The 128,464-nt window shown below is 40.6% G+C and overlaps 1 protein-coding gene across 2 annotated transcripts; it reads right to left on the bottom strand.

Annotated features, from left to right (window-relative positions):
* Window positions 1–12,845: 12,845 nt before the first annotated feature.
* On the bottom strand, window positions 12,846–98,991 carry CPM (carboxypeptidase M). 2 transcript variants are annotated; one of them, XM_065887590.1, is made up of 8 exons: window positions 98,832–98,991; window positions 56,068–56,165; window positions 45,836–46,008; window positions 44,274–44,458; window positions 43,404–43,574; window positions 40,348–40,500; window positions 16,504–16,652; window positions 12,846–14,253 (listed from the first exon to the last, which is right to left on the bottom strand). In XM_065887590.1, the coding sequence occupies exons 1-8, from the start codon at window positions 98,989–98,991 to the stop codon at window positions 14,011–14,013; spliced, it is 1,332 nt and encodes a 443-aa protein (XP_065743662.1). In that variant the 3' UTR covers window positions 12,846–14,010. The 2 variants fall into 2 exon arrangements, with proteins under 2 accessions (XP_065743662.1, XP_065743663.1); XM_065887591.1 differs by lacking the exon at window positions 40,348–40,500.
* Window positions 98,992–128,464: the final 29,473 nt, after the last annotated feature.

Below are 128,464 nucleotides of genomic sequence, written 5' to 3'. Positions count from 1 at the left end.
CCCTCTGCTAACTTTGGGTTTTATTTGTTCTTCCTTTTCTGGTTCCTTTAGGTGTAAGATTAGGTTGTTTATTTGAGGTAGGCTTGTGTCACTGTAAACTTTTCTTTTAGAACTGCTTTTGCTGCATCCCATAGATTTTGGATTGTTGTGTTTTTGTTTTCATTTGTTTCCAGGTACTTTTAAATTTCTTTTTTGATATCTTCAGTGATCCATTGGTTGTTTAGTAGCATATTGGTTAGCCTCACATTCACATTTAATGTGATTATTGATAGGTATGTACTTATTGCCATTTTGTTCATTGTTTTGGGGCTGTGTTTTTTGCAGTTTTTTTTATTATAGTTGATTGTGGTCAGAAAAGATGCTTGATATGATTTCAGTTTTGTTACATTTATGGAGACTTGTTTTGTGGCCTAGTATGTGATCTGTCCTGGAGCATATTCCTTGTGCATTTGAAAAGAATGTATTCTGTGGCTTTTGGATGAAATGTTCTGTATATATCTATTAAGTTCATGTGGTCTAATATGTCATTTAAGGCCTACCTAGTATTACTGTATTACTGTCAGTTTCTCTCTTTATGTCTGTTAATATTGCTTTATGTGTTTTTATAAAAATAAATTTATTTACTTATTTATTTATTTTTGGCTGCATTGGGTCTTTTGTTGCTGCAGACGGGCTTTCTCTAATTGTGGCTAGTGGAGGCTATTCTTTGTTGCGGTGCGCAGGCTTCTCACTGCGGTGTTCTCTGTTGCAGAGCACAGGCTTTAGGCGAGCGGGCTTCAGTAGTTTGTTTTTCTTTTTTTTTTTTTGCGGTACGCAGGCCTCTCACTGTTGTGGCCTCTCCCGTTACGGAGCACAGGCTCTGGACACGCAGGCCCAGCAGCCATGGCTCATGGGCCCAACCGCTCTGCAGCATGTGGGATCTTCCTGGACTGGGGCACGAACCCGTGTCCCCTGCATCAGCAGGCGGACCCTCAACCACTGCGCCACCAGGGAAGCCCGCTTCTATAGTTTTTTTTTTTTTTTTGAGGTACGCGGGCCTCTCACTGCTGTGGCCTCTCCCGTTGCAGAGCACAGGCCCTGGACACGCGGGCCCAACGGCAATAGCTCACGGGCCCAGCCGCTCCTCGGCATGTGGGATCCTCCTGGACCGGGGCATGAACCCGTGTCCCCTGCATCAGCAGGCGGACTCTCAACCACTGCACCACCAGGGAAGCTCTGCTTCAGTAGTTTTGACAGGCAGGCTCAGTAGTTGTGGCTCGTGGGCTCTAGAGTGCAGTCTCAGTAGTTGTGGTGCATGGGCTTAGTTGCTCCACGGCATGTGGGATCTTCCCGGAGAAGAGCGTGAACCCTTGTCACCTGCATTGGCAGGCAGATTCTTAACCACTGTGCCACCAGGGAAGTCCCTGCTTTATGTGTTTAGGTGTGCCTATGTTAGGTGCATTTATAACTGTTATGTATCTTTTTCTTAGGTCTATCCCTTTATCATTATGTATTGTCCTTAGTCTCGTGTGACTGTCTATTTTCACTTCTATTCTGTCTGATGTAAGTACTGCTACCTCGTTTTTATTTTTGTTTTTTTAATTTCCATTTGGATGGAATACTTTTTTCCATCCCCTTACTTTCAGTTTGTATGTTCAGATCTGAAGTGAGTCTTTTGTAGGCAGCATATATATTGGTATTGTTTTTGTAGCTGTTCAGCCATTTTATGTGTTTTGATTGGAGCATTTAGTTCATCTACATTTAATGTGATTTTTGACAGGTATGTACTTACTGCCATTTTGTTAACTGCTTTGGGGTTGTTTTTAATAGTTGTTTTTAATAGTTGTTTTTGGTCCTTCTTTTGATCTCTTCCCTTGTGATTTGAAGACTTTCTTTAATGTTATGTCTGAATTCCTTTTTTCTGTGTGTTTATATTATAGGTTTTTGGTTTCTAGTTACCTTGAGGTATCTATCTGTGTGTCTGTCTATCTACCTACCTATCTATGATTATTTTAAGTTGCTGATCTCTTAAGTTCAAATGCATTTCAACAGTCCTGCATTTTTACTAATCATCCCCCCCATGTTAACTGTTTTTGACATCACATTTTACATCTTTTTTTGTGTGTGTATCCCCTCACTACTTATTGTGGTTATAGAGTTTTACTACTTTTGTCTTTTAACCTTCTTACTAGCTTTGTACGTAGTTGACTGACTACCTTTACTGTATATTTGTCTTTACCAATGAGATTTTTCCTTTTGTAGTTTCCATTTTTCTAGTTGTGGCATTTCTTTTTTCTTTTTTCCACTTAGGAAGTCCCTTTAACATTTCTTGTAAAGCTGGTTTGCTGGTGCTGAACTCTTTTAGCTTTTGCTTGTCTGTAAAATTTTTGATCTCACCCTCAAGTGAAAGCCTTGCCTGGTAGAGTATTTTTTGTTGTAGGTTTTTCCCTTTCATCACTTTAAGTATATTGTGCCACTCCCTTCTGACCTGCAGAGTTTCTACTGAAAAGTCAGCTTATAGCCTTATGGGCGTTCCCTTGTACATAAGTAGTTGCTTTTCCTTTGCTGCCTTTAATATTCTCTCTTTATCTTTAATTTTTAAAAATATTTATCATTTATTCATTTATTTTGGCTGCACTGACTCTTAGTTGTGGCATGTGGGATCTTATTTTTTTTTCTTTTTTTTGGTTGTTCCATGTGGACTTCGTAGTTGCAGCATGTGGACTTTCAATTGTGGCATGCAGATTCTTAGTTGTGGCATGCATGTGGGATCTAGTTCCCCAAACAGGGATTGAACCCGGGCCTCCTGCACTGGGAGTGTGCAGTCTTACCTACTGGACCACCAGGGAAGTCCTGCCATTCAGTTTTTGTCTTGGTGTGGTCCTCTGGGTTGATCCTATATGGGACTCTCTGGGCTTCCTGGACCTGGATGTCTGTTTTCTTTCCCAGGTTAGGGAAGATTTTAGCTATTATGTCCTCATATATATTCTCTGCCCCTTTCTCTCTTCTCCTTCTGAGACTCCTATAATGTGAATGTTGGTGCACTAGATGTCCCTCAGGTCTCTTAAACTCCTCATTTTCTTTTTTTTTTTAATTGAAGTATAGTTGATGTACAATATATATTTCAGGTATAAAACAGTGATTCACAATTTTCAAAGATTATACCCCGTTTATAGTTACAAAATATTAGCTATATTTTGTAGCTTATTTATTTTATACATAGTAGTTTGTACCTTCTACCCCTGTCTTGCCCCTCCCCTCTTCCTTCTCCCCTCTCCCCATTGGTAAACACTAGCTTGTTTCTATTTGTAAGTCTGTTTCTTTTTGTTACATTCACAAGTTTTTTTAATTTTTCAGATTATACACATAAGTGATATCATACATTATTTGGCTTTCTCTGACTTATTTCACTAAACATAACACCCTTCAAGTCCATCCATGTTTCAAATGGCAAAATTCCATTCTCTTTTATGGCTGAGTAGTATTCCATTGCATATATACCACATCTTATTTATCCATTTGTCTGTTGATGGACACTTAGATTGCTTCCATATCTTGGCTATTGTAAATAATGCTGCTATGAACATTGGGATTGTCCTAATTTCTTTTTGTTTGCTTGTCTGTTTGCTTTTTCTGTTCAGCTCCAGTGTTTCCCACTACTCTGTCTTCTAGCTTGTGGATCCATTCCTCTGTACCATCTAATCTACTGTTGATTCTTTCTAGTGTATTTTTCATTTCAGTTATTGTATTCTTCATCTGTTTGGCTCTTCTTTATGTTTTCTAACTCTTCGTTAAAACTGTATAACTTTTTGCTCTGTTCACCCATAGAACTTTATCTAAAGTTCTGAACGTCATTATGATCATTACCTGGTGACTAGGGCTGTATGCTCTAAGGGTGCCCCCTATTTGGGCTGCTTGAACCCTTCTGTTGTGGTGGGCTGATTACTATGGGCCATCTGGTGGGTGTGGCTGGCCCTGTTCTGGTTGGTTTCCAAGCCCTGCCTTGTGCAGAGGCTGCCATCTGCTGGTGGGTAGGGCTGGATTACAAGGTTGCTGGCTATGGGGCCCTGGAGGATCCTGGGCTCCAGCTAATCCACTAGGGAGTGGAGCCAGGTACTAGAGTGGGTGGTTATGGATGGAAGTGGGGGAGTGTGTCCTGGATCTAATGTTGGCTTGCTGGTGGGTGGGGCCAGTTTCTGACACAGCTGGCTGCTGGGTCTGAGGTGTCCCAAAGCCGGTGTTGGCCCACTGGTGAATGGGGCTGGAGCCTGGGGCAGCTGGCTAATGGGTCCAAAGGGTCTTGGAGCTGGTGTCTGCCTGCTGGTGGGTGGGATTGGGGCCTGGGGGTTTCTGGGGCTGGTGTTGGCCTGCGGGTAGACAGTGCTGGAGCTAGTGCTAGCTTGCTGGTGGGCAGAACTGCATTCCCAGGTCTCTGGCTGCAGGGCCCTAAGGGTCCTAGAGCTGGTGTCCTGCTGGTAGGTGGGGCTGGATCCTGGACCAGCTGGCTGAGGGTCCCAAGGTTTCCCAGAGCTTATTTTGGCCTGCTGTTGGGCAGGACCAGGGCCCAAAGGGTCTTGTGACTGGTGCAGGCCTACTGGTGGATGGGCTGGGTCCTGCTACTGTAGGCTGCAGGGCTGAAGTGGTCCTGGGGCTGGTGTCCACCTCATGGTGGGCAGGGCCAAGGCCCAGGGTGTCCTGGGGCTAGTGCTGGCTCACTGGTTGGCAGATCCAGGTCCTGGGGTCTTTAGCTGCAGTGTCCTGGGGGTCCTGGAGTTGGTGTTTTGGCCTGGTGGTGGGTAGGGCTGGTGCCCATGGGATCCCGGGACTGGTGTCTACCCACTGGTGGGTGAGCCTGGTCCTGTGGCTAGTGCCAGCCCATTGGTAGGCAGGGTCAGGGTCTGAGGCCTCTGGTAGACAGAGCCAGGTCCTGGGTTGACTGTGGGCTCAGGGGATCTTAAGGCGGCAGGCCTCATGGTGGGTGGGGCTGTCTCTCCACCTGGTTGGTTGCTTGGGCTGAGGCATCCCAGTACTGATAACCATGGGCTGGTGGGAGGGGCTGGATCCCAAGGCTAATAAGCTAGAGCAAGGACTCCAAAATGCCACTTGCCAGCAGTGTTCATGTGGTAGAGCAAACTCCCAAAGATGGTTGCTGCCAGTGTCTATGTCCCCAGGGTGAGCTGCAGTTGCCTCCTACCTCTCCAGGAGACTCCAAGATCAGATGGTGAGACTGATGCTCCTTTCAAATGACTGCTTATACTCTGGGTCCTGGAGGATGTGAGAGTTTGTGTGCACCTTTATCAGTGGTGTCTCTATTTCCCACAGTCCTCTGGCTCTCCCAAAAGTAAGCCCTGCTGGCCTTTAAAGTCAAGACATTCTAGGGGCTCATCCTCTTGGTGCAGGACTCCCCAGGCTGGGGAGCCCAGTGTGGGGCTGACCACTTGCTCCTTGGTGGGTGACACACCCGCGGTATGGATTTTGACTATACTACGTCACCACCCCTCTTACCCTGCTCATTGTGGTTCCTTCTTTATATCTTTGGTTGAAGATCTTTTCTGCTAGTCTTCCAGTTTTTCTCATCAATAGTTTCCCTGTTGTAATTTTGGTGTGCCCATGGGAGGAGGTGTGCTCAGGGTTTTCCCTTTTCTGCCATCTTGGCCAGATTTCTCCCCCATTATAATTAGTTTTGTTAAAATAAAAATTATATTTGAATATCACCTATTTGGATAATCAAAGGCAGTAGTCTGATTATGCTTCTTTTTTTTTGGAAGGGCCATGCCTGCCCACTTTGGAAGTACACATATATGGGCAGTTGGGAGCCTCTAAGGCATCGAATAAGACCAACATGAGAGAATGATGTTACAATTTAGTAGGGCCACGAAATGCTGTTGTCTCCCTATCCTGTTCACTTGTGTTACCATATGGCAGCCTGGCTTAAGTGGTTTCTCAACACGTGATAGTTCTGAACGGTCTGGAAGGGATGTAGCTAGTGCATGGATGGGACTAGGGTTAGCTACCCTGTCACTTGTCAGCATGAAAAACCCTATCGTAATTGCCTGTTACTTCTCTGTGTCATCTATGAAACTAAATTCCATGAAGCCAAGAACATCTTGATTGTGATACACATACAGCTGCTCAATAAGAGTTTATTGAATGAATCAAAGCACTGGGACTTGAGTCTTGAAGCTGGCTTTAAAAGCAGGAGATTGTGGGTCCCAAAGCTAAACCAGGGTTAGTTGTTGGCATAATTTAGATTTTTAATTTTAATAAATGTTTTAAAGGTACTGATTAGGGTTTAGGTCTGTAGGCTGATGACAATAACTGCAAGTAGTCATTCATTGTATTGTGAAAAGTTGGTAGTTGCATTTTCTGGTTATGTGGATTCTGAATTGGGTTTTGATTTAGTATTTATAAAAAATTATTTCTTAATAATTCTTTCTTTTAAAAGTACCAGTTGTTTAAAAGTTTGTAGCCATATTGTCTATCATGCAGCCAGCTTTCAATTAGGTATGATAGGGAATTTTTGACATTTACAAATACTGCTTTAAAAAGATAATTATCTGAAAGCACCAGCACATTTAGAAGGTGCTCAGAAGTGTTTAATTATAATAACAAATTGTAAAATTAACTGTTAACAGGAACTAGCAAAAAGCAACAGAAAATAGAACAAGGGCATTGTGAAGTGACAAGCAGTTGGGAGACTCCACGTGTGTTTAGTAATTTACTAGCAGGTAATGTATTTGAAGTTATATATTAAAATATTGTTAGAATATTATTTTGGATAAGAGAGCCATAATTGATTGTTTTTAGGAGGGTGGTGATCCTAAAACATACTTGAATTCTTATCACTCTTCTAAAACATTCCTATTTTAAAAAATTGATAGACATTGCATCTCTCTCTCTCTCTCTCTCTTTTTTTTTTGCCGCGGCTTGCGGGATCTTAGTTCCCTGACCAGGGATGAAACCCGGGCCCATGGCAGTGAAAGCATTGAGTCCTAACCACTGGACTACCAGGGAATTCCCAACATTGCCCTCTCATCCTTTCAGTCCTATAGATCTGCCTTCAGAATACAACTATTTATATGTTCACCCAACAACTTGAAGTCAGCTTATCAAAATATCTTTCATATTCAAAATTTCAACTTTTTCAAAACATTTTTTATTACTGTCATGTTAGGTGAATTTCATTTATTTCTCAGTTAAGTTTTAGTATTTTTATGTGCTTATTTTTGGGCCACACCTTTCCAGGCACTACCCTGTATTAGGCCTTCTTCCAAGATCACAGTAACATCTGCCTAAATTGACTTCACCTTTTTCTTTTTTTGGTTCATTTATAGATAATTTACAGATATCTTCATGTTGCTTCCCTGATTTAAATATTTTTTAAAAAACCTTCAATAATTTCACTGCTTGTTGGACATTATCTCAGGTGTTGGCCTGATCATTTTACTTTTACAGCTGTCTGTGGAACAGGTGCTTTCTTTTCACCACTCTGTTCTCTCATCTTTCTTGCTGCAACAAAGGTCATAGGCCTCCTGAGTCTCTCAAGACTTTTAATTTTCATCCTAGTGGACTGGGACAGGCTAAATTCAAAATAGCAGATCTGGTACTTACCTGCTTAGTGGCCTTAGAATTAGAGACAATAAATGCATAGAGCCTGGGATGGAGTCTGGCGGGTGGGAAGGACCAGAAGTCGTTTAATATCCTTCTTGCATCCATTCATGACCATAAACCCACTGAGCTAGACTTGAATTCACCTCGCCCTTTTTTTTCCCACGTTGCCTGGTACTCTTCACACTTAAATTCACTGCCTTGCTGCTTTGTATCTTTCAATAGCAGATTGTAACATCCTTTTGTGTTGTCTTGTTCCCCCAGGTGCCTCATATAATGCATTGTGTGCACAGTAGGCATTCAGTAAAGGATGTTACTTGGCAAGGAAATCAGCTGTGCAGTTTTCTCTAATTTACAAGAGGACAAGACTGTTGTAAGAATCATCCTGAAAAAATATTGTCCATGCAATAAATTACTTAAATGGCAAAAGAGAAACATTTTAAGGAAAGAGTGGTCTTTAAAAGTTGATATGGTATCAGACTTGTAATAGAATTGGGAAAGCTTTTCTTAAAAACAGAACAGCCCTCTGTATTTTAAAAAAATACTTTTTTTCACCTTTTCTCACAATCGTTCATTTTTCTTTTTTAAGAGGCATGTGAGACCAGGTCTCTGTAGTTAAGCACTTTAACCACCAGGTGGAAGCACCGCATTGGGAGTTCTCGGAAGGCAACCGGCAGCTCCTAACTACTGGTAGGTAGATTCCTAACAGTAAGTACAGAATACTCCTGGAAGACAGATTGCTGGGCTAGAAAGCAAAGAAATAATGGGAGTTGTTACACATTTTGGTCCTGAAATTCTTCACTATTCACCCTTCAGGGCTTCATGAGACAAACACTGTGTAAAAATACTATATGTTAGTGTTGAAGAACATGTTCTTGATCAATTAGGGAAAAGTTTAATTAACTGAGCTAAGTTTATAAACTATTATTTCAAGATCTGGAAATTTCAATGAATATGTAAGAAGGTGTAGCAATTGTGTACGCTGGTGCTTCTGAGATTTGAGGTTTCTTTCTTTTTTTTTTTTTTCTTTTTGCGGTACGTGGGCCTCTCACTGTTGCGGCCTCTGCGGTTTCGGAGCTCAGCGGTCCCCAGCATCGGCAGGCAGACTCTCAACCACTGCGCCACCAGGGAAGCCCTGAGGTTTCATTTTTTAAATCAGTTGCTTTTCTTTCATTCTAAAAGTAGTTAGTAGAAAATTTCAAAAATGAAGTAGGAAAAAACGAAAACATACTACCAACCAAAAAGCTGACTAATCCTTTTTACAGTTTATCTTCTTTTACTTTTTTCCCCTCTATGTCTAATAGTTTAAAATTTAGTTCATTTGTACTTTGCTTTGGACGGTGGCGTAGGGAGTAATAAACGCTATAAGGAGCTGCAAATTTAAGGATCAACGTCTAGGGACTTCCCTGGCGGTCCAGTGGTTAAGACTCCGTGCTTCCACTGCAGGGGGTGTGAATTCGATCCCTGGCTGGGGAACTAAGATCCCATATGCCGCGTGGTACGGCCAAAAAATTAAAAAAAAAAAAGTATCAAAGTCTAGCTAAGATATACCAGGAAACTCCTGCTAAAGGTGGTCCTATATAATGAATTTTCTTTTGAAAATAGAAAAAACTGGCCCCAATTCATCTTCAAAATTGAGACATTTGTCACTTTTTAGAAATTGGTACCTGTAAATTAGTTCCTACTCAGTCTTCTCTTATTTAAACTATTATTTGTTTAGCATGTTTCAGGGGGCAGACATACACTTAAGCCCAACCTCTCTGTCCTATGACTAGAAATTCGATGTTAAGAGGTTGCATCGATGAAAGGATGAGGGTTAGGGCTGTTAGTTATCCAACTCCTAGAAGAGGCAAATTTTTTATTATTCTGTGTTTCAAAAGCACTTTGAAATCAATAAAATATTATTCAAGACAAAAGACCCCTCCCTATATACCAGCATTTCCCAAAATTTCTAGATATATAAGTTCAAAGAGATGGTACTAGGCTAAATTATTTAAGAAAATGGTTCCATGGCTGAGTCTGTTTGGGGAATCCATTTCTTTCCTGCTTGATTTCTCAGACACTTTACAGTAGTGTGCGCTGGGAATTTTCCAAAGATTTTGTGTGTGTGTGTGTGTGTGTTTGTGGTATGTGTTTTTTGTGTGTTTGTTTTTTGTGCCAGTAGGCACACTTTTCATCCATTATCTCCCCCATGGCACAAAGTAATTTGGATAGGTATATATCATATAAACTGTTCTGGAAGGACTCTCTGGGCTTTGAAGAATTATTGCAATATTATTGCCTCATAAAAGGTCATTAGATTTGGTCTTTATTTGATGGCAATCAGTTCTCTCTGGTATGTGGACTTTGTACACTGGTGTAAGTATTTGTTTTCAAAGTAATGTAATGGAAGGAAACAGCATTTGTTGTTTACAGAAATATTCTTTATTGAGAATCAGAAATATTCTGATTTTACTGAATTCAGAGGTAGTCTTGGCCCCTGCCCCATAACACTTTTTAGTCTTAGACAATTTGTGCATTTTAAGTTTTTAATTATAGTACAAAAGAAAGTCACTGAGAAAACTTATAAAATCAGCTTATGCAATATTTATAAAAGGCTATGGAGTAGTTCATATGCTGAAGTATGAGAAAATGGTTTGTGAGCAATACAGTACAATATCTGCTTATCAGTGATACAATGTAAAGTCTGTAATGAGGTTAGACTGTTTCCCCAAATTTCTACGTTAGGTGCTGTGAACTTTTTTTCACTTTAACCATCATAATTTTCTCCCCTTCCCGCCAATCTAAATCTGTGATGACATAGGCATCAACTGTATTGTCACCGTGTAGAATAAGAACCAAATTTCTCAATAAGCAACTTCCTCTGTCACAGTGAGACAATATGCTATGCTCATTTTTCTAGATTCCCTAGGAAAAGATATTTTTAATCCAGTGACAGATATTTTTACTTTCTAAAGGTAGAGCTAACCTCTCATACCATTTTAAGAAATATTACAAATGCAAATTTGCTTCTAGAACAAAAATGTTGATTTCTTAGACTTTCAGAAATATTTGAGAAGAGGCTTTTTAACATTTCTGATACATCCAACAGCTCAAGTCTGTGATAAATTAAGCACCAAAGTCAACACTGATAGTACCTGCAGAGACTTAACATTTCTCTAAAATACTCTCCACCATTTAAATTCATTCATGTTAACATTTATTATAATTTGAGGAGGTACGTGGGTAAAAGCTGTGTTATTTCATGAACATTTCCTTAAATATTATTAAATGGTCATTCTAGCTAGCCACTGTTTCAGCTTTCAGACCAATTCTCTTTATTGGTCTCTAATAAGTTATACTGCCTTCAAAATATTTATGCCTCTTGAGTGTTAATTATCCTTCCTCCACCTGGGCAGGTACCCAAAACTGGCACCAGAGTGTGGCATCTTACACCGCTGCTGCTGATAATCATAGCATCACAGTCAAGCAGAGACCTTCATTTTACAGGTAAGGAAACTGAACTGTGGTGGGTTGAATCACAGGGCTCCTGCCTCCTAATTATCATTCTGTTATACATGCTATCTTCTTTTCGCCTATCTTGAAAATCTTTTACTATGTTGGTTTCTCTATAAAAGGAATTACACCTGAACTTAGAACCCGGGGAGCATAATCAACAGCCTAAGAGGGTGGAGAATAGTAGGAAAGGTGTTGGGGATCTGGTCTCACTGTAGTCAGAATTCCATGGTCGTTTTTTCTCTTGAACACGTCACTTGATGAGTGGAGGGTATAGCTGGGATTCTACCATACTAAATCCTTGCAGCAAACTTCACTTTCAAGCACAGAGCTGTTGCTGCAAAATATACCCCAAACCTGCTCTGAACTAAATTCAGGTTTGGTTTATATTTGGTTTGGAAATTTTCTAAATTGTTTTGCTTGTCTCTAAATGGTTTTGAGTTTGATTCTGATAAAATTTCTGATTTTAAAAGCATTATTTCCTTCAGAAATTTACATTAAGGCCCATGAACCAAATCAGATTTTGGTTCATGTCCCTTCAGAATTGCTATCTTAGAAAAGGAAAAGTTAGAACTCAGAATGCCTGACTGAAAATTGTTTAGGACTTTATAGTAAATCAAGTTGAGTTTTGTATACTTTTATCTGTAATATTACCAAAATCATTTTCTGCAATATTATATTAATATATACTTTCAAGTATATAATAAATTACCACTTATTTAAATAAAAATGATCAAGATATTTAGGTTATTACCAGATTTAAAAGAGGTCTACAAATATTGCTGATATTAACATGTATGATTTTGTGCATGTAGAATAAACTGGCATAGGAATAGCTCCTAAATGCCCATGTAGCTCCCTTTCATTTGTGGGTCTCAAGCAGGTACCAAGCCCAGTACAGTTTCTGTTTCCAGACCCTATAGGACTTTCAATTTAAAATAAGAGCCAAGGCAACTCACTTTCATGAGCGATACACAGCACTCAGAAAACTGCTCCCCGGAGTTGCTGGTCTGCTGTTTGTTTGATACCCCCACCTCCCCTAATTCTTGCATATAATGTTTTAAGAGCAGCAGTTTGCTGGAGCACTTGGTTCATTCATTCAGGTCTCACCATGTGATAGGGTTTAGAATAAGTTTTTCAAACAAATCAAATTGACCCTGGTCTCAGAGACCTCACACTCTGCCAGAGAAAATCACTCATGGAAATAGAAGAGCATAATGCAGTGTTATAAATCCCACAACAGAGGTAACCTGTTTAATTTGTGGAGCAAAGAGGCTGGGAGGGGGTGAAACTGAGTGGAATGGGACAATGGTCAGCAAAGGTTTCCCAGAGGAGTTGATACCTGAACTGTTGTTGTTTTTTTTAAGGGAATCATCATTGATCTTTATATTTTACTTGTTTACTCTTTAACAGACTAGTCTTTGTTTCTGTTGGAGTTTCACCTAAGTAAGATATGTAATTTACACAGCATGTATGCCTTGGAGCCTTCACTTTCTAGAGTACATTATTATGAAGCACCTAATGAAGCATTATTTTAATATTTAATAGTCACTATCCTCTTTTTTTATTGTGGTATAATATACATAACAAAATTTACAATTTTAACCAGTTTTGAGTATACAATTCAGTGGCATTAAATGTTGTACAACCATCATCACTATCTATTTCCAGAACTTTCTCATCATGACAAACAGAAACTCTGTACCCATTAAACAACCTGAACTGGGTTTTAAAGGAGGAGTGGGAAAGAAAATGTAGTGGGTCAGAATGTCATTGCAGACACAGGGGACACACAGCGTGTTATGTGTGTAGGAACTACAAGCAGTTGATTGCTGATTTTTGTTTTAAATAGACCCCTTTCCCCAGTGCTGTGTGGAGGTTGGATTTGAAAAGGAGAAAGCTGGAAGCAAGAGACCAGTAGAGCTGTTGCCGTGGTACAGGTGAGCTATGATGGCCTAAACCTTGTGGTGTTAGTAGCCATCAAGAGAGGGTAGAATCAATCAACACATACAAATAACATCAATCTTTAGTGACTGACTGGATAGATGGGATGGAGGAGGAGGAGGAGGTATCAAGGGTGACTCCCAGGTTTCTAGTTTGGTGCTATCAGTAACTGAGACAGAATGCAGGAGGAAGAGCAGCTCTGGGGAGAGAAGTATGTTCAATTTTTCAACATGATGAGTTTGAGGTATCTATGGGTCACATCCAGGTAGATGTGTCCAGTGGGCAGTCAGACCTGAGTCTGAAGCTCAGGCATTTGGGGGTCATCAGCATAAGAGAAGACTGTGACATCTGCTTGCAGAAAGGCAGGGACCCTTACCGTAATTGACCTCTTATTTTGGGGCTCAGTAGACAAATTTGTCATCCCATCAGGCCCATATTTTCTTGGGCCACTGAGACGTGGTTGCCTGTTTTCTCTCATATTTCCTTAGAACGTTGGCAAAACTTAATATTCCCAGTCCTATCATCATTTTTCCCTGCACTGAGAATTATATATGGCACTATCTCTTCACATATAGTACACATGGCAAGGTCTTGTATATAGTAGGTGATCAACAAATATTCATCTTCATTGCTTATATTCAAATGGCTCTCTGTATACAAAATTACCTCCTTTTTTTCTTGCAGGAACTTCTTTCATGCTTCTCAAGTTTAACTTCTTACAAATTTCTAAGACTACTTCAAGATTAAGTGTAAGTGAGCAGTACTTGATGGGTAGGTGTCTTCCATCATTAAGACTAAATCATTCCTTTCATTATCACCATACTTTGCTTGTTGCAGGATTTGGAAACAAACATTTCTCTTCTTAGGGAAGGACCGTGAAGTTTATCCAGTCAAGGTCCCACAGAGGGAGTTAGAGTTGCAGTAACCTGGCATGAGTAAGCCCTGATTCCAGGTGGTGATGGGGGTTGAGTTTCACATTCTGCTTTATTTGAACAATATGTGAAAAAGAGTCACTAAAAATAAGAACAGACTGGGCTTTGTTGCAGCTGAGTGGCCTTGCAAATCTCTGTAAAGAGGAATTATAGGACATAAAGGATCTGACTCTGGGATATGATCCAATTGCCCTGTGAATGGAAGTAAAATATCCTTTTTAAGAGCACTGAAGTTCTGGGATTTTGGGGGAATAGTCACCTCTGTGAGATGTGGATTGTGTCCAGGGACTGTAACCTGAGAGGAAACAAGAAAGTTATCTGAGTGATTTCAGATGTTTTGTGGTGCCAACAGTGAAAAACACTGATATCCACCACTAAAATGCAGCCTTTATGAAACACATGTAACAACCTGCCAGGTCTCCCCAGGCTAGAAACAGCTTCAGTCCTGCTTGGTGAATGAGTTACCAAGTGCCTACTGATATGGACCGCAGTTGTTAACGCTGTTGCTGAGAATTACAAAGTGAAATAAAGACAGTTCCTTTATCTGAAGATGTAAGTCAGAAGCAATAGACTGATTTCTGTCCCCATCGTTTTCATGGAGCGCAAAGGTAAAGAGCTGACTATTCCTCTTTGTCTCAAGTCTGTACTTAATATCCTGATTCTGTGTCAAGATTATTTATAAGTGGAATTTTTTTCTCAATTTATTCCATTTTCCTTGCAGCTGATCTAAGTGTATATATAAGTTATTGCTTCTTTAAAAAGCTTTGATTTTACCTGGTTTTGTCCATGAGTCTGAATCTTCAGCTAGATTTATCTTTTTGGTGGAGGAAATGATCAGGAAAATAATGACAAATACTGAACTAACTATAGACTATTGCTACTGAGAAATGCTTTTATTAAACATTTACATAACCACTAATTGGCATGTATTTTAGCCATTCATTTCAGCTTCCAGAGTCTTTCTTACCTTCTGTTTTTGTCCTAGAGCTAGTAACTAAAGCCAACTTGTGCTGAGTTAGTCTAATTGGAAATGAACAATTCATAACTTTATTCTATAAATATGTGGCTTATTTTTTAAATTTTTTATTGGAGTATAGTTAATTTACAAATTGTTAGTTTCAGGTGTATAGCAAAGTGAATCTGTTATACATATATCCAAGATGTGGCTTATTTATGGGATTGCATAAAAACAGTTTGTTGATAGATTCACTATAAGGAAAACCCTTTTTTTTTCACAGAATGAAAATGTCACAGTAAATAACAGGAAAATAAAGGGTCTTTTTAGGCAAAGATTCATAGTGAGTTGAGGTCTTTCCAGCTCTATTCATGTCCTCGGTAGGAGGAAAGATACTCAAGAAAAGCATGAGCCCCTCACTCAAAGTGCTGAGTACTTTGGTGATAACCTATGGAGCAGGGGTTTTTAATCCTAGAGTTTTATGAACTGAAAACCATGCCCTTTATTATGTCCTAAAGATGAAACAACTACAAAGCCAGTTTTTACTACAGAATAGATGACTACCTTCTCTCAGGAGTAGCTCTATACGGAATGACTACTATGGCTGGCGTTAGACCCACTAAGCAAACTAGATGAATCTTGACATTCTTAAAGTCACATCAAAGAGGAAGAGTCATAATCTGGCCAAATAAATCAGATACTTATTCATTTAGTTCATTCACATAAACTCACTCAGCCTCAAACTAGTCCATGTGTCCTTAGAGGAAGAAAAGCCTTAGAAACATGCATCTAAATAAAATTAAAATCTGGAATTTTACTTGCATTGATTGGAAAACTCACCATCGTTTGCTCATGAGCAGGCTGCAAAATATGTATCACTTAATATAGTGGTAAACTTTGTGGATCAAATTTTATTTGTAGTGAATTCTAAGGAACTTGTGTCGCAATCAATTTTTAATAGTAGAAGTTATGGTTCATGGAACAGATGTTAAACTGGTATTCCATGAAGCTTGGAAGAACTGTGGCCACATTGTATTTTTGTGTTTTTAAATTTTTATTGGAATATAGTTGCTTTACAATGTTGTGTTAGTTTCTGCTGTACAGCAAAATGAATCAGCTCTATGTATGTATATATCCCCTCCTTTTTGGATTTCCTTCCCATTTAGGACACCACAGAGCATTGAGTAGAGTTCCCTGTGCTATACAGTAGGTTCTTATTAGTTATCTATGTTATACATAGTAGTGTATATATGTTAATCCCAATCTCCCAGTTCATCCCACCACCCCACATTGTTTATTTATTCTTATTGATAAGGTTTGTTCCATTTTTTATCATAAAAGGTACCACCCGAAATGGGATTTGGTTTCTATTTGAAAAATTGCCAGTTGGGGAAAAAACATGATTTTCTGAGTTTCTTCCTATTATTGCCACCTCACCCACTCCCTGCTAAATGCAAGTTGGCCTTTTATTCTGTCCTGATGTATCTACCTTTGGACTTTCCAGACTTATTTTAGATCCTTTCTAGGTAAGTAAGTATTGTGAGTTCTATAATATTTTAATAACAATAGTTATTAGCATTGTATACTTACCTCTATTACATAGAACCCAGGCAAGAGAAGGAGGTAATACTCTCCAAATTTGTTGGTTCTATAGGGGCAGACATGTTTTCTGTCTTGGACTTCTACAGTTACATTGGGTAATGGAGTCCCATTCTGATCAAAAATTTGACCCTTTACACCTGCAAGACAAAAAGAGAATTAAATGTTAATACCACATTTTATGGCATATGAAAAAAAATTCTTGTAATTATTTAAGAAAAATATGCCCAATATTTATTAGCTGTTTTGAGTTGAGTGTTTCAGAAGGGATGGTAAACTTAAAAAAAAATTGAGATATAATAAAAATATAACATATTAGTTTCAGGTGTACAACATAATGATTTAATATATGTATTGTGTAACAGTCACCACAATATGCCCAGTTAACATACACATTATTTTTCTTGTGATGAAAACTTTTAAGATTTACTCTTAGCTAATTTCAAATATACAATACAGTATTTAACTATGTTTACCATGCTGTACATTACATCCCCAGGACTTATTTATTTTATAACTGGAAGTTTGTACTTTTTGACTGCCTTTCACCTATTTTCCCCCACCCCCTGCCTCTGGCAACTACCAATCTATTCTCTATATCATGAGTTGGTTTTTTTTTTTTTAAAGATTCCACATATAAGTGACATCATAAGCTATTTGTGTTTCTCTGATTTATTGATATAAATTAGTATAATGCCCTCAGTGTCTGTTCATATTGTCACAAATGGCAAGATTTCTTCTTATGGCAGAATAGTATTCCATTGTATAAATATACCACATTTTCTTTATTCATCCATCCAATTAAGTTGCTTCTGTGTCTCAGCTATTATAAATAATGCTGCAGTGAACATGGTGGGTGCAGATATCTTCTCAAGTTAGTTTTCTCATTTCTTTTGGATAAATACCCAGAAGTAGAATTACTGGATCATATGGTAGTTCTATTTTTGATTTTTCTTAGAATCTCTATACTGTTTTCCATAGTGCTACACCAATTTACATTCCCATCAACAGTGCACAAGGGTTCCCTTTTCTCCACATCCTTGCCAACACTTGTTGCTTCTTGTCTTTTTTGACAATAGCCTTTCTAACAGGGGTAAGGTGATATCTTTAACTCTTGATACTTTAATTACAATGTGTCTTGATGTGGGTCTCTTTCGGTTCATCTTATTTGGAACTCTCCAGGCTTCCTGGATCTGGATGTCTGCTTCCTTCCCCAGGTTAGGGAACTTTTCAGCCATTTTTCCTTCAAATAAGTTTTATATTCCTTTTTCTCTCTCTCCTTCTGGGACCCCTATAATGCAAATGTTTGTCTGTTTGATGTTGTCCCATAAGTTCTTTAAGCCATCTTCACTCTTTTTCATTCTTTTTCTTTTTGCTGCTCTGATTGGATGAATTCCATTGTCCTGTCTTCAGGTTCACTTATCCTTTCTTCTGCCTCATCTAGTCTGCTGTTGAACTCCTCTACTGTATTTTTCAGTTCTATGACTTTTATTTGGTACTTCCTTATATTTTCTTTCTCTTTGTTGAAATTCTCATTTTGTTCATGCATAGTTCTACTGAGCTCAGTGAGTATCTTTATGACCATTATTTTGAACTCTTTATCAGGTAAATCACCTACCTCTATTTCATTAAGCTCTTTTCTGGGGTTTTATCTTGTTCTTTCATTTGGAACATATTCCTCTGTGTTGACTCTCTGTGTTGGTTTCTATGCATTATATAAAACAACCATCTCTTCCAGTCTTGAAGGAGTGGCTTTGTGTAAGAGGTGAACTTACTGTTCAACCCTGCCCCAGCTCTGGGTTTTCTCTCAAACTTTCATGATTATCCAAGCAGCTTACTTTAGTCTTAATGGCTCCAGTAGTTGAGGGTGTGCCAAGACCTGTCAGTATCCCAAAGGGGAGTATCTCAGTCAGCAGGCAGATTGGGAGCCAAACCCACAGATTCGAAAGTATACAAATATACCTCTTCTGGGGGAAGACTGGGAGATGGGTGTTTCTGTCTACTCCCTCTGTACTGAGCCCTGGGGTGACTGACAGCCAGTTAAGAACCATTTCTTTGTTTGCTTTGTTCATCTCTTGCACTCATGAACACAAGCCATGTTGGCCAAGAGCCAGGCTATCAAGGGATGTGTTCTCTGGGCAGGAGCCAAAAAAGCCAAGGGGTACAGATGGGTACACAGGCTCCTTTCTTGGAGACGCTGGTGATCTGGGGTACGGCATAGGTTGAGAGTGAAGATGGTGCCCAGTGGCCTCTGATGAATGATTGTAGTCAGTCGCTAGAAGTGTATTTAATTAGAATCCTGCTCCTCAGGCCACAACTATGAAGATAAACTAATAGTCCTCTTTCACAGAAGATAAACTAATAGTCCTCTTTCACAGAAAGACTGGGTTTTCAGTCTGCTGCCTCTCCACTGTGCCCTGAGTGTAGCTGGTTAAGAACTCCTTCTCTGTTTGTTACAGTTCTGTGGGATTTATGAACAAAAGACGTGCTGGCCAACAGACCCAGGAAATCAAGGGGTAGCCTCTGGGTGGCAACTGCAAAAAACAGTGCACCAGACGAGTGCACAGACTCTTTTCCAGGAGATTCCAGGATCCTGGAGGGAGGTGGAGGGACAGGGCAAAGATGGCAGCCACAAGCATCCATCTTTGGAGAGTATTTCAGTTGGCTCCTAGATGTATGTTAAATTAGATGGCTGCCCCTCAGACTGAAACTTTCAGACAAGCAGATACGCCTCTTTCACAGACTGGGCACTTTTCAGTCAGCTACCTTAGCGCTGGGTCCTGGGGGGTAGCCAGGTAAGTCTTTAAGAACTGTTTCTCAGTTTGCTATAGCCTTGTGGGTCTCATGGATGTGAGCCCCATCATTTTCAAAGCTAGATGTTTTGAGAGCCTCCAGAAGGAACCAGCCCTGCCAACACCTGGACTTTAGCCCAGTGAGACTGGTTTTGAACTTCCAACCTCCAAAACTGTACATTTAAATTCACTGTTACTTGAGAGGAGACAAGATGGCGGAGTAGAAGGTGAGCTCACCACTTCTTATGGAAACACCAAAATCACAACTAACTGCTGTAAAACCATTGACCAAAAAATGCTGAAACCTACCAAAAAAGATAACCTGCATCCAAAGACAAAGAAGAAGCCACAACAAGACAGTAGGAGGGGGTACAATCTCAATAAAATCAAATCCCATACATGCCAGGTGGGTGACCCAAAAACTGGAAACAGAAGTTCTCCCACAGGAGTGAAAGTTCTGAGCCCTGTGTCAGGCTCCCCAGCCTGGGAGTCTGGCAATGGGAGGAGGAGCCCCCAGAGAATCTGGCTTTGAAGGCCAGTGGGTTTTGGTCACAGGGATTCCCCAGGACTGGGGGAAACAGAAACTCTATCTTGGAGGGTGCACACAGGGTCTTGTATGCACCAGGACCCAGGGGAAAAAAGCAGTGACCTCATAATAGACTGGGCTAGACTTACCTGCTAGTATTGGAGGGTCTCCTGCAGAAGCAGGGGTTGGGGGCAGCTGTGGCTCACTGCAGGGACAAGGACACTGGTGGTGGTAGTGTGGTAGTTCTGGGGAGTACTCATTGGCATGAGCCTTCTTGGAGGCTGCCATTTTCTCACCAAGTCCTGGCCCCACCCAACAGCCTGTAGGCTCCAGTGCTAGGATGCCTCAGGCCAGATAACCAACAGGGTAGGAACACAGCCCCACCCATCAGCAGACAGGCTGCTTAATGTCTTCCTGAGCACACAGCTGCCTGATAAACACACCCCCTGACATGGCCTTGCCCACCAGAGGGACAAGACTCAGCTCCACCCACCCATGGGCAGGAACCAGTCCCTCCCACCAGGAAGCCTACACAAGCCTCTTAAACAGTCTCATCCACCAGGGGGAGGCGACAGCAGAAGTAAGAAGAAATACAATCCTGCAGCCCGCAGAATGGAAACTGCAATCACAGAAAGTTAGACAAATTGAGATGGCAGAGAAATATGTCCCAGATGAAGGAACAAGATAAAACCCCAGAACAACAACTCAGTGAAGGGGAGATAGATAGGCGATCTACCTGAAAAATAATTCAGAGTAATGATAGTAAAGATGATCTGAGATCTCAGAAAAAGAATGGAGGCACACAGATCGAGAAGATACAAGAAATGTTTAACAAAGACCTAGAAAAACTGAAAAACAAACAGATGAACAAGACACATAGTAATCATAGTAATACACATAGTAATAAAATTGACAAAAAATGTTAAAAGCAACAAGGGAAAAGCAACAAATAACATACAACGGAATTCCCATAAGGTTAGCAGCTGATTTCTCAGCAGAAACTCTGCAGGCCAGAAGGGAGTGGCACGATATAGTTAATGTGATGAAAGGGAATAACCTACAACCAAGAATACCCAGCAAGGCTTTCATTCAGATTCAGTGGAGAAATCAAAAGCTTTACAGACAAGCAAAAGCTAAGAGAATTCAGCACCAACAGACCAGCTTTGCAACAAACACTAAAGGAACTTCTCTATGGGCAAAAGAAAAGGCCACAACTAGAAACAAGAAAATTACGAATGGAAAAACTCACTGGTAAAGGCAAACATACAGTAAAGGTAGGGAATCATAGGGACACAAATATGATATCAAACCCAGCAACTGTGAGAAGAGAGCAAAAATGCAGGATACAGGAAATGCATTTGAAATTAAAAGACTGGCAACTTAAAACAATCTTGTTTGGGCTTCCCTGGTGGCGCAGTGGTTGAGAGTCTGCCTGCCGATGCAGGGGAAACAGGTTTGTGCCCCGGTCCGGGAAGATCCCACATGCCACGGAGGGCCTGGGCCCATGAGCCATGGCCGCTGAGCCTGCACGTCCGGAGCCTGTGCTCCACAACGGGAGAGGCCACAACAGTGAGAGGCCCGCGTACTGCAAACAAAACAATATTGTTTATATATGGACTGCTATAGCAAAACCTCATGGTAACCACAAACCGAAAATGTACAACAGAGACACACACAAAAAAGGAAAAGGCATTCAAACACAATGCTAAAGTTAGTCATCAAATCACAAGAGAACAAAAGAGGAAGGGAAGAAAAAAGACCTACAAATCCAAAACAATTAACAAAATGGCAATAAGAACATACATATCAATAATTACCTTAAACATAAACAGATTAAATGCTCCAACCAAAAGACATAGACTAGCTGAATGGATACAAAAACCTGTATATATGCTGTCTAAAAGAGCACTTCAGATCTAGGGACACATTTAGACTGAAAGTGAGTGGATGTAAAAAGGCATTCCATGCAAATGGAAATCAAAAGAAAGCTGGAGTAGCAATACTCATAGCAGACAAAATAGACTTTAAAATAAAGACTATTACAAGAGACAAAGAAGGACACTACATAATGATCAAGGGAACAGTCCAAGAAGAAGATATGACAATTGTAAATATATATGCACCCAATATAGGAGCACCTCAATATTTAAGGCAAATACTAAAAGCCACAGAAGGAGAAACTGACAGTAACACAGTAATAGTAGGGGACTTTAACACCCCACTTTCATCAATGGACAGATCATCCAGACAGAAAATCAATAAGGAAACACAGGCCTTAAATGACACATTAGACCAGATGGACTTAATTGATGTTTATAGAGCATTCCATCCAAAAGCAGCAAAATACACATTCCTCTCAAGTGCACAAGGAACATTCTCCAGGATTGATCACATGCTGGGCCACAAAGCATAAATTGGTAAATTTGAAAAAACTGAAATCATATCAAGCATCTTTTCCAACCACAACGTATGAGATTAGAAATCAACTACAAGAAAATAAAACTAAAAAACGTGGGGGATATATGGCCTGAACCAAGATGGAGTAGAAGGACTTGCTCTCACTCTCTTGTGAGAACAGAATCACAACTAGCTGCTGGACTATCATCGAAAGGAAGACACTGGAACTCACCAAAAAAGATACCCCACATCCAAAGACGAAGGAGAAGCCACAATGAGATGGTATGAGGGGTGCAATCACAGTAAAATCAAATTCCATAACTGCTGGATGGGTGACTCACAAACTGGAGAACACTTATACCATAGAAGTCCACCCACTGGAGTGAAGGTTCTGCACCCCACGTCAGGCTTCCCAACCTGTGGGTCCGGCAACGGGAGGAGGATTTCCTAGAGAATCAGACTTTGAAGGCTAGCGGGATTTGATTGCAGGACTTCGACAGGACTGGGGGAAACAGAGACTCCACTCTTGGAGGGCACACACAAAGTAGTGTGCGCATCAGAACCCAGGGGAAGGAGCAGTGACCCCAGGGGAGACTGAACCAGACCTACCTGCTAGTGTTGGAGGGTCTCCTGAAGAGGCGGGGGTGGCTGTGGCTCACCGTGGGGACAAGGACACTGGCAGCAGAAGTTCTGGGAAGTACTACTTGGCGTGAGCCCTCCCAGAGTCTGCCATTAGCCCCACCAAAGAGCCGGGTAGGCTCCAGTGCTGGGTTGCCTCAGGCCAAACAACCAACAGGGAGGGAACCCAGCCCCACCCATAAGCAATCAAGAGGATTAAAGTTTTACTGAGCTCTGCCCAACAGAGCAACAGTCAGCTTTACCCATCACCAGACCCTTCCATCAGGAAACTTGCACAAGCCTCTTAGATAGCCTCATCCACCAGAAGGCAGACAGCAGAAGCAAGAAGAACTACAATCCTGCAGCCTGTGGAACAAAAACCACATTCACAGAAAGACAAGATGAAAAGGCAAAGGGCTATGTACCAGATAAAGGAAAAAGATAAAACCCCAGAAAAACAACTAAATGAAGTGGAGATAGGCAACCTTCCAGAAAAATAATTCAGAATAATGATAGTGAAGATGATCCAAGACCTTGGAAAAAGACTGGAGGCAAAGATCAAGAAGATGCAAGAAATGTTTAACAAAGACCTAGAAGAATTAAAGAACAAACAGAGATGAACAATACAATAACTGAAATGAAAACTACACTAGAAGGAATCAATAGTAGAATAACTGAGGCAGAAGAACGGATAAGTGACCTGGAAGACAGAATAGTGGAATTCACTGCTGCAGAACAGAATAAAGAAAAAAGGATGAAAAGAAATGAAGACAGCCTAAGGGACGTCTGGGACAACATTAAATGCAACAACATTCGCATTATAGGGGTCCCAGAAGGAGAAGAAAGAAAGGACCAGAGAAAATATTTCAAGAGATTATAGTCAAAAACTTCCCTAACATGGGAAAGGAAGTAGCCACCCAAGTCCAGGAAGTACAGAGAGTCCCAAACAGGATAAACCCAAGGAGAAACACGCCGAGACACATAGTAATCAAATTGACAAAAATTAAAGACAAAAATTATTGAAAGCAGCAAGGGAAGAATGACAAATAACATAGAAGGGAACTCCCATAAGGTTAACAGCTGATTTCTCAGCAGAAACTCTACAAGTCAGAAGGGAGTGGCATGATAGACTTAAAGTGATGAAAGGGAAGAACGTACAACCAAGATTACTCTACCTGGCAAGGATCTCATTCAGATTCAATGGAGAAATCAAAAGCTTTAGAGACAAGCAAAAGCTAAGAGAATTCAGCCCCACCAAACAAGCTCTAAAACAAATGCTAAAGGAACTTTTCTAAATGGGAAACACGAGAAGAAAAGAACGTACAAAACAAACCCAAAACAATTAAGTAAATGGTCATAGGAACATATGTATCGATAATTACTTTAAACATAAATGGATTAGGTACTCCAACCAAAAGACACAGGCTTACTGAATGGATACAAAACCAAGACCCATCTATATGCTGTCTACAAGATACCCACTTCAGACCTAGGGACACATACAGACAAAGTGAGGGGATAGAAAAAGATATTCCATGCAAATGGAAATCAAAAGAAAGCTGGAGTAGCAATACTCATATCAGATAAAATAGACTTTAAAATAAAGAATGTTACAAGAGACAAAGGAGGACACTACATAATGATCAAGGGATCAATCCAGGAAAAATATATAACAATTATAAATATATTGCACCCAATATAGGAGCACCTCAATACATAAGGCAACTGCTAACAGCTATAAAAGAGGAAATCGACAGTAACACAGTAATAGTGGGGGACTTTAACACCTCACTTACACCAATGGACAGATCATCCAAAATGAAAATACATAAGGAAACATAAGGTTTAAATGACACAATAGACCATATAGATTTAATTGATATTTATAGGACATTCCATCCAAAACCAGATTACACTTTCTTCTCAAGTGCGCATGGAACATTCTCCTGGATAGATCACATCTTGGGTCACAAATCAAGCCTCGGTAAATTTAAGAAAACTGAAATCATATCTAGCATCTTTTCTGACCACAACACTATGAGATTAGAAATGAATTACAGGGAAGAAAACGTAAAAAACACCAACACATGGAGGCTAAACAATACGTTACTAAATAACCAAGAGGTCACTGAAAAATCAAAGAGGAAATCAAAAAATACCTAGAGACAAATGACAATGAAAACACGACAATCCAAAACCTATGGGATGCAGCAAAAGCAGTTTTAAGAGGGAAGTTTATAGCTATACAAGCCTACCTCAAGCTACAAGAAAAATCTCAAATATACAACCCAACCTTACACCTAAAGGAACTAGAGAAAGAAGAACAAACAAAACCCAAAGTTAGCAGAAGGAAAGAAATCATAAAGATCAGAGCTGAAATAGAAACAAAGAAAACAATAGCAAAGATCAATAAAACTAAAAGCTGGTTCTTTGAGAAGATAAACAAAATTGATAAACCATTATCCACACTCATCAAGAAAAAGAGGGAGAGGACTCAAATCAATAAAATTAGAAATGAAAAAGGAGAAGTTACAACAGACACTGCAGAAATACAAAGCATCCTAAGAGATTACTACAAGCAACTCTATGCCAATAAAATGTACAACCTGGAACAAATGGACAAATTTTTAGAAAGGTATAACCTTCTAAGACTGAACTGGGAAGAAACAGAAAATATGAACAGACCAATCTCAAGTAATGAAATTGAAACTGTGATTAAAAATCTTCCAAAAAACCAAAGTCCAGGACCAGATGGCTTCACAGGTGAATTCTATCCAATTAGACAAGAGCTAACACCAATCCTTCTCAAAGTCTTCCAAAAAAATTGCAGAGGAAGGAACACTTCCCAACCCATTCTATGTGGCCACCATCACCCTGATACCAAAACCAGATAAAGATACCACAAAACAAGAAACTTACAAACCAATATGACTGATGAATATAAATGCAAAAATCCTCAACACATTACTAGCAAGCAGAATCAAACAGCACATTAAAAGGATCATACACCAGGATCAAGTGGGATTTATCTCAGGGATGCAAGGATTCTTCAGTATATGCAATTCAATCAATGACATATTAATGAATTGAATAATAAAAATCATATGATCATCTCGATAGATGCAGGAAAAGCTTTTGACAAAATTCAACACCCATTTATGATAAAAACTCTCCAGAAAGTGGGCATAGAGTGAAACTACCTCAACATGACAAAGGCCATATATGACAAACCTACAGCAAACATCCCTATCAATTGTGAAAAACTGAAAGCATTTCCTCTAAGATCAGGTACAAGACAAGGATGTCCACTCTCGCCACTACTATTCAACATAGTTTTGGAATTCCTAGCCATGGCAATCAAGGAAGAAAAAGAAATAAAAGGAATGCAAATTGGAAAAGAAGAAGTAAAACTGTCACTGTTTGCAGATGACATGATACTATACATAGAGAATCCTAAAGATGCCACCAGAAAACCACTAGAGCTAATCAATGAATTTGGTAAAGTTGCAGGATACAAAATTAATGCACAGAAATCTCTTGCATTCCTATACGCTAACAATGAAAGATCAGAAAGAGAAATTAAGGAAACAATCCCATTCACCATTGCAACAAAAAGAATAAAATACCTAGGAATAAACCTACCTAGGGAGAAAAAAGACCTGTATGCAGAAAACTATAAGACAATGATGAAAGAAATTAAAGATGATACCAACAAATGGAGAGATATACCATGTTCTTGGATTGGAAGAATCAACATTGTGAAAATGACTATACTACCCAAAGCAATCTACAGATTTAATGCGATCCCTATCAAATTACCAATAGCATTTTTTACAGAACTACAACAAAAAATCTTAAAATTTGTATGGAGACACAAAGGACCCCAAATAGCCAAAGCAGTCTTGAGGGGAAAAAACGAAGCTGGAGGAATCAGACTCCCTGAGTTCAGAATATACTACAAAGCTACAGTAATCAAGACAATATGGTACTGGCACAAAAATAGAAACACAGATCAATGGAACAAGATAGAAAGCCCAGAGATAAAGCCACACAACTTATGGTCAACTAATGTATGACAAAGGAGGCAAGGATATACAATGGAGAAAAGAGAGTCACTTAAATAAGTGGTGCTGGGAAAACTGGACAGCTACATGTAAAAGAATGAAATTAGAACACTCCCTAACACCACACACAAAAATAAACTCAAAATGGATTAGAGACCTAAATGTAAGACCAGACACTATAAAACTCTTAGAGGAAAACATAGGAAGAATACTCTTTGACATAAATCACAGCAAGATCTTTTTTGATCCATCTCCTAGAGTAATGGAAATAAAAACAAAAATAAACAAATGGGACCTAATGAAACATCAAAGCTTTTGCATAGCAAAGGAAACCAGAAACAAGACGAAAAAAACAACCCTCAGAATGGGAGAAAATATTTGCAAATGAAGCAACTGACAAAGGATTAATCTCCAAAATTTACAAGCATCTCATGCAGCTCAATATTAAAAAAACAAACAACCCAATCCAAAAATGGGCAGAACACCTAAATAGACATTTCTCCAAAGAAGACATAGAGATGGCCAAAAAGCACATGAAAAGCTGCTCAACATCACTAATTATTAGAGAAATGCAAATCAAAACTACAATGAGGTATCACCTCACACCAGTTAGAATGGGCATCATCAGAAAACCTACAAACAACAATTGCTGCAGAGGGTGTGGAGAAAAGGGAACCCTCTTTCACTGTTGGTGGGAATGTAAATTGATACAGCCACTATGGAGAACAGTATGGAGGTTCCTTAAAAAACTAAAAATAGAATTACCATATGATCCAGCAATCCCACTACTGGGCATATACCCAGAGAAAAGCATAATTCAAAAAGACACATGCACTCCAATGTCCACTGCAGCACTATTTACAATAGCCAGGTCATGGAAGCAACCTAAATGCCCATCGACAGATTAATGGATAAAGAAGATGTGGTACATATATACAGTGGAATATTACTCAGCTGTAAAAAGGAACAAAATTGGTCATTTGTTGAGATGTGGATGGATCTAGAGACTATCATACAGAGTGAAGTAAGCCAGAAGGAGAAAAACAAATACTGTATATTAACAGATATATGTGGAACCTAGAAAAATGGTACAGATGAACCAGTTTGCAGGGCAGAAATTGAGACAGAGATGTAGAGAAGAAACGTATGGACACCAAGGTGGGTAAGAGGTGGGGTGGTGGTGGTGTGATGAAATGGGCGATTGGGATTGACATGTATACACTGGTGTGTATAAAATTGATGAATAATAAGAAAAAAATGCAAAACGTATATATTTTTTTACAATTTAAATAAAAACTCTGGTTTGTAAAGGAAGATTATACAGCTTTTGAGGACATGGGTTGGAATACTTTTTAAATGTAATTAATCTCAAATAAGCCAGGCAGAGGAAGACAAATACTGCATAGAATCACTTATATGTGAAATCTTAAAAAAAAAAAAAAAAAAGCCAAAGGCTAGAAGCAAAGCAGAAAAGTGGTTGCCAGGGTGGGATGTGGGGGATATAAAGAGAGGTTGGTCACAGGGTACAAAGTTTCAGTTATAAGATGAATAAGGTCTGAGGATCTAACGAAAAACATGGTGACTGTAGTGATAACAGTGTATAATTGAAATTTGCTGAAAGAGTAGAACTTAAATGCTCTTACCTCCCCCCAAAAAGGATAAATACGTGAGGTGATGGATGTGTTAATTAATGAGATGGGTGGAATCCTTTCACAATGTACACATACATCAAATCACCACAAGGTACATTTTAAACGTCTTGTAATTTTATGTCAATTGTACCTCAATAAAGCTGAAATAATAGGTTTAAACATGTTTTATTCATATTGTTTATACTTTTGGATTTACTTAAATTACTTGAAGCTCTCAAACAGTCTAAGAGTTGGATCTGAAAGAACAGGTCTCCATCAGAGACCAGAAAAAATAGAACTCCTCTCAGTCATTTAGCATTTATCACCACCAGTACATATACAGTCTTTGGTTCATTTGTTGTCTAAAGCTATGTTGCCATGGAACTACTCCTGAATATTTCTTTTGGCCTGTCAAACACATGCTATAGTTTCAGTGAAACCACGGATTCCTGCCCACCTTCCCCCTCCATTTTTAAGGAACCAAGTAGTTATTTTGGTATGAAGGTCTAAAAATCGTGTATTATGGTAGTTAAGGGTGACAAATTGCAACAATAATAGAAAAGATTAAACAACCAGAGAGTTAAAGTGAATTCAAACAAAAATTTTTTGTCTGTTCTATTTGGAGTGGGTAAATTCAAAAACCACAGAACAGTTTTTGACATTATTATGACTGAAAGCTTGAATAGCTTTCCAGTTTTTTTACTTGTAGCCGGAATATGGTTAAGACAGAAACATACTTATTAAAATGACAGAGCAAATGGTATGGTTGTTTTAATATGTGGCTAGATAATCAACATTATGAAAGAGTTCTATTTGGCATATATTCCAAATTTCTTTTAAAAATCAACATTCAGGAGAGCTTGGAGAAAATTCTCACCTATTGTTATAGAATGGTGAGCTGCAGTACTCCTTCCTATGCTGTAAAGAAATTTAGAGCATATGAGATGGAAGAGACCATACCAGGAGCTATTGTTCATTCTGTTAGTTGTTTTGAGGCTTTTAAATTAAATATTGAGTAGCTATAAAAGAAAGCTTATGAAGCTTACAGAAGATATAAAGAACATTACTGTTACCTCTGTTATTTCTTATGTGCCTCTCCCTGATCCTATTAACTTCTTTTCCCTTTGAGAGAGCACCATCCTGGATTTTGTAGTTTTATCATATGTGTTTAATCATTTTGCATGTTTTTAGACTTAATCCTATGGAATTTTATTACATCTTCTTTCATGGCTTCTTTTTTTCAATATTATATTCCAGTGATTCACCCGTGTTACTGCTTGTAGCTGTATTTCATTGATTTTCATTGCTGAATATATTCCATTATGTTAATATGCTATAATTTCTAGTATCTATTTTACTGTTGATAGGCATTTGGGTTGTTTCCATTATTTATTATTAGCGGTGCTGCTGTGAACACTTTCTGTTTGCTGCTCGTTTATAGAAATTTACTTTTGATTTGATTTGCTAACGTCTTAAGGAATGTTCACATCGTGTATTAGACCTGTAATTTTCCTATTTTGCAATGACATGTTTAGATTTTGCTATCAAGGTTATTCTTGCTTCAGAAAAGGAGTTACAGAGTGTTCCTACCTCTTCTTTTCCCTTTTATGTAATCTGGAATAGTTTGTTTAAGACTGGAATTACTAGTGTATTTTTCCACTTGGTAGAGCTTACCTGTAAGACCTTCTTTTTTGAGGGAGGATTTTAAACTACTGACAGATTTTTAAATTGTTATAGGATTATTCAATTTTTCTGTTTCTTAAGTCTGTTTTAGTAGGTTACAGTTTTCTAGAAATGTATCAATTTTGTTTATGATTTTAAAAAATTAGTGGCATAAAGTTATGTATAATATCCTCTTGTTTTTAAAGAATATACTCACAGTGCCCCCGTTATTCTCTGTAGCATCTGTACTTGTTCCTTATTTCTCATGTTGTTTATTTGTACCTCCTCTCTTCTTTTCTTCATTCTCACTAGAAGTTTGTCAATTTTGTCAGCTTTTTCAAAAAACCAAATTTGGACTTTGCAGATTATTGTGTATCTGTTTTCTATTTTGTTAATTTCTGACATTGTCATTTAAAATTGCCTTTTTTCTGTTTCCTTGGGCTTATTTTGCTAGAGTTTTTTTCTCACCTCTACAATGAATAGGTGCTCAGCTCATTGTGATTGTTTTAAAATGCTTTGACACCCTTTCCTTAAAAAAAAAAATGGGACCTGATTTTCCTCCTCTTGTGAACAAGACTTAGTGACTCACTTCTCACAAATAGAATGTGGCAAAAATGATGGTATGTGGCTTCCAAGAATAGGTCACAAAAAGAATAGCTTCTGCCTGGCTTTTCCTCTTTCGGATCACCCACTTGGGAGAACCTAGCCACCATCTAATGAGAACATATAAGCAGCCCTCTGTGAAGGGCCAGGTGGAGAGAAACTGAGGCCTCCCTGCCAACAGCCAGCACCAGCTTGCCAGCTAACAACCTTGGAAGTGGATGCTTCTCTTTCATTCAAGCCTTCAGATGATGTGACTGCAACCTCACGAGACACCTCAAGCCAGAACCATGTAGCCATGCTTTTGAAATCCTGACCCACAAAAACTATGAGAGAAGATAGATATTTATTGTTGTTCTACACCATTAGCTTTTGGTGTAATTCATCTTGCAACAGTAGAGACTATTATAATATATTCATTAATCACCAGCCCTTCTACCCTGACATAAGCATTTAAATGCTATAAATTTCCCTCTACACATTGTTTTAACTAAATCCCACAAATTTGGATAGGCAGTATTTTTCATTATCATTGAGATTTAAATATTTTCTAATTTCCATTATTTCTTCTTCTTTGACTTATGAGTTACTTAGAATTATGTTTCATAATTTCCAAATATATATTGCATATTTGTTATTGATTTCTAGTTTAACTGCATTTTGAGCAGAAAATATAGTCTATATGATATAATCCTTTAAAAAAAAAACACGTGGGGGCTAAACAAATGCTACTAAACAACCAATGGGGCATTGAAGAAATCCAAGGAAGTAAAAAAATAACTAGAGACAAATGAAAATGAAAATATGACAATCCAAAACCTACACGACACAGCAAAAGCAGTTTTAAGAGGGAAGTTTATACAACCTTAGGAATACAATACAACCTTAGGAAACAAGAAAAATCTCAAATAACCTAACCTTACACCTGAAGCAAACAGAGAAAGAAGAACAAACAAAATCCAAACTTAGAAGAAATCATAAAGATCAGAGCAGAAATAAATGAAATAGAGACAAAGAAAACAATAGAAAAGATCAATGAAACTAAAAACTGGTTCAAAATTGACAAACCTTTAGCCAGACTCATCAAGCAAAACAGAGAGAGGGCTCAAATCAATAAAATTAGAAATGAAAAAAGTTACAATGGACACCACAGAAATACAAAGCATCATAAGAGACTACTACAAGCAACCATATGCCAATAAAATGGATAACATAGAAGAAATGGACAAATTCTTAGAAAGGTATAACCTTCCAAGACTGAACCAGGAAGAATTAGAAAATACGAACAGACCAATCACAAGTACTGAAATTAAAACTGTGATTTAAAAACTCCCAACAGGGGCTTCCCTGGTGGCACAGCGGTTGGGAGTCTGGCTGCCAATGCAGGGGACGCGGGTTCGTGTCCTGGTCCGGGAGGATCCCGCGTGCCGCAGAGGGGCTGGGCCCATGAGCCATGGCCGCTGAACCTGCGCGTCTGGAGCCTGTGCTCTGCAACGGGAGGGGCCACGACAGTGAGAGGCCCACATACCGCAAAAAAAAAAAAAAAAAAAAAAAAAACTCCCAACAAACAAAAGTCCAGGACCAGATGGCTCCACGGGTGAATTCTATCCAACAATTAGACAAGAGCTAACACCAGTCCTTCTCAAAGTCTTCCAAAAAATTGCAGAGGAAGGAACACTTCCCAACTCATTCTATGAGGCCACAATCACCCTGATACCAAAACCAGATAAAGATACCACAAAAAAGAAAATTACAGGCCAATATCACGGATGAACACGGATGCAGAAATCCTCAACAAAATACTAGAAAACTGAATCTGTCAGTACATGAAAAGGATCATAAACCATGATCAAGTGGGATTCATCCCAGGGATACAAGGATTTTTCAATATCTACAAATCAATCAGTGATACGCCATGTCAACAAATCGAAGAATAAAAACCATATGATCATCTCAATAGATGTAGAAAAAGCTTTTGACAAAATTCAATATCCATTTATGATAAAAACTCTTTCAAAAGTGTGCACAGAGGGAATCTACCTCAACATAATAAGGGCCATATATAACAAGCCTACAGCTAACATCATACTCAACGGTGAAAAGCTGAAAGCATTTCCTGTAAGATCAGGAACAAGACGAGGATGTCCACTCTTGCCACTTTTATTCAACATAGTGTTGGAAGTCCTAGCCATGACAGAGAAGAAAAAGAAGTAAAAGGAATCCAAACTGAGAAAGAAGAAGTAAAACTGTCACTGTTTGCAGACGACATGATACTATACATAGAAAATCCTAAAGATGCTACCAGAAAACTACTAGAGCTCATCAATGAATTCGGTAAAGTTGCAGGATACAAAATAAATACAGAAGTCTGTTGCATTTCTATACACTAGCAATGAAAGATCAGAAAGAGAAATTAAAGAAACAATCCGATTTACCATCACATCAAAAAGAGTAAAATACCTAGGAATAAACCTACCTAAGGAGGCAAAAGATCTGTATTCAGAAAACTATAAGATGCTGATGAAAGAAATTGAAGATGACACAAACAGATGGAAAGATATACCGTGTTCTTGGATTGGAAGAAATATTGTCAAAATTGTCAAAATGTCAAAATTGTCAAAATATTATCATATTGTCAAAATGACTATACTGCCCAAGGCAATCTACAAATGCAATCCCTATCAAATTACCAATGGCATTTTCCATAGAATTAGAACAAGAAATCTTAAAATTTGTATGCAGACACAAAAGACCTTGAATAGCCAAAGCAATCTTCAGAAAGAAAAATGGAGATGGAGGAATCAGGCTCCCTAACTTCAGACTATACTACAAAGCTACAGTCATCAGAACAGTATGGTACTGGAACAAAAACAGAAATATAGATCAATGGAATAGGATAGAAAGCCCAGAAATAAACGCACACACCTATGGTCACAATCTACAACAAAGGAGTCAAGACTATACAATGGAGAAAAGACAGTCTCTTCAGTAAATGGTGCTGGGAAAACTGGACAGCTACATGTAAAAAAATGAAATTAGAACATTCTTTAACTCCATACATAAAAATTAACTCAAAATGGATTATGGACCTAAATGTAAGATCGGATACTAGAACACTCTTAGAGGAAAACAGGCAGAACACTCTTTGGCATAAATTGCAGCAATATCTTTTTGCATACGTCTCCTAGAGTAATGGAAATAAAAACAAAAATAAACAAATGGGACCTAATGAAACTCAGAAGCCTTTGCACAGCAAAGGAAACCATAAACAAAACGAAGACGACCCACAGAATGGGAGAAAATATTTGCAAACAATGCGACTGACAAGGAGTTAATCTCCAAAATTTACAAACAGCTCATGGGCTCAATATCAAAAAAACAACCCAGTCAAAAAATGGGCAGAAGACCTAAATAGACATTTCTCCAAAAAGACATACAGATGGACAAGAGGCACATGAAAAGATGCGCAGTGTCGCTAAAAATTAGAGAAATGCAAATCAAAGCTACAATAAGGTATCACCTCACACCAGTCAGAATGGCCATCATCAAGAAGTCTACAAACAAGTGCTTGAGAGGGTATGGAGAGAAGGGAACCCTCCTACACTGTTGGTGGGAATGTAAATTGGTGCAGCCACTATGGAAAACAGTATGGAGGTTCCTTAAAAAACTAAAAATAGAACTACCATATGATCCAACAATCCCACTCCTGGGCATATACCCAGAGAAGGCCATAATTCAAAAAGACACATGCACCCCAATGTTCACTGCAGCACTGTTGACAATAGACAACATATGGAAGCAACCTAAATGTCCATCAGCAGAGGAATAGATAAAGAAGATGTGGTACATATATACAATGGAATATTACTCAGCCATTAAAAAAGAATGAAATAATGCCATTTGCAGCAACACATTAGAATCCCAGCTCCCAAGTCACTAAACATTCCCAAGCCTCAATTTCATCACCTATAATATGGGGATAATATGTATACCTTCCAGGATTGTTGTGAAGATCAAACACAAGTAACAGAACAGGAGGCTCAACGAATATTAATCCTTTCTTAATCCTTCTCTTTCTTCTTATTTGGATAAGAAAAATGATACAAGGAAAAGAAAGACTAACTATATAAGTTTGAAGTTGACACAGAAATACTGGATAAGTTGCTGGGGTCTCAGTTCATCTTTGTTCCGCAAGAGCAAGAATATGTGAAGGAGGAAGCTATGCTTATTTCTTCCTTTTTTAGGTCTCTGAACTAGCTTATAGTCTTCCTGCCACTTTGAAAGTCTGTGCATTTGAGCAAGATAGCTTGTAGTACTGGCAGTATGTGTGTTGGCATCTTTTCTATTTTTCATTGTCGTCTTCAAAACCAACAAAATGAAACAAAACCAACCCAAACTCATAAAAAATTAAGCTATCTTTGAAACTGACTTTACACCAAAGATTCAGGATGCTAAGGCAGAAGACACCAAGAAAAAAAATGTCATGGTACCTTAAAAAAACTTTAGCAAACAGTAATCAAAACAGCATGGTACTGGCACAAAAACAGACATATGGATCAACGGACGAGAATAGAGAGCCCAGAAATAAACCCACACACCTATGGTCAATTAATCTTTGACAAAGGAGACAAGAATATACAATGGACAAAAGACAGTCCCTTCAGCAAGTGGTATTGGGAAAGCTGGACTGCTGCACTTAAACCAATGAAGTTAGAATACACTGTTACACCATACACAAAAATAAACTCAAAATGGCTTAAAGACTTAAATATAAGACACGACGCCATAAAACTCCTAGAAGAGAACATAGGCAAAACATTCTCTGACATAAATTGAAACGATGTTTTCATAGGTCAGTCTCCCAAGGCAACAGAAATAAAAACAAAAATAAACAAACAGGACCTAATCAAACTTATAAGCTTTTGCTCAGCAAAGGAAACCATAAACAAAATGAAAAGACAACCTACGGACTGAGAGAAAATATTTACAAACTATGCAACTGACAAGGGATTAATCTCCAAAATATACAAACAGCTCATACAATTCAATTAAAAGAAAAAACCCAATTGAAAAATGGGCAGACAACCTAAATAGACAGTTCTCCAAAGAACACATACAGATGGCCAACAGGCACATGAAAAGATACTCAACATTGCTAATTATTGGAAATCAAAACTACAATGAGGTATTGCCTCACACTAGTCAGAATGGACATCATCAAAAAGTCCACAAATAACAAGTGCTGGAGAGGGTGTGGAGAAAATGGAACCCTCCTACACTGTTGGTGGGAATGTAAGTTGGTGCAGCCACTATCGAAAACACGATGGAGGTCCCTCAAAAAACTAAAAATAGAATTACCATATTATCGAGCAATCCCACTCTGGGGCATATATCCAGACAAAACTATAATTCAAAAAGATCCATGCACCCCTATGTTCATAGCAGCACTGTTCACAAAGGCCAAGACATGGAAACAACCTAAAATGTCCATCGACAGATGAATGGATAAAGAAGATGTGGTACATACATACAATGGAATACTACTCAGCCATAAAAATGAATGAAATAATGCCATTTGCAGCAACGTGGATGTACCCTGAGGTTATCATATTAAGTGAAGTCAGAAAGAGAGAGACAAATACCATGTGATCACTATATGTAGAATCTAAAATATGCCACAAATGAACATATCTACGAAACAGAAACAGACTCACAGACATAGAAAACAGACTGTGTTTGCCAAGGGGGAGGGGGTGGGAGAGGGATGGATTGGAGGTTTGGGATTAGCAGACGCAAACTATTATGTATAGAATGGATAAACAACAAGGTGCTACTGTATAGCATAGGGAACTATATTCAATATCCTGTGATAAACCATAATGGAAAAGAACATGAAAAAATATGCATATATATTCAGCTATATACATTTATAGCTGTACAGCAGAAATTAAGACAACTTATAAAACAACTATACTTCAAATTTTAAAAAATTTGCAAATTCCTTCTTGGCTGGAATTGGTTGTTACACTTTAACAGAACAGATTTGAATTTTTTTGACAGTCTATGAACAGTGTTTTTGGATGGCCTTAGGTACCCACACAACACCCCTATATCATGTGTCAAGCTAAACAAAGATTTCCAGGGACTGGTAGTCTGACTATCCTCAAACATGGGAAAAGGAAGAGTAATTTGGATTCAGGTCGATTGCCAAAAGTCTTCATATTCCAGTTTTGACTCTCATTCAATGTCCTCTAAAGATTAAAAGATTCATTTCTGTATGACCCTTAGCCAAACCTAGAGACAACTGTTCAAGCTGGGAATATCTGAATATCACTCTGTTACTGGACAAACACAGACCATTCTTAAATACAGAATTTCTATTAGAGGAAAACCCCATAGCACCTGCCAAATATAAGCTGCCTTTGATCTTATACGTCTTTTCAATATTCTGTCCAGGCACCACCAAACTTTTCACTTAGAAGGAAGTGATTGTTTTACCAGAAGAGATTATTTATTTCTATATGCTGAAATCAAAAATTGAAAAAAGACCAGAAGATCCAAAGAGATGCAGAGACAGCCAGCACTATGACATCAGGAGAACAAAAAGCAAAATTTTGAAAAAAGCTCAGATAATAAGCAAAGGAGAATAAAATCTGAGACTTAAATTTTGTGGCCACATCTGGAAATGAGGGGCAGAAATGTAAAGCTCTCCTTCCCTTGGGGATGTATCAAGCTCTGTGGATGAAAAGCCCGTGCTGGGCAAGGACTGGCCACAGCGCAGAGTCTGAGCCGGTGGTACTCGGGAGACTGTTCACTCCCATGTCCCCACCTAATGATTATAGCTGCCACTGACTTTGGATCTGATAACAGATGCGTATCTGTGTCTCACAGGCTTCTGGAACTCAAGACATACCAGATTCTCTCAGGTCCAGGTTGCTTAGGTTTCTGGATACTGTGGGCCATCCCCCAAACCTCTGGGTTCAGATCTGCTCTGAGGAGTTCAAGGGAGAGAACAGCAGCAGGTAATATCATGTCTTGCTCATCTTTGCTTCTCCCCAGAGAGGGAACAAGCAGGACATTCCAGATCCCTAGAATTCACACTCAACTTAATGTCTGCCTTACTCTCATCCCAACAGGAGCCTAGTCAACCCTCTAAGCATGACAACACAGCACCAAAGGACCTGAGTTTAGATTGAGGTTGGCAGTGAGATTTAATTGAAAGAATGACCCCATCGGAGGCGTAGAACAAGCTGGGGTGAGAAAAGGCATATGCTATTACTCCCAGCTATCAGTTGACTAAAACCAGTCGAGACAAGTGGCTTGCAAAGTTTCACACGGGGGCAGATGACAGAACAGCTTAGGCCTTACCCAGGCTCCCGCCGTCTAGGCCTAGTCCTTCCATTACAGCAGGAGGCCTTTCCTTCCCAGACAAGGTAGGCCAGAGACTTTGACCCATCTGGAAATCTCAGAGACCATCTTAGCAAGTGGTGACACTGAACCAGTGAATGTGATGCAGCTTGACAAACATCAGTGATTTTCTTAAACCAGAGCAATAGCGGTAAAAAGATGTTTGCTTCCATTACTCACAATCAAAGATACTCTTTGGCTTCCTATTGGGCACCAATAAGGAGAGAACCTCTCTATCAAGTAACAGTAACCACACTGTATCAGTGTTTTGAAATAGGGTTTCATTATTAAACTAGAAAACAAAAACAAAACAAAAGACCCTGTCTTAAACCACAGGGGGTAGGGTTGATGTGTTAATATATACATATGTTTTTTTAAGTAAGCTGTGCACATCTGATTATAGGGATAGGTAGATGTATGAATATTCTTTATAAAACCTAGTTAAATGGACTAGTAAGCACTTTAAATTAATAAATAACAATGGTTAGGCTGTAACTTGTATGTTATTTAACAGTTGACAAAGCTCCTTCACTGGCAATGTTATTTCAGCAGGATACTTCAGAGCCCACCTTAATTCAGGGCTCAGTAAATAACCTTTCCAGCTAGACTGAAATTCCGAAGATAGCAGTGCAGTTCATGGAGTGTATTTCGTGTTCAGTTGCACTCCCATGCTGATGCTTCTGAAGGAGGAATTTTAGAAAAGGACAGAGTACACACTAAAAGTTGATATAGGTAGAAGTACAGTAAAAGTAGAAATGTGCCTCATGAGAAAAGTCACGTAGAGACATACCAGAATACAAAGTCTGGTGACATAATGAAAAAGGAGAAAGACCCAATAATAAGCTTAATAAAAATTATTAAGATGCTGGTGAAAAAGAAAGATGACATTTCGTAATCTCCCCCATCAACCTACCCCATAAATGTCTCAGCCAGTTAGATGCAGCTCTGCCAATTCAAAAATAATCTTTGTGTACTTGTGTCATGGGGGTGAAGAGGTTGGGAGTCAAATATGAAAGGGGGAAGGAGTAGCCATGGTAGGGATGTGTGGCCAAGGGAAGCTCCTAATTTTCCTTGCACTCAGCCCTGTACCCCTCTGCTTCTGACTTTTCCCTGCCTCAACCGTCTCCATCTCTTTTCAGCAGGTGGGAAGCTTTGGTGTGAAGCATGCAGAAAATCCAGGAATTATGCAATTATGCAGCAGGCCCACGATGCAAACCTCTTCAGCACAAACACACATCCTCCACTTTGGCTTGATGTGGTAGCATAACTGTCGCCCTAATTCCTGATACCTTTCTCCCCCAAGCCGTTCTCAATGGAGAAAAATAACTAACCCGGGCAATGCAGAAGAGCCTACCACACCCTGCCGAGGATTCCATCATCATCACAAGCAATGTGTTGCTCTAGTACAATGGTTTTCGAAGAGTAGTCCCTGGGCGGGCAGCGTCAGCATCACCAGGGAAGATGTTAATCATTCCAGACCCACTAAATCAGAAACTCTGGGGATGGGGCCTGGCAATCTCGTTTTAACAAACCCTCCTGGTGAGTCTGCTATACATGTTTGAGAAGGACCACTCTTGTCACATTAAGTCTGCTCATCTGTGATAAAGGCCAGACAGCCATCAAAAAACAGGCTGCAAAGACTCCCAATGCCAGGTCATTTGGCAGAGTTGAGGGGTGGGAGGGGTTGAAGCTAACGGTGCTCGGTAACCACCCCAGTTCTAGAAGAAATGCAAAATGGCATGTCCAAAGTTCTCTGGTCTGTGATATTATATGGCAAGTGACAGGCAAACTTGGCTTCTTTCTAAATGGGTGATAAATGTAACAGAGTAACAGCCTGTGTTCCTGATCTTTTGCCAGATTTCCAGGTCATTCAACTTGTAAAATTAGAAGTACCCTGGATTTTACACCCCCATATTAAAGTAACACACACCATGCTTTCTCTTACATGAACCGATAGGTGCTGCACTTCTCACAGGCTGCAGATGTTCACGCAGAGAGAATTCTGAACCATTGTTCTGGTACTAAAAATGAGGCTATACCTAGAAAACATAAATAGGGGCTTGCATTTTCTCAGCCCAGAGGGTTTGCCAGATGCTATATTCTGTGTTAACAGGAATTAATAAGAAAATCTTACAAACCTATGTGCACCTGTTTTATATAGTCAATCAGTGAGTCTTTGTTTTCGTTCCAGAAGCTTGGAAGCTTCTCCTTGCGAGGATATTTACAGCATGACAGCTCCAACGTAATTTCAAAACACTGGGCCCAGATGTAGTTGTAATCTTGCATTCCACCTAAACACAAGCATATTTAATTTTTTTTAAGGTCTGAAATTGGAGTGAAGCCAAGTATCACGTACCTTGGGGACAGGTGAATCAGACAGTGGTAATGAAAGTACACGTAAACAGGAAAAGATGAATTTGACATATTAGCAAGTACAATTAGAGCTTGACATTTTATTATCCAGGCATGACAAAGCAATCCTAAATACTCCCATATGGGTAACTGAATCAGAGCTGACTGATGTTTAGCTGTCCATCAAAATTAAGCGAGGGGTAGAGGAAGGGTCCTTTTTAAAAATCACAATTACAAAAAGGATTCTTCAAGGGTTTCCCTGGTGGCGCAGTGGTTAAGAGTCCGCCTGCCAATGCAGGGGACACAGGTTCAATCCCTGGTCTGGGAAGATCCCACGTGCCACAGAGCAACTAAGCCCGTGTGCCACAACTACTGAGCCTGCACTCTAGAGCCTGCAAGCCACAACTGTTGAAGCCCGTGTGCCTAGAGACTGTGCTCCACAACAAGAGAAGCCACTGCAATGAGAAGGCCACACAGCACAACGAAGAGTAGCCCCTGCTTGCCACAACTAGAGAAAGCCCACGCACAGCAATGAAGACCCAACGCAGCCAAAAATAAATTTATTTAAAAAAAAAGAAAGGATTCTTCAAGTTACATTTCTTCCTAAATTACATTTTAAACAGATATAAACTAGAGTGATATTTTCTTTTAAAATATTTCTACAAACCATTCATAAACACATTTATTCTGTAAAGCTAAGTATATGAATTTGGAGGAATAATAATGCCAGTGTTTACTGAGTGTTTGCTCTTGCTAGGTACTGTTTAAAGAGCTTCACCATCCACTCATTTAATCCTCACAGTAATTATCACTCGTATTTTACAGATGAGGAAGCTTAATCACAAATGGTAGGTCATGTGCCCAGGGATTCTTGCCAGTGAACGGCTGAGACTGGAGCACAGGCCATCTTCCTAGCGCCCCCATGCTCTCAGCCATCACACCGCACTGCGTTTGGGGATGAGAGGGAAGGTGCCATGCTGATTCTCAGGGAGCAGGGGAAGACCCAGGCCCCTGGTACTTCTGGGGTTACCACTGCCCATGCTCACTTTCTAGTTCTTACCTCTCAACACCCTATTTTCAAAGGGTTATAACCGTATTTTATAGTTTCTAAGATGCAAAACTTTTCATATTTTAAAATCTCTGAATTGGGAAGTATCTTAAATTTGATGGCTGAATAACATCATTGGGTTATTAGTTTGGCTGGCAACTTTTTTCTTTCTTGGTGGGACATGTTTTACAATCAGTGGCATCTTGGATTTGAAGAAATATGGTAACTTTGAAGGAAGTAGTCTCTGCCAGATTTTAATTAGTTATACTTGATATCTGCCCAGTGAAATATGTATTCTCAATTTCATCAGGGTATTTGGGAAGTAATGAAGTAAAAAAAATTTATACTTATAAAATGGTCAAAATATTATGTCAACATTGAGTAATATCTATGTACGTACAGATTTTAGCCAGGAAGAATTACTCTGTCCTTTCTTTTCCTTTACTTACAAGTTTTGTATTTCTCTCTGACTTCATTTTTTTTTTTTTTTTTTCTTTGCGGTGCGCGGGCCTCTCCCTGCTGTGGCCTCTCCCGTTGCGGAGCACAGGCTCCGGAGGCGCAGGCTCAGCGGCCATGGCTCACGGGCCCAGCCGCTCCGCGGCATGTGGGATCCTCCCGGACCGGGGCATGAACCCACGTCCCCTGCATCGGCAGGCGGACTCCCAACCACTGCGCCACCAGGGGCTGTAGCCTAGTCCCCGCTCTGACACCCCTGGGCTTCTGCTTATATTATTCCTTCTGACAAGAACACCCCTCCGCCACGTTCCCTACATGGCCAGCTTCTCACTCCCTCCCTCGCCTGGCCGTCCTGTTCCAAGGGAGAAAAACTAGAAGGCTCTTTCGTTTAGCCTGCAAAGTGGTTTTAAAATCAGGAGACTTCATGGAAATATCTAGCTTGCTTCACAGACTGGAAGATCTGGCAATATTGCCCCCCAATGCTGCATGGCAATAATTACCTTGTTCTAAGTAGCAGCTGTCCCCACTGGATGAGACATAAGCATTACATTTCTCTAAGGCCTTCACTACTCCCTGATGTATTCTGGATTTACACCCCTGTGATACACTGTACCTTTTCTAAATCTCTACTTTTAAAAAATTTTACTTTTTTTTTTTGGCTGCGTTGGGTCTTCCTTGCTGTGCGCAGGCTTTCTCTAGTTGCGGTGAGCAGGGGCTACTCTTCGATGCGGTGGCGGGCTTCTCATTACAGTGGCTCTCCTTGTTGCGGAGCACGGGCTCTAGGCGTGTGGGCTTCAGTAGTTGTGGCACGCAGGCTCAGTAGTTGTGGATTGTGGGCTCTAGAGTGCAGGCTCAGTAGTTGTGGTGCATGGGCTTAGTTGCTCCGTGCAACTGAGATGTGAGATCTTCCCGGACCAGGGCTCAAACCCGTGTCCCCTGCATTGGCAGGCAGATTCTTAACCACTGCGCCACCAAGGGAAGCCCTACATCTCTACTTTTATTCACATTACATGCCATCACAATTATTTATTTGTATGTTGCTCTTCTCTATTAAACTTGGGCTTACTATCTGTGTCCTGTTCATCTTTCCTGGCACAGTTCCCAGCTCCAAGGTACATGCTGAACCAGTGTCTGAAGTTAGGAGGCTGTGGCAGTGGGGAACATGTCTGAGCATCTCTCAAATGATCAGTTCCCCTCACTGCTCTGTGATATTAGCTGACAGAGACATGACTGAAGGGACTGCACTGTGTCTAACGTTTGGCAACTGCCGGGGTGAAGGCCAGCTGGCACCTCTGGGGGAAGGCAGTAAGGAGACTAGCAGAATGAAGAGAAACTCACCTTTGAGTGGATACCAAAAGTATCCATTTACAATTCCACCAGGAAACTCTATTTTAGTTCTACATGGGTTTCTTTTCCTCATGTCGGGATTTCTTGAAGCGTAGGTACGTGCAAGATATTGAAAAACATCATCATCAGGGGTTAAGCTCCGAGAGTATAATGTTCCAGTGGCTGTACATGAAAGACAGACCAAGACCTTTTAGCTGAAGTTATAGCTGTAGGAAACACACACCATATTAGCACATACATCATCACATCACACACAAAGGCTCTAATTTCCTAGTGAGATCCTCTACCCACTTCCACGAATACTCCCTTCACTCCTCTTCCTAGTTTTTAATGGACATACAGAAGGCAATATTACACAAAACAACCATGTCCCTGTCTAAACTCCTTCTCAGTCAGCTTAAAAGTTAAATACCCTCTTAGTCACCCTTGCTGATTTCTGGAGGTCAGTAAACTTTCCTTAGGTACTGTAGGGATTAAATGAAGCCACTCGAATACTTTAAGTCCTTGGTACATACCTTATCCCACAGTTTTAAGAGGAATCAGGAACTATTACTTACATGATTAGTTTTATTTATTTATTTACTTAGCCGTGTTGCCTTTTGTGGGCTAATTTAAATCCCAATTTCACTGTTTCACTGATGAATGTCAAGTAATCCCGTGTTGTTATCAGTTCAGCCACCTTGCCCATCTACTGTTTATAAATTGTAGGAAGGATAGCTGGGGGTCAAGAGAACGGGGCTCTTTCTATCCCTGCCAGAGAAGTTAAGTGGGGACAGGAAGAGTGTATCCCCATTCAGAGGCAGAGAGTTTGCAGTTTCACTCTGGACTTAGAAAGCAAGAGCTGGGCCCAAGTTTGCTTACCTGGAACACCATTATCAAATGGGTAACTGGCCACCAGGGCACCACCGTGGAGGTTTGCAGAAAGGACAAATGTCTCTGTATTCAGCCACTTCATGACTGCCACAGTTTCAGGCTGCCTTGGTACAGTATTAAATTCAAAAGCATCAGGGAAATTTCTATTCAGGTCATAGAAGTTACTATTTTCCCTTTAAAAGAAAGAATTTTTTAGGGTTTACTATTGCTGTCTGAGGGAGCAGATTCGTGCAGTGTGTAGACCTTTGCTTTGGGCTCCAGGTGTTTTTCCAAATATGAATACAGAGGTGGTGGATGGTTGCCTTGGCAGCCTCCAGTGAATCACAGCTGGCATTCACACAATGTGTTGTCCCCTCCCGTGTGACTTGTTCTTGCCAATGGGACAGTAGTGATTCGGATGTAAGCAGAGGTCTGATAAGTGTTTGCGTTTCGGGGCTTTTGCTCTTGACACTCCCATTTGGAACCCTGAGACCCCATTGCTATCCACGTCAAGGGTCAATGTGCAAGAATGAGGAACCCAGGTGACAGCCAGAACTGAGACTCTAGAGATACGGTCCCAGCCAGACCCCAGCTGAAGCCCCTGACATCATGGCATAGAGATTAGCCATCCCTGCTCTGCCCTGCTCAAATTCCTAACTTACAGAGTGAAGAGTAACTAAAGAGGTGGTTGTTTTAATTTCCTCAATTTAGGGGCAGTTTGTTCCATAGCAATTGGTAACAGAAACAACAGGAACATGCTATTTTATACAAACGTATTTCTGAAAAGTGGACTGGCCATGTTTAAATAGGCTAAGAAACTTAAACGTGGGAGGGAATCAAGCGGTGATTTATTAATCTTTGGTAAAAACAAATTTTTAATTGCACAAATATCAGTGTTTATCAGACATTTGAGAAATTCCAAACTTCCTGAGGCTGCTTGAAACACAATAAACTTTAAATCAGAAATACTACCAGACCCACCCTTCTTTGTGATTAGTTCGCGTGCTGGCTTAATAAATCAACCTGTTTATTGAGGGTCTAGGTACTACCCTAGGCCCTGGGATTTAACAGGGATGAACACACGGGCAGCATTCCTGCCCTCAGGTAGATATTAAACAAGAAATGAGACATTAAAGATTGTGCTATGAGGGTAAAGTGCCAGGTGATGTGAGAATAATTGGGGCTCTAATATCTGATAGGTTAGGGAAGGAGGCTTTGAGGAAATGCTGTTGAAACAGGGTGCAGGGGAAGGTGTGGGAAATGCCAGGGGTGAGAAGGCAGCTGGCGGTTGCAGAAGGCGAAGGGAGGTCTGCGGCAGGGTGAGTGCGGGGGAACAGGCAATGAAGCCGGAGCAGTGAGGCAGGCGCAGGGGTAAAGCAGCCTTGCTCAGGATTTTACTTCTCAAAGTCAAAGCAATGGGCAGCCCTGAAAAGTTTCCAGAACAGCAGTGACATGACACAGGTTATGAAATGGTTCGCTAACTTCTCTTTACAGGGCGAAGGGGTCTGATCTGATGGGGGGCTTTTTATGCTTTTGTAGTTTTAAATAAAGATAGACTAGCCCGTGCTTACCTTCCCTTATTGTAAAAACAGTCAGGCTTTAGAACAGCTTCGAATCCATCTGGGTTCATTGAAGGCATGATGTGTATCCGGGTACTATTAATTAGATTTGTGATTTCAGGGTCTCTTCCATCGCTGGTTACGAGATATTCAATTAAATGGAGCAGCAGTTCCCGCCCTACAGCCTATAGGTGTTAAACAGAGAAGAGGATATCGTTAGGTGAGAGGAAAACAGCCCCCAAAGCACAAATTCCCCAACAAGCACTACACATGATATGTGAGACCAAAACCAGTTGTGAGACCACCGTTTCTCTGGTATACTGACACTGGCACGTGGCAATCCATCACTGGTGTGCTGCAAACCCTTTGTGAGTAAAAGGTTTTTTTAAGTTAACTTTAAAAAAAGTGCCTATAAGTAAATAATTTACTAAAAATGAATTAAGAGTGGAGTAAAGCTTATTCTTATTCTCCTACTTCCAGTTTGTCTGTCTTCCAAATACTTCCTGGAGGGGTGGCGAGAGGGGGAGCTAGAGATCAGGCAGGGCGTTGTGCGCCTCCACAAGCATGCCTGGCACACGGAAGAGCCGTGGTGCGTGTCTCGGTGGATGATTCGTGGAGAACCACTGCAGTAGATATGTAGATTTTAACAGAGAAAAATCTGAATTTGTAATATGCATAATTTAAGTAGGTTAATTTAAATAGGTCTGATTTTCATATTCCCCCGTTTCCAGGTTCTTTTATCTCCAAATTCCCCTCTTGCACGTTTGTGCAATTTTTGCTGTACATCTGTATTTCTGATTTCCACATCCTCATGTTTCTTTGGCACAACATCCTCACAATTTTTTGCCATATCTGCATATTATCTATACTATTATTTAGTTTGCATTTTCTTTAAATTGGCTCACTTTTTACTTACATTAAAAATAAGGAACTTTGTATAATTACCATTTTGCTAGATATGTTTCTAATTGTATAGTAAAATAAAAGCATGCCTGAGAATAAACATGGTCACATTCACCTAAAATTACCTTATGTACCAACAATGATTGGGAAACTGAAGGCCTGTGAAGAAGCTTGCTTTATAATCCCCAAGGGAGAGATTTAGTATTTTTTTTTTAAAGGAATTCACATATTCAACCTTATTCTAGAAAGATTTGATTAGGCTATATTACTTTTCCCCTGTAATCCTGAGTTCAAAGATTCTGCTTCTAAGTAAGGAATATTTACCTCTTACACGTGATCAGATGTTGTAGAGCAGTTAGTATATGGGAAATCAGGGCAGCAGGTGGTTAAATAAGGACAGTGCTTCTGGTGCATTAATGAAGGCCGTGGGCAGGAAAAGAATTTTCATTTATGACTGCTCTGTAGCAATTCATTGTTGGGACAAAGGATGAGCAATTCCATACTTTATGCCCCTCGCTGGCAAGCAAAGAGATCACATTTTATGAATTTGTTACCCTAATGAACACAGAATAATTAAAATGGAACTAAGAAAATTTTAAATATGTAAATTACATATTCAGAGTAGAAGTAAATTCCATTCTAACTGCAATTTTTTTCCTACTCATGTCTATCTTCTTCCACCACTGTGATTTTTGCTTTTACAGTCAAAATTGTCACTTGAAAAAGGTCCTTACAAACCTTACAAAAGGTGCTTAATAACCAAAAAAGTCAAGTGAGTCACACACTGGGTTTCCAATTCAGTGTTTTGGAAGATCACGCACATTTGGACACTCCTTACTGGCTTCCCTGAAACCAGAGGAGGAGGGGCTGGCAATTTCAAGCTGTGAAAGGTGGCTTTAAAGGTGGACAGTGTAGTTGGTTGAAGGAGCTTTTCTGGACAGGGGTTGGGGAAGAGAAAAGGTCAAGGAAAGAGAGAAGGAAGTGAGATTTCTAAATGCTGGTTGGAGACTGTAGGATGGTTCCATTAGAGGGACGTACCAGGAAAAACCTGAGGCCCCTCTGAGTCCCAGGTTAAGTACCAAGTGAGATTATATTGGAATCCCCGCATGGTTCTAAATGTGAATTTCCTCTTAACTATCTGAATCCTACATTCTCAAGCACGCCCAAACTCAAGACAGGAGTTCGCAGTTAAATTCATCCACCCACAAGAAAATGAAAACAAAGAGTAAGAAGCTGTGATTAAACTACAGAACTAAATTAAGCAACTGTGGTGGTGTGGGTATAGGATAGAAGGTAAAAGTTAAGGTTTATAGCTAACGGCAAGGGTGGGTGCCGGGGGGAGAGGAAAGGAGAGGACAGAAGACTTTTCAAACTGCTAATTCCTTCACTTTTCCCAGGAATGGGTCATGGGATATTATCCAAAGTTTAAAAATATATATATATTTCAAATCATTATAATTTCAGTTTTTCCTTTTTTAAAAAATTCTTTTTTTTTAAACCCCACATTTGTTTATTTATTTTTTTGGCTGTCTTGGGTCTTCGTTTCTGTGCGAGGGCTTTCTCTAGTTGTGGCAAGCGGGGGCCACTCTTCATCGCGGTGCGCGGGCCTCTCACTATCGCGGCCTCTCGTTGCGGAGCACAGGCTCCAGCCGCGCAGGTTCGGTAGTTGTGGCTCACGGGCCTAGTTAATCCGCGGCATGTGGGATCTTCCCAGACCAGGGCTCAAACCCGTGTCCCCTGCATTAGCAGGCAGATTCTCAACCACTGCGCCACCAGGGAAGCCCAAAGTTTTTCCTAATTTTTTGACTTTAGAAGAATCTTCCGATAATTTATTATTTTGAGAAAATACCAAGTTCACCAATTATTTTCATTTCACTTCAGTTCTATTCTGTTAAATTCAAGTAAAGTTAAATCTCATACTTCTTATTTAAAGATAACACGTATAATATGACACACATCTCATTTTATATCCTTTTGATTCCTCTCATTCTATTACTGTAGAAATAACAGATGTCTAGAATACCATCTGGCAAATACTAATGACGGTGATTTCTGAGCGATAGTATTCTGAATAGTTTTTATTTCCTCTTATTTTTCTAGTATTGCTTTTTAAATTAAAGAAAACCTATGTTATTTTTACAAAAACAATAAAATTATGGTTCTTTCAAGGTAACGAATGTGTGACCAAGGTATTTTCTGTTTGTCTCCATATTCCAAAACAAACCACAAGTTCGTAACTGCAGAGGGTGAAAGAAAAATCTTGGAAGTGTGATAAAGAACCAATTAAGAGTTAGATAACTTAAAAAAATGGTGAGGTAAACAGATGCAATTTCAGAGGGAGTTAAACAAAGTCCTCTTGTTTTCTTGGACCATATTTTCCTGTCTCTGTAACAGCAAATTTATGCCACATATTATTCAAGTTAATTCTTCTCAACCTTAATATAAATGTCTCAAACACTCATTCATGTTTTATGTATAGACCTCCCTTCGTTTAAAATTAAGTCTTTGAATATGAAACCTTAGAGAGACTAAAATTTTAAAAAAGAATGTGGTCAAAACTGTTTCCGTTAGCTTAACCAGCCTTTCATTAAGCTCCTTTTGTGAGAGTGTGGACTTAATGAAAGAATCCCTAATGAAGAGCCTGAAAGGCTGGGTGAGCACACCAGCTTCTAGAGTCTTTCTCTGATAATTCATCCGGTCATTAAAATGGCAGGAACCCAGGATGGACCTAGAGATTGTCATACTGAGTGAAGAAAGTCAGAAAGAGAGAAATATTGTATAATATCGCTTATATGCAGAATCTAAAAAAAAAATGATACAAATGAACTTATTACAAAACAGAAACAGACTCACAGACTTAGAGGAGGAACCTATGGTTACCGGGGGGAGGGTGGGGGGAAGGGATAGTCAGGGAGTTTGGGATTGACGTGTACACATGTCTACATTTAAAATAGGTAACCAACAAGGACCTACTGTATAGCACAGGGAATGCTGCTCAATATTATGTAACAACTTAAATGGGAAAAGTGAAGAAGAATAGATACATGTATATGAATCACTTTGCTGCATACCTGAAACTAACACAATATCGTTAATCAACTATACTCCGGTATAAAATAAAAAGTTAAAAAAGATGGCAAGAACCCAGAAAGCAGAAAATAAATTCTCTATCAGTTTTTCTTCAATTCAGTCAAGTGGGAATTTGTTAGACAGATAAAAATCAACGTTCTAGCACTTCTAAGAACAATTGGAAAACAATTTTGAAGCAACAATCCACAACTGGGTAGTGTATTGTGCGAGAGTGAATTAGAGGGTAGTACCAACACTTCAGCTCTCCTAATCGTGGAGTCTTGAAATGCTACACTGTAATGCAGCTTCTGGGGCTCCACATGGCGTGTAACAGACTTAATTCATTTGTCTTAATGCCTAGCTACCTCCATCTTCAAATATTAGCCTAATATTACATTATCTAGCACACTTTTCTGTGGCCTCCCCAAGTCTGGGTTCCATGACCTGCCTAGGTGGTCCTTTAACTCTCCTCACCTGTGCTCTCCTGACAGTGTTCACACATATTACAATGGCCTGACCGACCCTGACTGACCCCCACCCCCACCCCTCAACTCCACCATCCAAGGTTTGATGGCAGCGATCCTAACCAGCTTCCTGTGTAGCCCTGGTATCTCACCCAGCTCCAGGTATATCATGTGCTCAATAAATGATTGTTGGTTACTGTTGCCAAATCCACTACAAAGTCATGACAATTCTGAGGAGGAACTTTCTGAAAACATGAGGACTTAAGGTTCTCAGTGAGAGGGAGTATACAAATGATCAAGTTAGTTCATTGCAAGGACGTTCAATACTGAACACACTTCACAGGGCTGGGGGCCAGCAATTCTGATCATGCCAAGGACTCGACACCCTGGTCCCCCGGCCCACCCTCACCAAAAAAGGGAGATGGAGAGAAAGAGGATAATTATATGAGGAACTTAATACATGCTTAAAAGGAATTAGACACTTCGCCTGGAATAAGGATTAGTTTGGTCTAAATGCAAAAGGAAATAATTATCCAAAGCCATGCTGTGTAACTGAGGACATTTTGTCATCATCTGGGATAGTGGTGGAATAAAGGGCTTGAGAAGTGGCAAGCTTTGTTTTGTCTTGTTTTAGTAAGTTTGGAAACTCTATTGCATGTTGACTACACAGCCCAAGATCTTCCAGGATAGGCACAATCCTGGATATTATGTCCTGTTGTTCACGTAGAACATTAAAATACCCTCTAAATATAGACATTTAGACATACAAACTACTGTCTAAATGTCTCTTATACCTAGAAGGTGTGCAAAAAACCATTTAGCCTTTATTTTTGGGTTGAAAAATATGATCAGTATTATCCATATTTTTGCAATGTTTTTCCTTTCCATTATGTATCTGGAATCCAATAAACTATAAATTAATGCCACCAAATGTGAAATTCTAAGTGTGATGTGGGTATTTCAGAACTCTATACCCAAATAAACCATCATAGGAAAAATAATTCATTGATGTTTAAGAAACAGAAGCTTAAAAAAAAAAACTCTAGAAAAAAAAAAGAATCAGAATTGGCAATTCAGTTATGCTTAACAGACATAGACTGAATACCTCCCCCCATACTTAAAGACCATGGGCCCTGCAGTCAAGGGAACCTGTGGACCCAACCTCTCACCTGCACTTTGCCTGCTCCTGGATTAGCTTAAAATTCCAGGCACCTGACCTTTTAAACACATAGTCATGCTTTGCTTGGATATTTCCATTAGACAGGGATTAGAGATGTCTTAACAATCTAGAGATTGCCCAGATATAAAATTTTCTTTCCTGCAAAATTTTTAAACATGGGATGGCAGATAGGCACAAAACATAGAACAGGGAGGGCTCGAGGAAGGAGCAAGGAGTGATTTTCCAGGCTTCTCTCCTGCACCCACATTTAGGCTGAGGGTACTAGATGTTTCCATTTCCAGGGGATGGTCCCAGCGTTCATTAAAGCTCTGATTTTAGATTATAGGTAATAGTTTACTACAAAGCCAGCCAGTAGCAGAATGAGGTGTCAGAGGAGGGCGAGGGGAACAAAGACCCCGCTCCCAAACGATGTGAATGTTTGTGGAGCAGGGGAAGGGCAGAGAGCCCCGCCCAGGGACCTCTGGTCTCATCCCTCCCAATGAATAACAAGGATTGGATGTCAGGTGTGCGCACACTTCCGATTAGGAGCCTGTGTGAATGACACCCGGGACTGGGGCTTCTACAATTCCACACGCTGATGTGTGTACAAACAAGAACCTGGATAAACCAGGAAAACACCTGCTAGTCTTACTAAAATGAGAAAAGTTAGAAGCTCAGAAATGTCTCCCTCACTCTGAAAAAGCATGAACAGCAGGTGACAAGGGCGGCGGGTGCTCTTTCCGTCGGCTCCCCCGTGTGACTCCCCAGCAATCAGGGAGGAGAGGCGGGCAGCAGGCATGAGACAGGGACAGAGAAAAGTGACACGGAGATGCTCACTCCAGTCTTACTCTAAGAGTTTGCTACGCTTTCACACGGTGAACGAGCCCAAATCTTCTAATCAAATGGGGCTGGAACAACTGGGAATCCATCCAAACAAAAATTAATTTGAGATAGATCATAGATCTGTATGTAAAAAGGAAAACAGTCAAAACAGAACGTTCCAAAGGCAGTGGAGGGGGTCAAGGAGGCAGAGCCATAGCTGGGAAAGGCTCACTGCTCAGGCTCTGATGCAGGCCCAGAGGACCAACAGAAACCTGCATTCCCTTCCTGGTCAACGCACTAACAAACATGCCTTCTGCAGAAGTGAGCAAAAGAAAGCCCGCCCACAAAGCACTTAGCGTAGCCCATGCTCAGTAAATGTTGGTTACTGTTACTCTTTTCTTGTCGGCGAGTACTGTATGGAGGGGAACTTGCCAGCCTGATCGATGCAGCATCGTGAGGACATGAGCTCATGACAAGGTGACTGAGAACAAGAGGCATATCATACAAAACCAGAGGAGGTTTGACTTCATTCTCTTGTAACAATTCTCACCTGAAAATGGGCTGTTTCAAGTAGATTTTGCTCCCCTCAGTGTGCTTCATGCATTCCAGATGTAGCCAGGCTAATCAGCCTGGACCTTCAGCACCAGCCAAAGTCACCCACCTTCGCGATTCCGAAGATACACAGTAGCCAAAAATGTTTCACCTGAATCCCACAAACCTTTAGATTTAACTTCCAGTTTGAAGTAAGAGGCATGAGGGATGAGAGGCACAAAATCGATATTATAAGGAAGGAAACAATCCAAACTGAGGGACGTTCTGCAGGACACACAATGGATCAACGTTCTCGCTTAAGTCTAGCGTCACGAAAAGATGCTTTATATGCTAGATTAAAGGAGATTCAAGGGATATGTCAACCACATATGATGCATAATCTTGGACAGAATTTTGAACGGACACTTTGGGGGACATTTTGAGGACAACTGGAGAAACTAGAACATGGGATATAAGGTAAAGATAGGATAAACATTTACTGACATGAAAGGGTAGCTTGTATTAACTGAAAAATGTTACAAAGAGCAAATTAGCATCGCTCATTTGGTGCAAATGCATACACAAAAATATCCGGAAGGATAAATGATAAGGAATCGACAGTCCTAATTTGGAGAAGGTCAGTACACAATGTTTTCTTTTTGTTTGTATTTCTTCTAAGATGTACGTATGTTGATTTTGTAATAATAACAGGTTATTTTTAATTTAATAAAGACCCAATTCTAAAAGAAGGCATCACGAAGTAGGTGAAAATTCATGGGGGGAAAATGGTGTGTGTGGTCAACGTAACTGGGTCTTCCTGTTGGTGCTGAGGTGGGGTCCAGGGAAAAGAGGAAACATTTAAAAAATACCATGGTCAATCCTGTCCACCACACTACTCGGTACACATATGACAAACTGGGCTTCTTCACGTGAGATCCACAAACTCCTAGAAGATCCATGGACCCTGAGATCAGCATTCAAAGTTTGTGCCAGAATAGCAAGGAATCCAACCAAAGAAGGTTAAGATGTTAAGATGCCCCCAAATGTTATCTATGTTGCTTTTTAATAGTGGGTTCTTGAAAATGCTCTCTCAATTCCAAAAGGTCTAAGAGAAGGATGAGTAGGGTGATTAAACCTTCTAATCCAAGTGACCCTTTGGCTCCTGGGTTACGCCATCACTTTCCCCAGCTCCTAGTGGCTCTGGGAGGACAGAACATACAAGATCTAAATTCGGGATAATAAGTTTCTCAATGGCCCCCAGAGCCGCCAGATACTGCTACCAGCTGGGACACACAGGGGATAGCAGGACTTCAGGATCCCACACCCGAAACACACTGGGACTTTTCCCTCTGAGTCACCTCAGTCCTTAGCATTCCTCAAAGAATCACAGTGAATGAGAGAGCCCGATTTGATGGGATACATTAACTACATGGAAGGCAAGATGTCAGAGATTTGGGAAAGTACAAGTGAATTCAGGGGTGAGTGAGAGGAAGGACTCTTGCTTTTCTTTGGAAGTTTCAACTGAGAGGATTAACTTCTAAGCATCAGGCTGCAACCTCTGAAACGCCAGGAATTCAATAAATAAACTACTGGAGTCAATGTCTCATTAAAAATGGATCCCACAGGACCTCGATCAATTGACTAGATAGCAAAAGAGAAAGGAAGTCTGGGCTGCTGTCTGTCATGAATAGTTGTTTTGTTAAAAACAACTATGGTCAGACTCCCAGCAATATCAAGCCTTTTCGAGCAAAGCCCATTATGCTTAAAAAAGTAATTTCCATCCACCCCCAAATCAGGTTCAAAGACCAACCACTCTCTCAAAGGCAAGTGTTTGCATCTGAGCTCCAGTGACAAGAAGTCCCCTGGCTCGGCAGGACCAGGGCGGGTTGAGCAGCGTGCCTAGGAAGGGCAGAATGTGTGTGTGTCACGCGGGGTGGAGCCTGTTCCTAGAAAGCTTGGGGTTGGGGAGGGTTAAGCCGGGACAGGAAGCCCAGCGTTCGAGCAGTGCATGCCACCCACGCTACTGCAGACCTGGAAGTGTCGTAGCAAGTCAGCAGGTTATACTTATAGGAATATTCCTGTTCTTTGACATTCCTTAAAGTTAAGTGTGTTTGATATTCCTACGTCAATTTTCTTTACTGTCAAGACTAGGCACTATCTTTCCCTCCCACTGTATTGCCCAGTTGTGTGGGATTCTGGGGAACAGAAGACCCTGCAGTTGTCATATTCTCAAAATACTCTGAGGAAGAAAGGTGAGAAATGGAGAGGAGCATCTTCAAACGCCTGGCAAGAATGGCTGGGCAGGCAGGTGTGGTAAAGGGTATTTTGCAAAATATAAAATAAATAACATAAACAAAACAAAATAAAAAGAGAGTTGATCCCCAGTAAGTTGGAAAAGAGGCAAGACATCATGATGGAATTTAAGGGTTTGTTGAATGATGGGGATGACAGAGCCCTAAGCTTGATGGTCTAAACCAGGGATCCCCCAACCCTGGGCCGAGGACTGGCACCGGTCCGCAGCCTGTTAGGAGCCGGGCCGCACAGCAGGAGGTGAGCGGCGGGCAAGCGAGCAAAGCTTCATCTGTATTTACAGCCGCTGCCCATCGCTCGCATTACCGCCTGAGCTCCGCCTCCTGTCAGCATTATGGTGAGTTGTGTAATTAGTTCATTATATATTACAATGTAATAATGATAGAAATAAAGTGCACAATAAATGTGATGCGCTTGAATCATCCCGAAACCATCCCCCGCCTCCTTCCGGTCTGTGGAATAACTGTCTTCCATGAAACCGGTCCCTGGTGCCAGAAAGGTTGGGGACCGCTGCTCTAAACTTAAGCATTGGAAACGCTAAGTGTTAGATTAAGAGAAAGTGACAAAAGCATTCAAAACGCCAGCTCCTAGGAGTCTGGATAGCTAGCTGGGATCTGATTGTTTTAGTTCAAATAGAATATTGCTCCTCTGCTGGGTCACCTCGATGCTGAGCAGGAGATGGGGAAAACCAACACAGGCAGGAGTTCGGGGACTTGCTGGCAGTCCAGAGCTGGGGCACTGTTGTTCTTCCAGACCCCAAACAAAAAAAGTTCCAGTTACCTGCACAGGGCACTGGGTAAACAACCAGATGGCTGTGCTGGTCTTTGGAACCTGGTTCCTTCAATCCTCTCAGAAGGCCTCACCGGAAGACCTTTCCAGATTCTTTGCTACAGTGTCTGCTGCTTCCTTTGCATTTAGACAGAGCACAAGAGACCCGACGGGAAGCTTCTCTGGTGACATGTCAGATATGCAAGCCATATACATACCTCATCTCCATGCATATTTGCCACGTATTTGAATTCTGGAATCCCGATTCTGTGCTCCTTTGGAAAGCGTCCCACAATAAGAACCCACAGGTTTCTGCCTTTACAGGGAAGAAGAGTATAGAAAAATGAGTTGTCTTTTGAAATGATGAAGGAACTCTGGGAGAATGAGAACAGTGAACAAATGATGCTGCTTCTCCCACCTGACGAATGTTTCACAACCACCTCAGTTCATGTGACTAATGCTTCCTTGCTTAAAACACTTTCAGTTTCCAAAACCCTTTCAATTTAGCACAAATATTTAAGTTCTTATTCTAGAATGTGACTTTTTAAAATCAAAGACTTATTAGGCTATGTAGGTCTTATTTTTCCAAAATGTTTATATAGTTTGCTCTGAGTTTCTGGTGTTTTATAGAAGTGATCTTGCTAATTCACACAATTACACAAAATTATTACTGATAGTTGATGGGGAGGGTGCCGTAACTCTCAGTGCAAGGAAAGTGAAGAAAGCAACAGCAAGAAAATATGTAACTCAGAAGGGAGATTGTTTTTACAGTAAATCCTGAGTCTTGTCATATTCAAGTGCTCATGTAACACAGCCCCTCAGCAATGAGTGTCCTTGATGGGCATGAGTCCTGCCACGTAAGCCGGGAAGCACAAGCCATCCTAACAATGCCTCAAGGGAAACTTCTAAGTCCTAACTCTGCCATAAATGGTGTGATTTGGGCAAGGGAGGACAGAGACTCAAGATTGTTGAACATCTGCTCTGGGCAGATGTTACCATTGCATCTCTGGTTCACGTTACCTGAGGCAATCCCTTGTCCTGACCCAGGGAGATGGATTTTTAACCGGACTTTACAAATGAAAACACTGACCTTCAATAAATAACTAAATAAATAAACTGCTTACGATCACACAGCCAGTAAGAGGCTGTGATTTGAGCCCCACAGCCAAGACCTGAATCCTGGCCTATGTGACTCAACTCTAGGGCTTCTGCCACTAACGAAAACTACCTGTCTCACAAGAAGGTTGGTGTCCTAATCCGTAAAATGAAGAGGTTTCTTTCGATTCTAAAATCATCTGGCTCTTTTAATACAAACACTTTAAAATTAGAGATTGGGTAAATATTTGATATCTAGCACCTAGATACAAAGTTCACATATCTGTGACAGCTAAGCCTTCTGTGGAATTCAAGTACCCAGGAAAGGAGTTTAACAGCAGCTCATGGGCTAACATTGAGCAGATTTCTGCAGAATTTCAGGTGTAGCTCCTTCAACCTGGGGGGTGGGGGTCCAATGGGCTGGGGAATACCCAGTTGCCATAAGGAATCCAGGGAGAAGCAGATACTGGACTTGTCTTTTTCATCATTTATTGTTTTTTAAGAATGGTTTTTGTTGGTTTTTTAAAATAAATTTATTTTATTTTTGGCTGTGTTGGGTTTTTGCCGCCACACACGGGCTTTTTCCCAGCTGCGGTGAGTGGCGGCTGCCCCTCGCTGTGGCGCGCAGGCCTCTCACTGCGGTGGCCCCTCCCTCTGTAGAGCACGGGCTCTGTGCGCACAGGCCTCAGCAGTTGTGGCACGCGGGCTCAGGAGTTGTGGCGCATGGGCTTTGTGGCTCTGTGGCATGTGGGATCTGCTTGGACCAGGGCTCGAACCTGTGTCCCCTGCATTGGCAGGTGGATTCTCAACCACTGCGTCACCAGGAAAGCCCTCACCGTTTATTCTTAATTTATTCTAACAATTATAGGGAAATTCGTCTTGACAGGGTGATGCTTTAAATTTAGTAACTGCAGAAATTGTCAGAAAACACCCCCAAAAGGCAGTCTATCTGATTGGTGCCACCTGTTCAGTGCAGCACGCTCACATCATTCATTCACACATCCATTTATTTAGTACCACTATATCCAGGCATTTAACCAGGAGATTAGACCCTACAAATAAGTCACACTCTACGCCCAGTGAGTTTCTGGTCTAGTGGAGAACAGCAGCGTGCAAACATCATTACACTAGACTGTGACATATACGACCTTAGAGTGTGTATAAGGTACTGCTGTGGCTGTAGAATAAACGAGGAACTTTTTCCAAGGGGTGGGATCACATAAAGCTTTACAGATGCAGGGTTTTAGAGCTGACTTCTAAACCAAGTTCTGAAGAACGACTCTGAGTGAGTCACGTGGACAAGTACAATCCATCCAGTGATTTCCCGCCACAACTGCTGTCATCAACCAGAACCTTTCATCCCCCAATAGTACCAATTCTCAGGTCACCTAGGGCTTCAAATCTACCAAGTTAATATTTTCACATGAAGCAAGGGAGAGGTTTTTCTGAGCTTTTTTTCTATTAATCCTGGCTCTTTAGTTTCCTTCTGGGGAATTCTTTTCTGTAGCTATTAATGCTTTCAAACTTAGAATAACCACAGATTTATACAGACTATGGCCTAGTTCCCTCACAAACAAAGGAAAAAATTCAGCATCATCTCAACATAATGTTTACTAGTTGTTACATTTCCAACTCTGCATTTGCAACAGCTGACCTGTAATATAAAGGATAGTGTAAGACAAGAAAAACCTGACTCGACATGCGTATCCAATATTATTTGGTTTAAGGAAGGAGGGAAATCAAAATAAAACCTAAGTGAAGAAGAACTTGGGTGGTAACTCAATCTCAATTTTGGCTCGAATGGCCCCTAAGTAAACCGCAAGATGAGAAACTTCCCTTGAATAACCTCCATGGCACAAAGTCTGAGAATGAAAACCTGGAGATATTCACCAGGAATGACAAGCCTCTTGAAGTTTTTTAACCAGCCTCTCCAACGAACACTGATCTCTGGCTTAGACCAGAGTAAATGCACAAAGGACAAACTACTGACTTTTCACAGCTTGATTGCCGAGGTGCGGGTAATTTAAATAAGATTTTTCTCTGCCAAGGTTCGACAGGCTGCCTTTATTCCTCAAAGTTCCTGCTAATACCAGGTGTGCTCAAGAGTTCTGAAATGCTCGGCCACTTTCTCTTCACTACAAAGTAAACAAAACCTGGATGCCAGGATTTCAGTATCTATATCCAGGAACCCACTCAGAGCTTGACACAAAGCCCAGGGATGTGACATGGTGCCCAACTGAGTTTGCTTGTAGGACCAGGAAAAGTCTTACAATTCAGAAGGCTTCACAGAGATCCACAAGGCAAGGAAACAACGCTCCAGGCGTTCAGGAGAAAGTAGAAGGAGAAGCTTGGTAAATGCAGTACAGCTTCAACAGGTAGAAATGGGGGGAGTGTCATTCCCACATCAGAATTGCCGGGATCCTTGGAAAAGCACCAATCCCTGATCCCCATCTCCTAAATCAAAGTCTAGGGGGAGGGCCCCAAACCTGCACTTAACAGGCTCCCTTGGTGATTCTGAGGCCCATTGAAGTTTGAAAGGTGCTGATCTTGAGGCAGTGAATATCCAGATAGATTTGGGAGGCAGTGGATCTTGAGGTAAAATCATCTCATTTTCCATATAATCATGAACATGTTTCTATATTAACAAATAGACTTTGACTACATCTTTATAAATGGCTGCTTAGTATTTTATTACACAAATGCAGCACCATTTATTCAACCAATGTTCCATCGTTAGGTGTCCAACTCTAAGTAATTTTATGTAAATTACAGCATGTCCACTCAAATTACGTCCAGAATTTAAATGTAAAACTACTTTATCATGTGAAAGAAATCAGAATGCATAATTATTTAACTACAACCATATAAAACAGACTGTTCAGTAAAAAAAATACCATGGAAGAAAACAGATCCAAAGCATATAAAGCCTTAAATGAAATAATGGGTGAGTCCCTACAAGAACTGAAAACTGCACATTGTCGGTAATAAGGGGCTAAGTGATAGGATGATAAAGCCAAGTACTTTTCTTTTTCCCTCACATTTCCGTCTTTCCAGTTTTTAAAAAGTAAAATACCAAATCTTATCATTTATTAAGTTCAGAGACTGTGCCGGGCAGTACGCTGTGCACTTTTTAATACTTGATCTTTCCAATACCTCTGTGTGGTGGGTGATATCCACAATTCACTGATTTAAGTGGAAGAACCAGGGTTCAAACTCAGGTCTGTCTGATTCCAATATCTGTGTTCTTCTGATGACGCCAGGCTGCCTCAATCTCCCTGAAAGTACTAGGTAGTCCAGGGCCAACCCCACCCTGGGTGGAAAGTTCCCCGGCAGTTCTTTCAGCATGGCGCTGCCATAATTTGCGCCTGGAGCAAGTTCCAGGCTGCTACCTGGCTTTGATGATTGAGCCAGAGCAAGACACCCGAATCGAGGGCTACCCTACAGGGACGGTCCATACTGAGTGTTGGCATAACGACCCCATCAGACTCTCTCTACTCCCAGAGTTTCAGCGAGACATGCCCAGAGAGAAGCGGAGATGCTGCGTGGGTGGCCCGGTCCCAGGAGCAGAGCTGCAGTGTCGATGAGGCTGGTTGTATTCATGATCCCACCCACCAGGCTCCGATCTCCAGGGAGATGGATCAGTTATTTCCTAGACTTCCATATTTCTCTTTGTGTCCTTACAATTACCCTTGGACCTAAGTCAAACCTTGGGGGAGCTTTCTCAATGCATGAGTTTGTGACCTCGTACATAGTGGGAATAACAACTCCATTGGCAAGGCTGATGTAAGGCTGGCGAATTCCTCCTGCCTTCTCTAAAAAGAAGCCAATGATCTGACACCAAAACTTCAGTCTCACTTAGGTATGCTCCCATTACCACACACACAAAGAGCTGAACACAGCACGCAAAGCCCTATTTCAAATAATGTCCCAGAAGAGCTGAAAAATTGCAATGACTGAAGTCAGGTTAAACACTCAGTCTCCAAAGTCATGTGTCCTTGGGCTTGGAGGTGGAGGAAGAGGTTCCTGCTAAGTGGCTCACGACAAAAACAAAACAGACGCAAACCAAACAGGGACAAAAGTCTCCAGTTTGGCTGTGCTTGCACGGTAGTGACTCACAGCTCAGAGCATTTTACATATATCCACTTAGCCCTGAAACCACAGTGGTAGGCACAAAGATTATCCTTTCACACAGGTGGATGCCATCTTAGGGAAGCTCATAAGGCCATGGCTCTCAACGTGTAGTCCCAGGACCACCATCATCAGTGTCACCTGGGAACTTGTTAGAAATGCACATTCTCAGGAGCCACCCCTAGGTGCTGAGTCAGAGACTCTCAGGGGGAGAACCAGCAGTTTGTGTCTTAACAAGCTCTCCAGGGGATCTTCACACATGCTGAAGTTTGAGAACCAAAGTAACAAGGCATGGTGCAGGACAGTCTATTCAGAGCCAGCTCTGTTCTTAACTACTATGCAGCACTGCTTCAGTCACCTAAGAGATGGAAAATATCAGAGAAATGTGAACCTGTGTCCCAAGCTTGCCATGTCCCATTTCTGGTGTTGAGATTTTTTCTGTCTCTCCTTGGGAGAATTGGAAAAGGAAGGAGGAGGTTGACAGGATCCTATGAGTATGGTTTGAGAAGTTAAAGCTATCATCTGCTCCCTTTGGTATGCAAATCTCAAATTGGTTTGCCAACTGATGTACCAGTTTGTCCCTGAACTGCTCTCTATTCAAAAACTACAGGCAAGGCAGTCCCGCCCATCAGGAAGCTTGCACAAGCCTCTTAGATAGCCTCATCCACCAGAGGGCAGACAGCAGAAGCAAGAACTACAATCTTGCAGCCTGTGTGGAACAAAAACCACATTCACTGAAAGATAGACAAGATGAAAAGGCAGAGGGCTATGGACCAGATAAAGGAAAAAGATAAAACCCCAGAAAAACAACTAAATGAAGTGGAGATAGGCAATCTTCCAGAAAAAGAATTCAGAATAATGACAGTGAAGATGATCCAGCACCTCGGAAAAAAAATGGAGGCAAAGACCGAGAAGATGCAAGAAATGTTTAACAAAGATCTAGAAGAATTAAAGAACAAACAAACAGAGATGAAAAATACAATAACTGAAATGAAAAAAAAAAACACTAGAAGGAATCAATAGCAGAATAACTGAGGCAGAAGAACGGATAAGTGACCTGGAAGACAGAATGGTGGAATTCACTGCTGCGGAACAGAATAAAGAAAAAAGAATGAAAAGAAACGAAGACAGTCTAAGAGACCTCAGGGACAATATTAAACGCAACAACATTCACGTTATAGGGGTCCCAGAAAGAGAAGAGAGAGAGAGAAAGGACCCAAGAAAATATTTGAAGAGATTACAGTCGAATACTTCCCTAACATGGGAAAGGAAATAGCCACCCAAGTGCAGGAAGTGCAGAGTCCCAAACAGGATAAACCCAAGGAGAAACACACCGAGACACATAGTAATCAAACTGGCAAAAATTAAAGACAAAGAAAAACTATTGAAAGCAGCAAGGGAAAGATGACAAATAACATACAAGGGAACTCCCTTAAAGTTAACAGCTGATTTCTCAGCAGAAACTCTACAAGCCAAGAGGGAATGGCATGATATACTTAAAGTGATGAAAGGAAGAAGCTACAACCAAGATTACTCTACCCAGCAAGGATCTCGTTCAGATTCAATGGAGAAATCAAAAACTTTACAAACAAGCAAAAGCTAAAAGAATTCAGCACCACCAAACCAGCTCTACAAGAAATGCTAAAGGAACTTCTCTAAGTGGGAAACACGAGAAGAAAAGGAGGTACAAAAACAAACCCAAAACAATTAAGAAAATGGTCATAGGAACATATGTATCGATAATTACCTTAAACGTGAATGGATTAAATGCTCCAACCAAAAGACACAGGCTTGCTGAATGGATACAAAAACAAGACCCATCTATATGCTGTCTACAAGAGACCCACTTCAGACCTAGGGACACATACATACTGAAAGTGAGGGGATGGAAAAAGATATTCCATGCAAATAGAAATCAAAAGAAAGCTGGAGTAGCAATACTCATATCAGATAAAATAGACTTTAAAATAAAGAATGTTACAAGAGACAAGGAAGGACAATACATAATGATCAAGGGATCAACAATCTAACATATAAGTATATATGCAATTTAAATTGCATAAATATAACAATTTAAATATATATGCCCCCAACATAGGAGCACCTCAATACATAAGGCAACTGCTAACAGTTATAAAAGAGGAAATCAACAGTAACAAAATAATAGTGGGGGACTTTAACACCTCACTTACACCAATGGACAGATCATCCAAAGAGAACATTAATAAGGAAACACAAGGTTTAAATGACACAATAGACCAGGCAGATTTAATTGATATTTATAGAACATTCCATCCAACACCAGCAGATTATACTTTCTTCTCAAATGCACACAGAACATTCTCCAGGATAGATCACATCTTGGGTCACAAATCAAGCCTCAGTAAATTTAAGAAAATTGAAATCATATCAAGCATCTTTTCTGACCACAATACTATGAGATTAGAAATCAATTACAGGGAAAAAAACATAAAAAACAAAAACACATGGAGGCTAAACAATACATTACTAAATAACCAAGAGATCACTGAAGAAATCAAAGCAAAAATCAAAAAATACTTAGAGACAAATGACAATGAAAACACGATGATCCAAAACCTATGGGATGCAGCAAAAGCAGTTCTAAGAGGGAAGTTTATAGCTATACAAGCCTACCTCAAGAAACAGGAAGAATCTCAAATAAACAATCCAATCTTACACCTAAAGGAACTAGAGAAAGAAGAACACACAAAACCCAAAGTTAGCAGAAGGAAAGAAATCATCAAGATCAGAGCAGAAATAAATGAAATAGAATCAAAGAAAACAATAGCAAAGATCAATAAAACTAAAAGCTGGTTCTTTGAGAAGATAAACAAAACTGATACACCATTAGCCACACTCATCAAGAAAAAGAAGTAGAGGACTCAAATCAATAAAATTAGAAATGAAAAAGGAGAAGTTAAAACAGACACCACAGAAATACAAAGCATCCAAAGAGATTACTACAAGCAACTCTATGCCAATAAAATGGACAACCTGGAAGAAATGGACAAATTCGTAGAAAGGTATGACCTTCCAAGAATGAACCAGGAAGAAATAGAAAACATGAACAGACCAATCACAAGTAATGAAATTGAAAATGTGATTAAAAATCTTCCAACAAACAAAAGTCCAGCACCAGATGGCTTCACAGGTGAATTATATCAAACATTTAGAGAAGAGCTAACATCCATCCTTCTCAACCTCTTCCAAAAATTCAGAGGAAGGAACACTCCCAAACTCATTCTATGAGGACACCATCACCCTGATACCAAAAACAGACAAAGATACTACAAAAAAGAAAATTACAGACCAATATCACGGATGAATATAGATGCAAAAATCCTCAAAAAAATACTAGCAAACAGAATCCAACAATACATTAAAAGGATCATACACCATGACCAAGTGGGGTTTATCCCAGGGATGCAAGGATTCTTCAACATATGCAAATTAATCAACGTGATACAGCATATTAACAAATTGAAGAATAAAAACCATATGATCATCTCAATAGATGCAGAAAAAGTTTTGACAAAATTCAACACCAATTTATGACAAACACTCTCCAGAAAGGGGGCACAGAGGGAATCTACTTCAACATAATAAAGGCCATATATGACAAACCCACAGCAAACATCATTCTCAATGGTGAAAAACTGAAAGCATTTCCTCTAAGATCAGGAACAAGACAAGGATGTCCACTCTCACCACTATTATTCAACATAGTTTTGGAAGTCTTAGCCATGGCAATCAGAGAAGAAAAAGAAATAAAAGGAATGCAAATTGGAAAAGAAGAAGTAAAACTGTCACTGTTTGCAGATGACATGATACTATACATAGGGAATCCTAAGGATGCCACCAGAAAACTACTAGAGCTAATCAATGAATTTGGTAAAGTTGCAGGATACAAAATTAATGCACAGAAATCCCTTGCATTCCTATATACTAATGATGAAAAATCTGAAAGAGAAATTAAGGAAACACTCCCACTTACCACTACAACAAAAATAATAAAATACCTAGGAATAAACCTACCAAGGGAGACAAAAAACCTGTATGCAGAAAACTATAAGACACTGATGAAAGAAATTAAAGATGATACCAGCACATGGAGAGACAGACCATGTTCTTGGATTGGAAGAATCAATGTTATGAAAATGACTATACTACCCAAAGTAATCTACAGATTCAATGCAATCCCTATCAAATTACCAATGGCATTTTTTTACACAACTACAACAAAAAATCTTAAAATATGTATGCAGACGCAAAAGACCCTGAGGGTCTTGAAAGAAAAAATAGAGCTGGAGGAATCCGACTCCCTGACTTCAGACTATACTACAAAGCTACAGTAATCAATACAATATGGTACTGGCACAAAAACAGAAATATAGATCAATGGAACAGAATAGAAAGTCCAGAGATAAACCCACGCAACTATGGTCAACTAATCTATGACAAAGGAGGCGAGGACGTAGAATGGAGAAAATACAGTCTCTTCAATAAGTGGTGCTGGGAAAGCTGGACAGCTACATGTAAAAGAATGAAATTAGAACACTCCCTAACACCATACACAAAAATAAACTCAAAATGGGTTAGAGATCTAAATGTAAGACTGGGCACTATAAATCTTAGAGGAAAACATAGGAAGAACACTCTTTGACATAAATCACAGCAAGATCTTTTTTGATCCATCTCCTTGAGTAACGGAAATAAAAACAAAAATAAACAAATGGGACCTAATGAAACTTCAAAGCTTTTGCACAGCAAAGGAAACCATAAACAAGACGAAAAGACAACCCTCAGAATGGGAGAAAATATTTGTAAACGAATCATCGGACAAAGTATTAATCTCCAAAATACATAAACAGCTCATGCAGCTCAATATTAAAAAAACAAACAACCCAATCCAAAAATGGGCAGAAGACCTAAATAGACATTTCTCCAAAGAAGACATACAGATGGCCAAGAAGCACATGAAAAGCTGCTCAACATCACTAATTATTAGAGAAATGCAAATCAAAACTACAATGAGGGGCTTCCCTGGTGGCAGTGGATAAGAATCTGCCTGCCAATGCAGGGGACACAGGTTCAATCCCTGGTCCGGGAAGATCCCACATGCCACAGAGCAATTAAGCCCGTGTGCCACAACTACTGAGCTTGCGCTCTAGAGCCCATGAGCCACAACTACTGAAGCCCACATGCCACAACTACTGAAGACTGCGTGCCTAGAGCCCGTGCTCTGCAACAAGAGAAGCCAGAGAAGCCTGCGCACCGCAACAAAGAGTAGCCCTTGCTCGATGCAACTAGAGAAAGCCTGCACACAGCAACGAAGACCCAACACAGCCGAAAAAAAAAAATACAGTGAGATATCACCTCACACCAGTTAGAATGGGCATCATCAGAAAATCTACAAACAACAAAAGCAGAAGAGGGTGTGGAGAAAAGGGAGCCCTCTTGCAGTCTTGGTGGGAATGTAAATTGATACAGCCACTATGGAGAACAGTATGGAGGTTCCTTAAAAAAATAAAAATAGAATTAGCATATGACCCAGCAATCCCACTACTGGGCATATACACAGAGGAAACCATAATTCAAAAAGACACATGCATCCCAATGTTCACTGCAGCACTATTTACAATACCCAAGTCATGGAAGCAACCTAAATGCCCATCGACAGACGAATGGATAAAGAAGATGTGGCACATGTATACAATGGAATATTACTCAGCCATAAAAAGGAATGAAATTGGGTCATTTGTAGAGACGTGGATGCATCTAGAGACTGTCGTACAGAACGAAGTAAATCAGAAAGAGAAAAACAAATGTCATACATTAACGCCTATATGTGGAACCTAGAAAATGGTACAGATGAACCAGTTTGCAGAGCAGAAATTGAGACACAGAAGTAGAGAAAAAACGTATGGACACCAAGGGGGGAAAGGAGCGGGGTGGTGGTGTGATGAATTGGGAGATGTGGATTGACACGTGCACCCTGATGTGTATAAAATGGATGACTAATAAGAACCTGCTGTATAAAAAGATAAATTAAATTAAATTTAAAAAATATGGGGGCTTCCCTGGTGGTGCAGTGGTTGAGAGTCCGCCTGCTGATGCAGGGGACACGGGTTCGTGCCCCGGTCAGGGAAGATCCCACATGCCGTGGAGCGGCTGGGCCCGTGAGCCGTGGCCACTGAGCCTGCGCGTCCGGAGCCTGTGCTCCACAATGGGAGAGACCACAACAGTGAGAGGCCGGCATACTGCAAAAAAAAAAAAAAAAAAATATATATATATATATATATATATATATATATATATATAGGGAAAAATAGGTCAATTAAAAACAAAAAATAAAACAAAAAAAACACAGACTACAGGCAATCCTTAGTGGCTTTGCCCCAAAGTTGTGGAATCTGGAGATGATTGTGGTTCATAGATCTGTCTGCTAAGTTGACTAGGCTGAAAAAGTAGGGTGGGTGGAACAGCAACAGAGAGACATGGACAAAACCCCTCTGCTCTCCACAAACCCTGTCTATGGGGCCCAAGATTCACACACATGCCCTCCCGTCACGGCAAATGGTCCAGCATTCACTGTGGCTTCTGCACTGAGTTGAGCAGTCTGGCCAGCCCACGTGAATGCCTAGTCTGTCTGATTCTGTAGTTGCAAAGCTGCGAACCCACTTGGACAGATGCAATGATCCCCAAACCCCCCAAGTCAGCCACATGACCCCAAGAAGCTTCGCTGCCATTTCCCGTGTAGTGGGCTAGGAATTCCTGAGCTTGTTCATGAATGGAGGAACTTGTCAAGAAGGGGTTCAGGGGTGCAGAAAGGAATCGGGCATCCCGGGGGTCCTGCAGCTACGGTGATGAGAGCGAGCGCTCTGCTCTGCCTGGAAGCAGCCGTGGGACAGGGCTGCCTCTTCTAAATTCCATCTGAGGCCCTGAGCTTCGGGGCCCAGTTGGATATGGGGAGGAGGGGGGCACAGGAGGCATCCCAGGACCGATAGGCAGGTGTTTAATGCCGAAGTCTGTCACACTAGAATTTCCCACTGCAGAGATCTCGGTGTGGGGGTCCAAAGTGCGGCCACCTGCTGTGTGAGGGTGAGCCGGGTCCCGCAGGAGGCTGTGGGACTCAGCGGTCCCAGAGCTTGTGCACAGGTGTCAAGCCTGCGTGCCTTAGACCTGGGAAACACGTCCGTCTGCACTTTTCCAACGGGCCCACCAGCAGTAGATCCCAATGGCCAGCTCCTTTAGACCCAGCATTCCTGGCTTCTTACACTGATGGGCCAGGCCTAGACAAGGAAGCTTCGATCAGTGGAGAGTGCGAATCCTGCTATCGTTGGGGGGAAGGGCTGGCTGTTACCGAGGACCACCTCACTTGCACCAGCCTCACCAGTGACTTGTCATCCTCCCCACTCCAGCCCCTGGCTGCACCACCACCATCACCAGATATAGCCTGGTCATTCCCTAATACTGTGGAACTCTTCTTCATGCATTTTTCACTCTTTGAGATTGTAAGCTTAATCATTTCGTTGTGTAATGGCCACCTCAACTAGAACGTCACACACGAGCACTGCCGGTGTGTCTGCCATTTTGTTGGGTTTGCCTGTTTTATTCACTGCTATATTCTTGGCACCTAAAGGTGACTCGTGTGTAGTAGGCGTTCAATAAAGATGTACTGTAGCTTTTCCAAAGTTACGGGTGCATCGCAGGACTACTTTTTCTTGGTAAATCCTGGCACATCTGACCCAAATCCCTCCCCCCGGGGTTCAGGGTCCTCCACCCCAGACCTCCACCCGTATGGCCCACCATCTGCTAACACAAGTGCTCTCACTAGCATCAGGCTTTACTCATCTTTACTTGTGTCATCCTCAGCCTAAAAGGCATCACTGAATTTTCTGCCTTTTCAAATCCAAAGCATTCAGTTCCAAGAAGTTTCCCCAGGCTACTCTGGCTCACCCTGATTTCTCCTTTTGTAAGATATTTCTACAAAATGGCATCACAAGCTTTGCCACTGAAAACACTATGGTCGACTGTTTCTCAATAAAACAACCAAACAAACAACAGTCTGCTTTTCAGCTAGTTTTCTAAGGGTTTCATGTGGAAGAGTCTTGTTTGTAAATCCTTGTAGGAGCTAAAATCAGGTACACCTTCATTATATTAGCTACCATCCTGTACAAAGGCTTAACCCTTCACTTTCTCATTTACTCATTCAACAAATATGCCCTGAATGACAATCCCGAGCCTTGCATTAAGTCAGCTGAAACGAATGTAAATCACTAACTGATTAGATTGCCCTGAAAAACACTAACTTTTTGCTTTCTGACATCACTTTCAGCATTTGAAAAAACAAAGTCCAAAAGAACAACAATGTTTGGTAAACTTTCCATTATTTGGTGGGTCCGGGTGGACATGGTAATCAAATGTCAATCAGATTGCATGGCTTCACTGCTTATCCTGTGATGGACCTGTCCCGTTTTCTCCCATGACATCAAGGTAGAACCCAAGCCCCTCAACATGGCACCCCAGCCTCTCATGGACTATCCCCTTGCTGCCTCTAGCCTTCCACCACAATCCCATACACCTAGGCATTCTTAATCATGTGTGATTCCAAAAGGCCTCGACGCTTATAAATACACACTCTTTCTCCTGCATGGGTAGTCCTCTGTCTACCTTACCTGATCTAAGTAGCCAATTTCCACTTGCCTTTCCAAGGCTCAACCAAACGCCCCCTCCCATCCATCACCTTTCTTACCCTTCTCCTTCCTTGATCCTATATTTTACTAGCCTGAGTTGCTCTCTCTTTTCAACTTCTCCCACAGTGCTTCTGCAACCCCTCTCCTAACACTGAAACCACAGGTTTTCCTTTAGGCAAGGTATTGTGCATCTCTGTGCTTGCAGCATCTAGTGTAGTGCCCGGCACATACACAGTAGATGGTCAATAAATGCTTGCAAAAGGAATGGATGGCTGGATAAACGACCAAATAAGGGAGTCCAGTTGGAGCCAGGGTCACCCCTGGTCCAGTACTGAAGGAAATACTGGACTAGTCTATCAAGAGCTATCTGGGGTGGACTCTGAAAAAGATCCAGATTTCTAGATCAATTCCAGGGCATGCAGACCTTCTTGGGGATATTTCCATACAAGAGAGTGCTAAGATCCAAAGAAAATATCTGGCTTCCAGTTAGACTCTTCTGTCATCACGGGTAGATGGGATTTCATTTGCTTACACATGTGTCCCCATGGCACTAATGTTGTGAAAGGATACCTGAGAAATGGAGATGTCAGTTCCATTTTATTTGTTTCTGAACAGCTCGATGGGAGGTTTGGAGGTTTCAATTTCTAAATCAGGGATTCTTCTGATTGCTTGGGGACATGACCTTTTTCAACTGAAAAGAGAAAAGGAGGGCTTCCCTGGTGGCGCAGTGGTTGGGAGTCCGCCTGCCGATGCAGGGGACACGGGTTCGTGCCCTGGTCCGGGAGGATCCCACATGCCACGGAGCGGCTGGGCCCGTGAGCCATGGCCGCTGAGCCTGGGCGTCCGGAACCTGTGCTCCTCAACGGGAGAGGCCACAACAGTGAGAGGCCCCCGTACCGCAAAAAAAAAAAAAAAAAAAAAAAAAAAGAGAGAGAGAAAAGGAAAAATCTGAAGATGAACTGAGCTGGAGGACATTTTCCTTTCTTCTTCTTCTTCTTTTTGATTTCAAGACTAGTCGTGACTCCGAGAGAAGCAAAGCGCTTGTCTCATTAATCACCACCGGTCAACCCAAACAGGAACACGGCAGGCAATTCCTCTGCCTCCATCCTCCTTCCAACACCACCTCCTCTGTTCCTCCCACTCTATGCCCAGGTCAGAAGCCAATACATCTGCTCCACTTCCTCTAAAAAATTTTAATTTTTAACCTATAAAATTAAAAGAAGCTTTTAGAAAATTGAGTTTTAAAAACTAGCCATAATTCACATGTTCCAACCACCCTAATTTCTTTATGTTCCCTTCTAGTCTTTCCTTCATACAGAGACAGGAAACTCATTTTTAAATCCCCAAAGTGAAAATCTCTAGAGGCCTCATACTATAAAAAGCTGAGAACTTCCGTTTTTTCTTTTTTTTTAATAAATTTATTTATTTATGGCTGCATTGGGTCTTTGTTGCTGCGCACAGGCTTCCTCTAGTTGCAGCGAGCGGGGGCTACTCGTGTTGCAGAGCACAGGTTCTAGGTGCACAGGTTTCAGTAGTTGTGGCACATAGGCCCAGCATTTGTGGCTTGTGGGCTCTAGAGCACAGTCTTAGTAGTTGTGGCGCACGGGCTTAGTTGCTCCATGGCATGTGGGGTCTTCCCAGACCAGGACTCGAACCCATGTCCCCTGCATTGGCAGGAGGATTCTTTTTTTTTTAGTCTTCTTTTTAAATTTATTTACTTTTTATACAGCAGGTTCTTATTAGTTATCTATTTTATACATATTAGTGTATACCTGTCAATCCCAATCCCCCAATTTATCCCCCCCACCCCCACTGCTCCACCACTTTCCCCCCTTGGTGTCTATACGTTTGTTCTCTACATCCATGTCTCTATTTGGCAGGGGGATTGGTAACCACGGAACCACCAGGGAAGTCCTGAGAACTTCTGTTTTTGGTCCCTTAGGGGAGAGGTCAAACAAAGTCAGATCCTCTTTTTTTTTTTTGCGGTACGTGGGCCTCTCACTGTTGTGGGCTCTCCTGTTGCGGAGCACAGGCTCCGGACGCGCAGGCTCAGCGGCCACGGCTCACGGGCCCAGCCGCTCCGTGGCATGTGGTATCTTCCCGGACCAGGGCACGAACCCGTGTCCCCTGCATCGGCAGGCGGACTCTCAACCACTGCGCCACCAGGGAAGCCCAGTCAGATCCTCTTTTTGAAAAGTGGTTCAGTAATAACAGCCAAGCTGAATGTCATCTTAAAGTACAAACAAGTACTTGAGACTTTTAAAAAATGCTTGATTTTAAAAGATCAATAATTATAGTTAGCACTATACGTGTTCTGTCCGTTGGTGGGTTCTCTCATGGTTTGCAGGGGCATTCTGGTTCAGTGTTGGTGTTTTGGTTCTTTCTCCCCAGTTGGTGTTTTTATTTCTTATAAGTTCCTGTAGGTGTCACATAGCTGTGTTTTACAATGAGGTCAATTCAGATTCATTTGAAGCCCCCCAACCCAACCCCCACTGCCCAAAAACCCTCAGTTTGTTGGAGGCCTGCTTATCCTCATTGCCTATTTATTGCTACCATAAGAACTCACCTTTTAGTGGCAGGGAGTAATGGCAATTAATTTACTAGTTTCCTCATAAGCTACTTAGGATAATAAAGACCTTTTCTCTCAGCCATCCTACTTGCTGAGTTTTTACCTAAAAGGCTTTCATTTGAAAGTGAAGGAAGCCAGGGTCCAGACAGAAGGATGCTGAACTCCTGACAATGGGAGAAGCCCCGAAGTTGCCAAGATGAGGTTCCTTCAAGGTCTAAACTTGACCTAAAAGTAGCACATTTGATGCATTTGTGCGATTAACAAAGGTGGACCTCTCATTGGTTTTACCATCCTTTGTCTCACAAATGGGTCTATAGTTTGGTAAGCACATCTAAACCAGAATTTCAGCACAACATATGCCTCCAAACAGCACCTGAGAGTTCCTGAAGGTTACACAGGGTCCCTTTAGTGGCACCTTATGTAACAACGCCGTGTGCAGGTTTTGGAATCAAATTGCTAGTGTTTAAACCCCAGCTCTGCCCCTTACTGCCCATATGGTGTTGGGTAAATTCACCGAGTGAATCAGTTTTCTCATCTGTTGTAGGACTGATGGTACCCACACCTCATGGGGTTTCTATTTCATGTAATCCTCACAAGTTTTATAAACAGTGCCAGAAACATGGTAAGCACATGTTTGTTCGAGGGCCTTGAGGGCACAGAACCGGCTGACGATGCTATTGTCCCTAGAGGCCCTAGGAGATGACGCAGCATCAGAGCAATTAAAGACAAATTTCAAATGTAAACAGTGTCCCTAACATACTGACAGAAACCTCATGCCAAAAAAATGTGTCTTTCAGAAGATCTGCAGATCAGTTCAGGTAGATGAAAATCAACTAAAGTTTTTTAAAAATTGAAGTGTGGGTTCACAGAGCAGAATGGGCTGTCTTGAGAGAACATGTCCTTCAAAATCGATGGTGACAGCGTAAAAATCGTCACGAACCTTCACCCTACCAGAGGACTGAACCTCATTCAGAACTCCCAGAGCAAAACGCCTAAGGCTGGTGCTGAGTCTGGAAGCAGTGAGCACACGTTGCCACGAGGTCAGGGAGGAAGCAGGTCACCTCAGCCTGTTGTGCTGGATCATAGACACGTCTTCCTCAACATGTTCTTACGTGGTCTATTGGCAAAGTGATTGAGGCCATCCCTCAGATTTTAACCATCGCCAGGTGAATGAGGCTGGAAATCATGTTAAGATTTCCAGTCTGGTCCTGATGTGGAGAGATTCCAACTCATCACTGTAGGTGGGCAACCCCAGAGTTTGTTGAAAAGGAACTGGTTTGTTAGGAATCAGTTAGTGACACCAAACTGGTCCAACGGGAGGCAGTCAATGTCAACAAAAGGCAGGGGGACTGTGCCAGATTATGAGACTAAAGAGATAGAACACTACAGACAATGTGTTTCCAATTTTTGATTGGATTCTAAGAGGAAAAAAAAGTTATAAGAAGCATTCTTGGAACCATTGGAGAACTTTGAAAGTGGAGCATATTGTTCATTGAGTATTTATTATTTTCTTAATTTAATAATGGTGTGCTGTGGTTAGGAAGAAGTTATCTTTCGATGGTACATGCTCAAGTGTTTGTAAGTAAGCTTGCTAATGCAGCAAAACCTACAGATAGAGCTCATGAGAGAAAGCAAATGTGGCAAAATATTAACAGCTGTGGATATATAAATGAAGACTGAGTAATGTTTTTGCAATTTTTCTATAGATCTGAAACATTTCAAAATAAAAAGCTGGGGAGCAAAGATTTTTTAAAGGTAAAGGTAAAAAAAAAAAAATCATGGCCTGATTCATTGGCTTCTGTAGTCTGTAAGGTGAGATGCAGGGTCAAGATGTTCACCTGAAAGGTGAAGCCATGGTGGGTGGGGAATGGAGGCCCCAAGGTGAGAAATTCACAGGCTGCCTCTTCCTGATGAAGACACAGAACTGTACTAGAAAAGGGGTTAAGAAGTTACTATGGGGGACTTCCCTGGGGGCGCAGCGGTTAAGAATCCACCTGCCAATGCAGGGGACATGGGTTTAAGCCCTGGTCCGGGAAGATCCCACATGCTGCAGAGCAACTAAGCCCGTGCGCCACAACTGCTGAGCCTGCGCTCTAGAGCCCGCAAGCCACAACTACTGAAGCCCATGTGCCACAACTACTGAAGCCCACATGCCTAGAGCCCATGCTCTGCAACAAGAGAAGCCATTGCAATGAGAAGCCCGCGCACTGCAATGAAGAGTCACCCCCGCTTGCTGCGACTAGAGAAAGCCTGTGCGCAGCAACAAAGACCCAATGCAGCCAAAAAAAAAGAAGTTACTATGGGATTTCCCTGGTGGCACCGTGGTTAAGAATCTGCCTGCCAATGCAGGGGACACGGGTTCAATCCCTGGTTTAGGAAGATCCCACGCGCTGTGGAGCAACCAAGCCCGTGTGCCACAACTGCTGAGCCTGTGCACCACAACTACTGGAGCCCACGCGCCTAGAGCCCATGCTCCGCAACAAGAGAAGCCACCGCAATGAGAAGCCCATGCACCGCAATGAAGAGTAGCCCCCACTCACCGCAACTAGAGAAAGCCCTCTCATAGCAATGAAAACCCAATGCAGCCAAAAAAAAAAGTTACTATGCAAAACCAAGGCACAATAGCTTATTAAATCTCCACATATATTAAGAAAGAAAAGTCATTTCGATGCAAATGTGAATGTCAACTACAGGATATTTTAAAACTTCTATTACAACCAGAAAAAAATTACAGAAATATTTTTAAATCACATGATTTATGTGATCATTGAGTTTTCTGGTCACAACATTAAGTCATTAACTTAGCAAAGGCAAAGTGATTAACATAGGATAAGAATAAGGGATCAGTAAAGCTTGGATGGTAGGTAGTTTTAATTGTGACTTTCGTGTCTTCCTCCAGATAGGGCTTTGATCAGGGAAAAAAGGATGTAAATGGTTGGAACTGTTCCCTCTGCCTGCATTTGGTCACCACTCCCCTCTGGGCTTTGGGTAGAACAGAGCGGTAAGACCACTACAGGGAGGAATGGGAGGGGAGGCAGGGACAGACCGTGACTGCTGAGAGGGAGAGGATGAAAAAGGGCCTGTGAACGTGGACTCAGAGTTTGTGGCTTTCAAGGGTCCTTTCAATTTATCCCTTAGCAAAATCACAGCATATGTTTGTTGTCAACCACCTTAAGAAGCTACATGATAATCACTCAGCCTCTTTCAAAGGAGTGGTGAGTATGAGATTTATTTACATTTCTGCTTCTGTTTATTTTTAATACGGCCAAGAAGAATATGAGCATATTTAACACTATGGTTCTAGATCATTTAAGCCACAAGCTGGTGTTAACGTGTTAACTTCGGTAACAAAGTAACATGTTAAGTTCATTGCAAAGTCAATACAAATATAAATATTTACTTCAAAAACAAAAACAAGAATCAGTGCTTTGGCAGTCACATCATGACAACACTCAACCTTCAGAAATTATCAACGGATTTCTCAAGCTTACAGAAGAGTTGGCAATGATGCTTTCAGCAGACCCGTCAACAACCGTCACTCACTGAGGGGCATTATAGGGTGAGCTGCTTTAGTAGGAATTTCTATTGATTTTGGGCTTTTCCAGTGCTGCACTGAGAATTTGATTATTAGGATTACAGAAGGGGTAGCATATTTAAATGATGTCATAGTCATGGAATTTGAGGAAGAACTCAAAGATTTCAGGATTTTACCTACTTAAAATCCTGATATTTTACATAATTTCCGAAGTGTTTCACACACTTTCACTCTTCATCTTACCATTTAATCCTCAACAGAAACCCCACGAGATAGGTAAGGCAATTAGTATTATCTTCATTTTACAGTTGAGGGAATAGGCTCTGACAGCCTGGGGTCAAACTGGCTTTTTGTTTCACTCTAAAGATTGTTTGTTTGTTCCACACTGCTCCTTCAATGTAAAGTGGAACTTCCTGGTACGATCTTAGATGCAATAAATGTTTATCTTTCTTAGGACAAAGAACTTGAGGCAGCTAACTCCTAAATCCATGAAGCATCTGACTCCTAAAACAAAGCTAGAGCTTCATCTCCCATGTCCCTCTCCCTGCCTGATAAAAGCAATCCTTAATAAGTCACTTCTCCGTTAGTGGCATTAGACTCATCAATAAGAAGCTTTTGGAAAGTGCTTTGTTTTCCTTGTGTGTCTAGAAGATCTTTGAGACACTAACTCCTTACCATTCAAAGTTAATGTTATCTGCAAAGTAGACCTATGGACAAAGAAGTCATTTACTTTGGAAGTTGCTAAGTTTCCCAACTGTTTCTCTGGCTGTGTATGTCCAACTGACTGATCGTAAGTCTTCCTAAACTGATAGCTTTAATAGTGCCATCTTGTACCTATAACTGCAACTTTGGCTTAGTATGTCCAAGGGAGCAACACTGAATGTTCAGGCTCTGAGCTGTCTGCCAGAGCAGACCCGATACTTTACATGGGCCACTGCGACTGAACATTTCAAGGTCAGAAAACCTTCCAGATCCAATTTTTCCACTTCAAACCATATAATTAGCTTGCATTTCAGATCAGCTCCTACCTTAAAATGTGGGTTGAGAAATGCCCATTCCTAAAGAAGCATGAGGAAACGCAGCTGTTAACCAGCCACCAGAGTTTACTCACCCACTAAAGCACATCTTATCTCCATCTTTGTTTATATATATTTAATTAACAATTTATGCCCTTCCAATTTCACAAGGATACAAGGCAGCCTGGTCACAAAGCACATGGCTCACTGGCAAACTATTCTGAAAGGAGAGTGGGCCAGATGCCATGTCCAAAGGCCTACGGTCAATTTCATGCACATAAACATATGATGCAAGTCAGGCCTCTTGAAAGGCACCTTCTTTTCCAGGGGTTGTGACACAGGAATCTTTAGTGAAAAGTCCAAATAGTTATAAGGAGCCATTCCAGAGACCCTTTTTGACTATATTAGACACTTTCCTACAATGAGTCAATGTAGCCCTGGATCATTTCACACCTGCTGCAACAGAGGCAGCTCTGCACTTATCATTTGCCACACATGGTGGCCGGCCTTCATCCTCTCGGACAGTGTGCCTCTGTTTACCTCAACTGAGTTTCAGACATGTGTATACAGGGACCTCATTCAAGCGGTCATCTATTTCACCTGACCACGCTCAATCAAATGGCTGGGATATACAGATGAGGCAGATTCCTAAGAAAGGTTGGGCAACGAGATTTGCCAGGGTTTCTCATTGTTCAACAAGCTAGCAATGCTGGGCCACAGAATTACTATTAGGGCAACACCTTGAGATGTGCCCAACCGTTCCTCAGAATCAGGTGCCAGCGATAATGTGCTGTTCAAACCGCCCTCCCCACTTAACATATGTGTAAGTGGGCATGAAATGGTATGACAGAGGCCCAACTGGGGAAGCTGGGGGGAGCAGTTGTAACCACGGCACTTGCATTTGGGTGGAAGGGGAAGTAGGGACAGTGGAGGACATGAACGACGATAGTCATGTACAGACTTCTATCTAATGGAGATAAACTGGAGTAGAATAGAGCCAGGCCTGGAGTTTATGCTCTTTTCATTAAAATGTGGGAAGATTTTTAAATATCTCTCACGCAGGCATGAGAAGGATTCAGAAAAATCTTGTTGCAGGCATTTTATACAGTGTTTCCGCATTTCTGTGGATCTTTAAAATCATATAAGATATATCTCTTGAATAATCATCCTCAAATAATTCTTTTCCTCAGCTTACATAGTCCTGTTGCTGGCCAGGGTTAATCAGGTCAACGGCAGACTGTGTTTCTTATGAGCAGGTCTCTGGGCTGCCTGCAGCAGAATTATCTGGGGTATTTGTTAAAACTGCAAACTCGTGGTCCCCTAGATGTGAGTTCAGGAGTTTGCATTTTTCCCAATACCTCAGCTGACTATAATATACACCATTAAAAACAACAACAAAAACCTCTGCAGTGAAATACAATATTCACACAGAAAACTATACATTGCACAGCTTATTGTTGATTGTATAAACTGAACACACAGTTGCTCATCCAGCAACTAGAGGCACCCTTGTGCCTACTCCCCGGTGCTATCTATCCGCTACTGTGGATTCACTCATATTGTCGTGTGTAAATGTAACTCCTTCTCAGGAGCATGTAGTATTCCATCCTGGGATGCAAACCAAATGGAGAACCACTGTCTTCCAGAATGTAGCAGACTAGCCCTGCACGGTTGTGCCACATGTTATATCTACAGGTACTCTTCTCAATTTTTACCACAAGGCTAAACTTTGCCAGGAACTACGGAACTCACGTTGGAACTGAAGTCAGAGGGCTGGTCTGGAGGGCAGATGGGCCAGCTGTCTTTCTGCTTTTTTTTTTTTTTTTTCCAATAAATGTATTTATGTATTTTTGGCTGTGTTGGGTCTTCATTGCTGTGCGTGGGCTTTCTCTAGTTGCAGCGAGCAGGGGCTACTCCTCGTTGAGGTGCACGGGCTCCTCATTGCGGTGGCTTCCCTTGTTGCGGAGCACAGGCCCTAGGCGCACGGGCTTCAGTAGTTGTGGCACACGGGCTCAGTAGTTGTGGCTCATGGGCTCTAGAACGCAAGCTCAGTAGTTGTGACGCACGGGCTTAGTTGCTCCGCGGCATGTGGGAGCTTCCCGGACCAGGGCTCGAATCCGTGTCCCCTGCATTGGCAGGCGGATTCTTAACCACTGCGCCACCAGGGAAGTCCTGTCTTTCTACTTTAAAGAGGCTCCTTCCTGGGTGATCTGATAACTATAGAGGCATTACAACTATCTTTTCCTGATACTGGTTTTTCAGTTCCGCCTCATGAGGCTCAGAGTATAGTCTTTCCTGACCGCTGCATTGCCTGAAATCGCCCATGTGGAGGCAGCATTAGCATAGTGGTTATGTTTACCTGGAGCCACACCACTTCGGTCCAGGCTGTGATTCTACTACTTCTTGTGTGATGCTGGGCCCCTGTTTAACTCCGGAGCCTCAGTTTCCTCGTGTAGATAAGGCTTATATCTGTGCCTCATGGGGTTGTTATGAGGAGTAAGTGAGCTAACATTTGAAAAGCACTTAAACAGAGCCTGGCACAAAGCAAGTAAACATGTTTGATAATTGGATTGGTATTTTTAAACTCATCAGCGTAACACAGACACTAAAGGATCATACGGATCTAATGCCAAGGGAGAAGGGTACCAGGTGTTTTTGAGTGGCTTAGCCCAGACTAGACCCCACCCCACCCCCCTTTAAAGAATTATCTACCAGAGTTTCGTTCACTCGTTACCCTTATTTCCGCCACACAACATTTGCTTTCTTATATCTAAAAAAGTGTTCATCAATATGCCCACTTATTATTAACCGCTGGTAGCCAGAACTGATGGGAATAAAGTCAATCATTAATGCAGCACTGGATTATTTTTAAATAGGGAATTATCCCAAGCTCATTTTTGTCCCAGATGATGAATTAACAAATTCTATTATATTACTACTAGAAATACCAAAGACTCCAATCTCTGATGCATTCTGGCTTGTTTTCTCATTCTTGTATCCTGAAGTTGACATTTCGTTTATTTGAGATGTTTCATGTATTGCCTGAGTTGCTGTAGCTCCCAGGACACGCGGTTAGCCAGGGGCTCTCTTTCTGTCTCTGTCCCCATCTGGATCCATTGTGACCCAAATCCACTCCACAGGCCAGAGGCTTCTTTTCCCATCACTTTACCTTTTCTCCTCTGGACATCCACTCCCTAAGTATCTTTTCAAAATCATCATCACTCTTGCTGCTTACGAAAATCATACGTACTTTTAAAAAATTTGAGCATTTAAAAATATATACTGGGACTTCCCTGGTGGCGCAGTGGTTGAGAGTCCGCCTGCCGATGCAGGGGACGTGGGTTCACGCCCCGTTCCGGGAAGATCCCACATGCTGTGGAGTGGCTGAGCCTGTGAGCCATGGCTGCTGAGCCTGTGCTCTGCAACGGGAGAGGCCACAACAGTGAGAGGCCCGCGTACCACAAAAAAAAAAATATATATATATATATATATACTGTAGGATGTGAAATCCATCCACAGACCACTCCATTCACCAAAATAGATTCCAGATGGATTCAGGTGCTAGATGTAAAAACTAAAACTATAAGAATATTGAAAAAAGTATAGGATACATTTATGACCTTGGGAGTAAAGAAGGCCTTTTAAAATGAGACATAAAACATAAAAGCATAAAGAAAACGATTGATGAATATGACCTCATAGAAATTTAAAACTTCTGTAAGGCAAAAGCTGTTGAAAACAACATTTAAAGACAAGCCACAGATGGGTGAAAATATTTGCCACGTATATAACAAAGACTACCCAGAATATCTAAGAAGGCCTACAGGCAAGTAGAAAAACAGGCAAAAGGCATGAGGAAGTAAAAAAGGCCAGTGAACTTTAAATGTAAATTTCACAGGCCAGGAATTTGTGTTGGTTCACTGTCTCCAGCATCTAGAGCAGTACCTTGATGTTTATTTAATGTGAAATAAACTGTGAAAACATGCTCATTCTAAGTTTCAATCATAAAAATGCAATTTTAAATGGAGACATTTTACACACTGGATTGGAAAAAAATTTCAGTGTTGGTTAGGATGTGGGGAAATGTCCACACTCATGTGGTGTTGGGAGGATAAATATACATCCTATCGAAGGGCAATTTGTGAATATCTACCAAGTACAAGAATGCACATGCCTTTTGACTTAGCAATGCCTACCTCAGGAAATTACTGAGGGTATCAATCACAACATTGTTTGAGGGTATCAATCATAGCATTGTTTGAGAAAACAAAGTTGTAAATGACCTAAACACTCATCAACATGGAATTGACTGAATAAGCTATGGTAAAATCAAACCATGCCTAGTATGGGGCAGTTTAAAACAATGAGGTACGCCTACAGGTACCAACCTCCAACACACGTAAGTGAAAAAGACAAGCTGCGTAACAATACTAGCTAAGCAATACCCATAAAACTGTAGACACGTGCATATGTTCTCTATGTAAATGCACAGAAAAAAGTTTGTATATGAATTTTTTTCCTTCACATATATTCTGGAATCTTCCCGTGTCAAAAGAAAAATCTAACTTGTTCTTTTATAGAGGTTGTGGAATGTTTCATTGACCGGGTATAGCATAAGCTAATCAATTCCCTGTTGATGAATGTATGGTTATTCTTGGACAGCTTTATTGAGATATAATTCACATACTACACAATTCACAATTCACCCACTTAAAGTGTACAATTCAATAGTTTTGGTATATTACATTATTAATTTTTAAAAACTGTGATAAAATATAACATAAAATGTGTCATTTTAACCATTTTAAGTGTACAGTTCAATGGCATTAATTAGATGACTATATCATTTTCATTTTTACTATTATAAATAAATGCTGTAAATCTACATCCTCATACATACTTTGTGCCAATGTGCTTCTCTATAGGACAGAAAGCTCTCATCTGCTGAGGGCCAGAGATAAAGACTGATAAAGAGAAATATGGGTGGGTTTTTTCCTACATTACTGTTAAATGTGATTTTTTTTTTTTTGCGGTACGCGGGCCTCCCACCGCCGCGGCCTCTCCCGCCGCGGAGCACAGGCTCCGGACACGCAGGCCCACCGGCCACGGCTCACGGGCCCAGCCGCTCCGCGGCATGTGGGATCCTCCCGGACCGGGGCACAAACCCCTGTCCCCTGCATCATCAGGCGGACTCCCAACCACTGCGCCACCAGGGAAGCCCTAAATGTGATTTTAAACCTCTCAAAGAGATAGGGGATTTTCCAAAGCAAATGCAAAAGTGGAAAAGCAAAAACTCCTCATTTTCCTATGTTCATTTAAGTTGTCAAGTACATAAAAACCAGTTAAAGCAAAGGATGATCTGTCACCCAGTATCTGAGCATGCATATGCTAGATCCCAATGGAATCCGTTATCTGCTATCTGACAACTTATCCTGAGTTTTTTTCGTCAAACACACCACAAGCAATTGGACCCTACGTAGAGAGACACAGCCTAATATTAGATCTGGTTTCCTAACCTGAACTTCTCAGTCTAACCAGAGGGTGATGGCTGGCAGTTCACTTAATCCAATGGACTAATGTCCCTGCTTTGTAAAATGGAGGGTCTAGCCCGGATGCTAGAACTTGTGCGGGCCAGGTCACAAGGTGTGCTGGCGGGAAAGGTCACAAGGTGTGCTGGCGGGAACAAGGTTAGCCTAAAACCACAGATATGCCGGAGGCAAGCTCTACAGTCTGGGAGCTCTGGTCTGAATGTGCCAGCGACTTGTTTTGCGGCCCCGGGCAAGTTACTAAACCGCTGACACGTCAGTCTCTAAAGCTGTCAATTGGTATTTACCTTACAGGGTGTTGTGATGGTTCAATGAGACAAAGCACGCATACTGCCTCGCTTGTGTCTGACACCAAAGATGCCCTCAATAAAGGGTAGCTTCAAGTGTTTTAAACACCAAAGCATGTGTCAGTGCCATTCATCCAAGTTGCCAAATATCCCAACTTATGTAACAGCAATAGTAGCTTATACCTCTGTAGCATTTATTACGTGCCAGTCACATCCTGAGTGCTTAACATCTATGAACTTATTTAACCCTCTGATCATCCTATGAGATGGATACTATTACTTCCATGTTACAAAAGAAGAAATAGGCACAGAGGGTAAGAATCTCATTCAAGATCACAATTACTGAATAGCATAACCAGTCTTTGAACCCAGGCAATCTGTACTCTACAGAGTCTGTGTTCTTAGGCACTATTAAATGCAAATATCTGTGTATTTATAGGTGTGGACATAAATGTGGTATTTCCCCCTTTTCTGATAGCTCTCCAGTTTCAATACCTGGTATCAACATCCCTTCCTTACCAAGATGTAAAAAATTAAGAGTACTTCGATAAAACACTCAAATTTCACCCTACCACCTAATTTTAAAACCTATTTTTTAAATGACTGCCAAATGAGAACTTGTTTTAAAGGCAGCTATAAAAAGAATGAATATAAGCGAGGACATTATTAAACTTCTCATTGGTCACTCTAAGATTACACTGTGACTCCTATGAGCCTAAGGTGTTTTGAAACTCAAATGCTTGGAGAGTTACCTTCTCATACTGAACAGTATTCTGTTTCATTAGCTTACTCTATTTCCCTAGAGTTTCCACCTGAAAATTGAACAGTTTCTCACTAGATCACATGTGCTTTTAACATCAGCTCATAACATGCCTCTCAGAGGAAACAGGCTTTGGACTGCTCATGGAGCAAACCTCAGTGTTTAGCAGCTGGGATTCTGTTAATTTACCCCATGTAAAAGGTTACTTTTGTTTTCCTCCCTTAATTCACTTCTATCTCCATCTCTAGCATACAGGGGAAAGCTTTCCCCCTCTAGCAAGTAGGACCCCAGTGGTGAGGAATGACAGTTACTTGTCTGACCCAACCATCTGGTTCCCGGCATGCACAGGAGGAGTTCAGTCAGGTCAGGGCAGCTCAAGCACCCCTATACTACACCAGCAACTTCTCCTCCCAGACATTAAGGATGCTGAGTACACTCTGTCCTACCCATCGGGTGGCAGGGGTCCTGCAGCCTTAGCATCTAAGGTATCTTACTCTGCTCATTGGAAAATCCAAAGTTCTTGATGGCCAGATTCTGCTCTCTACCACCTCATCCATCAATGGAGGCTGTATAAGTCTAAATCTCAGTTGTCAGGACAGAGCTCCTGGGCCCAGACAAATCGGTAGAGGTGGTGAGAGCGTTTCTGAGCATTTTGAGATATTTAGATAGACTATGTCCACCCAGAGTATAGCAAGGATGTAGGCATGGGAAGTCTCACGAGTGAGATCTTTTGTCTAATCCAACACACAGGTGATCAGCCAAGATACTCTTATTTATACAAGCATTTGGCTTGATAGAGTATATTCAATGTTTTCTAACAGATACAATCTTGTTTTGATCAGTTTCAGAGGGCTCTGAACCTTTGTAAAGCATCACATATATATGTCCCACTAAAAAAGAACATGCCAAAGGGCAGAAATTAATACCCCTCAGCACCCGCCAGAAAGACTGGCATATTGCCTTGTTTATGGCACTTCCTCAGTCTATTCTTGCAAAGATTCCATAGTCAGTGCAGTAGTTTTCATGTTACCTGCCCCTGGGTCATGGAACCTTTATTCCAATAGATTCTTGTATGAAGATCCAATGTAAGAAGTTAAAGCTGAGCTGCTCTGGTTTAAGGAAGGGGAACCCAAACTGTTGACTGTCTCCTTACTCACTAAGTCATCTTGACAGAAGCCTCCAGCTTCTAGAGACCATTTGAAAACTGGAAGAACTGGTACTTTGAAACCTGGGTTTGAGTTCCCAGCTCTGCCCCTTACCAGCTAAGTTGCCTTGGGCAGGTCACCTTTTCCCCAAGCCTCAGTTTCCCATCTGTAAAGCAGGGATAACACTACTTAATTCCCAGGTTGATGGCAGGATTTAAAATAAGGCATGAAAGTAGCTAGTACATAACAAGCATTCAATAAAGTGTACAACTTTATTACTAATGGTCAAATACCCCCTTTTATTACTCTTTAAACATATTTTCCCAAGGACAGAGAACAGAATGTCCAATGGAATCATAGCCCCTTAGGGGCTACAAAGAGTGCAGTTTTAGTGAAGAGTGAGTCAAAATATTTCCCTATTTATCACTGTCCTTTGAACAATCTGCTTACAAAAAACCAAAACCAAACCAAAACCAAACCCATAATGACAAAATCCTTCTAAAACTTTGTATTTTGCAGTGAGCACAAACTAAGATACCCTAGATGCTAAGACACATTAGAAATCACCGTCAGCTCTTTATCCTTGACCGTGTACAGGGGCAGTGCCCCAGCTGCTGCTGGAAGCAAAATCTCACCCTGCCCCTTAGCTCCACTCTGTTTTCCCATTCACTTTACCGGGAATTCCTACCCCCTCACCTATCAGCCTGGGAACAGTCAAAGCTTTGTCCAATTATCAGCTTCCTTGATAAGACTTTCTCGACTTTCCCAAGCAACCTGGAGGCCAGGCCTTTGAACGGTCATGGCCCTGTTACAGTACTTTTCCCATTAAGGTGATTGGGTGTAAGGCCCAGCCCTAGTTCCTAAAGAGAAAGGTCCAGGTTCTTTGTATCCACCTGCCCAGGTTCTGGTAGACAACAGGAGGGCAATAAATCGTTGTTGAACGAACATGTAAATGAATTACTGAAAGACACATTTGGATTACTAACCCAAATTTATCAGTTACCAAGACATAATTTTGGATCAATTTCTTCATCTATGAAGTCTCTTTGCTCTCAGCTCTAAAACGTGAATGTAAAGAGTTTTCATATAGCTTAAGCGAGGAAAATTTGTAAAGGGCCTAGCATGGTGCCTGGCACATGACAGGTACTCAGTAAAGAGCAGCTGCATTTCTTTCATTTTCCCATCCTTGCTGCTCCTATTCAATAGCTTACCTAGAAAATGAGCCCAAGATTATGTCCCCTCTCAGTGCTGCTATATATCACCTGAAAAGTTCAAGTGGCTGTATAGTTGACCCTTAAACAGTGAGAGGGGTCAGGAGTGCCAAGCCTCTGAGCAGTCAAAGTCTGTGTATAACTTAGCTGGTCCTTGGTATCTGTAGTTCCTCAGTGGAGGATTCAACCAACCGCGGATCATGTAGTTTGGTTGTATTTACTATTGAAAAAAGATCTGCGTGTACGTGGACCAGCGCAGTTCAAGCTCATGTTGTTCAAGGGTCAACTGTACTTCATAATAACAATATTCCAATACTGTTTTAAAATAGAAGGTAATCTGTTTCTATTTTGTGCACTGTTGGCGGGAATGTAAATTGGTACAGCTACTATAAAAAAATTAAAACCGTAACTACCAGCAATTCCACTTCTGGGTATTTATCTGAAGGAAAAATGAAATCGGTATGTCCAAGAGGTATCTGCATCCCCACGTTCAATGCAGTATTATTCACAATAGCCAAAACATAGAAACAACCTAAATGTCTGCAGATGGATGAACGGTTAAAGAAAATGTGATATGTACATACAATGGACTATTATTCAGCCGTGAAAAAGAAGGAGATCCTGCCATTTGCGACAGCATGGAGGAAGTGAGGGCATTATGCTAGGTGAACTGAGACAGAGCTATGATCTCACATATATGTGGAATCTAAAAAAGCTGAACTCATAGAAACAGAGTGGATTGGTGGTTGCCAGGCGCTGGGGAGCAGGGGAAATAGGGAGATGTTGATCAAGGGGTACAAACTACCAGCTCTAAGTTCTGAGGATTTACTATACAGTACAGTGACTATAGTTAACAATACGGTATTACATAAAGTTGCTGAATGATTAGACTTAAAAGTTGGCACCACCACCACAACAAAATAGTAATTGTGTGAGGAGAAGGATGTGTTAACTCATCTTTTTATGGTAAACCTTTTACAGTACATGTGTTATCAAATCATCACGTCACACACTTTAAACTTACACAACGTCGTATGCCGATATTATATCTCAATACGGTTGGGAAAAATTTTTTAAGTGTCTGTTCCTAGGTACTCTGACATTTTTCTTTGAATTCTAGATTTAATTAATATTTATCACTTTCTGTATAAGTTTGGCATAACCAGAATTTGTCTCCAAAATGGCTGATTAAAAAATCATCTCTTTTTGTGTGATCCGGGCTCTGTGAGGGCAAAAAGACACTAGGATGTGCGATGCGTCACTGAAATGTTTCTGGTAAGCTGTATGATAAAGGTAAGTGATCTTTAAGGTGTAAGTGAATAATCCGATCCAATTATGCTATTTAAATCAGAACTCTTCACACTGACAGCTCTTAGGAACTGTTATTATTTTTACAGATTTCTTATTACGTTTTGTTGGTGCTCTCGTTTATTCACCCTGGCATGTTTGTATTTTCTCACTGATTTCTTATTCCAGACATGGCTGTTTCACCTTATTTCTTAAAGGGAATCTTTATTGTAATGCAAAATGAATTGTAAAATGATCAGGAATTTTCCAATCAAGAAAACAAATCTGTCACTTTCCTATCAGGCAGGAGTCCCTAGGATGACGTGACTCCCTTTGAATGAAGCAAGAAGTCTTTCACAAGGTGGGCAAGGTCTTCCACGATCTGCCCATCTTGCCTCCTCTCGTCCCTTCATGCTCTCCTCTCCAGACACACTCAACTTCTTTTGCTACACAAGGTCCACATGCTCCTTAACCACCAGGTCTCTGAACACGCCACTTATGGCCTTGCCTTCCCCCTTTCACCTGGCTGACTTCTGTCCTTCCGATCCCCTGCCATCTACTCCCCTAGGGTGAATCTCATCTGCATTTACTAGGATGTCTCTTCCTTCCCACTCACCCCTCAGATCATCGGCTCCATCAGGACAGGGACCATGTTTGACTTCTTTACCTCTATATTTTTATATATAGTTTGTGGCCAGCACACGCCACAAACTATACTAGGCATTCGATACATGTTTGCTGAATAAATTGAATGAATCTGTCTAGAGATAAACAGATTTAACTAAGGCTACTTTGGGATCTGTCAGTTAACTTTATGGCTCTCAGTCTTCACTTGTAACTGCATCCAACATGGTTGACCACGACCTCAGTGAGGAAAGAGTTAACACAGCTGGTCTGTTTTATTCACTTCTTGCTTATCTCTGGAACACCTGCACTCGTTGTAATGACTCTTAACCAAACTCTGAGCACTAAACTTCTTCAGTGTTCACTAATTATTGATGCAAGACAGAGCGTCAGCGTGTACCAGGCCGAAAGCATTGTTTAAAGTAAACGTGAAGATTCATGATGGGCACCTGGGACCTAGTGTGGGTCTGCACCCTGTGGGTCACAATAGTCATGTGACCAGCTCCTGTGAAGAACTCTGAGTCTCCACAGACTCGAGTGGGCTTCCCTGAGTGCACAGCTGGAGAGAAGCATGCATCTGTGGGGTCCTCACCGAGGGAGAACAGGCAAGCCCATGCTGACTCCTCTAGTCTTTGCCTACATGTATCATTATTCTGCTGTGCCTGCACTGTGTCCTTGGCTTCATAAATCTTGGCTGCGAGTATGACTTTGTTGAGTCACGAGTCCTTCCAGCAATTCACTAGTGGGTGGTCATGGGACCCCAAGACAGCCTCCTTTTTGAACTGCTGCCCTTCCTTCATGTCTGTGATATCACTCTTCACCTTTCTCCTACTTCCTTGCTGAATTTTTTTTTTCCCATCTCCTTTGTTGGCTTCTGTCTCTACCTGACTGAAAATACAACAGTATCCTCTGGCTCTATTCTGGCCCTCTTTTATCTCTACTTTCTTGTTAGATTATTTTATAATCCCATGGGTTTCAATGCCATCTACATGTTGACGACTCTCAAGCTTATTTCTACAGCCAAAACTTTCCTCCAAACTCCACCTACACACCTGCCTACTGGACGTTCCAACTGGATGTCTATTAAGGATTTCAAATTTTAAAAAATTGTCTAAATCAGAGGTCTTGATTTCAACCCAAACTTGTCCTCTTCTAGTATTTCCTATCTTGGTAAATAATACCTCAGGTGCTCAGCTGTCCAAGCTGAAAACCTAAAGGTCATCCTGGATCTTCTATTTTTCCCTATCTCTGCCCACCCCCTTCCAATCCAGTAAGGAAGTATTGTTGGTTTTATTTCCAAAGTAGATCTCTAATCCCTCCACTTCTCTCCATTTCTAATACAGCATCTTCATCCAAATCACCATCATCAACAGTTGCCTGGATTATTATTATAACTGGATCAGTCTCCCTGCTTCTATACTTGCCCCTTTTTAATTAATTCTCTATTCAGCAGCCAATGCCATAATTTTTCCAAACCTACATCAGATGACATCACTCCGATTAAAACCCTTCAGTGGTTTTCCATTATTCTTAGAACAGAATTCAAACTCTCCCTGTTTGAATTAGCATACCAGGCACTCTGTGAACTGTCCCCTGCACGCCTCTCCAGCTTTACCCAGTACCACTCTCTGCATGCTTACTGTGCTCCAGCACCACCGGCCTCATTTCTGTTCTTGGAATACAACACAATCCTTTCCACCTCAAAGCCTCTGGACTCTCTGCCCACCCCTACACCGCGAGCTAGAGTGCCGCTGAGACTGAAGACACATTTTGTGCATTTAGAAGTATATGTCATTAAAACTCACAAGATACCCAGGCCCAGCTACATGTTTATTAAGGCTAGAATGTGGTATTTCCCAATTTGTCTTTCTGTTTTTTCATAAATAGAAAGGAACTCACCGGTAACAAATGATAATCCCACTAGGCTTATCTCTAGGTTATCTCTAGTAGAGAGAGATTATTCATCTCAGTCTCTAAGAGTAACAGAAAAAAAATAAAATGTGTTCCATAACTGAGCAACCTGCATCTCAAATTCAACCCCACGTGCATTTGGTATTATTACTAAGGTGTAAGTAAATCTAATTTTAAAATAACAGGAAAACTCCTGTGGAATTGCCCCATGTTAAAACGATCTGTTCTCCCCATGTGTCCACACTTTCACAAGAGTGAACAGCCCCCTTTAAAAGAATTTTAATGGTTGGGCTTGACTGAGTTACCAACAATGGGCAAGGGAATGGATACTTAACAGGGACTAAAAATTAAAGCTAAGATACTTTCAACCTTCAGCCTGTCTACCTGTTTACTTCCAAAACCTGAACATCTTAAACCTGTAAAGCATTCCTGAGTATGGAGGGGAAAAAAGACCCTTAAAATCGAGGGATTCCAAGTATCTGCTTAACTTTTCTGGTGGGGGGGTAGGGGGGAGGCTTCATCACATGGTCCTTTTCGCTTTTTCACATTCTCTAGATAGACACTTGAACTATTTTTTCACTGTTCAAATAAAACCAGGGATATTTACTTAACCTCTTCTTAATGGAGGGTGTGTGTGTGTGTGTGTGTGTGTGTGTGTGTGTGTGTCTCCTACATTTACTCTCTCTTCTCTTAATACATGTTTGGTTAGTGTTTGGGGGCTGAGCCAGAACCCCTCTAGGTATGTCAGTGAATGACTCAGTTATGCCCTTGACTGCCTGAAGGACACTAACCTCCCTGTTGCCCTCCAGCATGAGCCGTGTCACAATGAGGTCCTCCTATACTACCTCTCCAAGGTATCATGCTACTTCCCATAACATTGTTTTATTGCAGTATAACCTGTTTTTGCTAAAACTATTTCATTTTCCTGAGGAACTGAAGTATTTACTACATACAACATATGTATAACTACATAACGTTGCGTATATAAAGTTACATATAGTATGTGTAACTATATAAATGTATATAAAAGCATATATATATATACATCCTATATACTTATACATAATAGCATACTATATACTATACTGTATAAAAGTGTATAAAAGCATATTTACATTAATGTTTCCTTTGCTATGCATGGAAAAACTCTTCAGCTGTGATCCTCACTGTGCCTGTCACATATAATCAGCACGTAACTGGGCCTAAGATATGAAGATGAATGAAGTCTGGTCCCTGCCCTCCAGGTACAACATAGACAGAGCTCCTGGAAGATGCTCTGGAAGAGGGGCGCAAGGAGATTCTAACTCTGCCCAGGCGACTAGAAAAAGACTTCCAGGAGGAGGTGACATTTTGAACCAAGCCTCAATCAACTGAATAAATGATCAAGTGGTCTCTAACATCCATTCCTGCTCTAAAAATGTGACGTTGTGCTCAATTTCACCTGACTGTATTCATGCACTTTGTCAGAAAGGAGGCTGAGTTATGTATTTGGATAACTGTCAGTTCAGGTGACTTTGGCTGTGCTCCTTAAGTGTGGTTCTAGTTTCCTCAGAGAGATTCCTATCAGAGAAATTTTTAAAACTGAGTAAACAACTAACTGAAAGTTCTTTGTTTATACAAACAGAGGGTTTGCTTTCTTCTTCTAGACTCTGTGACAGTGCTTGCATACTTGAAGGGTTTACCCTGTCATTAATGCCTTTATACCCCACCACGAAGGCTGCTATCTTCAGCTCTGAGGAAGTTCGGGATATGTCTGTGAAGCTAGTTTGAAGGCAACTTGTTTGAAGCTGGCGGCATTTTTGTGATGCCAAGGAGAGTAAACCTCCAGTTGAGCTTTTGACGAAGTTATGTACATGAAGGGTCACAGACCAGAAAATGTACACTTTTTAAACATCTGACATGTAGCAGTCCTTGTAAAACAGGGTTGAGAAAACATTTTTAATGTGCAACTTATGTCTGTTTTATTTACTTTATGTCTGTTTATTTGCACACAAACTCAAATTAGGATTTCCTAACCTCTCAGCAAACTACTACCCTATATTACATTGAATGGCTACGGAGCTAGGAAGAATACCAATTCTTTTCAATCACTACATAGGAAGTTCCGATTTAATCTTCTTCCCCTAACCCAAATGCACGTTGGTATTTGCTATAACCTTCAAAACTTTACCTTTTTTTGGGTAATAAACTCTAAGGGAAAAGAATCTGCAAAAGAGATCTATATATAACTGAATCACTCTGCTGTACACCTGAAACTAACAACATTGTAAATCGATTATATTTCAATAAAAAACTTTTTTTTTTACTTTAAGATTCTTCTTATCTTACGTTCTGACTTTGCACTCTTCGAGAAAGGGGCATTCTAAATTCACAAACCAAAGGAAGGAAACAGGGCGAATGGCAGTTATCTCTCAACTCTAGATACTATTTGTCACTGCGGTGTTACCACTAGGCACTCGTGTTTTGATTAAGAACGGAAACCAAACACCTTCTGTATGCTGGCTACATAAATTTGAAGTGGGTCTTATCAGCTCTCTGCATCTGTGGTTTTAGACCAACAGTCCCTAACCCTATCAGTTGATGCCTCTTTTTTCACGTCCAAGATTTTGCAGCTCCTCCTTCACCATGCTGGCATGAAATCCACAGAATATTTGCATACGTAATTTCAGGAAAGATTGATAAAACGTTCAAACTTTACATAAAGGGGAAATAAAAAGAAAGAAACTTACAATAAGAAAAAGCTGCTTAGATCAATTCTTGAGATTCACGGTGAAGGCATTTATTACAAACGCAGACTGATACAGCTGTGTGGTCACTGATGCCAGGATTTTAAGAACGTGAAATATCTCGGAATCAAGTTCAGAGAAAAATATAATTGAATTTTCCCTCAATTTGCCTACAGGTACTATTCCTGGAAAGTTTGGTACATATTAAAATTGTGGGGAAAAAGTATTTTGTGTTTGTACATAAATCGAAACTGGTTTTAGCTGGTAAGCTGGTCTTGCACCTATGGAAGACATTAGAAAATGTGGAGGACGATTTTTCACTAGGCACGACTATTCTGTGTGTTGCTAACAAGATCAGGAGACTGCATCAGTGAGGTCCCCCCTCCAAAGACTTGAAAGTTATGGCCTAAACCTCCCCTCAATTTCCAAAATTCCCCCTAGGGGGCAGTACTACTCTTAATGAGAACCACTGTTCTCAACTTAGGAGACAGCATTTTGGTGGGTGGGTGTCCTGAAAGTGTGCAAACCAGAATTTCAGTCTTTTCCTTTTGCCTCATAACCAAACAGTTTTAGTATATAGAAAAAAAATTAAGTCTACACCAAAATATGTAATTCACACTGCTTTGGATGAAACTGTAAATACTGAAAAGGGGTCTAGGATTCCATAGCCTATCACTCCGCACATAAAATACATTTTACACAGGCCTTTTCTTGGATGATGGAGGATGCTCCTCAACTTTTGCAGAATCACAGCAGTCGGGGCAAGGGGAGGAGCAGGATGTATGGGGGAGGGGAAAAGGGACAAGAACAGAGAAAAAGGTAACTGGAGAAACTTTTCTCTACGGCAAAGAGCTTTAATGGTCCACTATTTGGCACAAGACAGACTTTGGTTCCAATCACCCCTCTGTCATTTACTAACTGTGGATGATTCATTCAATCTCAATTCTTCACATGTAAATTGGGGGATAATAATGGTATTTCGTGCCGTTGTTAGAGTGATTGAGGGGTATATGTAAAGTGCCAGGCAAAGAGTAAAATTCACTTAATGTTGGCTGCAATTATTATTTTTTTAAGTTTCAAATGTCACTAAAGTATTGGTGGTTGAAGCAGAGTAACATCCGTGTTACTTTTTGGATATTCTGTCTCTTCCTCTTAAAATCTCATACCACAAATATAGTGGAAATCTAAATCATTTCCTTGTAAGAAAAAAAGGCAGTGTCTTTAAGAAACTTAATGGTTATAAAACAAGGCTGATGTTCCTAAGGTGTTTCACAAAAGGACTTTACATTTCAAGTTAAAGAAGGGGAAAGGCTTGCTACCCCAATGTAACTTTAAATCACAAGTATGTATATTACAGCTGAAATTCCCAGATTTTAGTGGCTGTCTCAATATGTCAATATTTACATCACAGAAAGCATTTTATACAGGATCTCAAGCAAACTGGCTTGCCGATCACACTTGAGAAATGAATAGGGTGACAGAAAATCGAATGCTGTGGCAAAATCTCGTATCAAGTGTCCTTTTCAGAGGGTAAATCGCCAGCCAGAATCTACCCAGGCCAGGGGAGTAGGCAATGAGAGGTCTGTGTACATGAGCACAGTACATGCCTCTTTGGGGCACGAGTCTTAAGCCAGTTCTAGCGAGATTTTTGAGTATCTGCAACGTTATGACAACTCCTGGCGGAGGAATTCAATAAATATCTGTTGAATGCATATGTGAAGGTGAGAATCCTTGGGGAAAAATGCAGGAGAAATAAATTCTCCTTTATACTTTAAACACAACAACGAAAACTTTATGCTACAGTGATCTTTCATCATCATCATCACTATAACACTTAGCATAACATCTACCCTCATAGCAAATTTTAAAGTAAACGGTATTGTTAACTATAAGCACTCTGCTGTGCAGTAGATCTCTAGGACATATTCATCCTGTATGACCAAAACTTTGCACCCTCTGACAAATACTACAGTAATCTTTCAAACCAGGAATGCCTGATTTATGACTGGTATAAAAGAAGAGGTAAGGGCTTCCCTGGTGGCGCAGCGGTTGAGAGTCCGCCTGCCGATGCAGGGGACACGGGTTCATGCCCCGGTCCGGGAAGATCCCCGGGAAGATCCCACATGCCGCGGAGCGGCTGGGCCCGTGAGCCATGGCCGCTGAGCCTGCGCGTCCGGGGCCTGTGCTCCGCAACGGGAGAGGCCACAGCAGTGAGAGGCCCGCGTACCGCAAGAAAAAAAAAAAAAAAGATAAGAGGTAAGCATACATTTCTTGAGATCATCAATCAATACTCCTTTTGGAAATCAATTTGGTTACATGTATCAAATATATAGAACTGCTTTAAGACCTGGTAATTTCCTTTTTGGAAATATATCCCCAATAGCAGGTAATGTATCCTTAACAGCAACTCTTATGTAGTACTTATTATGTGCCAGAAATTATTCTAACCACCCAGTGTCACACTGCTACAAAGTAGAGGATCTAGAATTTGAACTTGGGCCTTGTAGTTCCAAAGCCTGTGTGTGCTCTGACAACTTTTGCTGTCTTAGCTACAAAGGTGTCCACTATGGCACTTTTTTTTTTTAATAACAGGAAAATTTAGAAACAAACTAAATGTCAGTGGGGTGTAAGTTAAATAAACAATAGTATATCCATTGATAGGACAAAAAGCAGGCATTAAAACTCAGGTCTTAGAAATAACATGTTTGCAGGGGCAAGCAAGATATTTGGCTCAGTGGGAGGGGAGAAAGGCACAAAACAGGGCATGTAGTCTTTCAGGTCTACTAAGTGTTTCCTTTGGACGGTGAGATTTTATTTTTCTCCTTGGTGCTTTGTTGTATCTTCCTAATTTTCTAAATGAGCTTGAGTTCCTTTTGTACTCAGAAAAAGAAAATTGCTAATAACAAATTTCTGTCTAGATCAGCACAGCCCAATCAAAATATAGTGCAAGTCGTATATGTAATTTAAAATGTTTTAGAAACCACAACCATATTAACAAAAGTAAAAAGAAACAGGTGAAGTTTTTTAGAAAATGTTTCTTATTTAGCCTTTATATCTAAAATATTACCACTTCAGCATGGAATCAATATAAAAATATTAATGGACTATTTTACTTTTTTGTATGAAATCTTCAAAGTCACTTTTAGCACACCTTAATTTGGTCTAGTCACACTTCAGCTGCTCAGTAAACAAGTGGCTACTGGCTACTGTGTTGGATCCTTGGTAGAAGCTTTACTTTCAGATCTAGTGTGCCCAAAACATGACTCTGAAACCCTCCAGTAACTACCTCAGTCTTCATGTGACCAGCCACATCTGTGTCAAACCACTTCCTTAATGAGAAAGAGATGTGCTTCAGAGAAGGTGGATCTGAGTTTGAAGCCTCCCTCTAACACTTATCAGCTGTGTGATCTTCAGCAAGTTAATTAACTTCTCTGTGCCTCATTGGATCCTTTCTGTAAATGAGTATAAGGCCTATTTGAGTTGTTGAGATTGAAATAATGTATTACAACACCAAATACATGGAAAGCACTTTAGAACAAATTTTATTATCTAACCCTTGCTCTTTGCAACCCTCCTTATTCAGATCAAGGTTAGACTCAGCAGGAGGAAAGACAAGATTCTTAGAAAAGAGAGGTAGGAAATCTCATTTAAAGTGGTCCTAGAACTAATTTGGGGGGATGTGGAGAGAATAGCTGGGGAATCTATAATAAATACATTTGTATTTTAAAGGGGGCTACCTGATAGCAGGGCACAAATGGCACAACTTTTTGCTTGCTTCACATAGCTATCCCTCAGCAAATAGTCAAGCCACTAAACAAACAGATAAAAATCACTGAATACGTGCCAGGAACATGCTAGACAAAGGGGCTTAGGAGTAATTAAAAAAAAAAAAAGGATAGGAGAGGTGTTCCCTTAACTGAATGAAGGAATGAATCAATGAACACTGTACATGTTCTGATTTTTCTCAACTCAGCTGTCTGTTCTTTTTGTTTTATAGTTGCCTCTGTTGTTTTACCTAAGATTTTCTTTACTCTGATATTAGGTAGTGGGATTTCCTCTAGAAGGCTCAACTGAAATATGGTCTGTCTCCTTTGGCTGAATCTAGGTGAAGTGTATATATGTACTCAGCTTCTGGGTAGGTTTCAAACATTTCAAAATTAAAAACTGGAAAAAAACCAATTATAATAGAAGGCCATTAATCATGACATGTATCAATGGTTTTTTTAGCATCACTGTTTATAACAGAGGCCACCAGAAGCTATATAGATGCCGCAAAGAGGTGAATGATTAAGAAATTCACATAATCGAGGATAAAAGACTATATAGCAATAAACTCACACCTGCAGACCTTTCAATTCATGGAAATACGTAATGAAATAATGTGAACTGGGGGAAAAAAAGCAGAAGAGAATCCATGATTACGGTAATGAAAATACACGTGATATGCATCTACAAAAACTAAAAATGTATTTGGCGAGGTAGGAAGATTACTTTCCCTTCTAGGTATGTTGCCCACATTCACAATAACAAAGAAAAATAAATAACACATGTGGTAAATCTTGTTTGCTAAGCAAGCTTATCTTACATCAGAGGGCAGGATGGCCAGGGGAAACTGTGCATCTAGTGAAAAGAGTACCAACAAATACGCTTGGCAACCGACTCCCAGTTACTAGCGAGCAGTTTAACCTACTACTCAGAACCTAACAGCAGATTTGGGATTTTTCTTAAACCGGAGTAATTATTCAGAACATACTCAAAACAAATATTTGACCTAAACTAGTGTCAGATTTTATTTTTTACATGGTAATTCCTCAGTCCTTTAACCACAATAGTGCACACAAGGTAAAAACAATTAAGCCTGCTGCCTCTCATTATTACCGTGGTCTGATAGCACGCAGGGTAGATCAAAATAGCTGGTTGACATTGAGAGTCCCGTCACAAGCATTGTGCTTGAAAAAAATAAAAACCAAATCATTTAGTACTTAAAATTAACAACACTGGCATCACCTTGTGGGTTAAATGACTGAACAATAACTCAAGTTAGTTGTGTTCTATATTTCCTTTATTAATATAATTAGTATTCTTAGATCTTTTAAAATTGCTCTTCTCTAGCCCTAGGGGAAAATGATTTCAAAAGGCTGAATACACGTGCTGATTCAAGATATGCTTTCTCATACATCCAACCTCTATAAGTTTGGATGATACAGCAAAATATAGAGTAATTCTGGCTCCAACTCCTTAGCAACGTTGTTTAAAAACAAAAATGCCATTACACACATAAGCCAAGAATTTTTGTTGCGTTGCACATAAACAAATTTATGTAATACTTTTAAAATATAAAAACCATGCCCTTAATTGTTTGGAAAACGATTACTTAAGAATATGGTAATTAAGAGACTCACAAATTGGTTGAAAAACTCAGAGCTAAAATTCACACGGGGTTGAAATACACCTTATAAAGAGCTGACATCCAAATTACATACACTTGACAAAACTTATAATTTAAGCATTAAGTTATTTGCTAATCTCTTTGGGGAGGTACCAATATAATAAAAGATTGAGAAATAATAATATCTGGTAAAATTATTTGCCTTGTCCCAAAATGGCTAAGCCTTAAAGTAGAATCATCTGAGTGCCAATCCTGGTTATAAAACTCACTCAAGATCTGAGTGTTCTAGGGCAAAATACTTAATTTCACTATGATTCAATTTTCCTATCTACTAAAATTAGAATTACTTAATATATAGTTGTATATTTATACTTAATATATGGTTTCTAAATTAAAACAAAGTAATTAATAATGAACGTGAAAATACTAAGAGCAATACCAATCACTGCTATGGTACACTTATTATCCAGCAATTGTCTCGTTCAAATGGATAACTTTTAAAATAGCCTTTTAATCAGTACCAAAGCCACTTTTTTGCATAACTTTAAGCCATAGGGCTAATTATACGTGACACAGAAATCTCACCAACAGAACTGCCCTGTTTTAGTTTAAAAGAGACTTGAAGACACGATCCTAACAGTCCGAGTCATATTTAAAGAAGCCATCAAAAAGGGAAACAAACCTGAGATGGGTAAACAGACTTCCTTGGCAGAAGTTCATGTAGAAAACTAAAACCTAAAGTACTCATCCCAGGAAATCACTGTCTGCAAGATCCCAAAACAGAACGCCATTAACGCAAAGCACTCGACACCGAACGACAGCGGAGACGTTTAGTAAAATTCAGGTCTTACTACTCCCCTGACAAAAAGCAACACAACACACAAAAGCAGAAACAACCAACACGCAAGGCAGGGATGGAACCGCTCGAGACCCTCTGAGTCGCTTCATGGAGAGGGAGGGGACAGGAGGCTAAGGCATATTTAATGAATGAAACTGAGGACTAGGGGTTTGGGAAAGTACACGAAACGGACCCTACCTTCCACAGATTCCCCGATACTGTGTAAGTGAGTGATAGAACTGTAGTTTTGGGAAATACTCTTCAGGAACTCTTCCATCTCTGGCTGGTGGTGGTAGCTGAAGTCCAGCGCAGCTATCACAGGCAGCAACAGCCCTAGCCAGAGGCGGGCGCAGTCCATGTTCTAGAGATGAATAAAAACAATAATAAAGCTGAGCAGGTGAGGAAGGGGGTAGTGGGTAGTGTGCACGTTACTCGCCTCGGCTCCGCTGTCTAGTCTCAGATCTCCCGGCACTAACACTCCCAGCTTCCGAAGGACGTAAAAGTTGGAAGCAACAGCTTCGGGAGTTAGCGCACCCGGAACACGGGCAGCCCCTGGTGCCCTCCATCCCGCCTCCCACCCTCTCTTCCTCCCCACGTCTCGGCCGCTCTCCGCCGCCCGACAGCTGCAGCAGCTGCGCCCGACCCCCCGCGTCCCGCTCCTCACCCCAAGCCCAGGCGCGCACCGCCGCCCGGCGGCTGCCACCAGACGGGACCCAGTATTAATAGCCCGGCCAGGGTCCCACCCACGACGCCTGACTGACGTCTCTCCGGCCCACTCAGGCGCCGCGAGGAGCACTCCGGGGCGGGGCCGAGCCGGGCGGTCCGGGCTCCTCGGCCTCCTTCTAGGTCCCTGGGCGCGGCGGCGAGCTTCCCGAAACCGAGTTACCTCGCGCGGCCCGTTTTTGCCGGCGCCCCAGGTTGGCAGTGCGCTCACCCCGGCCACGGCTCCGTCCGCTGAAGGGGTCCGGGGCGCTCCACCAAAGGGGCACGAGGTGTCTCCAGCTGCAGCGAGCTTGGAGACGCTAAAGGCTTGGACGGCTTTTCGAGTTGGGCGGTGCGGGCCGGCGCGTACTGGGCTCACCTGGAGCCCCACGAGGCGCCGCGAGTCTCGGGCGCCCGCAGCCCCGAGCGGGCTCCTTTGCTCTTCGGCGCCGACCCGAGTCGCCAGGGCCGCGCTCCCAGCTGCGCCAGGCGGCCCAACCCTGCTCTGCAGTCGCGTGGCATTTCAGAACGTGCGTGTAGAAGTTTTAAATGCCGTCGTATGGAGTCCAGGAAATTTTCCGACAAATATTTATAGTGTATGAGATTTGACTAAATCAGCGTTACATTGAAAACTGGCAATCTGGAAACCACACGGAAGAAGGCATCAGAGGCATCACTGTAAAGTCAACGCTGCCTCCACTAACACTGCCTAGGCCAGCTTCAGTTATCTCTACCTAAAATGCTTCTTTCTGGAAGGATGGGGTGATCTGTGTTTGCACTAGAGATAGCAAGGACTTTGCCTTTACCCAGAGGGTGTGTGGGACGGGCCAAGACTGCGCACACCTGTCACACATTACCTATCAGAGTAACGGGGGGCTTGTGCCACGGGTCCACTGAATGTAAAACGTTTGAAAAGCACTGATTTGGGATAACATGCCCCTTTAACAGATTAAAAACAGTAGTGCCAGGGCCCCACCCCAGATAGGTTGAACAAAACTTCTGAGGCCCAGGAATGTGAATGGAACGTGCCCTCAAGAGCTGAGAACCGCTAGTGAATGCTTGTCTCTTTTTTTGTTGTTATATAAGTTATTGTTTTATTTTTTATACAATTTTTAAAGGTTACTTTTCATCCTGCCTCTTCTTTGTTTGTGATACAGATACTACTGTAGAATCGAGCGGTTTGGAACCTGAGGCCCCCTGTGATTCCCGGGTAGCAGAGTAAAGAAGTTTGAGCTATGAGTATATCATCACATGATATGGGTCCCTGTCCTTTCTCTGACACTCAACGGTTGTGTCAACTCTCTGTGCCTTAGTTTCCTAGTCGGTAAGATGGAAATGATAATTGTGCTTACCTAAATAAGGTTGGCAGGCATATTGTGAGAACTCTGGGAGGTATCTATTAAGTAAATAACCAGTTTAATTCATAAATCTAAGCAGAATTTTCTAAGAGTTGGAAAATCTTAATACGATGGTGTTGGGTTTTTGAGCGGATTAAAAGAAAAAGTATGCAGCAGTTGCTATGCTAACTGTGATTTTTACCAGATGGTTTGAAGAAGTTCTTTCATTGTCGTTCATTGACTGGAGGCCTGAAAGGAGGTGGAATAGGGTCAAGGAGATTAGGCAAAGTTACTCTAAGGAATGGGAAAGGGAACTGTCAAGGAACAAAGTGAAGGATTTCTGATCTGACTTTAGAAATCAAACATTTGTTACATAAGCAAGTGGCAGTTTTGAGATTTCCTTTAGTGATGCTGTGGCTGGAGCCCGGAGAAGATGGTGGCTTGGTCAATACTGGGATGGAGGTCGCCAGGGTTCTTATTCCAGATAAACAAAGGGGTGAGGTATAGTTGAAATTATTGCCCTTGGGGTTCACACTAGGTAAGGAATGGAAGCAAATTCAGGAGAGAGCCAATCTCCTGGGGTTTGAGGGCTGAAGGTCCAGAACCTAGCCACTCAAAGTGTGGTCCAGGACTAGCATTGACATCACCTGGGAGCTTGCTGGAAATGCAGAGTCACTTGTCTCACACCAAACCTACTGAATCAGAACATGCATTTTAATAAGATTTCCAGTCCTATGTACGTTCAAATTTTATTTGCAGTGGTCTAGAGGTCAAAGAAATTTAGTGTTAGAGTGTGAAAGACATGGAGGAATAAAACTGCCTAATAGACTAAAACACTAAAGTTTAAGACTTCAGAGGTGATCTTTCTAAGCACGACACCACTAAAGGTAAAAACATAATAAAAAGGCAGATAACTTAACATCATAAAAATGTATACCTTCTATAAGGAAAACTCAGCATAAAGGTTACCCAAAAAATTGCAAACTGGAAGAATTAATAGCTCTTACAAAATCAAGAATGGGCAAGGCCATTAATAGGTGGTTCATAAAAGCAGTAATACAAGTGGTCAATAAACATAGTAAAAGTTACTGACCTGGTTAGCCATCAAAGAATTACACATTAAAAGGGGAAAGTAATATTTTGTTTTGCTTACCACCAAGAAAGATTAAAAAGATTGATAATACCTAGAAATGAACAAGATCTGGGGAAATGACATTTCTGCTATTTTAATGGTATTATAAATTGATACACCTTTCTGGAGGAAATCTGGGGAATAGACATCAAAGTTTTAAATACGCTCTTTCTTGATAAAAACTTAAACTACAGAAGTAATTTGCAGAAGTGCTGAGTTTATATGTTAGGATCTTTATAAGCACCACTGTTTTTAATTGTGACAAAGTAGATAAACAAACAATAGCAGGTTGATTATATCAGTGGTTCTCAACTGGACGTTAACATTACCCAAAGAAGACATTTGGGAATAGGTGGAAATATTTTTGATTGTCATGACTGGTGTGTAGGGGTGGGGGGCAGGGAGGACAGTGCTACTGGCATCTAGTGGGTAGAGGGCAGTGATGCTGCTAAACATCCTCCAATGACAACACAGCCTCCCACAACAAAGAATTATCCAGCCCCAAATTTTGGTGCTGAGGTTGAGACACCTTGGGTCAGATAAAGAATATTATAGCCATACAATAAAATATTTTCAGCCACATTAATGATGATATAGGTGTGTATTTATTGGCTTGAAAAAATAAGTCATTGAGTGGCAAAAAGCAGATTGTAAAAGTAAAATGAATAGTAAATTCCCATTTTGAAAAGCAAACAAACAAAAAACTATTCCTAGCGAAAAGTTTTAATGGTTACAGAATGCTGAGTGGTCAGCTCTAAGTTGCCAGGTTTTGATTTTTCTTTTTTAAATCTTTCTGTATTTTCTGAAAAAAATTTGCAGTTAAACATGTGTTACTTTTAGTCGGAAGAACAATGAAGGCATTTTCATCTAAAATCAAAACAGAGTGAAAAGCACAGAAGTGTCAGAGGTAAACAGTTCTAAATGAAGACGGGATCTACAATTTCTGTGGAGTGAATTACAGAAGTGAAGAAGGTCATTGGAAATGGGATATTAAGGAATTTGAAACTAGTGTGGGTAGATGATTCTGTCAAAGGACAGAACTCTGAAGTTCCCTGAGATAGTGGTAGGAATTGGAGCAGAGGGGGAGACTAAGGTCAGAGGCTAAATACCTCAATAGATGTCAGCAAAAATGGCAAGACCAATGAAACTAGACTTTGTGACCTACCAGCTTGCTTTTTCCTTCTTCTAAAAGTGTCACAAGAAAATATGAACAAGGTAAAAGAATTTTTTTAAATCTACAAATTCCATTTACCCAGAAACAACCATCTTAAAACAAATTTAGGTATTAATTAGTCCCCTAATGTTGTACATTTGTTTCCGGTATTTCACTGTTATACACAGTAAATAGTCTTAGAGCTAAATTTTTGAGCACATACTTATTTCCTTAGGATCAATTCTTAGACATGCAATTTAAGGCATTTGGCCAAGCTGTATTCCTATAAAATTTCAAAAGTATAATTTCAAAATGTTTGAAAAAGTTCTCATACAAATATAAAGTAAACGTGAGTCAAGTTTTTATTTTAACTCATTATTAAGGAAGCAGCAAGAAACAAATCTGGTTCCAAGAAAGATATGGGAAATAATGTTTTATATATATCAGTGTAAGAACGAAAGAATACTGAAATCATTCTAAATTATTGGTAAATTAGATATAAATCTGATTAATGTCCTACAGAGCAGTAAACTATAACTTTTTGTGTTATCTTCTCTACAGAGCAGAAAGCATTTTCATCTGTAAAGGACAAAAGTTATTTGTATCTCTATTAGACAAAAATATTAGCATCTTACCAATTTTCTACAAGTTAACATTTAAATTTCTTTTCTTAAAGACAAAATTTGACCTATATCTATTAAAGAAATTGATCAATAACTAATAACCTTCTAAAAACAGAAAATGCCAGGCCCAGATGGGTCACCGGTGAATTCTACCAAACATTTAAGGAAGGAATTTAACTAATTCTCTACAGTCTCTTTTAGAGTATAAAAGCGGAGGGAATACTTCCTAACTCATCTGTGATGCCAGCATTATTCTTATACTAAAATCAGAAAAATATATTACAAGAAAAGAAAACTACAGATCAGTATCTCTCACGAACATAGATGCAAAAATCATCAACCAAATATTAGCAGATTGAATCCAAAAAAGTATAAAAAGAATTATACATCATGACCCAATTAGATTTATGCCAGGTATATAAGGCTGGTTAAACATTTGAAAATCAAATAATGTAACCTATCATTTCAACAGACTAAAAAAAGAAATACCACGTGATCATATCAATAGATGCAGAAAACAGCATTTGACAGAATCCAACACTCATTCTTGATAAAAACTCTCAGTAAACTAGGAGTAGAGGAGAACTTTCTCAAATTGATAAAGACTACAAAGCTGATTCTCTTCATTGTACAGCAGAGACTAACACAACACTGCAAAGCAATTATACTCCAATAAAAAATAAAATAAAATTCATTTGCACAAAGCAAAAAAAAAAAACCCCAAAAAGAAACCTACAGCTAACCTCATGCTTAATGATGAGAGACCTGAAGCTTTTCCACTAAGATCAGGATCAAAGCAAGGATGTCCCCTCTCACCACTCCTTTTCAACATCATACTGGCTGTCCTTGCTAATGAAATCAGGTGAAAAACGGTAAAAAAAAGTGTACACAATTGGGAAGGAAGACACAAAACTGTCTTTGTTCACAGATGACATGATCATATATGTAGAAAATCTGAAAGAATTCACAAAACAAACAGACAAACAAAGACACCTCCTGGAACAAATAAGTGATGGTTACAAGGTTGCAGGATTCAAGGTCAGTATATAAAATCAAATGTTTTCCTATATAGTAACAACAAGTGGAATTAAAAATTTTAAATGTAATGCTATTTATGTTAGCAGCCCCCAAAAAGAAATACTTAGGTATAAATCTAAAAATATGTACAAGATATATATGACGAAAACTATAAAACTCTGATGAACAAAATCAAAGAACTAAATAAATGGAGAGAGATTCTGTGTTCATGCATAGGAAGATTCAATATTGTCAAGATGTCAGTTCTTCCCAACTTGATCTGTAGATTCAATGCTATACCAGTTAAAGTCCCAGCAAGTTATTTTGTCAGTATCAACACACTGAGTCCTCAGTTTATTTGAAGAGGCAAAAGACCCAGAATAGCCAACACAATTAATTAAAGGAGAAGAACAAATTTGGACTGACATGATCCAACTTAGTGACTTACTATAAAGCTACAATAATCAAGACAGTGAGGTACTGGTGAAAGAGTAAACAAATAGATCAATGTCAGTAACCTCCCGTAACTGACTCTGCACCATCAACATCCTCTTTGGTCTTTTTTTTTTTTTTTAACATCTTTATTGGCGTGTAATTGCTTTACAATGGTGTGTTAGTTTCTGCTTTATAACAAAGTGAATCAGTTATACATATACATATGTTCCCATATCTCTTCCCTCTTGCGTCTCCCTCCCTCCCACCCTCTCTATCCCAACCCTCCAGGTGGTCACAAACCACCTAGCTGATCTCCCTGTGCTATGCGGCTGCTTCCCACTAGCCATCTATTTTACATTTGGTAGTGTATATATGTCCATGCCACTCTCTCACTTTGTCACAGCTTACCCTTCCCCCTCCCCATATCCTCAAGTCCATTCTCTAGTAGGTCTGTGTCTTTATTCCCGTCATTAATCATTAGAGAAGTGCAAATCAAAACTACAATGAGATATCATCTCACACCAGTCAGAATGGCCATCATCAAAAAATCTAGAAACAATAAATGCTGGAGAGGGTGTGGAGAAAAGGGAACACTCTTGCATTGTTGGTGGGAATGTAAATCGATACAGCCACTATGGAGAACAGTATGGAGGTTCCTTAAAAAACTACAAATAGAACTACCATACGACCCAGCAATCCCACTACTGGGCATATACCCCGAGAAAACCATAATTCAAAACCATGTACCAAAATGTTCCTCTTTTGTCTTATCTGAGGATGGTATTTAAGGTGAGGCTTCAGCCATTTTGGCAAGTTGCTCAGTTTTCCTGGTCTCTCCCTTGTATACACATTATTAAACTTTGGTTTGATTTTCTCCTGTTAATCTGTCTCATGTCAATTTAATTCTTAGACCAGCCAGAACAATCTAGAAGGGTAGAGGAAAATTTCTTCCTCCCTGACACAAATGAACATGAATCATGAAAAGAATAATTGATAAGCTGAACTTCATTAAAATTAAAAACTTCTGCAGAATGACAATATCAAGAGAATTAGAAGACAAGCCACAGACTGGGAAAAATTATTTGCAAAAGACACATCTGATAAAGGATTGTTATACAAAATATACGAAGAACTCTTAAAACTCAACAGTAAGAAAACAAACAACCTGATTTAAAAATGGGCCAAAGGGGCTTCCCTGGTGGCGCAGTGGTTGAGAGTACGCCTGCCGATGCAGGGAACACGGGTTCGTGCCCCGGTCGGGGAAGATCCCAAGTGCTGTGGAGCGGCTGGGCCCATGAGCCATGGCCGCTGAGCCTGCGCGTCCGGAGCCTGTGCTCCGCAACGGGAGAGGCCACAACAGTGAGAGGCCCGCGTACCAACCCCCCGCGACCCCCGCAAAAAAAAAAAATGGGCCAAAGATCTTAACAGACTCTTCACAAAAGAAGAGATATAGACAGCATATAAGCATATTAAAAGATGCTCCACATCATAAGTCATCACGGAAATGTAAATTAAGACAACAATGAGATTTAATTACACACCTATCGGAGTGGCCAAAATTGGGATCACTGATAACACCAAATGCTGATGAGGATGTGGAATTCTCATACATTGCTGGTGAGAGTGCAAAATAGCCAATTTAGAAGACAGTTTGGTGTTTTCTTACAAAACAAAACATATCCTTACCATATAATTCAGCAATCTCGTTCCTTGACATTTACCCAAATGAGTTGAAAACTTATGGCTACACAAAAAAACTGCACAAAGATGTTTATAGCAGCTTTATTTATAACTGTCAAAACTTGGAAGCAACCAAGATGTCCTTCAGTAAGTGAATGGATAGACTGTCGTGCATTCAGACGGTGGAATGTTATTCAGTGCAGAAAAGAAATGAGCTACACAGACGTAGAGAACAAACGTATGGATACCAAGGGGGAAGGAGGTGGTGGGATGAATTGGGAGATTGGGATTGATATATATACACTATTGATACTATGTATAAAATAGATAACTAATGAGAACCTACTATATAGCATAGGGAGCTCTACTCAATGCTCTGTGGTGACCTAAGTGCGAAGGAAATCCAAAAAAGAGGGGAGATATATATATATATATGTATATATATGGCTGATTCACTTTGCTGTACAGTAGAAACTAACACAACATTGTAAAGCAAGTATACTCCAATAAAAGTTAAAAAAAAGGAATGAGCTATCTAGCCATAAAAAGACATGGATAAACTTTAAATGCATATCACTAAGAGAAAAAAGCCAATCTGAAAAGGCTACATAGTATATGATTCCAACTACAGTAAGTCCCCTATATATGAACGAGTTCCCTTTCGAGAGTACGTTCGTAAGTCCAATTTGTTTGTAAGTCCAACAAAGTTAGCATAGGTACCCAACTAACACAACTGGCTATATAGTACTGTACTATAATAGGTTTATAATACTTTTCACACAAATAATACATAAAAAACACAAAAAAATAAAGAAAACACTTCTTTTTTTTTTTTTTTCTGGCACGCGGGCCTCTCACTGCTGTGGCCTCTCCCGTTGCGGAGCACAGGCTCCGGACGCGCAGGCTCAACGGCCATGACTCATGGGCCCAGCTGCTCCACGGCATGTAGGATCCTCCCGGACCAGGGCACGAACCCGTGTCCCCTGCATTGACAGGCGGACTCTCAACCACTGTGCCACCAGGGAAGCCCAGAAAACACTTTTAATCTTACAGTACACTACCTTGAAAAGTACAACAGCTCTCCCATCTTTTCACCTCACTCCACTCTCTCAATTATTTTCACTTTTATTTCCATCGTTATCACTTGGCGCTTCTTAGCAGTGCCAGCTGCATCACCGCTGCTTTTACTCTTGTTTCCGGACATGCTGGGCTTGAAATAAAGATACTGTCCTACTGTACTCTATACAGTACCATGAAGTACACAAAAGCACAACCAGTTGTAGAGGATGCATGCATGTGACAATGTACTCCAGACACGTGAACTAACTTAACGTGATTGGACACGCGAACGCACGTTTGCATCTTTGAAGGTTTGCAACTTGAAGGTTCTTATGTAGGGGACTTACTGTGTAGGACCTTCTAGAAAAGTCAAAACTATGGAGACAATAAAAAGATCGCTGGTTGCCAGGGTAGGGTTGAAGGGGTGGGAGATGACTAGGCAGAGCACATAGAATTTTAGGGCAGTGAAAATACTCTGTATATTATAATGATGGATAAATGTCATTACACATTTGTTAAAACCCATAGGATTTACAACACCAACGGTGAGCCCTTAGGTAAACTATGGATGATTGGGTGTTTATGATGTGTCAATGTAGGCTCATCCTTGGTGGAAAATTTACCATTCTGGTGAATGATGTTGATAATGGGGAGGCTATGCACATATAGGGGCAGAGAGTATACGGGAAGTCTCTCCACCTCCTTCTCAATTTTGGTGTAAACGTAAAAGTGCTCTTGAAAACGCCGCCTTTAAAAAAGACAAGTTTTCTTGAAATTTCACCTGTAGAATATGATGCCTCATACTAATGCCACTCAATGGCTCCACTGCCTGCTGCTTCCCACATAGCTGAGAGGGGTATTTACTGTAAGCCTGACTCTCCCCGCTCAGCCCTACCCCTACTTCCCACAAACTAGCTCCCCCAAACCAGATCTCTACCTCTACCAAAATGGAATCTGTTAGTTCTTGATAAAAATAAGAGAAGAAAGTGACTTTACAGTGTTGAAGGATGGAAAGATTACTATTTTTAGTCAGGGGTATGAAAGCTGTCAGTGAAAAGCGAGATGGTTTCCAGTAAGGTCCAAGATTCTGTCCTTCTTCTAGACGACCACAGAGTGATATCTAAATAGTGGGACCCAGAAATTTAAAGAACACAGTTCAACTCAAGCACTCTGTTTGAAACAAGAACTCTGTAGTCTGTGCTGTATCTTTTTTTCTTTTTGTTTGTGCTCCCTTATTTTTTAGAACTGTGCATCTCTTTAATAAGCATTTCTCTAGGGATGATGATTGTGTTTTTTATTTGTTATGCAAGCTTCTATTGAAATCCAAGCAGAATAGTTCTTTCATCTTGGCTGTGCAGCTGGAAAAGTGTTAGCATTCCTTTGGGAGATTTATAAAGGATTTGTGTACACATCTGTGTTCATGATAAATTTCTGAATTCTAGAATTTTTGATAGCATACGGAAAGAAAGAGCTGAAAAATGCTAAGTCATCAAAAAGCACAACGTAGGTCCTGGAAGGGTATAACAATAGATAGCAGTGACTACAAAAGCATCCACCATTATCACTCTCCCCATGGTCCCTCTTCAGTGCTGCATGCATCACTGTGGGAGTAACCGTATTTGTTGCTCTGCCCACCCTTCCTTCCCTCCTTCCCTCCCTCCCTCCCTCCTTCCTATCTTCCTTCCTCCCTCTCTTTCATTCATTCATTCTTTATCAATTATTTATTGCTTACCTGTTCCAGGCACTGTGCTATCTCCTAGGGAGTACAACTGTGAACAAGACAGGCCAAATCCCTGCCCTTACGTAGCTTACATTCTGGAATCAAAATTCTCCGCTAAAGAAGCTCATTTGTTCGAAGAAACCTGTGATCTTTCTTGGGAGCTGGCTTGACATTACTTTCTGCCTCTTATGTATTATCTTCAGGGGTTTGGACCACATTCTACATTGCAAAGCATGACCTTCTTGGCTCAACATTTTATCTATCTACTGACAGTGGAGCAGAATGAAAGTTTAATCAGATCAAAGCTTAGATCTGACACTCCAGGGTGTCCTGACACACCGGTTGAGAACCACTGTCGGGAAAAATCTAAACAAGTGTGGTATGTATTTAATTTAGGTCAGGAAGGTACCCCAACTAGAGTGAGTTGTGCTCCACAGCATCTAGGTCAGTGCTTAGTGTATGCTTGCTGATTTATAAGTGTTACTCTAGGAAGAAGAGAGCCTAAATAATATTTTTACATATTAAGCAATATAGTAAACTGCTCAAAACTAAGTCTGTGGAGCCGGATCACCCAAGTTTAAACCCAGGCTCTGCCACTTACTGTTTGGCCTTGAGCATGTTACTTAACCTCTCTGTGTTTTCATGGCCTTACCTGTAAAAGGGGTTAATCATGGTATCAATCTTACAGGTTTGTAGGGATCTTATAGGGTGGCACATATTAAATGAGTTATTATATGCAAAGAGCTTATAACAAACAGCAACTGGCATATTGTAAATTCTTCATAAGCCCCAGACTGGAGCTATTGTTGTTATCATTATTATTATCACCTAGGGAAAATGAGCAAGACAGAAAGGGACAAAAGATATAGTAGATTGCTTCTGTTCCTCTCTTTTATTTCTATATCCCAGCTTCTTCCAGCATATTCCCAATAGTGGAATAGATCTTAATCAATCATGATAATCTACTGTTAGGGAACAATTGTTAGAAGTGACTTTTTCTCTTATAAGCTTTGAGTGCAAAAATAATTCTCACTTTTTCTGCTATATTTTATATGATAGATTTGAGAAGAAGCTCCCTGGGCCAAATAAGGCAAATTTCCAAAGCCAAGATGGTAACATTTAGCAGCATTTAATTGGGTCACTGGATTATGTAGCTATCAAACCATCTGCCATAAGAGCAGATGATAAATGTACTCATGTCTGTTTAGGAAACAGTATAATCACTGAATTCCATTTTCTTCTCTAGCTTTCTTTTAAATGTTGAGAAATTAATATCTTTTGGCTCATTAAAAAAAAAAAACCTGTGTATTTGAGAAACGTTCTCCAACTTTGTTAATATCCCATACCTGCCATGAAAAGAAAAGGGGTGGGGGGCAGGGAGAAAGAAAGAAGAAGATGTGTATGTACCAGAATGACAGACTATTTGCATATAGTTGATACTTGTAAGTTCATCTAATTATTTACTTTTCAGTGATCCTTTTGAAAATAGCCCAAATCATGTCCATTCAACAATGATCTCCACAAAATCAAATTATAAATATACTTAGACAACACCCAAAACAAATTCTCATCTCCTCACGATTGCTTGATTGATTCAGCCTGTCAATAATTATTTATTGACCATCTAATAATATACTAAGCACTGTGAATACCATGGTGGAAAGGAGAAACATAGCCTTCATGCTAATAGAGTTCATATTCTATTGGGGAAGTCACAGAGATCAAGAAACAGTGACCATTTTGATGTGTATCACAAATAAGGAAATTACAGGGTGTTATGAGACAGACTAACAGAAGGAACTAATCAGGTTGGGGTGGACATGAGTGGAGGTCAGAGAAGGCTTCTTCAAGGTGTGTCTCTTTAAGCTGAAACCTAAAGGATGGAGAAAGGGAGGGTCCAGACAGAGATAATAGTGTGTTTTATTTTATATACTCATGTATTTTTTATTACATTTGTTCACACCCATTAGAAATAATATTGAGATGAGTCATTCCATTTTGTATACATTTATACTGTCATATTTTCTATCCATTTCCAACATCCTGACCTTCCAAACAATTCTAATAGCTGTTTCTCATCTAAAAGCATCTGAACACCTAATTTCAATGTGGGGACATGGGGATCCACCCCCCCAACCAACAAGAGTTCTCTGGACACAAACTGGGTGCCTTACAATTCAACTCAATTCTGACACTACTGAAAACTAATAAACAGAAAACATTTAAAATGGAATGGGAAGGCCAGAAGAAGGGGCTCTCAGGCCCTATCTCTCAAATTCAATTGCATTACTAACAGCAAGAGACATATCCTGCATCTCCAACAGGAAGAAAGCTACTACTTTACCACCCAGCAGGAGGAAAGAAGGCTTTCTCCTTGCCCGGCCACTGCCCTGCCAATGAGACTGTCACAACTCAGCCAATAAAAAGCCACTACACTTCAAACTCCTGTTTCCACCAATGGACTCTTTGTTTATAACAGCTCTTCCAAACTTCCTCTTCTACTTTATAAAAGAACGGTCCTCTCCTTTGTTCTCTGGACTTGCCCGTGGTTCTCCGTAAATTGCGTGTCCTGAATTGCAATTCTTTGCTGTTTCTTGAATAAACTCATTCTGATGGTAAAACGACTGGCTGCTTTATTGTTTTAAGTCAACACTATCTACACAGAGATAGTATCAGATTCCACAGGTTAAGCGTTCAGTCCTACAAGACTGGTCCCTTGTCCTCCCATCCACCCACCCACCTTTAGCTGAGAATCACAAATCCAGGTTATCACCTGAGCTTCTGATCAACCGGCTATAGGTTGGAGGTTTCCACAACCCCCATCCCCTTGGGGTCAATTAATTTGCTGGAATGGCTCACAAGACTCAGAAAAACATTTTACTTACTAGAGCACCAGTTTCCTATAAAAGGATATAGCTCAGGAACAGCCAGATGGAAGAGATGTATAGAGCAGGGTATGTGGGAAGGACTCTGAGCTTCCATGCTCTCCAGGTGAGCACTAAATCTCCACCAACCCAGAAGCTCTTTGAGCCCCCTCCTTTGGGGCTTTATGGATGCTTCATTACAAAAGCACGATTGATTAAATCATTGGCCATTGGCAACTGATTCTCTCTCCCTCCCTGACCCAGGGGGTAGGACTGAAAGTTCCAACTCTCTAATCACAGTTGGTTCTCCTGGCAACCAGTCCCTATCCTTATGTGCAAAAGTCGTCTCATTTTTATATAGCAAGAGACACCTTTAAGCTCTCATCACTTATGACATTCTAGGCGTTTTAGGAGCTCTGTGTCAGAATGAAGACAAAATACATATTTCTTATTATAAGTCACAACATCACAGCATCTGAAAGCAAATTCTCAAGGCCCCAAATAGAATCTAACTAACAAACAAATAGGACCCAAACATTTAAGGGTTCTGTGCTTTTGCTGGGTTAGGCCTTTATTTAACTCCTATTGGGAATTATCTTCAGACTATGGAGGAGTCATTTCAGTTTCACCTTTCCAGAATCAGCAGAACTATTGAAACTGAAGTTTTATAATTGTCCCCTTGATCTGTTCTCCCAAATAGCCCAGGTTTCACTATCTACCTATAATAGCTGGGATATGGGTATCAGAAAAATACTGCTAACAATTTATTTTCTGGAGTTTTCAGTGGAAGTGTGAAACTACCTGTTTTATGATCTTAAATGATCATTCTCTGAGGAAGATGGAAGAGGGGTGATGAGTGGCCTTGTTCATCTGTTCACTTCTGAAGTGAAGGTGGAGACAGCTGCTCCTAAACCAGTGGGACTAAGAGAGTAGAAGAAAGTCTGGCTCCTCAGAGGGAAACTGAGCCACATACACTAGAAGAAAGTGAATAACTAGTGCACAGAAAGACAAGCGCCTGTTACAACGCTCTAGATTTTCACAATTCCAAATTCCTGATTGCAATGCTGTGAGGAGAGATTCCTCTTTGATTAAATCAAGCATGAACACATTCCATTCTGGAGAACATATAGAACTACTTTGGGAGAGCCATTCAGCCAGGACAGCCACTCCAAGTACAGTTTGGGGGGAGGGGGTCCCAGAAAAACTAGACATGAGATTAGATAGCTGATGTAGGCAAGCCCACTTCAGAATTATGGGAAACAATTGACATGAAAATAATTATTGAGGTCATTAATATACTGCATAATATTGTATAGTATATTAATGTTATAAATATTGGATTTCAGGAAAATGGAAATCTTTTTTAACTTGTAACAGAAAAGCAACTAAGAGAGGGAGTGAAGTAGATTTACACCGTGGCAAGTAAACTAAGCTGGAACTGTGTTTCCCAGAATTCCTTTCCCTGCATAATTCTGGGTTGCTATGGTCACAAGAGATGTTTTGCCAAGGTTTGGAAGGTGGGAGTGACGCATCTATTCTTTTTATGCTCAGAAGATCAGGGCAGAGCCTCAGAGCTGTTGCAGCTCAGGCTTCTCTGTTGCTTCACCTGGTGGATGTAGAGCAGCTGGGCCCACAGCTCTTCCAGACCCTCCCAGATCTCCTCCTTCAGCTTCCATGATCCCTGGGCCAGGTGTGTGCTTACCCTTGACAAAGGTGCTTACTGTTCATGGAAGTCTTTCTCACATGGAAGTTGGAGGCTTGAGGCAGGGGACGTACCAGTGTGGGTTCCAGTCTGTCCTGGAGGATTCTAGCTGGTCCCTGCAGGCTCCTGTTTGTCCTTGCTCTCTCCCACTTCATGTCCATCTTTCCCTCCTGACTACTTGCCCTGCAAACTGCAGGCCCTAGCACCAGATGCAGAAGCAGTAGCCTTAGGTGGACCATTTAACAAGCTCCAACAATTGCCCATTCAAGACCAATCCTTAAAACAAATCCCTCACTCTGTATCATTCTTAGTGGTGCTACTTCTCTGATTGAACTCCGACTGACACAGGGCGTTCACAATACAGACTAAAGTCTGACAGTATGATGGCACCACTTCCAACTGTGTGACCTTGGGCAACTTAACCTCTCTGATTAAGAGAGAGATCTTAATTACTTTCCCCATCTGTTAAGTGGGAACACTAATCCTTTCCTTCTAATATTGCCATGAGATAATGAATGAAAATCACTTAACAGCGTCTGGCCGCCAACAATGTTCAACAATTTGTGTGTGTGTGTGTGTGTGTGTATGTGTGGTCGAGGGGAGGAGGCTGCCAGGTCTGGGGAGTACAATGGAGAACAGGCAAGCTAGTCCCTTTTCTGATCTTTCTTGGGGTTCAGCGGGGGATGCAGACAAGTTGCAAGAATTATTAAGTGCAGTGGGATACATATTGCTATTAGGGGAGGAAAGAGGAGGATGGGAGGACCTGCTTAGTCCTGGCGGTGAGCTGGGGTGGGGTATGTCCTGGAAGGATTCCCAGAGGAGAGGGCATCTGGTCTGAATGTTTGTGTCCCTCCAAAATTCATATGTTGAAAACCTAACGTCCAAGGTGATGGTATTAAGAGGTGGAGTCCTTGGGAGATACTTATGTCATGAGTGTGGAGCCCTCATGAATGGGATTAGTGCTCTTCTGAAAGAGACCCCACAGAGCTCCCCAGCCCCGTGAGGACATAGCAAGAAGATGGCTGTCTATTTACCAGGAAGCCTTTGCCAAACACCAAATCTGCCAGAGCTGTAATCCTCAACTTCTCAGTCTCCAGAACTGGGAGAAATAAATTTCTGTTGTTTACAAGCCACCTAGTCCATGGCATTTTGTTATAGCAGCCCAAACAGAGGAGGACAAGTGCCTTCTGCATCTGTGTTGGGTTACGGTGGTAATCCAGAGAGACTTAGTACCCGCCCCTGTGGTGCTGGCGGCCAGGTGGTAGGGAGAGTTCTTGTTAGATTTTGAAGGCAGGGACCACTTGTGATTCATCTTTGTGTCTCCTTCACCAGCAATACAGTCCCTTCCCTTTACTAGCTGCTCAATAAAAATATTTGCCAAATTAAATGGAGTATGATATGACACTTGACACTTTGTGACAAGTGTAATAAAAGTCTGTCACAATGTTTTGCTAGTTGTGGGAATTGCTATAATACGAATGCCTTAACCACGGAAGTCGATACTGTAGGTTTATGGTAGCTTCATTGTTAGCATTATAACATAGAAATTCGTCAGGCATGAGTGATTCCCAGTCAAGTTTTTTATTTTTGTTAGACTTTTTACAATTGCTTTTATTAGTTGTTCCTTCATGATGTCTTGGAGAGCTACTGCATAAAATTATTAATGCTGGTTGCTTAGGAGTTCCTTCACGGATTTCAAGATTTATGGGCTATGTAGGTGGCAATGAAAACGTCACAGCATTTTTTTTTTTTTTGGCTGTGTTTTCTGTGTGCCACACAATTCAGAAAAATTAAAAAAACCTTTGAGAAAACATCATGTGATCCTAGACCAGCACAGCTTTGGTGGTATTGCCCAACCTGGAAGAATATAACATATACTTCTTCGGTTTCCCTCACTCTGCTCCCATTGCTCTGAAACTGCCTTGTCAAGGTTGCCAAAGACCTCCAATGACCACACATCTGTCTGCCTCTTATTCAGCCTCTTATCAGCATCCAGCACATTTCACACTCCCTCTCCATGAAACACACCCTCTCTTGGCTTCTGAGACATACATAGTCCAGATTTTTATCCTTCCCAGTGGCTCCTTTGCTAACTTCTCTGCTTATCCTCTAAGTGGTGGCATTCTCTATGTGTGTGTGTGTTTAATTGAAGTATAGTTGCTGTACAATGTTATATGTTAAAGGTGTACAATATAACGGTTCACAATTTTTAAAGGTTGTACTCCATTTACAGTTATAAAATATTGGCTATATTCCCTGTGTTGTACAATATATACTTGTAGCTTATTTTATACCTAATAGTTTGTACTTCTTACTCTCCTATACCTATCTTTCCCCTCCCCTCTTCCCTCACTCCACGGGTAACCACTAGCTCTCTAGATTTGTGAATCTGCTTCTTTTTTGTTATATTCACTAGTTTGTTGTATTTTTTTAGGCGGTGGCATTCTTGACTCTTCATCTTCTTCATTTACCCTCCTTCCTTAGATGATCTCATCCTACCCCGTGGCTTTACGTTCCATTTATATGCCAATGACTCTCAAATTTAAAATTTTATCCCTGACCTCTCCTCTGTGCTCCAGGCATACATCCAAATGCTCACCTGACAATTCTACTTAGATGTTTAATAGACATCGCAAACTCAACATTTTCTAAAAACATAACTCTTGATTTCCCTCTCCGAACCTGTTCCACCAAACTCTCTCCTCCACCCAGGTTTTCCGGCTCAGAAAATGACACCACTATACATTCAGTTATTTAATGGTGTGCAATACATCATTAAGTTCTCTTGACTCTGTCTCCAAGATATATACTGACTCTGCTGCTGACATCTCTGCTGGTGCCATCCTCCCCAAGCCACCATCAGCTCTGTCCTAATTGCCCTCCCTGCTTCCTCTCTGACACCTATAGTCTAGTCACAATGCAAATGCCAGAGGGGTTGTTTTAAAACATAAGCAGAACATATCATCCCCCTGCTTAAAATGCTCCAGTGGCTTCTAATCACACTCAGAATCAAACCCAAAGCCTCTTCCTGGCCTCTAAGACCCCACATGAACTGGCCCCTGCAAAGCCCTCCCCCTGACCCACACTTCCCTTCATCATCCTACATTCTAGCCACAACAATCTTGAACACACAGAGCTGCCTTTCATCTTAGGGCTTTTGCACTAGCTCTACCCATGTGCCAGATATGTTCTTTTTCTAGACTATCCCATGTGTGGTCCCTTCTTATCATTAGGGTCTCAACATTAATGTCATCTCCCCAGAGAGTCCTTCTTTGACCACTCAGCTATAGCCCTTATCTCATGCTTTAGTAGTCTCTTCTTTTCACATCACCGGGTTTTATTTTCATCATAGCACTTATTATTACCAAATGTGTTATTATTTGTCCATAGGTTCCCTCCCCACATGCCTAGAATGTAAGCTCAATGAGAGTAGGGACCTGGTCACCTTGTTCCATGATGTATGTCCTGGCACAGTCTATGTAAGTCCTCAATGCATGTTTGATGATCAAATAAAGAAATGAATAAATATCTTTTAGAAAGAGCCAGTCTTGTTCAAAGACTGCCACCTAATAAATTGACTCAGAGGTGATTTCAAAATCCCAATTGCCGAGCCAGAAATTTCAACCTTTAGAATCATTCCATGAGCCACTGTCTTAAAGTATCATTGTTATTATAAAAAATACTACCTAGGGCTTCCCTGGTGGTACAGTGGTTAAGAATCCACCTGCCAGTGCAGGGGACATGGGTTTGAGCCCTGGTCCCTCAAGATCCCACATACCGCGGAGCAACTAAGCCCGTGTGCCACAACTACTGAGCCTGCGCTTTGGAGCCCGCGAACCACAACTACTGAAGCCCACACACCTAGAGCCCGTGCTCTGCAACAAGAGAAGCCACCGCAATGAGAAGCCTGCACACTGCAACAAAGAGTAGCCCCAGCTCACCGCAACTAGAGAAAGCCCACACGCAGCAACTAAGACACAACACAGCCAAAAAATAAAATTAATTAATTAATTAAAAAAAAATACTACCTAAAGGAGAAGTTTCATGCTACCTTGTTAAAACACGAATTCATTGAAACATGAGCCTGAGTTAGTAATCAGATTATGGTCATTTTGGGATTCAGAGGGAATGGAACAAAAGACAAGTAAATTATACAGGAAGCATGAAAGACAGAATGTGATGTGCTGGCTACCTGGGGACACTACCCAATCAGGACAGATATGGGTGAAAAATTAGCAGGCGGGAGGAAGTTGATCCCCTAGAGGCCAAAATTGGAAAGAAGTTGAAAAGAAGTTTCACTCAGTACTTTCCATGTGTGAGCATTGTGTTAAGTTGATGGATAACAAAGAAGTGAAACACAAACTTTGGATCTCAGTGCCTTCTGGGAAAGCTGGCTCTATGGTGATTTCTGGTGAGGAAGGATGATCAGGTTTAATGTATTGTAATGCACAAACATTTCATTCTGCAATATCCCTGGTCTTCTCTCCCAGCATCAGTTAATAACTCTATAAGCAAATATCTCTATAAGCAAAAGTCAGTTAGCCTCAGGATTTATAAAATTCACTAAAACATGGAAATGTAACCATAAATGTTACTCTGCTGATTTGGAATGGATTCTGGCAACAGGTCTCAGATACACATACATACGTTCTTTGTTCATTTACATGAATGGCCCTTTTATGGCTTTGGAGACCTAGTCCGAATCAGTAAATGTAAGAATTGGTGTTTCTGATAGGTGTTGGCCTTGTAACACTAGAAAAAAGAAGTCACATTTTCTCTAACATATGAATGCACAAGTGATTCATTCCTGGCTCAGGATGGAAACATTTATTTTTGGCATTCTTGGATACTTCTTTCTGCATTAGCTTCACAGATTTTTCTCAATAAGATGTATACACCGGATGGATTTCATTGACAAGGAAACAGCAAGATAAATGGAGTGACTTACGTTCATCAGTTTGAAACTTATAACTATTTATGAGAAAATTATATCCATCTTTGTGAGGATTTCTGTTGGAATCTCGATGTAACTATTATGTGCTCTGGCCTCTCTTTAAATTGTGGATTCTAGCATTAGTATTGAAATGTTACATGGCAAAACTAGTACGAAAATTTTGTATAAAATGGCTACATTGAATCTTGAATAAAAGGGACAATTCTTCTTCTATACTCATATGACCCTTCCCCCAGCTGAGCATCACACTTTGGAATCAGTGACCTAGGTCCTGGACCAATTAGATAATCTGTGGGACCCAGTGCAAAATAAAAATGCAGGGCCCCTTGCAAAAAAAATATTAAGCGTTTCAAGATGGCAAGAGAAGAGCATTAAACCCAGCATGAGGCCTTTCTAAGCATGAGGCCCTATGTGGCTACACAGGTCTTGAGCCCAGAAAGCTGGCCCTGCATAAGTTTTTATTTTAGACCCTCTAAGCATGATTTGTTCAAGTGAACTTGCCATTCTGAACCTACCTTTCCCTAATTGCACAATAGGTAAGAAGAAGAACACAGTTTCAATTAAGCATGCTGATTGCCTATAATATCTGAGGGAGGAAATCAAGTTGTTTTTGTAGTTGTGATCTTTAAGTAAGAAAAAATAAAAATTTAAAACAAATCTTATAGTATAAGGGTTTCTCCTGACAAGGGTCTTCTCATTTAAACTTGGAACTCTTTTGTAAGAGCTTCAAAATCCTTGAGAATATTAGTCACCAATATTTACTAGCCCAGGCAAATATTTTAATGCTTTCCCTACCATCTAGTGGTTACCAGGCCTGGCTGATCATCATAAATATTTGGAGACCATTTAAAAAGTACAGATTCCCACTGTAAACCTATGCAGAACCTCTTGGGCCCAAGTTCCCTGTGAGAAAGTAGATAGAAAAAAATAGTAAGTAGAACATTCTTTTGGGCCTATTTATCTTGACTTTTTACTATACTCAGTCAGGCAGATGAAAGGCCATTTGAGGGACTCTGCAACTGAGTGTTGGGAACTGCCATCTTCGGTAACAATTAGGAAAGTTTGTTAATTTTAACGTACTGGGTTGATAACAGTCCTTCCCAAATCGAATGCTCAGAGCAATGGTCAGGAGGAAAAAGTTCTGACCCAAAAGTGTCAGAAGGATAGAAGGGTTCATGAGAAAAAGAATGCAAACACATTCTTTTCAAAAACTTAAATTTTAAATTTAAAAATTGTATTATGTATTTTTTATTTTAAAAACAACTGCATAAGCTGGAAAGCCATCATAAGTATGCTTAAATCAGCAAACTTTTAAAATATTAGGTTACTTTAAATATCATATTTCACTTTTTAAATAGTTTTTAAAACAATTTTTTAGTTGTGGTAAAATACACATAACATAAAATTTACCATCATAACCATTTTTAAGCCTACACTTCAGTTGTGTGTATATTCACACTGTCGTTTAACCAAGCTCCAGGACTTTTTCATCTTGCAAAGGCGAAAGTCTGTACCCATTAAACAGCTCATTTCCTCCTCCCCCAGCCCATGACAACCCCCATTCTATTGTACTTTCTGTCTCTGAATTTGATTACTCTAGATACCGTATACAAGTGGAATTGCACAGTATTTGTTTTTTTGTGTGTGGCTTAGTTAACTTAGCGGTGTCCCCAAGTTTCATCCATGTTGTAGCACCTGTCAGAATTTCCTTCCTTTTTAAGGCTGAATAATACTCCATCATATGTACATATCACATTTTATTGATCCATTCATCTACTGATGGACACTTGGGTTACTAGTCTTTTGTACTCCCAAAAGGTCTTATCAAGATATTCCTTCAAAATAAGTGCAGTGTTCTCCCCCAAAAGAATCCTACTGAATAAGATTTTTCCATTATTATCAACAGCAAATTTGTGTTTTGGCTGCCAGGTTAAAAAAAAGCAAGTCAAGCCATGATTAGGTAAAGTATTGTTACTGTTTGAGGAAAGTCACATCATCTGCCTGAGAGTCCAGGGTCCCCACTGGTAAATGTTTGCTAAAGAGTGACCTTGACTCACCTTTGCAGCTCATTTGTGCACAGGAGCTTGGAACCGGAAGAATTAATGGAAAGTTCAGCCAAGAAGGGTTTGATTTTGAAGGACATTTTTCTTGCCGATATGAGTTCACGGAGAAATGAAGTTCATCAAGTTCGTGTAAACTCGGCTGGAACCTTCATATACATGTGGTAGAGTTAAGGAGCTCCACGAACTTTCCATAAACATCCAAATATGCTGTTATGGTGCTTGCAGACTTCCAGTCAGCTCCCTTGCTTCCCTTTCCCTCCATCTCCTCCTCTTTGATTAGAGATACATGCAGCTTCCATCTTGTATGAGGCTTACGCTTGCCTTGTACAAAGATAAGTAAGACCTCTTCTATATGGAACAGGTCCTGCCCTAAATAAGAAGAGCAGGTGGTGGCCAAGAAGTACATGAAAAGCTGCTCAGCATCACTAATCATTAGAGAAATGCAAATCAAAACTACAGTGAGGTATCACCTCACACCAGTTAGAATGGGCATCATCAGAAAACCTACAAACAACAAATGCTGGAGAGGGTGTGGAAGAAAGGGAACCCTCTTGCACTGTTGGTGGGAATGTAAATTGATACAGCCACTATGGAGAACAGTATGGAGGTTCCTTAAAAAACTAAAAATAGAATTACCATATGATCCAGCAATCCCACTACTGGGCATATACCCAGAGGAAACCATATTCAGAAAGACACATGTACCCCAATGTTCACTGCAGCACTACTTACAAGAGCCAGGTCATGGAAGCAACCTAAGTGTCCATCAACAGATGAATGGATAAAGAAGATGTGGTACATATATATAATGGAATATTACTCAGCCATAAAAAGTAATGAAATTGGGTCATTTGTAGTGACGTGGATGGACCTAGAGACTGTCATACCTAGTGAAGTAAGTCAGAAAGAGAAAAACAAATATTGTATATTAACGCATATATGTGGAATCTAGAAAAATGGTACAGATGAACTGGTTTGCACAGCAGAAATAGAGACACGGATGTAGAAGACAAATGTGTGGACACCACGGGGGGCGGGGGTGGTAGTGGTGGGATGAAATGGGCGATTGGGATTGACATATATACACTAATATGTATAAAATGGATAACTAATAAGAACCTGCTGTATTTAAAAAAAGAAGAACAGGTGGGGTTCATTGAGGGTAGACGGACAGGGAAGAATGAGTGAGGAAGCCTCAGAGCAAAGATCCACACAAAGCATGTCAAAGATTTAAGGTAAGTGAACAGACGTATCTTCATGTTTAAGTTGATAAACTGGATCAAAGAGAGATTACCAAAGGAACTGGCAGAAGTTGAAGGCATAGAATGGGAAGACATAGGACACATAATCAGCTTTTTGCTTCTATTATTTTTTTTTTAGTGTGTGTTGTTTTAGGCTGCTGATTTGTGGTAATTTGTTACCATACAGATTTTTTTTTTTTTTGGCTGTGTTGGGTCTTCGTTTCTGTGCGAGGGTTTCTCTAGTTGCGGCAAGCGGGGGCCACTCTTCATCGCGGTGCGCTGGCCTCTCACTATCGCGGCCTCTCTTATTGCGGAGCACAGGCTCCAGACGCGCAGGCTCAGTAGCTGTGGCTCACGGGCCTAGTTGCTCCGCGGCATGTGGGATCCTAGACCAGGGCTTGAACCCATATCCCCTGCGTTGGCAGGCAGATTCTCAACCACTGCGCCACCAGGGAAGCCCTTGCTTCTATTTCTTGAACTGAGATAACTGGGACAAAAGTACTGTTCTCTATGAGTTGACATACTAATTGGGGAGAGGAGCAGAAAACAAGTGGGTAAAATATATAGCATTTTAGAGGCAACAAATGCTTTGTATAAAAATTAGGTGGTAGTGGTTATGAAATGGCATTTCCAGAGGGTATTGCCATAGTAGATTCAGTTCGAGTTGGGGAGGAAAATCACAGACATCTATTCAGTCCGCCATCTTCATCTGGAAGCTTTGCTTCTGAATGACTTGAGTTCCTGAAACTTGGCTGTGCTAATGCCCAGGCTTTGCTGTATTCCGTTCCTTCAATCTGGAACACTGAACTCCTCCGTTCCACTTTGTGTGCTGACTTCAGAGGAAGAATGAGATTTGGGGTTGTGCTTAAAAGTAATTGGTTTAGCTTTACTCATTTATTTTTATTTGCATAATGTGCACAGAGGGAAAAAGCTTCAGATGTCTTCCGCCAAGAAAAACCAAGAAAAACCAGTCTTTTATCCTGGTTGAGTTCATTATAACAGCATCATTGAGGTCTTACTAGTAATCATCACAAGGCAGGTGAGCTAGTTTAACCTCCCATGACACTTTACAACCTCAAGTGAAGAAACATGGTTCTCTGCAGCAACATCCTAACATGTAGGATGTAGTTTTGCAGTACAAATATCCATAGTCTCCATGTTATGAATCAACAGTCCCTACAACTAAAGGACATGTCTGAATATTACAGGAACACTCTTTGCCCTTCTCAGTAAACAGAGAGAGGGAAACCTAACTTTACCATTACAAGGTAAAGAATCATTACAGATTGAACATAAATTTAATGGAAACAGGTGTGTAAACATTCTCTAACCTCCTTTTGTATTTTTTAAGAGAGGGTAATGACCAATCCAGTGTTATGTGAAGTTAGAAGCACTTCTCACAACTCGAAGTTTCTCATTAAGCACTATTGAAATGCTTATGATCAGAAGTACAACTTTAAATGAGGATGAGTCAAAAAAATTTGAACTTACAATAATTTTATTTCACCCTTGATAACTCAGTATGGCCATCATTCCTTCCAGAAGCCTTCCCTGATCCTCCAAGAAGGGAATTGCAGTCTGTACCCCCCTTCCCTTATATACTTATCGCATTCTGATTGCCTTTGCCTATTCCCTTTGCTTGAACACCCCAGTAGACCGGACATTTTTGAGAGCAAGAATGAAGTTTGTCTTTTTCTCAGTTTATACATATTTCTAAATATATAAATGAAAAGTTAAACATCATAATAGGGCATCAAATAGTTTCTATATTTTTAATCTCAGCAGTTGTCTACTATTATTTATTAAGATGTTCATTTAGATTTAAAATAGCATTTAAAATGCGAGATTAAAAAATTAAATATTGAGCTCTGTTCAGATGTTGCCTTCTCAGCGATGCCTTCCCTGACCATCCTATCTAAAATTGCACCTGAGTCACTTGCATTCCCTTTAAGCTCCTTCTTGTCACGCTGCTTATAACCACTGAGGCTATACATCATCTGTCTTCCGTTCTATGGGAACTCTATGAGAGTACGGATCTCAGTATTACCACTGTATCTTCAGAGCCTAGAACAAGGCCTAGCATTTGGTAGCAGCAAATGAATAACCCCCTTTAAAACAAATTTAAGTTATTAAGCAGAAATAGAGAAATGTAGAAAATAAATTTATGGTTACCAGGGGGTAAGCGGGGGGAGGGATAAATTGGAAGATTTCGATTAACATATACACACTACTATATATAAAATGGATAACTAATAAGGACCTACTGTATATATATATATATATATATATATATATATATATATATATATAAATACACATATATATGTATAACAGATTCACTTTGCTGTACAGCTGAAACTAACACAACATTGTAAATCAACTATACTCCAATAAAAAAACAAAAAAATTAAAAAATTAAGTTATTAAGGGCTATGTTAATGAGCAGTAATTGTTGGGGTAAGGATATAGTTAATTAAGGATTCTTTCTTAATGAGAAGAACACTGGCTATTACCTACAGTCTTGTGCTTTTATACCTATGTGACCACAGCCCATAGTAGGGATACATTTGACATAGTGACCTGGCATATCATATGAAGTTAACACTAACCTTTATTACATGTGTACTCTTTTCTTGTTTTTTCCTTTCTTTTCCCTTCCATTCCATTTCATTAAAAAAAAAAAAAAAGCCAGTCTGACCCACTTAACTGATTTCATTACCTACTCACAGTTTGAAAAACTCTGATCTAAAGTGCTTTTACTTGACAAAATACCCAACTCATGAAAATAAAATAATGAGTGTCTTCACTATGGCTCTACAAGTATGTCCTGAAAGTTCCACCATAGCTTTTTTTTTTTTTTTTTTTTTTTTTTGCGGTACGCGGGCCTCTCACTGCTGTGGCCTCTCCCGTTGCGGAGCACAGGCTCCGGACGCGGGGGCTCAGCGGCCATGGCTCACATGCCCAGACGCTCCGCGGCATGTGGGATCCTCCCGGACCGGGGCACGAACCTGCGTCCCCTGCATCGGCAGGTGGACTCTCAACCACTGCGCCACCAGGGAAGCCCCCACCATAGCTCTTTTGATTGCTGAAAATAGACCAAGAATTAGTTCCAGCTCAGTAAGCTTATTTAATTTTTTAGGTCTGTTGGACACAATTTTTTTCTAAACAACTTTATTTATTCAGTGTTGTTCATAGGGGAATTTTATGTTGTGTAAATAAATTTGTCAGAGTAATGGCCCAACATATTAGCTAAGATTACTTTGGGGGGGCATGTTTAGTGGAGGAAAAAGGGGAAATTTAAATGCCATTATGTTAGAATTATCAAGCATAGATGAAAAATAGCTTTGGCAATGGATCATTATAATAAATTTATAGAACATATAGGTCCCTAGATGTTGTAAAACTTTTCATTTTATGATGAGGTAGCACTTTATTTTTTCTAATTAATTTTTATTGGAGTATAGTTGCTTTACAATGTTGTGTTAGTTTCTACTGTACAGCAAAATGAATCAGCCCTACATATATAAATATCCCCTCCCTTTTGGACTTCCTTCCCATTCAGGTCACCACAGTGCATGAGGTAGGACTTCAGATGGGAAAAGATTTTAGACCCTGAGTTTTGATATGGAGTGATGTAATAATATATTCTCTAGAAAATGAAAAGACTTGGGTCACAGTAAACAAGGACATACTGTATAGCATAGGGAACTCTACTCACTATTCTGTGATAACTTATAAAAGAATCCAAAAAAGAATGAATACATGTATATGTATAACTGAATCACTTTGCTGTACACCTGACACTAACATAACATTGTAAATCAACTATACTCCAGTAAAATTAAAATTAAAAAAAAGAGTTGGGTCAAAGTAATCATCATGGTGTGAATGTTCATTCTTACTCAAAAGGAAATGGTCCAGGCAGAAAGCATTTGCAACACACAAAAGAGGAACTACAAATGACTAATGTATGGAAAGTGATTAACCTCAATGGAAATAAAAGAAATACAAATTAAAACAATAGTGAAAAAATTTTAGCCTATCAAAATAGCAAATATATTTAAAATATATTTTAACTTTTGTATCTTTTTTTTTTTTTTTTTTTTTTTTTTACGGTACGTGAGCTTCTCACTGTTGTGGCCTCTCCCGTCGTTGCGGAGCACAGGCTCTGGATGCGCAGGCGCAGCGGCCACGGCTCACCGGCCCGGCCGCTCCGCGGCATGCAGGATCTTCCTGGACCGGGCACGAACCCATGTGCCCTGCATCGGCAGGCGGACTCTTAACCACTGCACCACCAGGGAAGCCCGGTATCTATTAATTTTTTTAATGAGTTGCCTAATATGAGTAAGAGTACAAGAACATGGTCGTTCATACATTGCTGATAGGAATGAAAATTGATGCAACCCTTTCAGAAAATAATTTTGTGATATGAGCTTAAAAATGTGTATTGTGGTAATTCTATTTCTAGGAACCTATCCCAAGAGCATCATTTGAAATTCGGAAAATGGTTTTTTCATAAAGTTAGTAATCATAATATTATTTATAATAGCAAAAAAAAATTGGAAAAAAGGTTTAAGCTAAAGACAAATGGGCTATAACATTTGTTAACATATTGGCACTTATCTGTCCATATGTTTTTTTCTCTGCATATATATTCATATATGGTTTTTTGTTCTTTCAAAATGGGATAATTCTGGACTTTGTGGCACAGTGGTTAAGAATCTGCCTGCCAATGCAGGGAACACAGGTTCAATCCCTGGTCCAGGAAGATCCCACATGCCAAGGAGCAACTAAGCTTGTGTGCCACAACTACTGAGCCTGTGTTCTAGAGCCCGAGAGAAGTCCATGTGTCCTAGAGCCCACGTGCCACAACTACTGAACCCACGTGCTGCAACCACTGAAGCCCACATGCTCTAGGACCTGTAAGCTGCAACTACTGAAGCCCCCGCACCTAGAGCCCATGCTCTGCAACAAGAGTAGCCACCAAAATGAGAAGCCCGGGCACCACAACAAAGAGTAGCCCCCGCTCGCCACAACTAGAGAAAGCTCACGTGCAGCAATGAAGACCCAACACAGCCAAAAAAAAAAAAAGGGATAATTCTAGTAGGTTTTTTAGTTACCAATATGTTGTCAATACCTTCCCATGCCAATAAATAGAGTTCTACCACATTATTTTTAATAGCTGCATGTATTCTGCATTATGACTATACTGTATTTAACCAAATTGGCCATTTTTGATATCTGTAAACCAGTGTTTTTCATACTGCAGCTCATGACCCTTAGTAGGCCATGAAATAAATGTTGGAGGTCATGACACAGTCTTATTTATTGCACTTTAAGTATTATACCTTTATAATATGTTTTGTTAAATAATTGATAAGACAAATCCTTCCTTTACAATATTCTCCTGTTTTTCTAAATTATATTGGTTATTCTTATAAGTTTAGTCTAAAAAATTGATGTTTTTTGAAAATTATCTTGAATAGGTCCAAAGAAAAATACAGTGGAAAGTTTCACATTACATTTATAAATGAATTTGGGAATTGGTGCCTTTATAATAATGAATCTTCTCATCCATAAATAAAGTGTGTCTCTTCATATAATGTCTTTTTTTATGCCTCTGAGTAAACTTGTAGAGGATTCTTCATGTTTCTTAAGTTTATTCATTGGTGTTTATTATTTAGTTTTGCTATTGCAAAAATATTTCCACTAGTTTTTTCTCAACTGAACACAGCCATCTGTAGGAAAGATTCCAATGTTTATACACTTATTTTGTAACTGAGCATACTGAATTCTAAAAATATTTTCCCACCCATGTGGAAGTGAAATGAGAATGAAGGCTTCGAAATGGAACTGAAGAGTTTTCCTCCTATCCCTCTTACTCCCTCAATCACGTTTTATTTGAGTCACTTTCATTTCATTAAATATTAGTGCCATGAAACCAAAAATAAGAGCATAAGGACATCTGTACAATCAAATCTGTTTCTTGAAAGAGCCGAGTGAATTTCCAAGTAAACACGGTTAAACAGTGCATAAGAGGACCCACCTGCAGTAGTTTATTCACACACACCTCCTTTGTTAGCAGCTGGACATCCTGAAACCATGCTCTCTCTGAACAGGAAGAACATAAAGGGCCCCTCGGACGGGTA

The sequence above is a fragment of the Phocoena phocoena genome, chromosome 11 (assembly GCF_963924675.1).
Source record: "Phocoena phocoena chromosome 11, mPhoPho1.1, whole genome shotgun sequence".
NCBI classification, from domain to species: Eukaryota; Metazoa; Chordata; class Mammalia; order Artiodactyla; family Phocoenidae; genus Phocoena; species Phocoena phocoena.
This window is presented reverse-complemented; position numbering and strand designations above follow the sequence as displayed.

Excerpts from the sequence above, each read along its gene's own strand:
- CPM (XM_065887590.1), bottom strand. The coding sequence starts at position 98,991 with ATGGACTGCGCCCGCCTCTGGCTAGGGCTGTTGCTGCCTGTGATAGCT. Across the intron at positions 44,459-45,835 it reads TGTTTTTACAATAAGGGAAG|GGAAAATAGTAACTTCTATG; the intron begins GTAAGCACGGGC and ends TTTCTTTTAAAG. Across the intron at positions 40,501-43,403 it reads CTTTTGGTATCCACTCAAAG|GTGGAATGCAAGATTACAAC; the intron begins GTGAGTTTCTCT and ends GCTTGTGTTTAG.